We start from the raw sequence: 144,179 nt of genomic DNA, 5'->3' as shown, positions 1-144,179 counted from the left end.
GTGAGCGCCGTTATTGAGACATCATGTTCTAGACCGTTTCAACGTAGCTGTTTACCGGCGATGTTTGACTTACCAGTGAGTAACGATAACTTGCCATAATAATACATTCTGGACATCGGTGAGTTAGATTGATCAAAATCTTTTAAGTTAACCAAATACTTAATTGGCGTCCATGATCATCATTATTGTTTCACTGCCTGTCGTTTAGTTGTTGTTGGTATGTCATGATAAAACAATTCATATTACATTGTATATATTGTAATTTATTGTACATACTTGTTAACTTAGGCTATATAGTGTTAACTATTCTCTGCTGTAAGCAGCTTGCTCAATTTTATTCATTTGTCATTTCCTTTTCTGTCTAATTTAAATGTTTGAATGTGACCTTTTTGATAATGTAAATGTAAGCACAGAATATTTTAACGAAGATAACTTAATTTCTTCACTTGAACATTCTAATTTATCATCAAACTTTTCTATATTTGGACTAAACTGTCGTAGTGTTGTTAATAAGTTTGACTTAATCTCAAACTATTTAGACTCACTCGTACATGCCTTCTCCGTCATTGCCTTCAGTGAAACCTGGTTAACCGAAAAAGATAATATTAATCTATACCAGTTACCAGGCTACAGTTTGATTCACAATGATAGGAAAGATAAGAGAGGTGGTGGGGTAGCGTTCTATGTTACCAACAAACTAACATATATTATTAGAAATGATCTGTCATCTTGTATGACTGAAGCAGAGACTATTTTTATTGAGATTGAGTTAGAATCAGGAAATAATGTTATTTGTGGTATAGTTTATAGACCACCCTCACGTTCCTTGCAAAAGTTTGATGATGAATTAACATGTGTAATGCAAATGATTAATCTAGAAAAAAAGAAAGCTTACCTTGTGGGAGACTATAACATAAACTTACTCCAACAATCTACCGACAACACTATCCAATCACACTTAGACACAATATTTTCTCAGTCATTTCAGCCAATCATAAAAAGTCCTACTAGAATATCCGATAATTGTGCTTCAATAATTGATAACATTTATTGCAACATCGATTCTTTTACTACGTCCCTTAAAAGTGGAATACTTATTACTGATATTTCTGATCACTTCCCAATATTCTGTGTAGATACTTTGGAAAAACATAATAAGCAATATCCTCGATTTGTATATAAACGACAATACTCTCCTCAACAAACGGAGTATTTTTTGCAAGAATTACAAAGTAATCAGTGGAATGATGTGCTATTCTCAAATAATGCGAATGTTGCTTATCAAAATTTTACAAACACTTTAAATAAAACAATTGATAATTGTTTCCCTTTAAAACGAATTAGAAATAAGGCGAACAAGTTAAAATCTCCTTGGATCACTGCTGAAATTGCCAGAGCTATCTCTCAAAAACATAAATTATATAAAAAGTACAAACAAAATAACACCACTACTAATAAAAGTACGTACATACATTTTAGAAACAAGTTAACCACTACTATTAGAAATCGGAAAAAAGAATATTATATGGTCCAGTTTGAACGAAATAAACAAGATATTAAAAAAACGTGGACAATCCTAAATGATATAATGGGTAGGAAAAAGACTACCAATTTGCCTACAAAAATAAAATTGGGTACTGAGACTTTCTCTGATAATGATGAGAAAGCTGATGCATTCAACTCTTTTTTTATTAATATTGGAGAAAAACTAAATAATAAATTTAGGCATGAATCTCAAAATGAAGAAATCACCCACAGAACTTTCTTAAAGGGAAATTTTACCTCTTCAATGTTTTTTAAACCTGTTACTGAACATGAACTTAACCACTATATTAAAAACACAAAGAATACTTCTCCTGGCCATGATGGTATAAGTGCCCAACTCATAAAATCTGCTTCCCCGTTTATTTTAAAACCTTTATTGCATATTATTAATACGTCATTATCATCGGGCTGTGTCCCGGCTGATATAAAAATTGCTAAAGTTATCCCGGTATTTAAGAATGGTGACATCTCCGATATAAATAATTATCGGCCTATTTCCATTTTACCCTTTTTTTCCAAAATATTTGAGAGGATTGTGTATTATCAAACGATTTGTTACCTCTCAAAATATAACGTACTGAGTAAAACACAGTATGGATTTAGACAACACCATTCAACTAGTCATGCTTTAATACAATCGATTGAAAAAATCACAAACGCTATTGAGAATAAAGAGTTCACACTAGGAGTTTTCCTTGATTTATCAAAAGCGTTTGATACAATCGATCATGATATATTATTAGATAAGTTAAGATTTTATGGTATAAGAGGAGTTCCGCTAAACTGGTTCTCAAACTATCTTAAAAAAAGACTACAATACACATTTATTGTTAATACTGCATCTAGTAAAATGACAGTAAACACTGGAGTTCCTCAGGGATCCATATTGGGTCCATTATTATTTCTTATATTCATTAATGATATTAGTCTAGCATGTAACCATGTAGACATGATTATGTATGCAGATGACACAAATGTGTTTTATAGTCACAATGATATTACTCAAGCTTTTGATACAATGAACCAGGAGTTATCTATACTTTCGGACTGGTTTATTGCTAACAAATTAACGCTAAATGTAAACAAATCAAAATATGTTATATTTAAGGCTAGAAATAAGTCAGCTGACACTACCTCACTAGAATTAAAGATGGGAAATGAATGTATAGTAAAAGCTACTGAAGTTAAATTTCTAGGCTTATTTCTGGATGAAACTTTATCGTTTAATTTTCATGTAAATGAGGTAGCAAACAGTATTTCTAGAATAATTGGTGTCTTAAACAAAGTGAAGTCTATGTTATCAAGTAAAATATTGTTAACGGTATACAATGCACTTATATTACCTAGAATAACGTATGCTATCACAGTATGGGGTGCTACTTCTGCTACAAACTTAAACCGTATACATATTCTCCAGAAAAAAGCACTTAGAAATATTTGTCATGTTCATTTTATGCATCCTTCTCATCCACTTTTTATTTCAACCCAAACATTAAATATTTTTGACCTTTATACGAAACACACTGCTATATTTATGTATCAATATAAACATAATCTATTACCTGAATCATTTAATAACTTATTTAGTACATCTGCCTCATTCCATAATTACTCAACTAGAAACAGGTCAAACTACTGTCCACAACTAAAACGCACCAAAGTCGGACAGCAATGTATTTCCTACCAAGGAACACATATTTGGAACAATTTAACAGACTATATAAAACAATCCCCCACTTTAAGTTTGTTTAAACAGAGATTAAAACAATATTATAACAATAGAAATATTTAAGTTAAGTAAATCACATTATGTTATTTTGGTTTGTTCTTTTTGTTTGTACTAATTGTTTGATCTTTTTGTTAGGGTTACATGCTTAAAGCACTTGTGCTTATTTTGTATCCCATTCCATTATCTTATTATTTGTATTGTATTTGTATATGTTTTTATTTTGATTATGGAATAAAAATGTCGATGAATTGAATTGAATTGAATCTAACTTGACTGAGTTCAAATACTAGAAAGGATGGTGTTCGTATATGATTGGTGTCTTCCTGTGTTTAACTCTCACGGAGAAGCATTTAGTAGCATTTTAACACCTTTTTCTCGTTCACTTACAAAGTCTGTTTGCAATTTCCAACGTCTTCAGTACTTGGAATTGTGTTATGAATGCAATAATTGGCAAATAGTTTCACTTTAGAGATGACGTTGGATGATAGGTCTATTTAGCTTTTGCGTTATAGACAGCACATCCATCAGTTGAAGTCAAGATTGATACTCCAAACATTATTATATCTTTTTTTTTTCTCTTTTGTGGTTAACCACCACCTTTATTCATTCTTTCATACAAATTTCGTTCACATTTCATTTTCATACATTAAATTTCTGTTATTATATCTTGTGGATTTGATGAATTCCAGTAACGCTTTGTGTTGGTACTTGCAAGGCTTCAACCTACAGTATTATGACTATTTATTGAAGTATTTCTTTTTAAAAAATCCTACTTCATATAAATCATTAAGGGCTATGCATCTTAACATGTTGCAACATCACCACGTTGGTTACCATGCTATCTAAAGTTGATCATCAAAAACAGTAATGCTTCTTGCCATAGTGAATCATCGAAGCTAATATCGGTTACTTTAGCTACAGTAGATCACAGTGGTTTCTCCACATAACTTCATCGTAAAACAGTGCACTAGATGGATATGTTTTGTTGTTTCTTATTCCAACTCGGAGATATCTTTGCTGAAACGACGACGGACTGTTATTACCATCTCCTCCAAAAATGAAAAAAAGATCCATTCTGTGTTTAAGGTGTACGTTAGCGGTCCACCATCTTTTGTACAAATAGGCTCCGTAACAGTTATTGAGGAACTGAATGTACTGAATACCGTACTGTTTTGTCTAAATTGTTGTACTTTGCACTTATTTTAAGACAATTACCAGTGAAGCCATACACTGAATAAATGATAAACTTAACGGATGAGAATATATATATATATATATATATTTTTGTTGTATATTTACACATGAATGTTTCCTTCATCGATTATACAGTGTAATAATACATACATAATAATTATTACCATCAAGAATAAGGTTTTCCAATTCCGATTTGGTAGAAAAAGGGTAAATCGAAACATTTTAGTTTAATGAAATTCGATTGACATGAATAGGAATAAAATACGTGTTAACAATTGTTGAACTGTGTTTATAAATTTAACGATAACAAAAGGTTCACAATAACGTAATCATAATTTGTTAGCAAAATATTTTCACTTATTGTGTAAATAATAACTTTAAGTAAACTATAAATTATAATAAAAATAAGCCAATTCAATTTAGGACTAAAAGTTTGTCTTCAGCCCACGTATAAGCATGTTGAAGCATCATTTTTTTGTACGCATTCTTGGTTTTCCAAAACTCCAGCAGGTTTTCGTTATCGTATTCCTAAGATTGCGAAACCTCTCTAATATTATCTGCACTTATTGTACGTTTACGTGGAAAGCAACATTTCCATCACAGCGTTTTGCAACAGAAATTAAGCAAGTAGACACAAAAAAAAAACTACCTGTATTGAAAAATTATACATACTGTATTATAATACTCGAATACAAATATCGTGTTTAAAATATGAAATCAAAAGTTATATTTCTGAAGAAAACTAAAACAATAAAATAAGATGTTTTCTAGGGCTTTTGTACATAATACCAAGCCAAAATAGCTCCTGTATGTATTTTTATTGAAACATTCTTTTCCTAATTACATCATGACAGTGTTGTTGGGTTGTATTACTTACCAGTTTGCAAACAATGGAGTGTGTAATTAAGTTCCTCATTGATGTGACTGGTTATAAAGCTTTATGACGGTCAGTATGTGACCAAAGATTAAGGGTTTGTCAACCAATGCTGCTGGTACTTTAGATGGATTTTGTTGAGGTCCATATAATTATAAATACATCGTATTTAAAAAATGATGATCAAGAGCATCTTTCTTGATAAATGTGTCGTTACCCCGTGTTCTCGTTAACATTAAGCCCTGTTGATGTTACAGCAGTTACCACCACTACCTGCACCCAATCCTAAAGCTATATCCTACAGTTTGGCGTCCTGCTCTAAACCATTGCGATTGGCAATACCGAAGCGTGCTTCCAAAGTTATTATAAGCAATATGATTGCGCACTTAAACTTACAGGTGTGTAATATTTTCCCGAATATTTCTCCGATAACACAGGGTACTATGGTGTATTTTAGTTAAACTTTAATATGCAAAATTTTCCGATGCAGTAATAGCTGTACGTGATTCTTCAACAATTAAGCTCATAAAGATAATGCGTAAATCAAATCCAAACTCTGCTCACATTGTTCTCAAGATGGTTTAAAAATCAGAACCAATATTAAAAATTGAAGACAATCAATGATCGCAAAAAATAGATTTCAAACAAATTGAGGTATTTGATTGTTACTGCAGAGTGCATGTATTTATTTTATATTACTTTATTTCCTATTATTATAGAAGTTTCTGCCCTATGAATATTCATTTATTCTGTTACTTTCTTATTTGCATTCTCATTTACATATTATTTTCCAAGTGTGCACAGTGTGCTGTTTCTCCTTTGTTTTCCTTTGTCCTAATTTTCTTTTGTTCTGTTCAGTTGTTGTTTGCCTGTGCAAGGGTACAGGTCTGTGCAAGTGCACAGCAGCCATTATTTTTCTTTTACCAGCTCTAGCTCTACAGTTTATTATTTACACTTTATTAATATTGGATATCTCTGGGATTTTACTTTGTTTTGGAATTACTTTGCAAATGTTGACATTATTGTGGATGGTGCATATTAAAAGAAGTACTTTAAACATTAATTTTACTCTTTTAATTTCTGTATGTTGTGAGAGCTGCGTACATTAAAACAAGGAATCAACAGCAGCTGACCTAATTGGTAGATCCAATTAAAGTAAAAGAAAAATAATTATATAGTAATAATTATGGAGAAAAGAGAGAGAACGTTAACTGAGAAGGGTCTCGAATATAATCGTGATGTGAAGATTAGGGCCTTTACTAGTGAAAGGAGGCGGTTGCACAGACTTATAGACGCTGTGAGTGATGCCGTAGAACCAAATGAGGGTATCATAAGTGACATGGTAGACCAGGAGATAATACTACGTGAAGTATACTCAGAGCTATGTCCACTTTTGAATGTTGTTGAAAGAGAAGAATACACTAATATGTTGCAGTTGTCGCATAATGAAGTGACAAAAGATCTGCATCGACGAGGTCAAGTTGCCGAAGCTGAGAATCTAGGTGTAGATACATCTGGTAATGTACAAGCTAGTGGGAAACCATGTCGTTCAGTGAAAAGTAATTCCTCTAGGCACTCAACACAACATTCTTCACATCACTCTCATTCATCAAGACATTCGTTTCGGAAGTCGAAACCTTCATCTAATGCTTCTTCTACTTCCCGGAGATCTTCGTCAAGTGCAAAAAGGGAACACTTAAGAGTTCTCGAAGAAGCCAAAAGGACAGAATTGAAAGCTGAATTAGAATTTAGTGGAATGGAACACAAACTTAAAGAACATAAACTTAAGGTTGAACGTGAAGCGGCAGAACATAAATTTAAGGTTGAACGTGAAGCGGCAGAACATAAATTTAAGATGGAGGAGAAGATGTTAGAAATTGAGTTTGAGAATTCTTTGATTGAGCAACAGAAGGAGTTAGCAAAGATGGAAGCTAGAATAGATGTCTTGCGTGAGGAGGATGTAGTGAGTGATGACTCACAGGCATCGCAGTGGCGATGACGATGATTACATTCCTCTTGGGTTGCAGAAATTCCTTGATGATCTACCAAAGGCGGTTGGTGAACCAACAGCAGTTGTGGCAAGATCTAAATCTGTTGCAGAATCAGCTCAATTTACTATTCCTTCCTCAAATGTATCTACAACCACGAGTGTGACTGTACGTACCTCTGCCACTTCTACTTCTACTTATATTGCAAAGTCGGCAATAGACACTTCCACCCATATTATTTCCACTAACATTAACCAACCATTATCATTTGCAGAGGTACGCAACACTACTGTTACCAAGGTCCCAAATATTATTGCTTCTAGTACAATGCCTGCAACTAACTTTAATATTAATTCAACAGCTTCTCAGGCGTACACAGTTCCTGCAAGTTCAATTTATGCTAATGTACCATCACTGTACGTTCCAATTTACACCTCTACCTACGTGCCTGTGTGTGCGACGTCAACTTACGTTACTAGTGCGTCGTCAGTTGGTGTACCTGTGAATTACTTACCAGTTTGTACAGCATCAGTGAGTATACATCCCACGTCAAATTACGTTCCAATTCGTGCGTCGTCAGAAGTACCTAGTACTTAGGTGCCATTTAGTGCAGCACCAGTGAATGTACCAATGACTTACCTTCCTGTTCCGGTGTGTGTGTCATCTGGCAGTAGGCCTACACCTTCGACGTATCTATATACTTCATCAATTAACACAACTTCTATATCATCATCTAAGAGTGTACCTGTAGTATCTATTCAGTCGTCTACTGTAGGTGTGCCTGCAGCTGATGTGCGACCAGATCAAGTATCCATTTATGACACTAACATTTTACGTCAACTTACCGATTCATTTAAGCTACCGCCTGTTGTAGTGGAGAAATTTGATGGAAACCCACTGAAGTTTCCTACGTGGGAAGCAGCATTCTCTTCCTTGATAGAATGTAAGGCGGTCTCAGTTAATGAAAAATTGTATCTGCTAAGACAACATCTGGATGGTAAACCAAAAAGCTTGGTGGAGAACTACTTGTTACTTGGAACGGAAAATGCGTACTTGAAGGCTAGGCAAGAGTTGCGCAATAGTTATGGTCACAGCTCCGTTTTAGCACAGGCATTCCTGAAGAAGTTGGATTCCTGGCCCAAGATTAATGGAAGATATCACGTAGGGTTACGCGACTTTTCTGACTACATCAATGAAATTGTAGCTGCTCAGGCCACAATCCCAGATTTAGGCATACTTAACTACTCTGCGGAGAATTGCAAGATTCTTAATAAGTTGCCAGTTTACATTGAGACCAAATGGAGAGGGATAGTGGCTTCGTGTCAAAAGAATCAAATAAGTCCATCCTTTGCGCAATTTGCTGTCTTTTTGACAAATAAGGCAGTAAAAAGAAACAAACTAAAACAACTCTCAATGTAAACGGTAATGAAATAAACAATCCAACTGATATTGCTAATCATTTTAATAAATATTTTTGTTCAATTTCTAATGAACTTGCATCCCATTTTAATGACAACCAAAACGATATTACCGTTGAATCGTTATCACAATTTCAACAACGTTTCAACTTTAAAGATATTAATGAAAATGAAATTGAAGCTTTGTTGGAAAAGTTAGAAATTGGAAAAGCTACTGGAATTGATGGGATTTCCGCTAGGTTACTTAAAATTGCATCTTCACAAATTTCTCAAAGTCTTGCCTTTTTGTTTAACTGGTCATTAAGATCTGGTGTTATTCCAAGTGAATGGAAATGTGCTAAGGTTACTCCGCTTTATAAAGGAGGATGTAAACATAAACTTAACAACTACCGTCCAATATCTGTTATACCTATTGTTATGAAAGTTTTTGAAAGATGCATCCATAATCAAGTTATGAATCATATAAATGAGTTTAATTTATTATGTAAAAATCAATCTGGTTTTAGGTCGTTACATTCAACTTCTACTACACTGATAGATGTATGCAATTATATATATAAAAATATTGATAATGGCTTGGTAACTGGAGCAATTTTTCTTGACCTAAAAAAGGCGTTTGATACGGTAGACCACGATATTTTATTACGTAAATTATGCACCTTTGGAATGATAAACACTGAGCTTGCATGGTTCAGTAATTATTTAAAAAATCGCAAACAATTTGTTAATTTTAATGGAAAAAAATCTGAAATTTTAAATGTCAACTATGGGGTACCACAAGGCTCAATTCTTGGCCCTTTGTTGTTTATTTTATACATAAATGATTTACATGATAGTGTTGATGGGATTTGTAAAACAGTCCTCTATGCAGACGACACTGCGCTTTTTTATGCATGTAAATCAAATGAAGAGCTTACAACAGTTTTAACTGAACAGTTGGAAAATGTAAAACAATGGTTAGATAAACATAAATTAACTCTAAACATTGATAAAACCAAATACATGCTTTTTGGTACTCATGCACGTGTTAATAAAACAACAGATGAAACAGTAATTTTTGATAACATTCCGATTGAGATGAGAAAGTTGAAACGTTTAAATATTTGGGACTTACATTTGATGAACAACTCTCATGGAAAGTACATATTGATTCTATATGTGCAAAACTATCAACAATTCTACATCTATTTTATAGATTGAAAAGTTTTACATCTCTTAAAATTATTAAAAGATTATACAATGCTCTATTTTTATCACATATTGACTATTGTTCAACAGTCTGGGGTACTGGTTCAAACGCCCATATTTTAAAATTGCAAAGGGTACAAAATAGAGCTGCACGATTAACACTAGGTGCTGATATTCGAACTCCTGTTAGACAAATGCATTATGATTTAGGTTGGCTAACAATTAAGACAAGAATTGAATATCATACAATTTGTACAATATTTATATGTTTACAAGAATCTGTACCTTCATACTTATGTGATGTTTTGCAATATATTAGTAGTGTACACAATATTCAAACCAGAAACTATGAAAATAATCTGTTGTATTTGCCCAGATGTAACCTCAAAATATACAAACGTAGTTTTGTTTATTATGGAAGTTCACTCTGGAATGGCCTACCTTATGAATTAAGAAAACAAAACAATTATAACCGTTTTAAATCACTTGTTAAGATTCATTTATTGTTGCCGGTGGTCTAGGATGGTTCCAGTGAAATATATTTAAATATGGTATAAAAGTATAATAATAATGAGAACATGCATTGAAGTTTAGTTTTAGTTTAAGTTTTAGTTTAAGTTTAGTTTAAGTTGTTTTCAAATTTTGTTTAAATGTGCCGTAGGGCCCCTCGGAAGAGCAGTTTTATTTTATTACAGAGAGGGCTACCCTACTAAAAGAAAACGAAATAAATAAATAAATCTTGAATCAGTCAACTCACTAGAAACAAATTCATTCATAAACGCCTTACGACGTTTCTTAAGCATAAGAGGTCCAGTATACCAGATGCGATCGGACCAGGGAACACATTTTGTTGGGGCGATCAACGAGTTCTGTAAAGTGCAAAACTTTCTACGTGACCAGCAATGTAGATGGATACTTAATTTTCCCACAGCAAGTCACATGGGAGGCGTATGGGAGCGTCAAATAAGGACTGTGCGCAGTGCGTTGACACAATTATTGAATAGCTGTGGAGATCATCTGTGTGACGAAACTTTTCGCACATTTTTTTGTGAGGTACAGAGTATTGTAAATTTACGTCCGTTAACTGTAAACAATCTTTCAGATCCTACAGCTCCAGAAGCACTCACACCGAATCACTTGTTGACAATGAAGTCAAATATTCTGTTACCACCACCAGGCGAATTCCAGGCAAGTGATATATATTGCCGAAGGAGATGGCGGCGGGTCCAGTTTATGGCCAATCAGTTTTGGCATCGGTGGCGTAACGAGTATCTCACCACTCTTCAAACCAGACAAACGTGGAACGTCACTAGAAGGAATTTTTGTGTAGGTGACATAGTTATCATCAAGGATGAAAATGCACCACGCAATGATTGGAAGCTTGGTCGAATTGTGGAAGTGATGAAGAGCAAGGATGATCTCGTATGGAAGGTCAAACTTCGTCATCAGAGTGGTCATTACGAACGACCTATTCACAAGTTGATATTGTTAGTGGCTAGTGATTCTTGAAGTGGTCCAATCCCAGTCAGGGAGCCAACCGTTTGATGCGTATTGAGAAAATGGAATCAAGAAATTTGTTTATTTTAATATGAACTTTTTGCTTGGATATGCATTAGAACTTTTGAGTGTACTTATATGTTATGTTTCAACAAGAACTTTTATATTTAATTTACAAGGACTTCAATGTTAATGTAATTAGTTTACGTCCTTGAGGGAGCCATGTTACTGCAGAGTGCATGTATTTATTTTATATTGCTTTATTTCCTATTATTATAGAAGTTTCTGCCCTATGAATATTCATTTATTCTGTTACTTTCTTATTTGCATTCTCATTTACATATTATTTTCCAAGTGTGCACAGTGTGCTGTTTCTCCTTTGTTTTCCTTTGTCCTAATTTTCTTTTGATCTGTTCAGTTGTTGTTTGCCTGTGCAAGGGTACAGGTCTGTGCAAGTGCACCGCAGCCATTATTTTTCTTTTACCAGCTCTAGCTCTACAGTTTATTATTTACACTTTATTACTATTGGATATCTCTGGGATTTTACTTTGTTTTGGAATTACTTTGCAAATGTTGACATTATTGTGGATGGTGCATATTAAAGGAAGTACTTTAAACATTAATTTTACTCTTTTAATTTCTGTATGTTGTGAGAGCTGCGTACATTAAAACAAGGAATCAACAGCAGCTGACCTAATTGGTAGATCCAATTAAATTGATATTGTGAAGTAAAAACAGCTCAATTTAGAGCACACACTGACTAACCTAACCATTTCTATTTCGAACTCTCTACAAAAACCGGTGTCCTATTGTATAAAGGTGACGTCATTAAAAAAAATATTACTTTAGATTATTAACATGGACAATATTCATGATTATAATTTCAAAGATCACGACTACTTCTAATTTAATATACCTGATTTAAATTCATCGTATATCATGACTAATTCGGTTACAGTAATAATAAACTTTTTATCATCAATAAATTAAAATGCCTCTCTATTTTCAACATTTGTGTACAAAAGAATAGATATTACATTGTGTAATTTGACTGATAATAAAGTGCTTATTTTCAACAATCTTGTGTAACACAAATTAAATCGGGGGTTGTAATTGTATTAAACTACTTTGGAGTAGCTTTGCGTCATGGAGTTTTGCCCTACTCTCCACAGTTGTTTAATAAAATTACAACCCTGTTGGTACAGTACCCGCTGCTTACTTTGGGCTTGAATCTAACCACTAGTCATCAGCGAAAGATCAGCGATCTGGAGGTCGTGGGTTCAAGTCCCACCCGAGAACTAATTGGAATGCGAAAGTGTTCTCAATAATGTACTTAATATGAAGAATAAATTACGTCAGAGTAGAGCAAAACATCTGACCAATTACAAATAAAATCCCATCAACTATGAAACATAGGGGAAAATATAGATATTGGAATGTAAGATTAATAGGAATTCTTTCCCCTCATCTGGCCTTTAAGATAATTTTTCTTGATCACATAGAATTGACTTAAATACAATATTAATTAGCTTTTTGTAGAAGACTACAATAACATGATGTTTGTAATTATTTCAAAATGAATGGTCACCTTTAAATACGGCTGCAGAAAAGGGCCACACAGCCGTTTGCACTATATTGCTCAAGGCAGGTGCTAAAGTTGATCTTCCAAACAATGTAATTGTTACAAATATTATTAATAACAGGTGCTATATAATTCAGTTTGATTAAAAAAAATAATAACAATTTTACAATTTAATGGGCGTCTGTAGAAATTCAAATTACTAGGCTGGTTTCGCCTAAATCCTTATTTCCAATAGGATAATAATTGACATTATAATAGTAAAAAAAAACATCGAATATTACAATAATATACAAAAATACATACATTAATGATATAAGTAGTTCTTTGATAGTTACAGCCAAATGAAACATTGGTCTCTTATGATGTAGTGTCATTATTTACCAAAACACCAGACAACAAGTCTCTCAAAATAACTGAAGAACGCTTACACTGTGATAAACAACTATCAGAGAGAACGTGGTTACATATCAACGACATTATGGAATTGCTTCAATTGGTACTCAACACCACATATTTCAGAGGGGATATCTACCAGAAAAATTCAGGTATGGCCATGGGTAGTCCATGTTCTCTGATTGTTGCGAATTTATTTATGGAATGGCTGGAAAATGAGGCAATAACTACAGCTCATACCGACATAAAACCGAGGATATGGAAAAGGTATGTAGATGACATTATAACAATAATTCCCAAGGATGCGACACAACCATTATTACAACACTTCGATGATGCCATTAATTTCACTTGCGAAGAAATGTCCTTAACAGACAACTCTATCCCATTCTTGGATACACTAGTTTTAGTTGATGGGGAAGGCAACATCAACACTAAAGTTTTTAGGAAAGCCACCCACACAAATCAATACTTGGACTTTAACTCACATCATCCTCTACAACACAAGTTATCCGTTATCCGCACACTCTACACAGATGTAACACGATAATCACAAATAATACAGACAAACAGAACGAAACTAAGAATATACATACTTCACTTAAACAATGTAACTACCCTACATGGACGATTAGAAAGGTACAACGTAACTAAGATAAACAAAAAACGGACACACACCCCGAAACAGAAGACATAAGAGGGTCGATATCCATCCCATTTATATTCAAGGCCTGTCAGAGAAAATCAAGAGAACATTTAAAAAATATAACATACGAACATACTTTAAACCATCTAACAAAATAAAAAACTTAATCGTCCGACCGAAAGATAAAGCATGCAAAGAGGATTCCTGTGGTGTTGTCTGCAAAGTGGGTTGCACCAACTGTGAGATGGTGTACATTGGGGAAACGGGTAGGGCACTCAAAACCAAATTAAAGAACACAAGAAAGATGTTGAGGAAAACACACAGAACATACAGACGCGTGCATCACGGAAAGTTTCGTCCTCCATTTTACATAAATCAGCGATCACGGACCATATGACCACACACAACCACATACCTAACTGGGATAAGATAGAGGTACTACACAAAGAACAAGTTTGGCTTAAACGTAAAATTAAAGAAAGCATCAGCATAAGAAAGCAAAATAAAAATACAAAGATGAATAGAGACGAAGGCGCGCACCAACTATCTCACATTTACGATCAGCTTCTGACGACGACTGGTCCCCTGGCTACACAACAAAAACATCTAGTGGATGGAAAGTAGACCAGTCGTAGACATAACGCATCATAGCAACTGAAGAAGTCAAGATGACAGCTAGACGAAACTGTCTTGCCAACGTAAGTTTTATTGGTTTACTATCAAAGAACTACTAGTCTTATATCATTATACGAATCGAAACCAGAAGAAATGTTTTCATAATACATACATTATTTTTAACAAAATTAAAAATGAATGACTGTGAATTGAATATTTGCTTTGCGGCACGTTTGGTGCAGTAGTTTGGTTGATGAGTAGACAGTGATAATTGCTGATTAATGCTTTATTTGTGTCTTTTCCGAAATCATTTTTACAGTGTAACATTGGTTTTAAAATATCTTTTTTTTATTTTACCTTTGCACATAACGCACCTTTTCTTCCAACTCAATCGTTCAAAATATTAATAGTGACAAGAACGTAAAATAGAGTTTGTTTTCACATCTTTTTTGTTGTCATTGGTGTGTACCACTGTTTTTGGAAAGTTTTTTGAAGTGTAATATTTATTATTTTAACAGCAACAAATATGCGAAAATAACAACCTATTTAAGTATACATAAAAAGTGCAATTTGTGGGTATACTTAAAATAATATCATTAGATGATAAATGTTAACTAAAATATTGGCATTTTCTCACTAACATGTTTTATCTAATCAAGTAAAAAGAAGAAGAAGAAAAAGGAACAACATATATATATATATATATATATATATATATATATATATATATATATATATATATATATATATATATATAATAATTGAATAATACTATTAAATAATACTGAATAAGCTTAAAATAATGTGTTTAATAACGGAGATTTCATTGCCCGTTTATGTGAGTTTGAAATAAAAGACAATTTCGAGAATAAGCAACACATCCAAATATTCGGAACTGTTATTTGAAATAGACCTAATTAACCTCTTAATAATATAATTTAAATGCAGAAGCTCACAATAAGTTTACGTCTTCGTACCATTGTTTATGTAAATATTAAAACATTTAATGTAATCAGTTTTGATTATTTTGTCAAATCTGGAATCATTATAATGTATATAACTGATGAGCTCCAATTGATTTAAAATCAATTAAGTACAATATGAGAAAAATAACTGATGACGCAGTTTATAAATAAACAAGTACAGAAAAGCTTCCGAAACATTGAAACATACTCAACCAACTTTATATTTCCTTTACAAGTTGGACATACAACTCAGGACCCGATAATAGTGTTAAGACTCTTTTGTTCTATCATGGAGAAATAAGTTAGCTACCTTATTTCTCCATGGTTCTATTAATTAACGGGCGTGTTGAAGATTACGTAATGATCTAGCTACATGACCTTTTGTTCAACGGTTATTTTCGACCGTCGATGCAGCACAATGTAGTGCGAATTTATACTTTTAATCAGAATTTTTGTGCTAAGCTAAACGTCCAAATATTTTCTGCGAAAAGTACACGCGCAAGGGTAGATGTTTTTGTGGTTGACACTGAAAACCAGAGTACTTACAATTTTTGTGGCTATAAAAGCAATATAATTCCAGCCGACTAAAAAGCAACCAATTTTCATTTCTATGGGACCAACTGTTGCTGATTTCGTTATTCAAGATACTCATTTCAAGTATGGTCACAGTGATAGAAGTACCATGCCAACAAAGCTGAGTGAATCCTACTGGATAAACGGAGCAAACTCTTATTAAATATAAATGGAAAAGAGAAAAATAAGTCAAAACCTGCGGTACCCCACCATTTGCCAATGTTGACGTGGATTTTGAGACAGTAATGATAAGCAGAGACGACAAGATATCGACATCTTCAAAACAAGAATGTTTGAAATGTATCATGATATGGTACAACAGAATAGTAGACATGAGTTTTTAGGGGAGGGGATGAGATGTTACGAGTGAAGCAAATTTGGTCGATGTTGTCTAGCGGAAAATCGTGATATCATGTGAAAATTACACGTACCGATATTAGTATTAGAAGACTACTTGAAGTGATGTATAGTCTAGGCAAAACATTGTGTCAACAAAGCTTAGAGTGATCAGAAGGGATTGATATCTGGCTATGTTGACTGCCTGTAGCATTCCACTTCCCCTATCTTGATTTCTAGGCCTCTTTTCAGATTTTTGTTCTAGACTAGTATGCATGTTAATGACATAATTACTATGGCTTCGCGGAGATTATTTACACTCTGCATTTTATGTAACGGTAAGGCATGTGAAATTTATTAATTATTTTCGAAAAAAAAATTAGTGAGACTAACCTGCTTGGGAGTTTCGCTTTCCTGCTCAGACAGATCCTTCAGAAGAAATGACAGGTTCATTCACGTGTCTGATGGGCGCCTTCGTCTCTGTTGATGGTTTGGGTTCTTCTTCGTCGGATAAAAATGACCTCTAATGCGCTGCGTTTGTTGTTTACATCTGGTGATTAGTAGTTACATGATTATCTTCAATAAAAATAGCGGTAGAACGTTACTAATGTAGGTCATAATAAAATAATGTCTTCACTTAAAGCGGAAGCCCAGAGAGAAAATCGTTTAATTATTCATATTATACCAATATCCACATTCGGATTATAGATATATAATATTAATTATTTTCTAAATATTGCTTTCATATTATTTAGGCTTAGGTCAAATGACATATAAAATAAATAATATAAAATAAAGAAAAGATTACTTTAACTATTAACATTGAGACAATATTCATGATTATAATTTCAAAGATCATGATCAATTCTAACATTTTACACTTTCAATGATAAACAAATAATGACTACATCATACTTATAATGTACAAACAATATTATTGTTAAAATAATTGCATAGTTTATATCTATCCAACGATACAAAACAGGATATGATTTGATAAAAGTGTATGTCACCTTTTGGTCATTTAGTATAGTTTCGATACAAAGTACATTATTACAATCTGACTTGTCAATGTAATAAAATGTTCAGTATTAAAAGCATGGCCATGTTTAGTGTAGAGTGTGGGACATTACGTACCAGTATTTGTATTCTATAAATCTTTAACAATGTTAATTCGGTTACAATAATGATATAATACTACTATACCTTATAACTGATTTAAATTCATCGTATATCATGACTAATTCGGTGACAATAATAATATACTTTTTATCATCAATACATTACAATATTCAACAATCCACATTACATGTGGCATACTACTACACCTCAGTAATAATATCAATACTAAAACTATATGAATTTCAAATCGTCGCATATGACCAAAGTTTATGTAAAGGAGACTAATTAATATAATGTTTCAATATATCGTTAGTGTGAAGCTACACCAATCACTTACTGTGTTCCCATAACAACAAAGTTTCTGGAATAGAAAACATCATTATAGCTTTAGTAAATAAATAGTCAATTTTGTTAATTTGCACGCGCGCACATCTTTGATTATCAGGTATTTAAAAGGTTAATTAATTATGATATTTTAAAACTAGTATTTTAAGGCGAATTAGTTCCACTTCACACGCGTACAGACTGTAGTATTGTCTTATAGAACAACTTTTTTTTAAGAAGCTACTTAACTTTTGCCTGAGTGCTGTCTAAAATTAGGCACGGTTATTACCAATGTTGATTAAAAGGTTTATATTTTATAATAAGCAATATACATTTTAAAGCCGTGGTGTCACCCTTTAATACTATTACTAAGAGAAATTACCTGAATCCTCCGCACGCTTATTGAAAAACAATATACAATCAAAGATATAAAGAACACGGTGCGTTACAATAACTGAAACAAAATAATTATAATAATAGAATATCAGATGTGTCATACTAAACTACGTCCGATAGGTAATCTGTTCCATAGGCATAGTGCGTACACTTAATCTGTTAAATATATTATATTTAAATTATTTCTATTTTTGTAGCAATCTTCAAATATTGCACAAACAAATAAAAGTAATAATAATTTTAGTAGAACCAATGGTATACCAACTCCCTGTGTATACAATTTCATTAAAAAATCACCAAAACAAAGTGCAGTATAACGGTATGTAGATGCTAACTAGTACAGTACAATATGAATATATTACATAGAGATACTAATAATATAATTTTAATTTTACATTAGAAAACAGAAATGGAAACCGTATAGGTCAAATTCAACGTTTTATATAAAGGTGCTACAATCCTATTCATATTAGTACAATGGACGAGTCCACCAATACGGCAAAGCCACGCCGATGGTTTTCAAATAAACCAAGTGTTTTAAAACTACTTATATAAAGAATCCTGTACCTTAATCTTAAATACATTTAACATATTAAAAATAAGGGATAATAACTCTTACATTTCGTAAAAAAATAAAGCGTTTTAGATAAGTAGTTTTTCAGCAACTGTCATTTTAGTTTTAACGTTACGTTCTGACCGCTAAGGAAAGGTTTGGCGACTTCGAACATTTTCGCCTCTCCTTTAACACTAGTCGGTCACTGATCAACCAAAACACTGCTTCAAAAAAGGAGCTGTGTCGACAAAGTATCTTAACTATTTTACTTTAGGTCATTAGAAAGCTTGATTGATTAGCTTCTTTTGCATGATGGAACAGCCAATATCATCGGATAACTAGGTCAAACGTTATGAACGTTTATGTAGAAATCTTAACAAATTGGCAACACAAGCCTATTCTTTAACACAGGGCAATTTTCAAATTGTCTAATTTAAAAATCAATGCCGACGACGTTTAAAGTTTTTTTAAATTAAAAATAACATGACATTGTAGGTACTTAATTAGGCATTACAATGTCGAAACAGCCATAAAAATCGGTCAATTTATAAGAAATTCTCAAAAAATAGCTGTTTTTCGGTGATTTCGTGCAGTTTAGAGGAAACCGCCCGGATTTTTGGGTACATAAAATAAATTGGAACACCATGGAATATCTTGACTCATATGTAAATCAAATGTACATGTCACGTTCACATGTGGGACAGCGGCACGCGTTTTATACAGAGGTTTTATTGTGACTACAGAGAAGTTTTAGTTGCAACCATAGTGGCCAAATCTGGCATAATTATGATGCTATTTGGCATAATTTTGACCCATCTGGCCTCTGGCATTTATGCTAGGCATAATTTTAGAAAATCTAGCATAATCTGGTATAATTTGAAAAACCCAATTTTACAGCATATTTACTACCGTTTAGCATATTATCTGGCATAATTAAAAAATAGCATAATTTGTACTAAATCTAGCATAATTTATCCGAAAACCTGAATAATTTTTTGGCATCTGACGTTTGTGGTACATAAAACATAAATATACACCGCCCTCAGATACGTTGTTTTTGTGCTATTTTGGCCGTATTTGACGTGTCTGGCATATTCTGGCATAATTTTGTGCTGCCACCTAGCATATTTTCATTACAACCGCTGGCCACACTGGTTGCCACCCGGAAATCGCAAAGTGATAACGAACTCGGAAGTAACTTTACCGCCGACTGTTAACAGTCTACCGATGACATCAGACATTAAAAACCCTAATACTATCTTTTCTAAGACATTAGACACATGGAACAGCTAGGGTAAGAACCTACACGGAGTTAGTGTTATGCGTTTTACATTATGTATACCTATTCAACAATTAAGCATAATATAATCATTCGTTCTTTCAGTGTTTGCTCTAAAGTAAAGACGTGTTAGATAACTGTTGGTGTTTTTTTTTGTACGTGTAAGGATAGACCTTATCTTGTTTAATTTGATTATTGCATAACCTTTATAAATTAATAACTATTACTGCAATGTTGTGCATTTCACTAATATGTTTGTGACTTACCAACGCGATGCGCTATATGTGTACATGCATGATACTACGAGCTAAATGTGCTCCATTAGTTCAATGTTTGCGTGTCTAGGCCTATATTGCACCCGATTCTGCTACTGTCCACAGGTACTATCTGTAAAACTATAGCAAGTTATACACGTTGTTGTCTGCTATAAATGCTGTACTTTTAATACACGGTACACTGTCTGTAGCACAGTGCCTGTTGACAATTTACAACGATGTACAACCATGGGCAGGTTTTCGTACTGCCATGCAAGAATGGATAGGTCTTTTCCGCCGCTTTTAGGCCTTCTTGTCAATTATTGTTATTATTATACGAATTACGTAATTAGTTTAGTAGCTCATCTTCCTTTTTAGCAGGGCATAATGAATATTGTAGCTAGGCTAGGCCTACTAGTCTAGCGGGAAATCAACCAATTATTTGGTTGGATACGAGTTTAGGGTAGGAAGTTAAGTACGAGTTGGCATGGGTACGAGTCGTCCAGTGGTGAATCGACCAGGGTACACCCGGCCGCCCTACTAGAGCATAGGCTACAGGCCTGCAGGAATGGGAAATCTGTCCTAGCTATAGGCATAGGCCTACATTGGGACGCCCAAAAAAGCAATCCCATGAGCATAAACAGGTCAGACGTGTTAGCCTATACTACACAGTACTAGTACGTCTACCATTTATTATACTATAGTTCCATGGTACTATACTGCGGATCACTACTATCTAGGCTAGGCCTAGTAATTTCGGTCGCGTTTTCGGCCTACTTATCAGGAGGGCATGTGAGAGGTGAGGTAGGTTAGCCCAGCTAGGCTAAACTAACCTGTAAGTAGTATTCCAGCATGGGAACGAGTTGGCACAGTGGTACGGGTTGACCCTTATCATTTTCTAGGGTGCTGGTCAACCCCCATGCCAACTCGTACCCAATTTGGCTAACCCGTACTCAAATAATTGGTCAAATCGTACCAACTTTGGCTAACCTGTACCCAAACTTTTAATAGCATTAAACATGGATACTGGTCAGCCCATGAAGAGTACGAGCCAGCCCTTGATGATTGCGAGAGTGAGCCAACATTTTGGGTACGAATAAACCAAAATTTGGTTACGAGTTGGAATTGGTACGGGTTGACCTGTATTCTTCTAGCTAATCTTACTAGGCCTCGAGTAGGTCTACGCTAAATTCCGGTCTATTCTGTTTATAGCTTTATTGATACTGGGTTCAAATCTGGGTTGGGACGGCTTTTTCTCATTCAAAAACAGATTTCCTTATAATAATAAAATAATATCGGCCTATGAATTTAACTTAATATTGTATTGTTTACATAATATTAGTAATTCCCATAGCATTTATTATTATTATTATATATTTTACGGTTACCCCTTAATTATAGTAACTATAGTATAACTTCCTTGTTATATTTTACAATATTTTCTTCATAATTCAGCAATTTTTTTTTTCACAGCACAAATTATCATACTGAATCATCACACACCAAGTCTCATGAAATCATTCTACTGTATTTCTGCAAGCTAATGCAGCTACATGGTATTGCTAAATTAAACTGTATACTGGCACTACCATCATTCCTAGCCCACACATAAGTACAGTCGTGTACTACTGATTCCATCCTGTGGTCAAGGCTTTATTTTCTCTTATGCTTATTTCCTCTAACATACAGAGTACGTACATGAGTACATATAGTAGTGTTTCCATCATACTACTTCAACCTGGTAATTGAATACATTTCATTGGGGTAACATTTAAAATAATTATCACCTTTAACATAAAGTATCCTCCTGAAACATGTATTTGTACTGTACTTCATCTAATATCCATTACTTAATACTATTTTATGTGATTTATGTCTAACTTCAGGAATGATCTGAGGCTAGAAGAACGAATTTCTGTACACATATAAAAAATAAACTAATGTTTTCCTAATAATTTAACCCCTAGGTTGATAACTAACAAAGAAATTATAGAAATTATGTTCTCACAATATATAGGTGTACTGTATCTACATATGCATCCTGCTGTACTTGTTTTTAACCGCATAATGACATTGAAAACAAGAATGTTTTATAATTATTATACTGTAGGTTATTTCCAAATATTAAAGGTCTGAAACAGAAACTAAATGTTACTAAACTATGTTTTTGAAAATATCTATGATATAATATAATAATATGAACATAATATTAAATTATATTGATAATCATCATGTCCTTATAATATAAATTCATTTATATTTCTTTTGTGTAATATAGTTCATATATTATGTATTAAATAAATCGGTAAGGCCCTATACTGTTTATATTTAAGGAAAGTTTATATACACTATTATTTTATGCCTACCAATATTAGTATTAATTGTTTATGTAACTATTTTGTCTAATTGCATTGATTTTTTGTATAGGCCAATGGCATTAATGTTTTTCTCAAAGCAAATTAGCCTAATAATGCCATATTTAGACACATAATTCATTGATTTCTGAAGCGAATAGGCTTCCCAATAAAATAGTATGTAATAGTGTATATTAAAGTACATTGAATGAATTCGAGCAGAAAAATAACACACATAAAAAAACATTCATTTCCTTGTCGAAAAGCGCCCTCTCTAGTTTTCTATTAATTTATTAATAATTATTATTAATTAATGAGTAATATAAACATATTTTTAACATTTGATGCTTGAAGCTGATTCGACTCCAAACAAAGTTTCATACCTCCAAATTTCATCAACGTATTCAAAGCACTTCAATAAATATCACATTGAACATTACAAATTAGGGTTTTGGATAGAATTTTGCTTAAAACATATACAAAAAACATCGATAAAAAATAGTTTTCGTATTCAAAAACATTTGATACTTGGTATAAATGTTCAATATAGGTTGCTCCATCCATATTGCAAAAAAAAACTATCGAGCCATATTACTGTTTTTTTAAATTTAAGTTTTTACAAAATGTACACTTATGAAAGACCATACAATTCCAATGCATTTTTTAAACCTAATAACGATTTTGAAAAAAACAACCAACAAAAAACGTTCATGAATGAAATTTTGTTTCTGTGAATAGAGCAACCTATATTGAACATATAAAAGAAGTTTCAAATGTTTTTAAATTCGAAAAGTATTTTTTATCGATGTTTTTTGTATATGTTTTTAAGCAAAATTCTATCCATAACCCTAATTTTTAATGTTCAATGTGATATTTATTGAAGTGCTTTGAATACGTTGACGAAATTTGGAGGTATGACACCTTGTTAGGAGTAGAATCAGCTTCCAGCATTAATGTTAAAAATAAGTTTATATTACTTATTAATTAATAATAATTATTAATAAATTAATAGAAAACTAGAGAGGGCGCTTTTCGACAAGGAAATTAATGATTTTTATGTGTGTTATTTTTCCGCTCGAGTTTATTCAATGTAGTGTAATATACACTGTTACATACTATTTTATTGGGAAGTAATTATTTTTGTGTGAATCTTCTTGGAGTTGTTTGAAATCCTATCCACTTTTCTTCAGAAAACATCTAATTTAGGTCTTAAAGTGACAAAAGTACACCTCACATCACCAACCTCCAACACACCAGATTCTACCAACACACACTTCATCTCCTGAACTAACATAGTACAGTATAAATCAAATTAATTGTTTAAAATGTTTTTAATGAAATCAATCTGCCTCAAAAAATATTATAATAGTAACAATAACAGAAACGTAGATAGGTATTCTAATAATTTTTAAACTTAAAAATGTAAAAAAAAACTGAATAAAAGTTTATACATACATTATAAATGAAATAAAATATCTACTATTTTAGTAATGCATACACAAGTACAGAATATCAGAAATCAATGATCTATGTGTCTAAATATGGCATTATAATAGGCTAATTTGATTTGAGAAAACATTAATTCCATTGGCCTATACAAAAAATCAATGCAATTAGACAAAATAGTTACATAAACAATTAATACTAATATTGGTAGGCATAAAATAATAGTGTATAATAAACTTTCCTTAAATATAAACAGTATAGGGCCTTACCAATTTATTTAATACATAATATATGAACTATATTACACAAAAGAAATATAAATGAATTTATAAGGACATGACGATTATCAAAAATAGTCAATATAATTTAATATTATGTTCATATTATTATATTATATCATAGAGATTTTCAAAAACATAGTTTGGTAACATTTAGTTTCTGTTTCAGACCTTTAATATTTGGAAATAACATAATAATTATAAAACATTCTTTTTTTTAAATGCCATTATGCGGTTAAAAACAAGTACAGCAGTATGCATATGTAGATACAGTACACATATATTGTGAGAACACAATTTTAATAATTTCTTTGTTAGTTATCAACCTAGGGGTTAACTTTTTAGGAAAACATTGGTTTATTTTTTATATAAACTATATGTGCAGAAATTCGTTCTTCTAGCCTCAGATCATTCCTGAAGTTAGACATAAATCACCCAAATTAGTATTAAGTAATTAAATGAATAGTAGATGAAGTACAGTACAAATACATGTTTCAGGAGGATACTTTATGTTAAAGGTGATAATTTTACCCCGATGAAATGTATTCAATTACCAGGTTCAAGTATGGTGGAAACACTACTATAATGGCAAATTAAATGTACTCATATAGAACACAGTCAGTTCTACCAAGGTTAGAGGTGTGCCACAATTTGAGATAAGTGGACACATGACTTTTTCAATAGTAAATTCATTACCAGCATTATAAATAAAATTTTAAAAAGATGAGAATGCAAGTAAATATCAGATTCATAGTCCTCATTATACACAATGATTTTCTACTATCACATATTAAAATATAAAACAATCATATAGCCTTTAATGAATTTACATGGATGTCTATCCAAATAAATTTAAATAAAAGGGTCGTAATATGTCTTCGTCTCCAGTTCGTGGAAATTGAAGTTAGGATTCCATCATTTCAACAACAACAAATATTCAAAATATTCCTGCCAGCTGGCGTTCAAGAGTACAACCTGCTTAGTTTTTAATACGAGTACTGCTTTCTATACACATAACTTTGATTTCTGAAAAAAAAAATCTCTGTAATAATGTACTTTAATTACTGTAATAATCTAGGCGTAGATTATGTTGACCAGACTAGTGAGAGGACGATCGACTGTACAATACTAACATAAGTCATCTAGGTGGATACAACTTATTTCTTGTCTACAAAGTGTACAGTAGTATGCTAATAGTACTATTATTAGATTATGTAGTTGGAGTGGTTTGGAAAGATCTATTTATAAGAGAGTACTTTATTATTATAGATATAATACCAATAGGTACCATGTATTGGGATGCAATTCAACAGTTATGAATAAAAAAACTCTGTATGCTTTTTTCTGGCTGTGAAATATAAAATTGTTAAATGAAAAAGAAAATGTAGGGTGATCATCCCAGTATTTACAGTCTAAATTTGATCTTTATGCAACAATAGGCATAAACGATTTTTTAATTAACAGGTATAAAAGCAAATTAAAAGCCCTACGTACTCTACGGTATGTTGGAGGAAATAAGCATAAGTGCAAATAAATCCTTGACCACAGGATGTAATTCACTATTTGGAATCAGTACTACACGACTGTGTTGGACCATAATGTGGTCCAGGTTGACGGGCCAGGAATGATGGTAGTGCCCAGTATACAGTGTAGTTTAGCCTCAAGGCAATACCATGTAGCTGGATTAGCTTGGAGAAATACACTAGAGATTTCATGAGATTTGGTGTGTGATGATTCAGTTTGATAATTAGCTGTGAAAAAAAATTGTTGAATTATGAAGAAAATATTGTAAAATATAACAAGGAAGTTATACTATAGTATAATTAAGGGGTTACCGTAAAATATATTATAATAATAAATTCAATGGGAATTACTTTTACTACTAATATTATGCATACAATACAATATTACAGTTAAATTCATAGGTCGATATTATTTTATTATTATAAGGAAATCTGTTTTAGAATGAGAAAAAAACGTCCCAAACTAGATTTGAACCCAGCTATCAATAAAGCTATAAAGCTATTGGTACGAGTTGACCAATTATTTGGGTACGAGTTAGCCAAGTTTGGTACGAGTTGACATGGGTACTTTACGGGTTGACCAGCATCATAGAATACGGATAAAGATCAACCCGTACCCCCATGCCGACTCGTTCCCATCCCATGGTAGAATACTACTTACATGTTAGTTTAGCCTAGCTGGGCTAACCTACCTCACCTCTCGCATGCCCTCCTGAAAAAACGCGACCAAAATTACTGGAACCCTACCCTAGCTAGCCTACTACTACTACTAGACCTAGATAGTAGTGATCCGTAGTACCATGGAACTATAATAAATGGTAGACGTACTAGTACTGTGTAGTGTATGTTAACATGTCTGGCTCTACGAGGCCTTTTTATGCTCATATGATGGCTTTTTTGGGCGTCCCAATGTAGGCCTATGCCTATAGCTAAGACAGATTTCCCATTCCTGCAGGCCTGTAGCCTATGCTCTAGTAGGGCAGCCGGGTGTACTCTGGTCGATTCACCCCTGGTCGTCTCGTACCCATGCCAACTCGTACTTAACTTCCTACCCTAAACTCGTATCCAACCAAATAATTGGTTGATTTTCCGCTAGACTAGTAGCCCTAGCCTAGCTACAATATTCATTATGCCCTGCTAAAAAGGTAGATGAGCTACTAGACCAATTACGTAATTCGTATAATAATAACAATAACTGACTAGAAGGCCTAAAAGCGGCGGAAAACACCTATCCATTCTTGCATGGCAGTACGAAAACCTGCCTATGGTTGTACATCATTGTAAATTGTCAACACACACTGTGCTACAGACAGTGTACCGTGTGTTAAAAGTACAGCATTTATAGCAGACAACAACGTGTATAACTTGCTATAGTTTTAAAGATAGCACCTGTGGACAGTAGCAGAATCGGGTGTATATTTGAAGTATAATTACTTCTAGGCACAATGGAAAAAGATTTCCGCCTTGCATACCTACCTTATCTATCTCAGATGAAACGTAGATTTAAATAATGTTTCTCTCTTAGGCAGATATTATAAAAGGTTTTAAAACAACATTTCTGATTTCATCGGCAGATTTTCAACCGTTCGCAGTATAAAAGTGATTTCCGGGTTGATTTAGTTTTTGCTCTCCTCCAATATTTGCCGTTGACGGCGACACATATATTTTTTTTTCACGGGCCACGCCTGTAGTCTAAACAAAATGAAATTATACTGCAAAAAAAAAACAAATGCATTATATTAAAAATCATCTATGTATTTTGCAGGGAAAATTGTAAAATCAATATATAAAATTATATCAGAAATCGATATAGCCGAATGGTACTCGAGTTGTTGAGTTGCTGTTAGGTTTGAACAGATTGCGCGCTATATGCATGCACTGCATCGACATTGAGACCCAGGAGGCTTTGGCCCATGTTGTAAGCCGTTTAAAACGTGTTTCTTATTAACGGCCCACTGATGATTATTTGGTGTTTGATTTGAATTAAATAATGTATTGGCTATACCAATTAAGCCTACCGCATTTATTTGAATAAACGCTACCTCTCCAATAAAACATCTTTGGAATATACAACCTCCACCCTCTAATAAACGCCCCGCCACGTACATTTATACACACAACATTGTATTATAAAACAAACATAATTATACTTGTTGAATAATTCATTTACTGCTATGTCTATTTTTTAACCAAGCATTTTCGTACAATTGTTTACTGTTATCATTTCTTGATAATATCAAATACAGTGTTGTTCATATTTAGGGGAATTTATTTTTTTATAAAATGTTTACAACAAATGCCTCCCTTGAATGAACGCCGCCACACCTAACACCCACCAACGACATCACAACAACATCATTGTTTGTATATTTCTCATTACTATACTTAGATCTAACGATGAGCGTTCCTTAAATGTATCTTGGCATGTTGTGACCATCATAAAAAGCTTTTTGAAAATGTTTCAATTCGCTTTCAATAGTAATAGGATGAGATGCGATAAAATGTTACGTGGAAAGACGCCACGATACAACCATGAGTAAATTCTAGTCATTTTACAGGACGTAGTATTCCAAATGACGATTGCTGAATTTTAATTCAAAATTAATTAATTAAATTACAATTACGCTTTAATTACACTAATTTCCCAAACAAATATAAAAAAAGTACCAATTTGTTCCTGTAAAACTAACCCTAATCAGAAAATGTTAAACAAATTAATACTAAAATTACAGACAATTGTTAATACAATAAACACGCAATTCAAATTCAATTAAACTTTCATTTAAGACAAACTGTTCATATTCATAAAAGAAATTAAACACATTGAGTCGAAAATAGATATCGGAAAATGGCAGTTACTATAGTTCTAATACATATTGTTAATACCTACTATGCAGGGTGACGTAAAGCGGTTAATTACATAAGTATTAGATAAATCAATAACAAAGATTCAATAACCATCTGACAACGGACAAAAGAAATGCTTCTCTGTTACTTGCAAATCTAAAGACGACTCGACTAAATCCTTATTTTCATTATTTAGTAAAACAAAGAAAACAACGATCTATCTATCTATACAATCTATTAAAGAATATTTGATTTTCCAACACATGTGTAAACACCTATGCCTACATCCGATGTAGGTGTTTACGTCTGCGAAAGCCGATGATTACTTCAAATATTAACATAGAGGCATTAGCCGCCATGAATATAATTCTAAGATGGTAAATTCCCGAGTGTTTCTTCTCATGATTTAATATTTTTATTTGTGTAACTAAATTTATACAGCATTTTTTATTATTGTTTTGGCCTGCATCAGTCTTAATAGACTATGCATACGACGTCTGTAGTGGCAGCAGTGTCATTTTATTCTTACATTTATCTGAGTGATGACTAAGCCATGACTGTTTAAAGTTCCTTGATTGGTCCTAACATTGATCAAGGGCTTCTCTCGTGTAGTGCCCGTGTGGAGCCGTTAATTGTGCAAAAAGTCACATTTGTGCAAACAACCACATTTGTGCTAACATTTTACCTTCAAATGTGCAAACAACAACATTTGTGCAAACATTTTACCTTCAAATGTGCAAATCTGTAAACATTCATTACCCGCAAATGTGCAAACATCTCGCCGTTAAATGTAAAAACGATCAGTTTTGAGGTTAAATGTGCAAAAGGTATTCTACAAATGTGCAAATCATTTCTTCAGTCAATCAAAATCTGTGTAGTTTTCTCATATCATCTAAAATCACACAGAAATGTTCCTTACAGAAATATGAACAATTTGCGCACGCGACTGCAACCAATTTTTTGGGTGGCCGCTTAAGGGAGGTAATTTACCATACAAACAATCTAATGTGTTGTAAACAAATTTTCCGTAAAAAATTATAATGGAGATAGTGTTAAATTAAATTCAGATGATTATAAAATAAATAAAATATTTCAGATGAAAACAACACAGATATATTCAAGTTTTATAGAAGGTAGGTTTGTTGCTCCTATTACTATTCCCAAATGGGAAAAAGAAATTGATATTAAAAGTACGAACTGGTTTAATATTTGGTCAAGAAAAGTAAAAAATTAGAAAAACCAAAAATATGCACAACTAAATTACAAATTGCTTCTTAGAGTTTTACCAACAAATGTACAATTATATAAATGGAATATTAAGAACACAAAAAAATGTGAGTTATGTGATGTAACTGAAGATGAAAAGCACATGTTTTTCAAATGTAAAAGCAATGTCTTATAATGGAAAAAAATCAATGAGATATTAAAAAGGTTAGATAATAGTAACTGTACTTTTGAAGAACTTGTTTTTGGGTCTGAATGCAACATAAAAAATAAGTTATACTCAATTGCTCTATATTCTATATACAAAATAAAAATATTGTCAGAATTAAATAAGTCAGTCTGTAAAAACTCATGGATAATGTTTAAACATATACTTACACAAGAGTATACCATACATGAATGTATTTATTAATTTTTATTTTGAAGGTTAAGCCTACTGTAAATAAAGTAATTTGTACAAAAATGTAAATAGTGCAAATAAAACAGAAAAAAGAAGAAAAAAAAGGGAAAAACAATAAAAAGAAGAGTAAAAAAAAAAGAGCATAGAAAATGCTATACTCTACAAGCAACCGGTTATTGAGTTGCTTTTGATTTTCCATATTTATTGATATTGTTTTCAGTTTAAATGTAATGTAAATGTATAACTGATATCTTGCAGAGTTTTTTTTAGATGTAAGAGAAAACTTTATGTCTATGAATGAAAATAGTATATATTAAAAAAAATAATATACAAACATAGGAAAATTGTTTATTTATGTTTTGAAATGAAATAAAGTTGAGTGAACCTCAAAAAAGAGAAAAAAAAAATTTCCGCGGCCGCTCACATGAGATGGCTGCTTACAGGAGGTCCACTAATTGGATGAAGAACAAACGGGCTTTTGAAACTACGGGAGGTGACCACTCACGAATGTTCAACTGTAATACTATAATATTAAAACTCTGAATTTTTAAATCATCGTATATGGCAAATGACCATTATTAAGGTGACTAACATATGATGTTTCATTATATCATTATTGTGAAGTTACACCAACCACTTAGTGTGGTCTAAAAAAACAACAACAATCATTACGTCAAAATTCAATATGTACTACATTATTATGATTCTGTACGTTTTCAGGAGTTCACATGCGTTATCGTGTCAATTAAACGCTCTAAATTACAAATGTTACACACTATTATGTGCACAAATACACTAGGTGGGTTTTGTGTACACTATGTGTTTACTAATAAACAATTATTAACAGTATTGTCTCTATCAAAGCAGGTGAAAACAATTGAAAACAATTAAGACATTTTATAACGTAAACTCACCTACAATATGAAATTAATACGGTACCCACTCTGAAGATTGTAAATAAATCACTAGTGATCTTAAAAATGGCACGACCAATAAATGGTAAGGGAAAAACATGGCACAAAATGACACGTTTGAACTCAAACGAGCAGAGCAGACCTCAAGCAGATCTCAATTTGAATCATTAGATACTTTACTAAAAAAACACATTCGATTTTACAAGACCCAACCTATCGCATGTACTATTTTTGAAATTCAAGGAAGCGGTCCATCACCCCTTGTGCAAATAGATTCCGTAATAGTTTTAACATCTGCATTTAGAAAACTGAATGTTAGAGAATGATTTTTTTCAATGGTGACTTTTCTGTTTCTGTATTGTATTGTGCTGTACAGAGCTACATTATTTATTTTATGAAAATGATACATTAAATGGATATGAATCGATATATCAATTTGATTTAGTAAAACATCTTTAAAAAAAAAAAAAAAAAAAAAAAAAAAAAAACTATTCCAGCCCAGTAAGTAAAACAAAGTCAATAGTAAGTATTTAGTTGAACAGAATTTGAATCCTAGTATAATATTTTTTGTCATAACTGCCAGTTCTAACGCCACCTTATCATAATTTACACTCGTCAGCACTACTTGATAAAGGCAAAGAAACACTTATATGGTTTACATTTGTACAGTACTTATATGAACAATATTATACAAGCAAAACAAATGTATACGTATACAATCTATTATCTTAAAGTAAACACCAGAGGTTAATAATCTTTATTTAATTTAACAAAGTAGCATTATTTGAATCCATAACGTTATTTTTAATTGATAACATCGTATTGATTTCAGTACAATATTAATAATTTGTTTAGAGTGAAAACTACTATAACATCATGTTTGTAATGTTTCAGGATGGAGCGTCACCTTTATATCTGGCTGCACAAAACGGCCACACAGATGTTTGCACTGTTTTGCTCAAGGCTGGTGCTAAATTGAATCTTCGAAGCAATGTAAGTGTTACAAACATTAATAATAAGTGTTACTATATAATTCAATGTGATTTAATTTTAAAATTTAAAGAGCATACCGGCGTACATAGCATACCTAAATGAACCAACTCACATTGCGGGTCATATATCATTTCATATTTTGTATCGAGGATTACTGTATTGTCGAGAACTGCACGGTTGTACCCCTAACATGGTTCGGAACACCGCTACTTCGTCAAGGTTAATCTTGACATTGGGCAGTTAGATCAACCAATGATAGTTTAAAAGTCGCGGTCATTTAAACCCCGAGACCTGGAAACTTCCAAGCAAGATCTCACCAAAGAACTATTATTTGTCAAATTAATGATCCCGAAACTTTACTCAAGAAAGAACAAAATATGGATCGGTTCCTGATAAACTGTCTTGAAAAAAAAAAAAATCTCATATATAATAGTAGAGAACATGATGGTATAGTCAGTCGTGGTTATAACAATGGTTAACAATGGGGATAGTATAAGACAATAGAGTATATCATTTCACTAGAATTGTTATATAGATTTGTTATATATTAATATACATTATAATATAAAATTAATAAATATTAAATAAAAATGATATGGTGATTTAGTTGCTTGTGAACAAATTGTTTACAATGGTTGAAGTCAATAGGTGTTATGTTTCGGATTATAATACAATGGTTAACATAGGGTAAGGAAGTGAGACAATAATAGTTTTTGTAAGATTTGAATTAGTCATGGATTCAATAAAGATGCACCTGGTTAATTAAAACTAGTTAATTGAGGTTTTTGCTTGATGTATGCCGACATAATACAAAGACATAAGTTATTTGATCCGGATATTATAACAATGACTAAAACAAAAAGATAAGAATGAATAGTTAAATAGCGTTTACAGGCAAAATATAGGCAAAATTGTAAGTATTAGTCAGATGTACAAATTACTGAAAAACAAATTACTAGGAAGTATGAAACAATAGGTATTGTGTTTCGGGGTATATAACAATATATGTTAAAGGTGTCTTCCGACATATAATTAATACGGGGTATTTTATAACAAAGATAAAAATAAAAAGAAGACTATAATGAAGTGATATAATAAGTATGTCTTGCTTGATCTTTGGCGACATAATCCAAAGACATAAGGCATTTTCTTCCGGATATTTAGGATTTGAAAATAAAGGTTATTTAAGTATGTACAATTAAGTAAATAAAAGGTAATCTTCTGATGTCCTGCATAAATTAATTTATGTTTAAATATCGGGGTGGGGGGGGGGGAGGGGGTATTATTTGAAATTCTATGTCAGTGTTTTCAATTACATCGAAGTCACTCAAACTCTAGTACTAGTTCCAAAGTATTACCGTTACACGAGGTTAAAAGATGAATTCTAACGTGCATACCGGTAATGAACAAGAATTTGAAAACAGAGCAGTCTTAGCGGTAACGAGGAATTTTTGTTAGAAATTCTTGATGACAACGATGAAATGGTAAGTTGAATCAATTTGTACAAGAAAAAAAAAGAAATGTACGTATATTATTTTCAAAATGTTATTAAGATTTAATTTGTTCTGTCTGTTACATGGGGTCTTGTTACTTAATTTTCAGATTCGATGTATAGAAGAGTTAATTGATGATCAGAACGAATTATGTAATGAAATGGTAAGTTACTATTTCTATAAATTTATTTTTAAAATGGTAATAATATATGATATTTAGTCTAATATAAACAACATTTTGTGTTACAGTACGGTATTTTGATTGAAAGTAGTAATAACGAAAGGGAAGAAACACTTCAATTAGAGAATGACATGGCAGTTGCAGAAATTTGTCGCATTGCAAGAAACAAAAGAGGTAATTTAGACGAAGAAGAAAATGATTTATGAGTATGATTGCACTTCGACCAATGTTCCGACAGGAAATACAACAATGACAATTGGCTGAAACAAATTTAGTAAATGCAGAATGTAATCCTTTGACTGTATATAACTCTCGATTATTTTGTAATCTTTACCTCATTCTACAACGCTACAGAGCTCGACAAGACAGACCAAAAACCCACAACTAGTTACTATGGTTTCCGTGATTGAAATCATTGATCTTACTATGGACTCTGATGTCGAAGAAGATGTTATATATATAAGCAGTGATTCAGAATTTGAAGACGAAGACATACTAGCTATGACTGGTGCCTATTTTACAGCAGAGGAGGAGGAAGAGATGAGGGAAGAGATGGGGGATATGACGTGTTTAATGGCGATTCAACCCCCACCTCCAATGAACGTTGATTTCAATAATGTATCTAATACTGAAGAAGACGAACATTATAGATCGAGAATAATTTCTGAAGAGGAGAGGATTGTATACGACGACACGTCATCGGTAGTTGACTACCACCTATTTCTGGCAAGAAAAGCCGATGTAGAAGATGAGGTAGAAGATGGGGTGTTTGCGGAAGAGTACCTGAACCCTGTGCTGGAGGCGGAAATTAAGAAAGAAACTACCGAACAATGATGAGGTGTTTACGGAAGAGTACCTGAACCCTGTGCTGGAGGCTGAAATTAAGAAAGAAACTACCGAACTTAAGTACAAAGAAATAATGAGAACAATTGAGAAGGTTTTCATAGAAGAATTTATATTCATTCTGAATGACATGGTTGAACGTTATAACTTTCACGGCTCAAGATATGAGCAACTTCTAACATTTTTTTCGACCAATTCTGGCATTGAAACTTGTGGACAATAGCGCTATCCATTTTGAATGGGCGCTAAACTACTTTCATTTACGTTGTATCAATGTTGATGCGTTCGATAAAGCCATAAAGTTGATTACAAATGATTCAGAACTGTTTAATAAGATTCTTAACCAGTTGTAATTTATATAAATTTAAATATTATCATAACACTTTTAATTAATGTTATATATTTTTATAATTCTTATTTCTTTTCGGTAAATTTATTATTATTATGGTTGTAAAATATATTGAAATAGAATGTGTGTTAAAATAAAGGTTGTGTGTTTTTTTAAGGCAACAACGAAAATGAAATTTGATCTTTGCGTGGTATTTAAGTATTTGATTTATTTTTTTAATTTTAATTTGGTTGAATGAGGGTAATGAGTATGGATGAGTACATAAGAAAAGTATATTACGATCTTAAGCATCCTGATAGTTTAGGTGGTGTGGACCGACTTTATCAAAATGTAAAAGACGATTTAAATATTACCAAGAGACAAGTTCAAGACTGACTGTGCAAGTAAGATACATTATACATTACACAAATCCATTCAACGTAAATTCAAACGAAACTGGGTACTTGTAAGTGCTATTGATGAACAATGGGAACTGGATTGGGAAAAATAACGTGTTTGCAAAATCAAAGGTTTGACTTTAAAGGAAGTCAATTTTGAAATAGTTGGTAGCATGGTACGGGTACTAATCCTAACAAAATAACCCGTAAACCAAAATCTCGCTTAATATTTATTTTATATTATAAATTTGTAAAAGTAGTTACCCTATTTTAATTTATGGTAAATTTATTTTTCGAATTAATTTAATTTGTTTTCTTTTCTGTTGAATTTTTATTATTATTATGTTTGTAAAGTGTATTGCAATAGATTTGTTTAATGAAATAAATTAATTATGTTTTGACTTAATTTATGTCAGTGTAAATTTGTAAAAGTAGTTTCCCTATTTTAATTCATGATAAATTTATTTCTTTAAAATGTTTTAAGTTGTAACTTTCATGGTAATTACATCCATTATCATTTGTTTTGTCGAGCGTTATGGTTGATTTAGAGGAAGTAGTTTTAGCATACATTTAATATAAATTGACGGGGTTAATTGTTTTGGATTCACCCATCCTCCAGAGTACTATTCGTGCTTGTAAAGAGTTGGAAAACAATTTTAATGTGTTAGAATTGTGTAAAGATATTTCTTCGGAAGCGCTGTATTATGTATTAGAACAAATGATGAGCGATAAAAAAATAAATTTCGGCAGACTTGTGACAGGACTCGTTGTATGTACATGTGTTGCGAAACAATGTGACACTGAAATGCAGTTAGAAAATGTAAAACGTGTCTCTTGTGGATTTTTCAAGGAAAAGTTTTCGTTATTTGAACTTCGTAATGACGATGAATCGGTTAGTATGTTTCTTTTTTTTTTGTTCGTGGGTATTTTAACAAATATTCTTAAATTATTCATTTTATTTAAAATGCGCGTGTTTCGTTTACTAATTATTTTAATTTTTGTGTGCAGGAAGGGAGATGTTTTTTTCAGAGTAGTAGCATTCTTAGTGACTGGTATGGTGTTAACGCTTGTTTTTTGTTGAATGTCTTCAGATGTTTCCTCTAGTCATCAAAACAAATTATTATGAACACCATATTGTATTGATCTCTCTAATTAATTTTAGATGTGTTATCATTTATCTAAAATGTATATTTCTCAATAATAACCCTTTACTTTATAAATTTGGTAAAAATACATTTATAATATGACTTTTTATTGAAACCGTCGTTACATATCGTGTTTTTTTTTTAGCAGTACGTATTGTGTCTTTCTTAAAAGATTTAAAATTGAAAAACACGTAGAATATGAAATTCATTTTGAAATAAAAAAATTGTATTTAAATGTAATAAATATATGCATTATACATTGTGTATGTTTATTTTTGTAATATTACTTATTATATTATAAAATATAACTTTACATTATAGACCTACTGTTTAAAATAAAAGAAGTAAACAGAATATTTTTAATCACAATCATTTATTATGCGTGTTTGCAATTACATTTAACAAATTCAAAAATGTGTTTTCTTTTTGTAGAAATAAATTAGAAAAACATCATACAGGAATTAAATAACACGCAAAGATCAAATTTCATTTTTATTGTTGCTGTTAAAAACAAAATTTATTTCAATACACATTCTATTGCACTACACCTTAAAAAACATATATATAACAGCAGAAAAGATAACTAATTAAATTAAGTCAAGAAATAAATTTACCATGAATTAAAATAGGAAAACTACTTTTACAAAATTTACACTGACATAAATTAAGTCAAAACATAATTAACTTATTTCATTAAACAAATCTATTGCAATACACTTCACAAACATAATAATAATAATAATAATAATAATAATTCCACAGAAAAGAAGAATTAAATTAAATTAATTGTTGTTATTTTTTCCTTGTCGATTCCTTGTACCATGCTACTAACTATTTCAAAATTGAATTCCTTTGACTTTTTGAAATTTAAAGTCAATTTTTGTTTTTTTTATAAATAAATTAGAAAAACATCATACACGAATTAAACAACACGCAAAGATAAAATTTCATTTTTGTTGTTGATGTTAAAAACAAAATTTATTGAAATACACATTCTATTGTAATACACTTTACAAAACATAATAATAATAATAAAACTTTAACAGAAAAGAAATAAATTTATCATGAATTAAAATAGGGAAACTACTTTTACAAATTTACACTGACATAAATTAAGTCAAAACATAATTAATTTATTTCATTAAACAAATCTATTGCAATACACTTTACAAACATAATAATAATAAAAATTCAACAGAAAAGAAAACAAATTAAATTAATTCGAAAAATAAATTTACCATAAATTAAAATATGGTAACTACTTTTACAAATTTATAATATAAAATAAATATTAAGCTAGATTTTGGTTTACGGGTTATTTTGTTAGGATTAGTACCCGTACCATGCTACCAACTATTTCAAAATTGACTTCCTTTAAAGTCAAACCTTTGATTTTGCAAACACGTTATTTTTCCCAATCCAGTTCCCATTGTTCATCAATAGCACTTACAAGTACCCAGTTTCGTTTGAATTTACGTTGAATGGATTTGTGTAATGTATAATGTATCTTGCTTGCACAGTCAGTCTTGAACTTGTCTCTTGGTAATATTTAAATCGTCTTTTACATTTTGATAAAGTCGGTCCACACCACCTAAACTATCAGGATGCTTAAGATCGTAATATACTTTTCTTATGTACTCATCCATACTCATTACCCTCATTCAACCAAATTAAAATTAAAAAAATAAATCAAATACTTAAATACCACGCAAAGATCAAATTTCATTTTCGTTGTTGCCTTAAAAAAAACACACAACCTTTATTTTAACACACATTCTATTTCAATATATTTTACAACCATAATAATAATAAATTTACCGAAAAGAAATAAGAATTATAAAAATATATAACATTAATTAAAAGTGTTATGATAATATTTAAATTTATATAAATTACAACTGGTTAAGAATCTTATTAAACAGTTCTGAATCATTTGTAATCAACTTTATGGCTTTATCGAACGCATCAACATTGATACAACGTAAATGAAAGTAGTTTAGCGCCCATTCAAAATGGATAGCGCTATTGTCCACAAGTTTCAATGCCAGAATTGGTCGAAAAATTGTTAGAAGTTGCTCATATCTTGAGCCGTGAAAGTTATAACGTTCAACCATGTCATTCAGAATGAATATAAATTCTTCTTTGAAAACCTTCTCAATTGTTCTCATTATTTCTTTGTACTTAAGTTCGGTAGTTTCTTTCTTAATTTCCGCCTCCAGCACAGGGTTCAAGTACTCTTCCGTAAACACCTCATCATTGTTCGGTAGTTTCTTTCTAAATTTCCATCCCCAGCACAGGGTTCAGGTACTCTTCCGCAAACACCCCATCTTCTACCTCATCTTCTATATCGGCTTTTCTTGCCAGAAATAGGTGGTAGTCAACTACCGATGACGTGTCGTCGTATACAATCCTCTCCTCTTCAGAAATTATTCTCGATCTATAATGTTCGTCTTCTTCAGTATTAGATACATTATTGAAATCAACGTTCATTGGAGGTGGGGGTTGAATCACCATTAAACACGTCATATCCCCCATCTCTTCCCTCATCTCTTCCTCCTCCTCTGCTGTAAAATAGGCACCAGTCATAGCTAGTATGTCTTCGTCTTCAAATTCTGAATCACTGCTTATATATATGTAACATCTTCTTCGACATGAGAGTCCATAGTAAGATCAATGATTTCAATCACGGAAACCATAGTAACTAGTTGTTGGTTTTTGGTCTGTCTTGTCGAGCTCTGTAGCGTTGTAGAATGAGGTAAAGATTACAAAATAATCGAGAGTTATATACAGTCAAATGATTACATTCGGCATTTACTAAATTTGTTTCAGCCAATTGTCATTGTTGTATTTCCTGTCGGAACATTGGTCGAAGTGCAATCATACTCATAAATCATTTTCTTCTTCGTCTAAATTACCTCTTTTGTTTCTTGCAATGCGGCAAATTTCTGCAACTGCCATGTCATTCTCTAATTGAAGTGTTTCTTCCCTTTCGTTATTACTACTTTCAATCAAAATACCGTACTGTAATACAAAATGTTGTTTATATTAGACTAAATATCATATATTATTACCATTTTAAAAATAAATTTATAGAAATAGTAACTTACCATTTCATTACATAATTCGTTCTGATCATCAATTAACTCTTCTATACATCGAATCTGAAAATTAAATAACAAGACCCCATGTAACAGACAGAACAAATTAAATCTTAATAACATTTTGAAAATAATATACGTAAATTTCTTTTTTTTTCTTGTACAAATTGATTCAACTTACCATTTCATCGTTGTCATCAAGAATTTCTAACAAAAATTCCTCGTTACCGCTAAGACTGCTGTTTTCAAATTTTTGTTCATTACCGGTATACACGTTAGAATTCATCTTTTAACCTCGTGTAACGGTAATACTTTGGAACTAGTACTAGAGTTTGAGTGACTTCGATGTAATTGAAAACACTGACATAGAATTTCAAATAATACCCCCTCCCCCCCCCCCCGATATTTAAACATAAATTAATTTATGCATGACATCAGAAGATTACCTTTTATTTACTTAATTGTACATACTTAAATAACGTTTATTTTCAAATCTTAAATATCCGGAAGAAAATGCCTTATGTCTTTGGATTATGTCGCCAAAGATCAAGCAAGACATACTTATTATATCACTTCATTATAGTCTTCTTTTTATTTTTATCTTTGTTATAAAATACCCCGTATTAATTATATGTCGGAAGACACCTTTAACATATATTGTTATATACCCCGAAACACAATACCTATTGTTTCATACTTCCTAGTAATATTTTGTTTTTCAGTAATTTGTACATCTGACTAATACTTACAATTTTGCCTATATTTTGCCTGTAAACGCTATTTAACTATTCATTCTTATCTTTTTGTTTTAGTCATTGTTATAATATCCGGATCAAATAACTTATGTCTTTGTATTATGTCGGCATACATCAAGCAAAAACCTCAATTAACTAGTTTTAATTAACCAGGTGCATCTTTATTGAATCCATGACTAATTCAAATCTTACAAAAACTATTATTGTCTCACTTCCTTACCCTATGTTAACCATTGTATTATAATCCGAAACATAACACCTATTGACTTCAACCATTGTAAACCATTTGTTCACAAGCAACTAAATCACCATATCATTTTTATTTAATATTTATTAATTTTATATTATAATGTATATTAATATATAACAAATCTATATAACAATTCTAGTGAAATGATATACTCTATTGTCTTATACTATCCCCATTGTTAACCATTGTTATAACCACGACTGACTATACCATCATGTTCTCTACTTATAATAACTATCTTTAAACCCGCTTTGTATTGTCGCACTTTAATCGTCACATAATACTGTGTAATAACTGTCGTGCGCACATGGTTACACAACTGTCACACTTTGTGATAACCTTTGCACTTTGTAGTAATCGAGCTCACACACTTTGTAATAACTCCTGTCGCACTTTGTAATAACTCCTGTCGCACTTTGTAATATTTTTTTTTATTATTTCAATTCCAAAAAAAGAAACAATGCGCCACCAGCTGTAGCAACAAGACAAACAAAATGCTTCTCAACAACAACATACAAAACAAAACACAATCAAACGAACATTTATACATATCATGGTAGTTAAAAGGTAGATTATATTCCTAATTTGTTCATTTAGGTTGTATGCATATTATCATTTTCAAATCAACATTTGTTTCTATTTCAATATTTCTTTTAACAATGACTTTAAATTTGTTAAAATACAGTGGGTCATCTTTAATGTTACAGTTGAATATAAATTTTTTAGCTATCAAAATAAGTGTATTTAATTCATCGAAAATATGACATATTCCGATACCAAAACATATTAACATTGTTTAAAAATAAATCGTAGTCGATGTGTTTTTTTTTAAAATAACCCTTAAACAACTTCCAGAACAATTGTTTTGTTTGATTATATTTTCATTAAATTTATGAATTAAATATTATTACTGCAATGTTATTACGCGTTTCACTAATATTTTTTTATATTCGGCTTAACACCACGATGCGCTATAAGCGCACGTTCATAATACTACGAGCTAAATGTCTTCCATGAGGTAAATGTTAGCGTATTTATAATAACTAGATTCGTTTGCTTTGCTCTCTCACCTTCTAGTGAGTGTATATGAATGGTTCTCGATAATATGACAACGCCCCTGGAAACCAGAGACCCGGGCGCGAAATTTTCTTTACTCGTCAGATAAGGCAGAAATCATGAATAATTCATTACCTTAATTATTTTCTATTATAAAGAATTGCAAGATAGCTGATCTACTTCCTAAATATACTAAACCTAACCCTCTAAATAATCTCTCTCAACTATTTAAAAAAAACATGTTCTTGAAAGACCTCGAACCGAGGGCTCCATCGTAATAGGTTAAAGCCTTCGCCACTAGTCCAAACTTTTCAGTTGGCAAACGCTGTTTACACAAATTATTTAAAGTGCTAGTGCTACACTTTCGACAAATACGACATTTACTATTATCAGTATCAAGAATAATATATGTAGATACTATGTTAAATTGAGTTTCAATAATAAATTGTTATATATATGAAAAAAAAAGCAATTCATTATGTGTGTCGTTATTTGGTCACGAAATGTTACCTTTCGACATTTGTATGTGACGTCACAGCCAGAACACCGACGATCGCGAGGAGGAACTAACCTGCATCTTGCGCCTTATAACACACCCCGCGGCGATCACAACAAGCTTACTGAATATTTGTTATGGATTCCGAAAGCGATTTAGAAAGTGTTTCATCAGATAGACCTAGTAGTAGTAGTTCATCATCAAGTGATGAGGAAAATGGTACTGGCCTTATGATACCATATAATTTCAAACCACGTTTTGAGGAACATTACAAGACATTGATGAAGAAGCCCAAGGCGAAGATGTTGACTCACATGATGGCTGCACGCCTGGATAATTTAGAATGGTAGGTGGTTTGTGTAGTGAAGCGTCTGCTTGATTGGGCTAGGCCTAATTAATCAATCGAAGCTAGAGCTACCTCAGTGTTTCTAAATTCTAAATATACAATAGGGTTTTTTTTCTAATTTTGTGAGATGCCATACGTTAATATAAAGTCCCCATCGTAATTTGTTTGATGATTATTAGATGGGTCGGATTTGGGACGGTGGTTTAATAATAGGCTACTCCTTGACTTGGGTTATAATAATAGATAGACTAGGCCTAAAGTATTAATATTAATATTCTGGTCATAGTTCAAATGGGCAAGTGCTAATTATATTTTCATTAAGCAAACATTTGAATTTCACTTGCTTGAGTGACTACTGATATGACCAACTAATTATCATAATAATTAGTTTTATAATGACTAAATAAATTTTTTCATCTTGTTCAGGTGTTCCTGTTAACATTTCCAAATCATGGGCTCAGGGGAAGAGTGCATCTGCTGCAAGGAGTGCGAAAACACAAGTGCTAAACTTGAAGACAATGTCAATCTGTTCAACAATGATGCTCCATTCTCCTGCATCACAAATCATCCAGGTTTCAAGTCTGTTGCTCTTGACCCTTGGGTGCTGGAAGTAGCATGGCTTTTGTATAAGCAACACTATGATAAGAAAGTTATCTATAACGGACCAAAAAAACAGAACAGTATGCCCGATGGATACATGGATATGTCGAAAAAAATATCCGTATAGTGCTTCCGTCTTGTGTTGTCTCTTGCATAAGAGCACATTTCCCACCACCTGGAGATGACCCAGTGTTTACAGGATTTAAATTACCAGACCTAAATTAAAACAGCCATAGCAGCATTTTAATTGTCTTATACTATTTTGTATTGGTTTAATAATTTTTTGAAATTAAATAAAGTACAGTATAATTTATACAATTTGCAACTCATTTTGATTTTATTGCTTCTCTCATCATATACATCTCCAATACATTGTTATTGGGGAAAAAATGAAATAGTCTGAAAATACATTACATTGTGAATATTTCAACAATTTTATTATTTCTTTGCTTTTGTGTCTGTGTGCCTCTGGACACCATAAGAGGCTTATCGCATACACTGGCCAGCTCCTGTTCATCCTCTTCCTCATCCTCTGTTCCAGTAATAAACTCCTTGATCACTCTCGCCTTTTCTCTTTTAACAAATGCTGACCTGTTGGATTGAATATTAATACTATTAATAAATAAATATCAGACAAACCTAAACATTTTTTCTTTTATTTATTGAATCTATTACACTAACCTCTGTGCTGACCACCATCGTCGGATGTCTCCCTCACAACATGTATTGTTGGTACCGCTGTTTTGGCATTCAGTAAAAGCCTAAAAGTAGTGAGGAAACCGTTGTCCAGTTAATATTATAGGGCAAAATAACGTAAGCAATATAATTATAATATAGTTGTTATTCCCACTTACACCGACAGGACATTCTCCTACTGAGCATAACAGTGTAGGCATTGACTACCCTCCATCATGATTGTACAGCATTCAGTAGTACTAATTAGGCCTGGCTAGCCTAGCCCTATCCCATTATTATTAATAATAAATAAGCCAAATACATAACAACTAGGCCTAGTTGAGATATTTGTGTGTGCATGCAAAACTAGTTACTATTACTTATTATTTTATGTTTATTTAAAGATAAACCAACATAAAGTAAATACTATACACATATCAGGCGAAGCAACTGTACTGTATGTATGTAGTTTTAATGTTACGCCATATTGTGCCCGCGCGCGATTTTTTTTTTCGTACATAAGTTGGGGACCCCCTCATGAAACGTCACAAAATAAACATGAATAATTCATCAGTTAAATGTTCTTGTTCCGTGTGCACCCAAGCGTATAGCAACAAGAAGTGATTACACACAAGTGCGGTACGATTCTAGGCCTATCTCCGCGCTGTTGTTGCGGCGTGCGATTTCATAGAAGAATAGCGGCGTTTTGTGTGGATTGTCGAAATAATCAGCCTTTAGTTTATGATAGTGTTTTTAATAATATAATGTATTAATAAAGAATTACGTGTTAAAATTATAGTTTCTATTAATACTATTAGGCCTAGGCCTAATTATTAGTCTCTAAACATATGTCTATTCTAGTAGTAGAGCTGTGTGTGTGTGTGTGTTATAGGTATGACACAATCCGAGTAATAAGTCAGCAAAATTAAACAATAAACATTACACAAAAATACATTTTTTATTCTCGTGGGTCTAATCTTCCCATCTCATGTGTTCATATACGCGCATTTTTAAAGTTCCTTTGAGTACGTGCATTGTTTGATAATAAATAGCAGACTTAAAAAAAATACAGTAGGCCTACACAAATTATACACATTCTTTATTCTTGTGGGTCTAAGCTTTCTTTGGGCTATGTCCAATGAATTACTACTTAGTTTAATGTCTTGCCTACCTGTCGATTAGCCTCGACTCGACACATTTTGAAGAAGAGTGCGCGAAGGCAATCGCGTGAATTGACTTAGAATCCTAGGCCTACTGTAGAAAGTATCGTATCGCAGTTGTGTAATCGCTTCTTGTTGCTATACGCTTGGGTGCACACGGAACAACACATTTAACTGATGAATTATTCATGTTTATTTTGTGACGTTTCATGAGGGGGTCCCCAACTTATGTACGAAAAAAAAAATCGCTGCCCGCGCGCCTAGATAGAAGCTAGGCTTGGCCCAGCAGGCCTAAAAATAGCGACGGCGAACGTATTTTATTCAGCTTTTTTTAAAGGTAAAATATTAAAAGGAAATTCATCTAATTAACAAATACTTACTTTGTAGCTAGACCAACTTTGAATTGACCCATGTTTGTAAATGAATCGTCTGAAAAATGCTTAAAACAAAGGACTGATCATCGAGCTGTGGGTTTATATCGCGTTTTGTACGTACAAATCTTGTCCATTGCCTGGTGATGAAACTGTCCTTTGGCCACCGAAACAATAAGTTATTTTCATGACCACAATTCGCAGCAACACAGCGAGAAGGCATATTGATTTATTATTTAAATAGATAAATAAAAAGTAGCTGACAATAATAATAGTTGAACAATAACAATTAGTACCAGTAGAAAGCAGTACTGTATACAATAATATTATTAGTAGTAAAACAGCGTCTCATGCATGCACGTATGTTGTTTTAAAAGGCGGAAGTAGAATGTCTTCTGCCTGTGACGTCACGCTTATAAAGTACGAGGGCATATTAACGTTCCTAATTAAGAGGTGATTACGGCCATACCGTTAAAAGTAGGTCAATGCAAATTTCGGTCAAGATTTATAGACATTAAATCTACTCATAATATCATTAATATCTGAATTTAAAGTCTGTGGGACTAGCACTTTAATATCTCTGCATGCTTATATAGCGCCCTCTCTAATGTGGCATATTATGTCATAATTATTCTAATGAATTATTCATGATTCCTGCCTTATCTGACGAGTAAAGAAAATTTCGCGACCCGGGCAAGACGCATGACTACTGAATTATGCATGTTTTTGGTGACGTTTCATGAGGTGTCCCCAACATAATGTACAAAACCCAACATATAACGATCCGGGTAATATACCTAGGGTTATTATTTGGAGGCAACAAAAAGTTGAGATTGGTAACAGAAATGCTACTTAGGACTGTTGTTTTGAAATCTCAGTTACGTCTTGATGTAGTAAGAATGTTTAATAACACGACGGATTTTTCTTGGGCATAGTATAATCAGCGAAAGCCTATTTTAACCAAATATAAGTTAAATGATCAGGAATTAGATTGTGTTAATTTTCAACGGGATTTGGGAGTTTTGATTGATAGTAAGTTAAATTGTTGTTTTTCGATGGAGCATTAATATCAGTCGTGCGCCCCCGCCCGGAATACTGTTCAGTCATTTTTAATTCAATTTCTTGTACACAATATCGGCGTATTTCTAATGTTCAGAACAAATGTATTACATTCCTTACTCACAGAGTAAAAAAAAAAGAGCATAGAAAATGCTATACTCTACAAGCAACCGGTTATTGAGTTGATTTTGATTTTCCATATTTATTGATATTGTTTTCAGTTTAAATGTAATGTAAATGTATAAATTAAATGATATCTTGCAGAGTTTTTTTTAGATGTAAGAGAAAACTTTATGTCTATGAATGAAAATAGTATATATTAAAAAAAATAATATACAAACATAATACAATTTTTTATTTATGTTTTGAAATGAAATAAAGTTGAGTGAACCTCACAAAAGAGAAAAAAAAAAGTTCCGCGGCCGCTCACATGAGATGGCTGCTTACAGGAGGTCCACTAATTTGATGAAGAACAAACGGGCTTTTGAAACTACGGGAGGTGACCACTCACGAATGTTCAACTGTATATGGCAAATGACCATATTAAGGTGACTAACATATGATGTTTCATTATATTATCATTATTGTGAAGTTACACCAACCACTTAGTGTGGTCTAAAAAAACAACAACAATCATTACGTCAAAATTCAATATGTACTACATTATTATGATTCTGTACGTTTTCAGGAGTTCACATGCTTTGTCGTGTCAAATAAACGCTCTAAATTACAAATGTTACACACTATTATGTGCACAAAATACACTAGGTTGGTTTTGTGTACACTATGTGTTTACTAATAAACAATTATTAACAGTATTGTCTCTATCAAAGCAGGTGAAAACAATTGAAAACAATGAAGACATTTTATAACGTAAACTCACCTACAATATGAAATTAATACGGTACCCACTCTGAAGATTGTAAATAAATCACTAGTGATCTTAAAAAAGGCACGACCAATAAAGGGTAAGGGTATAAACATGGCACGAGCAGAGCAGATCTCAAGCAGATCTCAATTTGAATCATTAGATACTTTACTAAGAAAACACATTCGATTCAACAAGACCCAACCTATCGCATGTACTATTTTTGAAGTTCAAGGAAGCGGTCCATCACCCCTTGTGCAAATAGATTCCGTAATAGTTTTAACATCTGCATTTAGAACACTGAATGTTAGAGACTGATTTTTTTTGAATGGTGACTTTTCTGTTTCTGTATTGTATTGTACTATACAGAGCTACATTATTTATTTATGAAAATGATACATTAAATGGATATGAATTGATATATCAATTTGATTTAGTAAAACATCTTTAAAAAAAAAAAAACTAAAAAAAAAACTATTGCAGCCCAGTAACTAAAACAAAGTCAATAGTAAGTATTTAGTTGAACAGAATTTGGATCCTAGTATTATATTTTTTGTCATAACTGCCAGTTCAAACGCCACCTTATCATAATTTACACTTGTCAGCACTACCTGATAAAGGCAAAGAAACACTTATTTGGTTTACAATTGTACAGTACTTATATGAACAATATTATACAAACAAGACCAATGTATACGTATACAATACATTATCTTAAAGTAAACACCAGAGGTTAATAATCTTTATTTAATTTAACAAAGTAGCATTATTTGAATCCATAACGTTATTTTTAATTGATAACATCGTATTTATTTCAGTACAATATTAATACTTTGTTTAGAGTGAAAACTACTATAACATCATGTTTGTAATGTTTCAGGATGGAGCGTCACCTTTATATTTGGCTGCACAAAACGGCCACACAGATGTTTGCACTATTTTGCTCAAGGCTGGTGCTAAATTCGATCTTCCAAGAAATGTAAGTGTTACAAACATTAATAATAAGTGTTACTATAATATAATTCAGTGTGATTAAATAAATATTTAATTTTAAAATTTAAAGAGCGTACCGGCGTACATAGCATACCTAAAATAAACCAACTCACTAATACCACAAGGGTCATTAATATTAAATATTTATGTTTTGCAACTACATTTACTAAATTAACCCTGACAATACGCGGATGACACGTTCTTTTCAAGATGTGTTCGCTAAGATTGTGATATTTTATCATTACAAGAGTACGTCGTAGTAGTAGTATTGCAAAGTGGTCTACATCCAACCTACTGTCATTGAATCCAGCAAAGTGTCATGTTATGTCGCTATCCCGTCAGCGATTACTCGAAGTTCCATTTTATACGTTGAATAACAAATATAGATAACATCAATTTAAAAAAAAATGTAATGTGCCCAAATATGGTAGTGATATGACATCATCATGTCCATAAAAAGGTACATCACTTTTTTTTCACATAAAGTTTGATAGTGTAGATTGAACTTAAGCAAAATAAAATATATACTGCAAAAAAACACATCAAATCAATTGTGCCCCTACCTGCATGTGTATCGCCGTGAGACCCGGAATGCTTTGGCCCATGTTGTTGCAATCAGTTTGAAAACGTCTTGCTTATGCCGAAATGGCCTACTGATGATTGTCATTATTTGGTGTTTGATTTAAACTAAATAATGTATTGATTATACCAATTAGGTCTAATGCATTTATTTGAATAAACGCCTCTCCCACATGAAAAATATTTGGAATATTCAACCTCCACCTTCTAATAAACGCCCCGCCACATAATACTATCAACGCAATATTGTATTTTAACACAAACACAATTATATTTGTAGAAGAATTCATTGACTGCTATATTTACAATTTACCAAGCATTTTGATAGAATTGTTTGTTTATTTATCACTTCTTGATAATTTTTTAATACGGTTTTGTGTTTTTACTCTTTATTCACGAATAGCAAAAGCAAATTGGAGCAAACCAAATAGCTTTCGATAGTTGAAGGCTTACCCAATACTAACAAATACATTTACTTCAAAGACTAACACTAAAATAGCAAAAGCATACATATCAATGAAAATTAACATACAGTAATAAAGGACATAAACAAAACAACACAAAAACAAGATGGGCCACCATAAATCAGTATCTTGATAATACAAGTTCTGCTATATTTTTAACAAAATTATTTTTAGTCTTAATATTCTTTATATCTAAAGGCAGGTTTGTCCATATCTAGAGGTATGTATTAATTATGAAATGTTACCAACAAACGCCTCCCTTGAATGAACGCCGCCACCCTAACACCCACCACGCCCCGAATAATAAACATGGTACTTTAAATTGTTATATTCCTCATCTTATTTAGTCTAAAAAAGACACTGATAAACAGATTATGTTTATTTTAACGAATAGCAAGCATTGCAATAAATAGGGTAACCAATGTTTTACTCGAGTTATTATTTAACATTCCGAGATCCATCGTCCACACTTACTAGAGGGTGAGCGAGAGGCAGAATTAGACCGTTTATAGGTAATGCGACGTGCGATAATGTCACTAGTCCCTTTATAGACTGGACTAATGTAACACGCTATTTGTTGGTAAAAAAACTGCAAATAATACACAACCGGGCCGATAGGCTTATAATTATTTGAGGTGTCACTAATTCATTACATTGTAGAATTCAGTTTAAGACATTTGAATGTTTTTATGAATGATTTCATTGCCTATTTATGTGAGATTAGAATTCGCGAAAAGAGATCGTGAGCGTGAGTAACACAATTCACTAAACTGTTTTAGGCCAAATTAACCTCATACTATTATAATTTAAATACAAACAAATCACAGTAAGTTTAGGTCTTCCTACCGTTTTTGACAATATTTAAACATCCTGAAAATCGGAATGTAATCAGTTTTGATTTTCCAAACATTCTTTGTCAAATCCGAAATGTATGACTGATGAGCTCCAGTTGATTTAAAGTTAGTACAGTTCAGACGTTAAACCACGTAAGCCATACTCTACTTCAATGCCACTACAAAGTAGGCCTACCTCGTATTGTGGCCGTTTTAACATCTAAAATTCACTAAACAAGTGCAATATTGATCATTGTTTTTATTCCGTTTTCATTTGATTTGGTTCAATTTTGCAATCGGCTGACATGTTTATTATTTTTCTTCTCCTAATCATTTATTGATAAGGTAAACTTATACCGTAATCGTTATTAATAATGGTAATGATTAATACAAATTGTCTTTTTATATTATGCCTATAATTAAATTAACACTACATGTTTCCCAACGTTAAACTGTGATTAGTTACGTTAATCACCAGAATAAATGATGTTTGTGCTACTACCAATACACTAATATCCTGGATATAATTTCTCCATTATGAAAATTGTACGTACTAGATGGTACGCTCGCTTCGCTCGCGTACCATCTAGGTCGTGCCCACAGATGGTTCTCGAATAGGCCCTATATAGTAATTTCAGCGTAAAAAAATTGGCGATTTCAAATGTATGTACCGCAGTACTACAATATCGTCGTTTACAGAAACGAATAAATAGACACAATGATTTATGTAGTCAACCAAAATTAGCACCCTGGGAATTACTTCTGGAAAAGAAACTTGTCACAAAATGAGCCCAAATTTTTTATTTTGACTCATTTAAACAAACCCAATTTGTGTTTTGTATCTAACATTAGGGTTGGGGATGAGGATAGGTACAAAGAGGAGCAATTTTTTAATATATTCTTTATCCATTCAGTAACATTTTTTCATGTTTTATAGGCCTATAAATAATATACCACTAAATAGCGTAAAACATTTCCGATTTAATACTTTGTTAAAACTGTCACTGTCATAGTCGATTGAAATAGTAAAGTACACCACTACGACGTTTATCTTTTTTATAATTACTAATTAATACAATAAACAGTAACCACATTCACAGCAAGAAAATTTCATTTCAAATGGCGACCAAAATGGTTGTTACGTACAGTATTTAAAATATTGTCAAAGTATTGCGATAATTAATCTCAGTTTTAAGTTTATTCTCAAAGGGCCCATAAATTTACCTACTTGTGTTAAACCATGGAGGGCGCATAAATTTACCTACAAACTGGGAGTCTGAGAGATTGGAATGTTCCATTCATCGCAAATCAATGCATTTGTATAAACGTATATTAAATCTATTAAAATAGTATTTTTTTTAGAAAATCGGCCTGTCTTCAACATTATGATACTGTACGCGAACTGTTCAACCGGTTTTCAGCTATTAAAAACAATTATCGTAGGAGGAGATAGGAAAATGCGAAGCATCCTCGTATTATTGTGTGCAGGTATTTTTTGAGAGGACATCTATTAGACAGTGTATACTACGGTCGGAAAACACCTCTATTTGGGGCAAATCGTTCAACCTAAATTCGTTTTAATCGTCAATAACTAATTGTCTAACTCAATTTAATTAGTAAACAGAGTTACATCAGGTGGTTAAAATCAGTATTGAGATTCTAACCAACTTTATATACCATCGAGTAAACATTCTAGAAATAACGCGCGATTTACCGAATTTTGCCCTTACGTAAATTTATATATAGATTTAGTTTTGCTGATGTTACTTATTATTATCGCGGGATTATCACACGAATTTAAGGAATTTCTTATAATAAATGAAATTAATTAGAAGGAAAAGAAAAGAGCTCATGCTTGGACCACATTGTTACTATATGTACACAATTGATAGACACCACTCAGCACACTATAAACATTTTTTTTCAGATCATAGAGTATTATGTGTATTTCATGTTATGACGCAAATTTCCCGAATTCATCACGGTGATGATTGAGTTAAATATTTAGGAAAACTATTAAGCATTGTTCGTTTTATGTGTGCTTTCATACTTTTATTAATAATCGTGTTTCATTCGTTTCTGGAACAACTGGTACATACACATTATGCCTAATGAATAAAGACAAGTCTAATTAAACATTTATTTTTTTTATAAATTAGATAGAGGAAGTACCTTACATATTTCACACACACACTGTCCAATGGTTTAATATTACAAATTTATAATTAAAATAATATTTTTTGTTTACAAATTAGATACAAGAAGTACATACCAGTATCATTTAACAATCTATTTATGGCAATTTATTTTATACTATACTATGCTATAGAGATTTATAAAGCTCTTTTCTCAAAAGTTGTACATTAATTAGAGCAGTACATATCTAAATTATTTCTTAGGGAAAAGAAAACTCTTTAACAATGTTGTAAAACATTGTAAACTTGGAGCAATACGCACATTAATAGGTAAAGTGTTCCATAACTTAGGTCCAATGACAGAAAATGATTTATCACTAAATAGTCTATTAGTTTTAGGAACAGCAAAACGAGTAATATCTTGTGTAGATCCGAGTCCCTGGCGACCAGGGTTATACTTCTGAATTAGTTCCTGTAAATAGACGGGTGCTGAATTTTAAGTTTCACCAAGTAACTTTCATATACTTATATTGTGTTTGTGTTGCCATAATTAAGTAAACAATGTAATCATCAAAGGTGCTTAGTAGCACTGATTACACATACTTTAAATTATTATATAAATTCAATTATTTAATTGAATTTGTATATACACATGATCACATCTAATTGATTTTATTGCAATATTAGATAGTTTGATGTGAAGTGAAAAATACTATAACATAATGTTTGTAATATTTCAGGACGGATGGACACCTTTGCATTCTGCTGCAATTAATGGCCACACAGATATTTGCACTATTTTGCTCAAGGCAGGTGCTAATTTGGATCTTACAACCAATGTAAGTTTTACAAACATTGTTAATAAGGGGTGCTATATAATTCAGTGTGATTAAAACAAATGATTTAATTTTCAAATTTAAAGGGCGAACCGGTAATAACATACCTAAAATATGCCTAGCACTTAAGACGTCGTTGTAAATCCCATGAAAAACTTAGCCTTTGTTGTTAGAAACACACCGATCGTTGATTTTTACACTATTAGCTGACTCCATTGAACGGTCTGGTTACTATACATTAACATTTGTAGTATAACCAAAGGTGTAGAATCGATAATGCCTTGATTTCATAAAGACCGTAAAACGGTACTGTGTGAGGAATCGTTACTCAATTGGTGATCTGTTTAACATCTAAGTGCAATATGTATCACTTAAATGACTCCATCCATACTTTTTATTATAGATATGTACAGTGTGTTTTGGTATATTTTATCTCGTTTTCATTTGATTGTGTTCGTTGCGTTTGGCAGGAATTTGCAATCGGCTGACTAACACGGCAAGCACGGTAAACTACCGAACTCTTTGGTGTCCCGAATGTTGACCATATTGATATACTTCACATGAATATACTGCACCAGCCCCAAATTGGTAATAAAGTAATGTTGAATCAATACATACGCGTGCTTGCACAATCATTTGTGGTATAGAATATTATTATGAGCAATATTATGGCGCACATGAACAGGTGTGTAATCTTAATAGTGTAAGTGATAGAACGCAACTGTTCAATGTTATGGACAAGTAAGTAGGCTACATCAACCCAATTGAATGTGGTGTAATCAATTTTCAGACAAGATGGACAAAATAATAATAATAGAAAAATTTAAAGAACTATAAATTGAGGGGAACTAATTGAAATTGAACACATCATTTTTTATTATATTATATATATGTAAATACGTGAACGTGATTGGTTGAAACTGCATCACATGACTATACTTTTGCGAGGATCGTAAATCGTATATATTTACTCGAGTACGATGATATTGACTGAGTAATTTTTGCGTCATTATCGAGTCCCTATCATTAAACATATAAAATCCAGTAAATTCTAGAGTACGATGATATTGACTGTGTAATTTTCGTGTGACAACACTCGGGTTTGGCGATAAAATGAAAAAAAGTCAAAATGTTTCCTTTCAAGTTCTCTGTACAAATGGGAAATGGTTTAAATAAAAGAAATACTGACAGTATATGAGCGTTTACGTCAATTTAAGTTAATATTTCAGCCAACTAAAAAAAAAAAAAAAAAATCATATTCATTTGAATTGCGTTTATAGTAATAGAAGTAATGCCTACAAAGCTAAGTTAAACTTACTGGATAAACTTAGTAAACGCTTATATAAGAATAGAACAGAGGATGGAAGTAGAGTCAAAACAGGTGATGCCCTATTTGCCGATGTTGGCGTAGGTTGTTGAGACACCGACATCTTAAATGTTTTAAAGGTATCACGGTGTCAAAATACAACAAGAATGTAGAAAGGATTTTGAAGCGGAGAGGGATGTGATTTTGTGGTGAAGAGAACAATTGGCCGAAAGCCAGTAGTTGGTCAATGAGATCTACCGTACTAACTGGAGATCATGTCACGAAAAAGGACACCAATCAAGTCAGACGATAAAAGGCTCGGAATTGGTCAATAAGTGCCACAATTATGCTTAGCTGGACTCTTAAAAGTACAATTCACCAACAAATTGAATATTATACTATGAAGAAAAATTTAACATACAAGCACTATTTTTTACGAAGAAAACATAACAAAATTACTTTATTGGTTATTCGCATTAAATATGACACACAAAAAATACACAATTCAGAACAAAAACAAAACATGTTTTCAGGTCAACATGTTTGGTACACTGTGTTCATTAACGCGAATAACCATAATTGTCACGGTGACAGTAAGCCTCTAGCCTATGGGGTTCGTATAGTTCATCTTTTTAGACCAGCAGTGAAAGGTATAAATAAGGCTTAACTTTTGAAATCTAGGCTATAGGCTTAAATATGTATTTTCTTCAGTTGCGAAAAAATGAAAACAAATTCTGGTTCGGGCTTGATGAGTTCAAAGTAGAATTTATTGGAAAACTATAATTAGTATTCATTGTTCGTTATAATGTTTGCGTTCATAATAAAATAGGAATTAATGTTAACATCTAACTTATGTAGCACTCTGTATATCAATGACACAGAAAGTTGTTAAATTCTCTCAATGGCACTTTATTTACACTATATGTACAGAGAGTGTGATTAAGTTGTATCTATCAGTTCAAGTTATTTCCAAAGTGTGTTAATCAAAAAGTGATAATTACAGAATATACATGACTCTTTAAGGAGTAGTCCAGTGAGGTGACATTTCAGTTCAGCGACCCTACTTGTCCCCTCCTAAGAGCTGGTATATCCATTAATGTCACACCCAAGTAATTAGTAGGTACCAATTCCATAAAATAAGGCAATTAGTTATTAGGAGTTGAAACCTTAGTGGTTACAGCCCAGGTCTATAAGTCTACATTAGTTAAGTTCGGCCGACCACGTGAATTACAGGATATAACATCGCCCTCGCTGCTATAATAAAAAACATAAATCCTAAGCTAAACCGTATAATATATCAAAATAACTTACAAACTACAAAATTAAGATAAAAATCAAATTAAATCTACAAGCAAACTAAAGTAAGAACAATAACATAACTTTCCACTGCCGTATGTTCAAGCATATAAATATTAACGGAATAGTAATTTACCACCAATAAAAAAGATAAACAAACTTGAAAAATTCATGTTTGTAGAGCCGTACTCATGTCGCAGGACAACCCACTAACAGCGGCATATTGGCAAAATCAAAAGGAAGAAAAAAAAAATGGGCATACAAACGAACGAATATCTCATTCCAGAAACAAGTTTCACACTAAACCACGGACAATAGAGCGTGTTCAAGGCACGTACGTATTACCCGTACATAAATATCAAAACAATCATGTTTCAAACAAATATAAAGTAAAATACTCAAATCAATCTTAAATTATTAAAAGAAATCAAAGCAAAATAAATCTAACTTAAATAATGAATATACTAGTTAAATACTGAAATTAAAGAGTTACTACAAACACGTTGGAGGTTCTATATTGTCAGAAACCTCAAGTGGTAAAAGAAAAATGAAAAATAATCATACACAAATAACAACAATTATCGTCAACATTAAAATGCTATGAATCATACGATGGGCTAGTTTACTTTTCCAAGATTAAAACATTTGACGACCCTTCTTTATTTTCCAACTACGTTACGTAATAATGTGTTGATTTACATTAACATCGATAGGGTCTTCAATAGGCAGAAACATACATTCTGTGAAGGATACGCTATGAGTATCATTCTCAACTGTATACACAGGTAGAGTGGGGTGTTTATAACAAAAACATGGCTTCTCTTCCCATTGGTCAGCGAGTTTATGTTTACCAACAATAGCTTTCTTTTGAACAAGTCACCTATTTTAAGTACTGAATTGGTAGCTCGTTTATCATAATTATGTTTTGCCTAACCTTGGCTTCACTAGCTGAATTTTGGGATGTGACATAAGTTGACATTCAGTTGTTTAAGTAACTTAATTACATAATCGTCATTATTGTTCCTCATATCATCTGTTGAACCATTATTATTTACTATACTAAATAGTACATCAACAAGTAATCTAGCGTTTCGTCCAAACATAAGATAAAAAGGGCCATAACCAGTGGTTTCATGTTTTTTTTTATTATGGCCTTGGTCGAAATTAAGGCGTTTGGGAAACCCATAATGTAAAAAAAAAATATTAGTTAAAACTTTTGCTACAGTAGTAGCTGTTTGATCCTTGGTAGGGTATGCCTAAGCATATTTAGTAAAATGGTCTGTAACAACTAGAACATTTTCAAAACCACCTCCTGAACGTTCAAGTTTAAGGAAATCAATACATACCAACTCCATTGGTTTGGATGTAAAAATTGGTAGGCCTACTAAAGGCTGTTTTCCGGTCGACGTAAGAAGTCGAATTTTGCAACGATTATTGCGTTTCATACGTTTCTTACGTCTCTTACGAAAATTGACAAGAAATTGACGTCGTTGACCTTAGTCAAGATCGTGTCGGGCCGCAGAGAAACATCTGTATTTATGCTGCTCCCGAAATTTGAAATTTTGTCTGTTAAACACACGTCGAATGCTTACGTCGACTTTATGAGCTTTAGCTTTAGTTTGAGCCGTTTACAAGTTATACAATGTTGTTAAATATCATCAGCCAGTGTCCTTTCAAAACCAGTTCATCATGTAATTTTGACAAAATAGTTGATTTCTGATCAGCCAGAAGTACAAGTTCAAAATGCGGAAAATTGTCAACAACAGTTTTACGATAAAGTACATTGTCCTTCTATTCTAAACGATCCCATTGGCGAAGTAAAGTAAGCACAGTTTGTGTTTCAATATGAGTTGAACGAGATCCGCGATTAAGATATTCAATGACGGTGCAAAATAGTTGGATTAGTACGTTGCATATGAAAAATTTATGTGGGGGTGTGGGAGGAAACTGCATCTCACCCTGCATATTAATGACGTCATCGCTTCTTCTTGTCAATACGTCACACTGTACATACTTTTTCGGAGGATGAGCAAATAAACAAGAACTATGGTATCCGGACAAAACAGGTGAAACATCATTTTGGCATAAAACAATTTGGTTGTCAGTTGAGAAGAGAATAATGTTTAAAATTCTTCTCATTACATTCAAATCACTTCATAACATGGCTCCAACTTGTCTATCTGATATCATTTCTCCATACAAGCCAAAACGAACTCTGAGGTCATCATCTGAGGTTATACTCAGGCCTTCAACAAAATGTTATGGACAACGTGCCTTTTCGTGGTCAGCTGATGTTCTCTTGAAAGCCCTTCCAAATTATATCAGGAATTCTGAATCACTCACGACATTCAAACAACTCCTGAAATCCCACCTTTTTAATTTGCATTTTCTATAGTTTTTGCTCTTCTTTTTTCTGTTGATTGTTCAGCGCTTAGAGGCGTCATGCATTTTGCGCTATAGTAAATTGAACATTATAATTATTATTACAATAATAATATTATAATTTTCAATAATTTTACTTTTTCTCTTAATGCACATTGCATGTGGCATAGTTCTAAGCCGCATTGACATACAGTTGAATCTTCCGTAAGCCGCTTCCCTCGCGACCTGAACAAGTGGCAGATGTCGTGTATAGTTTTCATCGCATCTAAAAAACACAGGAATATTTTTGAAATCGCTTCGAAATAAAGCTAATACTAATATATAAAGCACAATAATAAGTACCCAAATTGTATGTTTGTTGTCAAAAGTCAATATAAATTGATTGGGTAGCCACTTAAGGGGATTAATTTAATATACAAACAATCTAATTTTTAGTAAATAAAAAGTGGCCGCAGCCGCATACGAGTGGTGGCCGCTTTCTACAGGTGGCCGCTGACGAAGTTCAACTGTAGGCTAATACTGTAATATTAAAACTCTGAATTTTAAATCATCGTATATGGCAAAGGTCTATGTTAAGGTGACGTACTTATTAACTTTATAATGTTTCAATATCGTTAATGTGAAGTTACACCAACCACTTACTGTGGTCCGAAAAAAAAAATTCTCTAAAACATAATTTGAGCTTTTTGTAAATACATATTCATTTAGATGTTTTATTTGCACGCACGTACACCTAATTCCAATGTATATTTAAATTTTTGAAGGCTTGCATGGCGAAATTAAATATTGATATTATAAATATTGTAACGTTTGCGGTGCATACTACGTATATTAATTCTGAAAAGAACTTGTGAGTTTCTTAACGTTTCAATCAATATGCTTTAATCGAAACGTCGAGAAACCCAACAGTTGTTTTCAGAACTAAATATACGTGATGTACTGCAAACTTTATATCAATATATTTTAATTATGTTCTTTTTCATAAATAATAGTGTTTTTTTGCAAATGTCTATGTTTTATAATAAACAATATATTTTTAAACCACGGTGTTACACTGTATTACTAAGCGAAATTTGCGTATTAAAACTATGTAATATCGACCTATACTATTGCTCAATAAATGTATTGGTAACCAAATAGTCTTGAGATTTATTTACAAATAGATTCCGTAATAGTGTTTACCATCTGCCTTTAGAGAACAGAATGTTAGGGTGTGTCGGTTTTTGTTATTGTTTTGTGTCGTACAGAGCAACACTATGTATTTTATGTAAATTATATATACAATAAAGGGATATGAACCGAGATATCCATTTGATTTAACGGGAAAATGAAACCAATAGTAAGAATTTAGCAGTCAAAATGTGTTACCTGAACACATTTTGGAGCCATGGATACGTATTCAGCCGTAATTCTTATTTTAAGTGAAACATTTCTCAAAATAAGTATTTTTAAGAATATTGCGAAACCTAATTTAAGAAACTTTGTCTTACCTAGAAAAATATTTATTGTTTTAAGTAATTTTTAAAATTCATCAATCTTGATTTAAGAAAAATTATTCTTGATAGGGATAAATATAATATTGATTTCTTATTTTAAGTAAAATACTTTTCAAATTAAGTATTTTCAAATCTTGTTTTAAGCAAAACTATTATTAATAAGAAGAGAATGATATTGACTTCTTATTTTAAGTAAAATATTTCTTGTAATAAGCATTTTCAAGAATATTGCGAATCTTGATTCAAGTAAAAATAATCTTTATAAGGGTAGTGTGAAATTGAATTCTTATTTTAAGTAAAATATTTCTCAAAACAAGTATTTTCAAGACTATTGTGAAACCTAATTTAAGAAACTTTGTCTTACCTAGACAAATATTTATTGTTTTAAGTATTTTTTAGAATTCATCAATCTTGATTTAAGAAAAATTATTCTTGATAGGGATAAATATAATATAGATTTCTTATTTTAAGTAAAATACTTTTCAAATTAAGTATTTTCAAATCTTGCAAAACTATTCTTAATAAGAAGAGAATGATATTGACTTCTTTATTTAAGTAAAATATTTCCTGTAATAAGCATTTTCAAGAATATTGCAAAACTTAATTTTAAAAAATGTGTCTTTTCTAGAAAATTATTTCTTGTTTTAAGTAATTTTAAATCTTGACAAGAAAAAAAATGCTTATTTTAAGAAATTTTTCTTAAAACAAGATTTTTTTTTCTTGCTTAGAATTTCAAATTTTGCTGTGTACCGGATGAAGTGATGAATAAAAAAAAATTAAAAAATATTATAGAAGCAAAATAAATGTATACGTAACAATACATCATCTTAAAAATCGTTATTTAATTGTAGCAATGTAGCATTATTTAAATCCATAAAGTTATTTTTAATTGATCACATCGAATTGATTTCAGTACGATATAAATATGTTGTAGAGTGAAAAATATTATGACATTAATGTTTTTAATCTTTCAGCATCGATCGACACCTTTAAATTTGGCTGCACAAAACGGCCACACAGATGTTTGCACTATTTTGCTCAAGGCAGGTGATAAATTGGATCTTCCAGACAATGTAAGTTTAACAAAAATTAATTATAAGGGGTGCAGTGTGATTACAAAAAAAAAGTATTTAATTTTATAATTTAATGGGCATGCCGGTAATAACAAATCTAAATGAACCAACTCACATTGCGGGTCATATTATAGATCACAAAAGCCTACTTTGTAGCGAGGATGACTTTATTGTAGAGAACTGCACGGTTGTATCCCTCAAATGGTTTGGAACACCATTGCCTCATCAAGGTTAATCTTGACATCGGGAAGTCAGATCAAGCAAAGATAGTTTATAAGTCGCGATCATTTAAAGCCCTGGACCTGAATACCTTTATGCAAGATCTCACTAAAGAACTTAATAATATTTGTAAAATTAATGATCCCGATACTTAAGCAAGGACATAAAATAAGTAGGCCTACACATCGCATATAATTATTATCTGTAAACACCGTTTGTACTGCCGCATTTTTTAATAATCGTCACCCTTTGTAGTAATTTGTAATACCTGTCGCATAAAGTTTTAAACAGTCTGAGCATAGAAGGATATTCATCGACGGTGACATCAAACGATTTTCCAACGCGCTTGCCTATACTACTGCCCTGCTGCCAATCAAACAAACACGCTCATTGTCTCTAACCGAGGCCCTCTATAGAACGCTGCAACTGTTACATTTTCAGTCATGCGCAACGCGACTCTACATCTCACTCAGTTGGTCGGTTGGTCAGGCGGTAAACACTAACTTGAGCACGCGACTGTAGCAATCTATATGGTCTTGTTTGAGAGCCAAACGTAGCCATGTAGAAATCGTATGTGCAGTCTGGGTGTTCTACTGACATGTTTTCGTCGATGATTAATTGACAACAACAATATATTGTTGAACAATTCTGTTTTAATTTCATCACAATCGGACTACGAAAAGTTCACTTTCTTACGACCGGTAATTTTAAGTAGTTGGTAAACTATATATAAATTTACATAAGCGAAAAATTAGGTAAATTGCGTGTTACTTCTAGAATGTTTACTCGATGGTATATAAAGTTGGTTCGTACTTTTGGTAATGATTTAAACCACCTGATGTAACCCTGTTTACTAATTAAATTGAGTTAGATAATTAGTTATTGACAATTAAAACGAATTTAGGTTCAATGATTTGCCCCAAATAGGGGTGTTTTCCGATCGTGGTATTCACTGTCTAATGTATGTCTATCTTCAAAAATACCCGTACACAATAATACGAGGATGTTTCGCATTTTCCTATCTCCTCCTACGATAAATGTTTTTATTAACTGAAAACCGGTTGAACAGCTCTAGTACAGTATCATACAGTTGAAGACAGGCCAATTTTCTTAACAAAACACTATTTTGATAGATTTAATATATGTTTATACAAATGTATTTATTTCCGATGAATGAAACATTCCAATCTGTATTTTGAAGCTTCAAATTCCTCGGTAACTAGAGGGCGCATTATTTCGGCAAATGCTTAGACTAGAAATAGTGCCGCTTTTATAGCGCCCTCTATAATGTTCCCTATTATGTCATAATTATTCATGAATTATTCATGATTTCTGCCCACGTTCGTCCTGGAAAAAAAAATTACGCTGCCGGGTGTTGTATACAGAACATTAAACTCTAATCAACACTAAGAGTGGCTTTCGGATAATTTTAGATCCAGGAGTGTAATTAGGCTTGTAAGAACTAAACTAGGTCAACCAGTGAATTAGTCCTACTGATGGGTACATAAACAAGAATACACAATTAACTTTGTTAGGCCTACTCATACAATATCATAATAATAAAAAGTTATGAAATCAAATGATTATCGAAGAGTATATAATATGCATCATGCAGTTAAACTAAACCTCATTTGAAGCGTAGGGGGTGCAGTTGGAAGAGTAATAACCATATATGGCACAAAGTCAAGATTGAACCCCGGACCTTGGGATTAGAGGGCAAACACCCACCTCCATGATATAGCTCCACTCCAATGGCTGTCAATGGTGAAAACATAACGGCACACAACATTATATTACATAAACATGCTTCGTAGTTTCTTTTCTCCAACTACAATTTGGTTTTTAATTACTCTTGTAAACAGCTTGATTACATCATTGTACAGACAAAGGAAACTTTATAGTATGCGTTTTCATAACTAAGTGAATGAACATATACATATTTGTGTTTTTATTGACGAGGTTGTAATATTAACTTCAGTAACTATTACAATACGTATTTGTTATACAACACAAGACATGTATATCTGATAGGTACGTACATTCTAGATAGATCCTTAGGCGTTACTAAATCAGAGCTAGCGTTCCCGATCGCCGAATGTCTTACTGTATTTATTTAGTGTGGTTCTTATACTGTATAAATACAGTCAACTGTTTTACTGCGGTTCCATCACCACCACCCCGTGCCGCCCAAATTACGCTTTCGGTGAGTCATCACCTTGCAACTTCCTAGTTTCTAAGTTGGCCGTTGGTGGCGATAGCAATGTTAGTTTTTTGTTTATTTTCGGACCGCGCGTGTGAAGGTATAGTAGTTATCAAAGTAACAATTATATTGCAAATTAATAAAGATCAAATTAAATATATTCACAAAGCATCGGAGTATATTGTGGGGAATAGGATATAACATTACATAGGGAGAACTGATGATAAGACCTTTTGTTAGTAATTGAGTTTTACGAATATCAAGCATTTCAATAATGATAACCGTCCAAACCATAACGTCCTTCTAAAATCTTTTTACCCGAGTCATTATCATTCCGAGAAACATCATCTACACTTCCTGGAGGGGAGCACGTGAAGAGATCTCACCCTCTAGTGTGTATAAATAATCATTCGTTCTTTCGGTTTTGCGCTAAAGTAAGGTATACGTGTTGTTAGATAACTGTTGATGTTTTTCTCGTAGATGCAAGGTCAAAGTTCATTTAAGAATTATTCGAAATTTACATTTTAAACACGGTAATTGAATTTACTGTGTATGTTCATTAAGGGTCGGCATTTTGCCTGTAAGATTAAAAATGTATTGTCCCTTGAAACACAAACAATGAAGGTCAAAACATTATAAATTTAAATTGGCCATATCAAATTAATAATAAAGTTATTCACTTTAAGCCGAAAATTTGAGCCAAAAACAACACGTTTACATAATTAACAGGTAAATTAGTTTGATTAAATTTCGTCTGGAAAATCGTCACGAGCGAAAGTAAACACAAATTTCAAACCGCGAGTATGCATTATGCATATGCTAATTAGGATTGTTTACAACTTGTCCTGGTTGAGAAGGTGTTTTCACACAGATCGCGAGGAAGTTTTATGATTATGCATACAGAGTAGCCAAACAAGCGCGTTGCATTATGGGATATGTTTTGATTGAAAACTTTGACTGGAAGTCAAAGTTATTTTTTGAAAAAAAAAACGTCTGTATTTAAGTTAAATGATTTTTTTTTCGATTAATTGTTTGTGAAAGTTATTAACTAATATAATACTTCAAAAAACATCACCTTTTTTCGAAATATTTTATTTTTTATTTTTTTGGAATTTGTCAAAGGGACAATACATCTTTAAGTCTGATTTTACGCACGTGCGCGATCGTCAAGTTCATTCTAAGAAATACTTGAAATTACCTGTAAAGAATATTGGAGTAGTCATTTACACACCTTAACTTGTTTAATTTAATTATATCTTAACTTTTATGAATGAATGATTATTACTCCAATGTTACGTGTTTCACTAATATTTTGGACTCGGCTTATCAACGCGAGGCGCTATATGTGCACGTGCATGATACTACGAGCTAAATGTGCTCCATGATATCAATGTTAGCGTGCCTATATATAAAAAAGTGTTCCTAATTCTGACATAGACGAGCACAATGGACACACTTTTGTAAAGATCTCCGCCGTCGATACCTACCTTATTTATCTCAGATGTAATAATAACATTATTGTTCACTATTACGATATTGTTCCATATTTCTTAGGAATATATTATAAAGGGTTTTAAAACACAATTTCTGATTCATCGGTAGATTTTCAACCGTCCGCGGTATAAAAGTGATTTCCGTAATGTAGGCATAATCCCTTTTATTTGTGACTTTCGAGTTTTTGCTCCCATCCAATGTTTGCCGTTTGCGGCGACATACATGCTTTAATTTTTTTATGGCTACGTGTTAAGTTTAAAGCTCTGTCTACACTATCAAATTAGTTTAACAAAACGAGTGTGATGTGCCCAAATATAGTAGTGATATGACATCATCATGTCCATATATGGGCACGTCACATTTTTTGTCACATAAAAGTATACTGCAAAACAACGATCAAATCAATTATATTAAACATCATCGTAGTATACGCGGAGGAAATGGTAAAATGAATATAGGCCTAACATTTTAAATATCAGAAATTAGGTAAACATTACATTAGGCTTATATCAGGAGAACTGATTATAGCCATGATAGATACATTTGAAATCAGGTAAAACTCCGATATAGCCGCATGGTAGCCGAATTGTTGAGTTGCTGTTAGGTTTGAATAGGTTGCGCGCTATCTGCATGTACTGTATCACCATTGAGACCCGGGATGCATTGGCCCATGTTGCAGGCCGTTTAAAACGTATTCCTTTTTTTTGGAAACGGCTACTGGTGATTTGCATTGTTTTGTATTTGTCACTTCTTGATTATATTATGATAGAAATAACAATAAAATCTTTATTTTTGCAACGAAAACAAAACTTGGAACGGAAAAGGTATTGTAATAAAAATTACGGTGTTGTATTTGTTCATAATTTTAATAGTTTAAGTGATAGAAGGTTTGTCAACCTGAAGCAATAACTATTCCTGATAACTTACTTATTATATTATTTAGCTTATATTTATAACTAAATGTATGCATCATTATAAGTTAGCTAAATAGATTTCCATTCAAACATTTTGATCTAATGAATCTTAAGCAATTTTACATTTTAAATACTTAGTTTAATTGTATATCTCCGCTATTCCCGGTACACGTTAGCAAAACCAGAAAACATATAACATAAAAGATTCAAACTGTGCTTATTATGGTAATTATCTGTGAATCGTGTGTACATGTATTTTATAAATGTACAGTACTCCCAGTATCGCTTCTCATACCAGCAACCATTTTCTATGAAATATTATTAACTTTTTTTTCAGGACGGGGAAACACCTCTTATGTGTGCTGCTGCTTTTGGTCACGTGCGTACATGTATGTATCTCATCAAAGTTGGAGCAGACGTAAATCATTTGAACCACGTAAGTCATTTACACAATACGGCAATATTTAGTGTGTCATACGTGTCATTAAAAACCAATTCGATTTAATTGTGCTTAATTGGTGGTCACTGTACCAAACTTTAAACATGGTATAGCATATACATATGCTTGATTAGAGTTCACAGAGGGATCATATTTAATGGTCTCATTTCTGTTTTAAGGCAATGCTTATTGCTACAACATAATTGTTAAAATTTTGCTATTTTGGCGGCCATTTTGAATTATCACCTCAACCATGTGCGTTTTCCTGTAACCTTTCTGTTCATACACATGTAAGAACCCAAGAAAACATTGTGTCATATATGTCATTTCCGGGTGACACCTAGCTCAATCTGAAGTCGGTCTAATAACCTATAACATAAACGAAGTGAGAATACATAGGCCTATTGCGCCAGTTTATTGCAACGAATATAACAGAAGCTTGAAAAGATTCATGTTTCATTAAGGTAAACAAAAAAAAGTTGTATAACTCAGTGTGTAAATACAAGCCTAATCCCTGCGTGCTTCAGAACATATGAAATGCATTAATAATGATAGTGTATCGCCACCGTGTCATAACATCAGCAAACTTCATCGTAATGTATGAAAAACGGCTGAAGACATCGACTAATGCGATATTATTTCTAAGAAACATTTACCGTAAGAACGCCTGTATCGATGTTGGACTATATTGTTATATTACTTGTTGTGACATAAAATGAATAGCAAAGTGTAATGCTGTTGCTATAGCTATTTCATATTTACACAATCAATGCATTCTCTCTGATATCATTTGTAGAGGAGGAAAAGCTGTGAGTAATTTGTAAGTTCAACATACCCCTATAACGTAGTATTGCTAAGATTTAACGAGGTCGTTGTATTCGCGAAATATCGAAAACATTATATAGCCTAATATTGAGAAGATTGTGTTGTGGTCTATGTTTTCGAGATTTTTGTTTTCGTAATCATTCGTCACCATCTGTATTAACTTGTTATTTCGTGATGGACTCCATTAGACATTCTTCTACTTTACTGTTTGCACACAACTTTTTTTCGATCACGATGAATCGCACGTGTTATCATCACTTCAACTGTGTGTTATGTATTGTGCAAACTTTAACCATCTAAGTCCTGTATCACCTACTAACGTAACAATAAACAACTAATGTAACAATCAACCACTAACGTAACATTAACCACTAACGTAACAATCAACCACTAACGTAACAAAAATTAACCTGCACTAACGTAACATTAACCTGCACTAACGTAACAACAATTTACCACTAGGGGTTGATTGTTACATTAGAGAGGGTGATGCAGGGCCTTCCGTACATCAGAAAACAGCGTGATATATTCATAACACAATAGGTACATAAATCAGACACTCACCCCAATCGCTATGTCAGTACAAGAACATCACGCGTCTTCTCAATAGGTACTCTACATAATGAGCCATGTATGGATTGTAATCTGATAGTGAATTAAAAAAAAACAGAAGGCCTAAAGTTGTACAGAAGGTAGTACATTGTGTAGACAGGTAATGGTGTCCATCACCATTAATCATTTAAAAATTCACAAACGGAGGAAATCCAATCGACACATATCTGACGTCATTGTGTGTTATTCCTGTGACGAAGATACAAGTTACTAATTTTAATAATTAACATAAATCAAAATAATATTTTATACACAATAAAATATATTATTTACTAGGATAAACGAACACTTCTGCATGAATGTGTCACACAAGATCTCACGTACAACGATCACAGAGCCATCATTGTGTATACTAGATGGTACGCTCGCTTCGCTCGCGTACCATCTAGGTCGTGCCCACAGATGGTTCTCGAATACATAATGTCAGCGTTAAAAAACTGGCGATTTCAAATGTACGTACCGCAAGACAATAATACATGTCGTTTACAGGAACGAATAAATAGACACTGTGATTTATGTACTCAACTAAAATTAGCACCCTGGGAATTACTTCCGTAAGAGAAACTTGTCACAAAATGTGTCAAATTTAAATAAACGTAATTTGTGTTTTGTATGTTACATTAGGGTTGAGGAATGGTGAAGAGGATGGGTGCAAAGAGGAACAATTTTTAAATATATTCTTTATCCATTTAGTTTACAAATAATATACCACTAAACACAGTAAAACATTGCGATGTAATACTTTGTTGAAACTATCACCGTCCTAGTCGTTTGAAATTGTACAGTACATGAAACGATACATCACTACGACGTGTATATGTTTATATAATGTAAAACAATTTGTGAAAACCACCTCTATTCGGGGCAAATCATAAATTCGATTTAATCGTCAATAAATATTAAATTATCTAACTCAGCTTAATTAGTAAGCCTAATGGGTTTCAATTGCTTCTTAGAGCCAATTCATACTTAAGTTGGTTCCTTCCCTACCCACCAAAGTTGTTCTGCGTTTAGGGCATGTGATGCACCGCAGGCCTATCCTCTAATGGCTTTACAACGCTATTCATGCCAGTGAAGAAAGGGTGATGATGTGGGTGGTTTAACTGCAATAATAAAGATTTGTACATTAATATACGGCGACTGAAAACGCTAGCTCATTATCCGTTTTAAAAAAATCTATATCCAACCTCTGCAGCACAGATTGAAAAATAAATGGATCTAATTTCTGTTATGAGTATACAGTACTTGCCTTTACGACGCCTGATGGAATAGACACTTGTGGAACAGAGATTGGAATGTTTCATTCATCGCAAATCAATACATATTTTGTATAATCGTATATTAAATCTATCAAAATAGTATTTTTTAAAGAAAATCTGCCTGTCTTCAACATTATGATACTTTACTCGAGCTGTTCAACCGGTTTTCAGCTATTAAAAATAATTATCGTAGGAGGAGATAGGAAAATGGGAAGTATCCTCGTATTATTGTGTGCAGGTATTTTTTATGAGGACATCCATTAGACAGTGTATACCACGATCGGAAAACATCCCTATTTGGGGCTAATCGTTGAACCTAAATTCGTTTTAATTGTCAATAACTAATTATCTAACTAAATTTAATTAGTAAACGGGGTTACATCAGGTGGTTAAAATCAGTACCGAAATTCTAACCAACTGTATATACCATAAAATAAATATTCTAGAAATAACGCGCGATTTACCGAATTTAGCCCTTACGTAAATTTATATATAGATAATGAAGGAATGTTCCGGTAAATCTTACGTTTCAAAAGAAGATAAGGTTGGTTTAATGTTAAATCAAATTAGGTTACGTAATTAGTATTTAAATTAAAAATGATAATTTGTTTTTGTTAATTTGTGTATACAGTTTTTGTTATATTTAATGTAATAATTAATACAAATAAATAACGAAGATAATACAATAATATTAGGCCCTAATTTACAATAATAGTTTGTATAATGGATTGAAAATTATATTTATATACCAAATTAGAAGATTTAACAAAACGTGTAGACATTATTACAGGACGTGGTCTTCTGTTTTTTAGAATAAATTTGAATCAGTATCTCAGTATATTGACTCGATTCCTTTTTTGATTAATAATGTTAAAAAAATATAATAAAAAAAAAATAAAATAAAATGTATTCTTTTACCTACCATATTCATTTTTAATTTACACAGTATGGCAAATCTGTAATAGATTTGTACAATGAAAACGAGTGTAAGAAATATGACAACGAATTAAGGGCAGGTCAAAAAGCCGAGATAATTGACATATTGAAAGGTGAGTTTATAACAAAGTAGGCTAAGAGGTAGGCTGTAAACATGTGTAAATCAGCTGACAACTAATCTTGAAACAATGACGGTATGTCCAGCTTAAAGATAACACAAACTTTAATGGAAAACCACTTAATATCTAAAATAGGTTTAGTTTGTAATGTTTCACATTGTCTTGTTTTTACTTGTTTAATTTTTTAAGTAAAATAAATATAACAATATAAGTAAATTCTCAGCCAATGATTGTTGTTCTTTAAAATCACATTATATTCTTTTACATTGTATTAATATAATTGGAATTATTTAAGAAATAAAGTTTTAGATATTTAAAAAAACAATAACAATGTAAGTAAATTCTCAACCAATGCTTATTATTAAGATTCAAGATTCAAGATTCAAGAAATTTTATTTGTCCATAAAAATGGAAATTCACTTTGCTTGGTAGATTAAAACAACAATATTGCAACAATTTAAAAACGTGCAGTATTATAACAGATTAAAAATACAAGATAAAAAGTTAAAAATACTGTTAAAAATGTAAAACTATTTAAAAATTGCATTAACGTCTTACATTAGAATTAAAAATATGAATGCTATTTACAACGAAGGATTTTCTAGTTCTAGTTCTATTAATACAAGTTTCTTGACTCGATACTCACATTATATTCTTTAACATTATTAATAGAATCAAATTAAATCAATAAAGTTTGAGATATTTTTAATTATTGTTTTAATAATAACAATAACAAAACAGGCCTATACACATATAATATGACAGATAGATAATCAAAACTATGACAATAATACAAATAACTTGCACATTCTACAAAAACATTTTTTTATAGCGTAATAAAAAAAACAAACAAAAACCTGTGCAATATGAAAAAAATATAATATCAAAATCAAACAATAAAAACACCTTTCAACCATGAACAGGACCGTGATCTTTAATCTATGTTTGTATTTCTTATATCTAACTACCTACTGTGTATTTTATACTGTGGGCTTTGAGTTTAAGAAAATAATTATAAATAATATTTTTTATCACATTTAGGCCTATAGCCCGCTTTACAGGAAACAAATCAATATGAAAAAAATATAAAAATCAGCCATTTTAAACAAAACCATTTTTAGTGGACATTTTGTTGGAGATGGGCGATGCCTCTATGATGTCACACGGAATAACTGGTTCCAACGCTGCACTTAAAGCCCATGTTACACCAGTATGTTGTGAGTGAGGTCTGAGGTTTTTACACTATCTCTTACATTTTCGCATTTTGCTTCATGTACTTTTATTTACACATATATTCTAACTTTGTTTTAGGTGGACCATTGCCCGACATAGATATTGAAACGCCAGGTATGAATAATTGTTCCATACAATAGAATTTTAAGGAAGAATATTGTTATTTGAATTAGTGTTTTTCATTTCTTTTTTTCACTATTTCATACGCTTATGTGCGTATAATGTATTTGGTCTTTAAATAAAAACTACTGTATTGCTTTTATAAATTCTAATGATTAATCGTATTTCATCAAATCACATTATTACGTTAATTGTTTTACCATGTAATGCAATCATTAGGCTACAAACACATTACAACTTCGAAGACGATTGATTTGAGTGTAAATCATCTATGCTACTTCTTATAAATCCGAATCAATATACATTATAATAATGAGACATCTTTGAATGAGTTTAATGTAATGTATTTACTCAAAAACATTAATACTCATTTTAACTGTTCATTGTATTAAATTACATAATAATTAACAGATCTAGATATTCCATATGTGATTACTGCGCGTGGTAAGCTTGTAGAGAAGACTTACATTGAAGCATTAACAGAGGGTAAAATTGAAGTGAATCTTGGAATTCTTAAAGTAATTGGACAGGAAGGTGTGGGTAAAACCTGTTTAGTAAATGCTTGTCTTGGAAAGGAGTAAGTAGATAGCTAAGCATAATAGCACAAACATAATAGTAATAGTTTTCATAAGCTTACATATAATATAAAAAAAATAAATATTCTGTTTATAAGCACAGTGTTTATTATTTATGTTATATTTTAAAAATACAATAATATTTACCAACAATTAGTATTATTGTATTTATAATAAATTTCCATATTTTAATTTGGAGTACTTGTCAATACTAAATAGTATGCCCGCTTTGTTGTTACGTCTAGTAAGTATAGTAAGTAGACGATTTCAGAAAAGTATATTTACATTAAATTAAAACCAAAATCAATGCACACAACATGCACTCCAGAATATAATGTATGGCAACAATTCATAAAGTAAAATGTGTACTGAATTAATATTATGTTTTTTTCATATGTGACAAAATCAAATAATTACTGTGCACAATAAACTTCATAATATGAGTATATGTAGGCATATATATAAATGTAATTCTTGGCGTTCAATGTCACTTATATAATATGTTGTTGATGTCTCACTATAGACTGGGAGAGACAAACGAATCTAAAGATATCAATAAATTAATTTCTCGTTTCTTATATCATTAGGGAACACAAACATAGCTCTAAAAGAAAGCATGTGTTTTTTTTTATTCTGTGCGTTTAATTCATATTATTTTGGTTCAATATTGTTTTTGTGTATATATAGTTTTTTTAAATTATTAAATTTCAGATTTAACGTCAATCATGAAATAACAGACGGAGTGGCTGTTATTAAAACTATAGAAACAAACGCAGAATTAAACAAATGGGACAAGAATGACGAAAGTGGTAAAAATAAATAACAACGTTTTCACCATCGTTTCATTCATCATAATAGACCATTCATCACAAAATGAACAAGTATTGTATTGAAATAGATTGGATTGGAAATCAATTCATTTTTTCTGAATTATATATTTACTGTTCACAGTATTCAATTTACTTGAATAAATAATACCATTCTGTCCTATATTAAAGCAATTTCGTTTACCATAAGTCCCCTTAACACGTTTTTATACGAATAACCAAGTTAATAAATGCACGTACTTGTCGCAGAAATTGCGATGGTGTTTATCATATGTCGATAAAACAATATCGTTTTGAATCAGGAATTGTATACTATTTATCGACCACACTTCTAAGAATGTGTCTGTTTGTATCCGTTCTTCTTATTGACAAACCGTCAGAATAATCATCAGATAATAATCAGATAATAATTTTACAAAATTATGTTACCAATCACATTACTCAATGGGTTGCAGAGCCATAATTTCAATACATAGCTCTGATGTGTAAATAATCTGGTGCCCACTTTGACGTGCATCGAAGTTCTGCTTAGATTTATTAAATCAATTATGCTCTTCTTGAAATCATTTTCCTTTATAGTTAGCTTGTAAACTGAGCATATTGAGCTATACTATAACATTTGCCCTTAATGCTAAAAAATCGTTCAATTCAGCTCAGGCCTAATACAGAAACCGAAGGCTTCTTCACTCTATTATAGACAATACATTTACTGATTTATAGATAACCCAAACTCATTGTATCGAAAACTTGCTGAAGAAAATATCAACAAAAGAATAGAAGGTAAAGAAGATGTTGAAGTAGAAGAGCTGGCGTCTCCCGCCTCGTGTGAAAACGTACGTACAATATATAATAGAAATAATGATATTTTTACTTATTAATTACAAGCCATCAAACAAGCATCACATTATACTTTGGCCTACATCAATGTACTGTAAACCCACCTCACATGACCCTTTCTTTAAAGTTGTATTGTCCCTTTGAACACAAAAAATGAAGGTCAAAATATTCTAAATTTAAATTGGCCATATCAAAGTAATATTAAAGTTATTCACTTTAAGTTAAAAATTCGAGCCAAAAACAACAAGTTTACGTAATTAACAGGTAAATTAGTTTGATTAAATTTCGTCTGGAAAATCATTCCGAGCGAAAGTAAACAAAGATTTCAAACCACGAGTATGAATTATGCATGATATGCTAATTAAGATTGTTTACAACTTGTCACGGTGGTTGAGGAGATGTTTTTACACATATCGCGCGATCGAGAGAGGAAGTTTTATGATTATGCATATACAGTATAGCCAAACTGTACGTAACGCGCGCCGCCGGCGCGGCATAGTTGCCATTTCTGGCATTATTATGCTTTTTGGAATTATTTGGAGGCCCACGGCATCTGGCATAATGCCGCGGCATTATTTAGCCGTTTTTAGCATAATCTGGCATAATTTTGTGTTTTTTGAACAACCAAAAAAATAATATACCACAGAACAAAAATAAAATATTTTGTTAATACATATCACCTTACGCAATATCATATCGTACAAAACAGATCTGTTCGGGTTTTCCGTACAATAGTAGTTCTTCCATCCTTTCGTTTCGGACTTAATCGGCTCTTCGGATAGGAAGGCTGCTCGAAAACTACCGTGTGTGCGATATAGGCAGCACAACAAATCCGAAGAGGCTACCTATTGGCCAATTATGTTGCTCTATTTCAGAGACCATGCAGGTTATTGGATCCCCAGATATAGAGACAATTGAACGAAAACACATTATGAAAGGGGTTTTGTTTTTTCAGTTCATAATTATAAGCGGCCACACCCCTACCCCAACCCTTAAAATGGCAATTTCCGGTAACTAGAAGCTCTAATTTTAAAAAGAATTTCTTCTAGAGATTTTGTTTTCCATATTTCAAATTATGTTCCATTGCATCGTCGTAGCAACCCTATATTTCCAAATGTTCTTCACCTCTCAGTGACCATGATGGGGCGAGGTCTTAGGGACTCTTGTACATTTTTATTTAAAATTAAGTGCAATTTCCGGCCATCTAGCAGCTCTATTATTCCAATTTGTTTTACCTCAGCCCCAACCATGGTGGGGCTGAGGTCCTGGAAACACTTAATATATATTTTTATTTCCTATTTTAAATTATAATTGGCACTTTCAAAACTATCATGGGCTAAGATCCTGGAGGTACTAATAAATTTATTTTATATTTGAAATTAAGTGCCATTTCCGGCCATTGAGCAGCTCTATTTTTTCAAATTTTCTTACCTCAGCCCCAACCATGAGGTCCTGGAGACACAATTAATATATATTTTGATTTCCTATTTTAAATTATAATTGCCATTTTCGAACTATGGTGGGCTAAGATCATGGAGACACGTCTATATATTTTAATTTCATATTTTAAATTAAGTGCCATTTCCGGCCATCGAGTAGCTGTATTTTTCCAAATTTTCTTATCAACCATGGTGGTGGGGCTGAGGTCCTGGAGACACTCAAAATAATTTTTTTTATTTCCTATTTTAAATTATAATTTCCATTTTCTAATTATGGTGGCTATAAGATCCTTTTATTTTTTAAATTAAGTGCAAAGATCCCGGCCATCGAGCAGCTCTCATATTTCAGCTCAAAAATTATAAATTTCCATGGCTGTTTTTTTTTTTTTTTTAGGGTGGGGGCGGGGTGGGGGTTGGTGTCATTTGCATTTGCAATTAACATTTTCGCACCCCAGATATTTAGAATTATTAGTTATTACTCACAAAACTAAAAATATAAATTTTGTACGACATGGGGATACAATTTTAGGCCCTATTTTGTGTCAGTTGGGGTTTTACAAACGTTTATTAGACATACAACCGTTGGTGGCGCTGTTTAGGGCCACATTTTGGGGATCTGGCATTATTTTTCCCAATCTGGCATTATTTGAGACAGGATACGGCATAATTTAAATTTTATCGCTGGCAACGCTGCGGCGCGGCCGGCAGTGTATGCCTAGGCCTAGTTGCGGAACGAATTTTGTTTTAATGTATTCAAGAAACCCATGGATTTATCGGTAAATATATTACTATTTTTTACTTAGTTTCTCTCAAATAAAATGTATACTTGTGGCCTAGTTTAGATACTCTAGGCTACTACTACTAAGCCTAGCTCTAAGCTGTAACTTGCACAGTACCTACCTAGGATAGGCCTAGCCTTCTACTCTAGCCTAGGCCTAGGCTACTCTAGGTAGGTAGGTCTACCTTTCAGGTTCACGTTGTCTTTTTATTAATATTAGGCCTATGCTTTAGACTCATTTTTAAGTATTCGTTGGCTACCCGTATTAATTTTTGCCAGGTCCGATCGGTTCATCATTACTAATTATCGAGTATAGGCTAGTAAAATGTGCCCAAGTTAGCCCACTGTACTGGCAACTGATTCGTCATTTTGACGATAGATGCCAGTTCTATTTTTAAAGACTAGCCTATTACTAGTAGTAGTAGCCTAACTATTGAATTGTACTGTGTATAAAAAGAAATACACTAATCATATCCATGGGATTTTTTAATTAGAAATATGTTACTAATAATTAATACTATAATTTCCATATACAATATATATAAAAATCTATAGGATCTGTGGTTATTTACTATTTTTGTGACAATACTTTTAAAAATATTCGCAACTAATTAGCTTCACTGTTAATGTTACTTGTCAATGGACCAGTAATACATAAAGGTAAAAAGATATTGTGAAACCTGGTTCAACATTTGAAATTCTGGTGGCAAATGGCAAAGATTCCTCACGATAAATATTTCATATTTCCATATTTAGCAGTAAACAATTTATAACAATTTTATTTTAGGTTAAAATTAATGCCTTGACAGAGGTAGAGGCTAAAGACCTACTAACTAAAGGAAGCAGCAGAGAAAAAGTACCAGAGGGAGGTCATCATCCTGTACCACCAGCAACTACACCAAGTTGGTGTGTTTGCAACAACTGCTGGCAAATTCAAACTGAAAATGAAAGAGTGTTCTGTGGCTATACACACGAAAACACAACAAATTTCAGGTAATTGCACGTGTGAAACATTACAGTATATTAATTTAACATACTTATTGATAAAATGCATTACAATGATAAAGTGTCGATATAGTGTATCTAAAAAAACACAAAAAGAATTGTCTTTTTGTCAAACTAATTTTAAAAGTTCTGCTTTATTTTTAATAAGTACTGTTGTTAAAATACAGACCTGTTACCAGCTTATATTATTTTGAAAAATAGTGCATAACATAAACTAAACAAAAAATACTAAATAAACATTTTTTTTTTTCATTTTAGGACTTTTAGTTGCTCATTCTTAATGAAGCAATGTTGCAATTGGCACGAGCCTATCATCAAGATATATTAGCAGCGCCTATGGACAACAAATGGAGTAGGGGTCATAAACATACAGCCTACCGGCAGTATGTTTTGTGACCACATGGTCGTCTCGGTATTGGCATCAGAATATAATACCCAGTTGTGTATGGGCAGTACGGGACAAATACCCCGATGCATTTGGCCAGTATGTTGGTTTTCAACCAGGACGAATTTAAAGATGTATTGTCCCTTTGTACAATTCCCACAAATAGATTTCCAAATTTAATTGCTCATTTTAGTACCATAACAGAAAAAAATAAATCATTTTTAACTGAATACATTAAAAACTTAACAGGAATTGCCCAGTACTGTTTGCACGAATAGAAAGGTAACTGATACATCATAGTTTTTTTTTAAATCTTGACAATTTCTCTTCAACTAGTTGATGAGTTGGTGGTGCTGGTACTGAAGCAATGTTTCTGCTGAGCCTTCTTGGGTCATCTTCTCCTAAGCCTGTTACTGTTTTCAGGCTAGTTTCATCAAGTAGTCTTCTGTATACAACCATTTCCACCAATTTCTGGATGTAGCTGTAATCCTTTTCTTCTTTAACAGGCACCACTGTCCACCTCTTACTTTTTTTGTTAAATAAGCGTTGATATCTACACAACAGAAAATAATTGTTTATAATTTTTGACAGCAATTTGGAATATTTTGCTTAGATTGCAATTCGGGAAAACCGATTTTAAAATTAATTGTCAAATTTCTTTTGCCCATATACCTGTAGCTAGTTCCATGGTAACTCCGTTGTACATGGCATAAAGATACAATTGATTTAAGAATAGACTTGTCGGTTTCATATGTAGTACGGTATTTAGTAATTAATATAGCCAATTAATATTCAACTGTAAAAAACTATGGAATGTACCTTGTGGTCCCATCTTTATTTTTCTTGATCTCTCGTTGATGGTTTGCTGTGTAATCCAATGCTGCCAGAAGATTCCTTACTTTGTACATTGGTGGACTGTAATGGAATCTTTTGGCCGCATACATCAAAATACATTGGTGGAAATTTTCCAGTTCAGCAGTTCCACTAAAAATACACAATATGTATATATAAATAGCTAAGTCAATACTGTTGTCAAATGCAATAAAATATGCAAATTTTAAAGTAATACTAATAAATGTGTTTATTATGTGTATATTGTTCTGTTGAAATGTATATTTATTGTTTAGAGCACCTGTTTTTTTTTTTTTTAGCTTTAATCAATACTACAGAATATGCACAGAAATGCTTGTACAGTATAAACCATTCCTCTATTTTTAATCAATTTGCTCACCGAAAATTAAGCCAATATGGGATTTTCTTTAGAAATCTGTTGTTTAGGACGATCTTTCGTAGTGCATTGTGCGCTGGATGACCCTTTGTCATCCATCCCTTTTGTCTCTCGCTCTCAAGAGGTCCATGACTACAGGAGGCTGTACCAACATCACTATATGATAAAGCCCACTGGTGTTCATCCACCACATGGTGAAGAATTCCACACCATATTCCCTATCATTGAACAAGAAAATCAGTAAAATACATATCTCAAATACAGATTTCTTTTTTTAAATATGGAAAAAATGGATACAATATCAGATACACACAGAGATAATATGACAATGTCAGTATCTGAAGATAGCTGTGAGCCTTTAAAATTGATGAACATAGTAGAACCAGAATAAAGAAATTAATTCCACAATAAAGAAGATCTTGTGCTAAAGTTTATGTTCAAGAACAATATAACTTGTCTTTGAGAGTGTATATACAGTATGTGCATCATTAAATTAAAACATGTACATACAAGAAATTCATCATATGTCTTTGAAGTCTCGCAGGTATGCCAGAAATGGTTTACAATATCTTTGCTCCAACTTAATAAGACTTTGCAGTCTTTCTTCTGACCAGCCTGTTAAATTGTATAAAAAATACCAATGAAACAAAAGATTAGTATTAATTTGTATAATAAATATCCTATTTTACATATTATGAAATTAGGGTATAACTATAATAAAATAATTTACATTGTCTGCAAATTACCAAAAAACTTACTGCAACCAATGCTTTTGCTAGATTCTTGGCAGCATGCCAAATATTGTGTGAGTGTTTGATGTCTGGATATTCGTTTTCTAGAGTGATGAAGAAAAACAAATATAAAAATAAACCATATTTTACAGAATAAAAACATGTTAATCAAAAATTTATTTTAGATTTTGGTGATCATCTAGAATTACGATGTAAAAATAAAACATACTCATCAATGCGCCAATCTGTAAGTGTGCATCGGTTACACATTCAACGACATTCACATTTTGTTGTTTGAGAAATGAAACACTCTTCTGAAATCCTACTTTTTCCATTAAAGTACTTTTGCCCTCTGTCTCCCGCTTATCAATTGTCATAATTGACAAAATACTTTTGTCAGCATTGTCCATCATAGTATACGTGCAAAATTGGGCAGAGTGTCCTGGACTGTCCATCCTTCCATCTCCTATGAAAAAAAAATATTTACAGTAATAACGTTCTTGTACTGTATATAAGTAGATTTGTACCTGACCACCACTAAAAACAGTTTTTAATAGAATATAACTCGTCAAAAACAATATTAGCGTTTTTCAGTAATTTAGTTCCATCCTGCATTTTCATTTGCACAATGAAGCCTTGACCTATGAACTTTAGTTTAGTCACATTTATTTTTTTTCCATACACCTCCATTTTATATTATAATACCTACCAAGCAGTACAACATCTTTTCCTTCATGTGCTGTCAAGATTTCTTTCTGGGTATCTTCCCATAATTCAGTAACTGCAGGCACAAGATATTTTCTCTGAATTCTATAGTATGTGTTGACATTCAGAATATGAAGTTTTAAAAACTTGGCCAGAAGAGCAATCTTTGCATAGTTGTTTCCAGAAGCTAAAAGTGCCGTAGACATTAACAAATCCCCTCCATGCAATTTGTTCTTTAGAATTGGTAGAGAACACCATTTGTTGTTCAGGTGGCCATTTGTACAAATCTAAGTAGATCACAATAATATATTTATTAAATAAACCATTAAACCAATTTCATAAAATAAGTCATTTGACAAGCTGAAACACATTACATAGCAACCATCATTGTTTGATGGTACCATAGACTTGTTCATAAATTGGTTTCAGGAATTAATTAGAATTATGAATTATTAAATTAAGATAAAATGTTTACAAAAATTGAAAGTAAGACTTTTTACCCATTTGAAATACACAGCAGAACCAACAAACTTTGAATGCAGATCAACAGGACTACTACAGGATTTTCTAGTACAAGATTTGTTGATTTTGATTTCTGCCAAGGTTTTCAAACAGTTTAAGTACACTATGCAGGTTTCATCTTTTATAAGAAAGTCAGACTCTTCCATAATATCAATGTGTTTAACATAAGGGCTTTCAACTTCCACACCTTCAATGTCCTCCTCAATCTGACTGGATGGATCATCATTTTCTGCCTCAATTTCAAATTCCTCTTCAACGAATGAGGTTTCTCTGAGGTTAAGTGCATTGTTGGGACTGAAAAATGTATGTATGACTTAATTTCAAACATTAATTTTTTTTTAAATGATGCTTTACTGCATCACAATAAAGTTTGGGTTAAAGGAATAGATGATGACTTACCAAAGGCTTATGTCAAATGATGGTTCATATAAATCATAATCTTCATCTTCATCACAAGTGCTCTCTGACTCAGATTCACTTGACAAGTTAATGTCAATGGTCATACTGAAAGAATAATAGTAATACTTGTGCAATGATGTCAACCTCTTAATTGTGTGATTAGAAACACTAGCAATCGAGGGGGAAAGGATTTTAAACTATGTAATTAAAATTAATACATTGTAACATATAAAATGAAAAGTATACAGAATTCATTTACTTTAATATTTCAGCAGAGCCTGAGTCTGTCCTCTTCTTTAATGTTGCTTATACTAAAAAAATAACAGTTTTAATGCCATTTTATTTCTCAATAACAGTAATCAGATTGGCATAGTGTATAAAGAGTGCAGGGTATTATCAAGCCACAGACAAGGATTTTGCTGTGTTCATTCCATTGGAATTAAGTGAAACAGAAAAGTTAAAGCGCTGCAATTTTAGTTTAAACTTACCTTCCATCTTCAGAAGCACTTGGAAAATCTATCAATTCCAGATATTGAAGAAATTCTAAAGAACAATTTATGATCGATGACAATTTCTATATTCTTTAGTTATATTTGTAGAGTTCCTATTGAGAAGTCAGTTAGTAGTGAGTGTTGAAGCCATGTAATCGTGAGTGTAGAAAGCAACCGTTCACTATGTGAATCCCATGTGATCTAATTTAAGTACGGTATTAATATTATTAGTAATATATTTCATAACAAAATTTGTATTATATCTAAATTTTCATACCTTGTATCTGAACCACCAGATAGTGTAGTTCTTAAATAAGCACCTTCTATAGGCGTCGATGTTGTAGGAAGGTGAGTAGAAACTGTTGTCCTGGTCGGCCCAGAAGCTGTGCTATGTCTTTCTGCATGACTAAACGTAAAACAATAAAGCACAGTGTGAAGAGGTATAGAATAAGGGAAAACAATTTTACAATTTAAATTAAAAAAAAAATTAATATACCAAATCATCAAATTAATACTGTACTAAAATTGACACTGGCTAGCCCTAGTAATGTAACAACAGAGGAGGTACCAAAGTTAATTCCCACTCTAGCTAGGAAAATAATTATTTTACCAGCCCTGTTTGTGAAGGCCCTCACTACCAAACAGATGGTATTGTAATCAATTATCTACTTAAAATTCCAAGTCAAATGGTTAGGAGGTAAACCTTTTCGTCATGGGTGGCCAATTTTTTTATTTAAAAAAAATGGTAGGACCTGTGCTGTGTGTATGTTCAGCCAGGGAGTTGTTATAACAACTCCCTGGTTCAGCTAGGTAACCGGATCTATGATTTTAATTAGGCATAGGCCTAGCGGCTAGCTATTCTATGCTAGATTATATATAACACTAACACTAAAAGTATACTTTCTGTCTCAAAATACCTGCTGTACTACGAAAGGTGTGTTGTATTACTCTATCTACCTAGGCCTATCAATCCGCCTGTTTTCGAACGATTCATCTAATTGCAAAGGTAGGCAGGCCTAGTAGTAGTAGTAGTAGTAGTAGTATAGGCTATTATAGTAGTTAGTATAGATAGGCTAGCTAGGCCTAGCCTGGAGGTCTAACCTAACCTATTTATTATTATTAGTATTATACTAAATTCAAAATTATTAGGCTATCTATAACTCTGTGGAACTATAGTACCAATAATAATAATTATCATTACTTACTAGTATTGCCTATTTTACTAAATAAAAGGCCCTAACTAATCCCTAGAGCCGATGGACACTGTACTATTTCTAAAGAGAGAAGTTACCTACTGTCAAGCAAAAAATTTGCAACATCAGAATTACTTGCTAAATTATTTGCTTCTTTTACTACGGACCATCTCTGAAATGTATCGAAGTTTAGCAAAATTCTGCGAGCATTTGACGCTACATTACGTGTAAGTTTGCGCCTTTTCTTTTCCGATGATCTCAATCCAGAATAAGGGCCTCGTTTACCCATCCTTTACCACGGGTTCGTCTCTCTCGCGATGAACGATGATAATCAACTCACACGTGTGTTCTCTTGCGGTACGTACAGAAATAAACAAGCCAAAAAAGGAGTTGTATGCATAATTCATTAGCAAGCGCGTTGCATTATGGGATATGTTTTGATCGAAAACTTTGACTGGAAGTCACAGTTTTTTTTTTAACAAAAAACCGTTTGTAATTCAGTTGAATGATTTTTTTTTCGACTAATTTTTATTGAAAGTTAAATTACTATTATGATACTTCAAATTGACCCATTTTTTTTCGAAATCTGTTATTTTTTATTTTTTTGGAATTAGTCAAAGGGACAATACATCTTTAAATTGATAATACGGTCTTAAAAAATTGAATTTACTTTCTATTGAAGCACTGAGCAATGTAATGCAATCATATCAAACACATACCGGATAAAGACAATATTATAAAACTAGTACATGTGTTAAGCATGTTATACATTGGACTATAGGTTATGTTATGGCATTAAGTTTAAGTCAAGTCAAGTATCATTTATTGTCATTTGTTTTAAGAAAAAAACATAGAAAATCTGTTTGCTCTGTTGGCGGAGCACAATATCCAACGGACACAACACGAACTCAAAACAAAAACATTACAAAAAGTGTCTACATGATGTTTAATGCTCTAATAGCTCCTGGAAAGGAACTATTTTTAAATGGTGCCTTATTGGCCTTAATAGAACGAAATCGCCGACCGCTCCGCATCAACTGGAACATACTAGAGGCCGGATGAAATTGATCATCTTTGATAGCCACTGATTTTTCAATTCATTAGTTACGCATAGTAATAAAAGAATAATACAAACTTAATAAAATACAATATTCTTTTTCAACTGCACCACATAGATCAAAACAACAATGAACGAGCCACATCAAGAGGAGGTGGTGCATCCGAAGTCTAAAGAAACATTTTGGTTCGCGAGAAAAGTACGTGGTATGATACGAAAAGTTTCCTCTCAAAAGGTAAATATATTTTAAACCGTTTTGCTTCAATTTAACATTGTCTGAATATGTTTTCCCTTTTTTAGCTCTATATTTATATAATATTCACAACCTTACAAAATAATGTATAATGATTATTGAATCATAACAGTGTAAGAAGATGATCACATTAATATTGTACAATGTTTAGTTAAATACACACTCTTTACATATTATATAAAACGACGTTATATTGTATGCGCATACATAATAAAGTTAGACCTGATTCTATTTAAGATTAAAGTAATCTAGTTTTATGACGTAGTCACATGATTTTAGAAACAATGCACAATATATATAAATTAGGTAAAATAATAATACTATTCACATTAACCTGCTTATTAATAATTGTAATTTATTTCTTTTAGACCGTTACTAAAACAACGACTTCCAACAGTGGTAAATTATTTTATTATATTTTGTACACAAGGTTTAATCTTTGCTTTTACTTAATAACCTAGTAGACTATTTATTTCATCACATAGATATATTAGGTCATCAAAGGTGAGTGAATAAATTCCTTTGGACTCTTATTAATAATAATTATTTAACAATGGTAAGCCTAAACGTTGTTTAGGCTTAGGCTTAGGTTTACGTGTCAAGTTTTACATTTTAAATGGAGATGCCGGAAGAAAAGATGTTTTTTTTTGTGCTAACCATTGTATGTTCATCTATTTGGGCTAATACACCCAAACTAAGAAGCCTGATTTCCATCGTCTTTGTTGTTTTTTTTCCTTTAAAAAAAATAAGATAAGAGACAAAGTGACGTCACAAATTTTTAATTTTTATCTAACAAAGTGTTATTTCTCAGCGGATTCTCGCACGCTACTCTGTCTAGCTAGACACATAACATAACGTATGTTTATAGTGTAGAGGAAGTATAGAGGGAGAAGGGATAGTAGTCATGGATACGAGTGTATTTCTTTCACTCTCTGTAAATCGGAAAAATGATTTTATTATGATTTAAGAATAATTGTTTTCATGCACACAAGACCTAAATATTGATAATTTATAATGTTATAATAAATGGATATAGGTAATCATAGACATGTTTATTTGTAGTTTTCTGTCAAAACAATGTTATTTTTTAAGAAGGTAAGACAAAGGAATTGAAATAAATGCTTCTTACGACAGTTTAAATAAAATAGACATCATGTAGGCTACGTTTTATTTGTGCTCTTGTGTATGCTTTACTAGCTTTTAGCGTATTACACTACTTATTACTTATTATTACAATATTTATTATAACAATTGTATATGAAATTAGTCAAAATCATAAGTTGTTTTATATTGTATAGTGTGTCATATTGCAATTACAATATGGCCCACTTAATGTAAAATTCCGAAAACAAAACAGATATCTGAAAAGGAAAAAATACACATTTTCTGACATTATTGTTACCTACAGGTACCAAGCAAATGTGGGCATTCAAATTAATTACTTCCTTACTGAAATAAACATGCTTTTTTTTTCAAAAGGTGCTAAAGGTGGAACATCAACAGAAACTAAAGATGTAAGTATTATAATTTATAATCGATTGCCAAAATAATATTAAATAAAACCAAATTTGCAATCGACAAATTAAATGTGATTCTCAAGATAAATCTTTAATTACTAGAATTTATGAATGAATTTTAAGATATGAATATTTATTTTTATTGTCATCAACATGTATACTTATGTAGTATCTTAATGTTCATGTTGTGTATGTATTAAAGGATTTGTAACAATGGTGTGTTAGCATCTGTACAACATTTTAATTGCTCATAAATGCCAATGTCTCCTAAATAACAGCCAAATACAATGATCAATAGTTCCCAATGGTAATTAGTATAGTTATCAATGTAAATTGGTAATGTACCATTCAGTTATCAAATCATTATACATTGGTATTTCCTTTCTGCTTTTAAATTGAAATAGGTAATATTGTTTATAGATGTTATTACTCACATTTGTTAATTCTGATCTACTAAAATTCCGGGATATCTTTTAAAGTTAGGGCCTAAATAGAATGTTATTAACTATTCAACTTAAAAGGTATTTTCTATCCAACTAAATGTGGGATAAATGATCAAATCGCTCGAAATAAACCCGAAATGTTTTGGAAATGTAGATATAGTTTTGAAGTGTTGATGTACGCGTACATGCATATATCATTACAGCACACACCATGAACGTTTAATTCAAAAAAGAGAAAAATGAGCCTGAAAAAAAAATTTATTATAAACCCGTAATACATTTTATAAGTGACAGTAACTGATTTGAATGGAATAAATAATGATATTTGCCAATCTTTTTGTTTTATGTTAGCCAAAAATCAACTAAAGAAGGTTTGTTGTGTTTGATATGCAGTTTATTTTTATTTTTTTATTTCAAAAATATGGGTGGTCCATCCAGCCGAAGCTGATCATTAGGGACCCTCACAAAAATACAAAAGACAGTGCGTAAACTATTATAAAACATCTTATTGAGTGAATAAGAAAATCAATACATTATCAACGACTTTAATGTTAACGATGATGATAATGAATCGAAATGCTGATTGCATGATGGTAAATGTCAAGGAAGATTACAGATAAGTGTGTTATTGTAATCGTTGATATATGATGATTGATGATAATCACGATGATGACGACGAATTTGATGATAATGACTGTTTTTTTTATTTACATTTAAAAAAAATTAAATTAAACTAGTGTTGAATGTGACCAAAGACGTTACTGAAGATGCATCATTTGAAGTACGTGGCCAGTTTGATGACGATATCATTCAGGGTATTTTTGAAAAACAAGCAGAAACGACTCCATTGCAACACTCCTTCAAAATATGGGATCATGGAGGACAGATCATCTACCATAGAATACAGAGTGTAAGCGCACATGTTTATGTTCAATAGAGAAATCATCGGTGTAATACATACGATAATAATTGTGAGATAAATAATTGAGAGACCTCATCTAATTTTTATTATCTATGAATGTTATAATTGCGTTATGCCTAAAACTGTAATATCTGCTTTCCTTGGTCTATTCGTAATCCATCAATATCTAGAACACTCAATCATTAACGATGATCAAATTAGAGAAGAAATCAACTAGGCCTAGAGAAATATGCCTAATTACCGTAATAAAATAAACGCACTGCTTTGAATAAGCAGACGAACCTACCCCTCCTCCCCAAAAAACAACATTTGGAATAAACTCCCCTCAAATAAATTGCCACTATACTTATATACGTTCAACGTTATGTTAAAACATAGTTCTAGATGTAGTAGAATTCATTGATAATTTATCAAGGATTTTGATATTTTTTATTGTATTTCATAATATAAATTCATCAAGACACTAAGAAACATTATTTTAACAAATAACCAATAAATATCCAGTAAACATTTAAAATGTATATTTTAAAATATCTCATTAAAGAATTCCAATAACAAAGATTAGGCTATGGTAGCCGCCCCCCGAAAATAGACCGAAACAAGCTGTCGAAACGTCCGTGGACCAGACTGCTTTTTACCCGAGTCATTATTAAACATTTCGAGAACCATCGTCTACACTTACTAGATGACCCTCTAGTCATAGTAAATAGCTGTATAAATAATTGTTTTTTTTATTTAGATCTTTATGACACTAGGAGCAGTGTATCTAGTTGTATTTGACATGAGTAAAAACCTCTATGATCCTGCAATTGTCCTAGATTCAAATGGAGTAAGTATGTTTTTTTAAGTCATTTGTACAATTGTTGAGTAGATTGAACAAGTCACGAGGAATCCTAACTGTTGATGAAGATCATTTATAAAAAAAAAAAAAAAAATCACTATGCTTATATTGTACCGTAGCGCGGAAAGAATTATTATTATTATTATCATTTTTGTTTTAAATTATTATTTTTATAATGACCTTCAAAAGTTTAATTGTGAAAACAATTGTTGAAGTGTATGTTTGGCTTTGTATAAACTGAAATGAAAATTTCACACACAACTAATTTATATATAATATATTTTGTTTTATGTTTTAGCACAAACGTGTACACCATTTGACCAATCTCCAATTCATATTATCGTCGATCCTCTCAGTTTATTCTCATAGCCGTAACGTTATTGAGAATATAAAGGAGAAAGTTCATTTACCTGTTATTCTTATTGTGGGTACGCACAAAGGAAAGCTTGGAGACACGGAAGAGGAACGAAATGACATGGTACAAGTCATATTTTACGCAATTCTAGAAACGTTACTTTAGTTTTGAATGATTGAGTGCGCTGCTTGCACAGCATTTATTGTCAAATATATAAAACATTTAAAATGTATTATTTGTACACAGACAAACCTCGTAAAATTATTTTAAAAAAACCTCAAAAAACACGATAATGAAAAAACACATTAAAAGATTAAAAAAAGCATACAGGCAAAAGAGAAATTCCAATAACAACAAATTGTCATGATGCCTACAATGAGACACAGTTTATAGTTAGACTAATCTTATCTAGATGTTTTGCTATTATATGGAGTTGACTTTCTATATCTACCAGTTCGAGTGTAAAGAGATCTAATACGGACTAATGATGGGAGAAATTCGTATTCTAAAAATAAGGGATGGGACGGTTTGTGGGAGTATACGCTATACCTTTAAGGATCGCAACTACATATTTAGACTTGAAGTCGCATAGGTTTAGGCCTAATTTTGCTATTTTATTATATTTTTTACCAAATTATTGTTTAATGGTCATCAAATTTAAATCGTTTGATGACCTAATAGTGAAATCATATATAAACAATGTTTACTCACTTCAGTCACGTTTATTATTACATTTTATATATTGTAATTATCATCCTAATACATTCAATTGACCGCGTTAATTTTCATTTTTTTAAAATAAAATATTCTGACATAATCGGTACGGTATGTTATCCTAACCTACATCAATCAATTGTACATTTGAAAATTTAGACAGTTGTAAAATTTAAATTTTTTCGCCAATGTTAACGTTTTATACAAGGAAGACAAAATGAAAATGGTAAACATTTTGCATAACATGTTTAATAATGTGCTTATATCCTGTGTCTTATATTGATAGTAGGCTAATTGCATCTTCACAATTTAGTTTAGTTGTTGTTTTTTTTAATTCAGTCAAAGAAGTTGTTAAAGAAGATTGACGAGACTCTCATAGGGAAACCGTACCAAAAGCATGTACATGGAATGTTTGCTGTTGAAAACAGTGAAGCAACTACTGATAAGAGCTTTGATGATCTTAAAAAAGAAATTAATAAGCTTATGAACCATTTAAAAAAGGTTATTCCGTTGAAGTGGATGCGCTTTCGATGTGAAATATATAATCTACGGGTGGCAAAATTGATATGTACTTTAGAAGAGGTAAATTAAAAAGAAATATCCATTATTGTACCATTTTTATTTTAAAATGGTACATTTTTTGTAATACAACGGTTTTGATTTGTTAAAATTCTTTTAAAATGTACATTATAAATATTTATTTATAGTAAAAAGAAAAAGCAACAGTAAAACTGTTCGTATTACACATTGCTGATACGATGTAAGAAAAGAAAATTAGATTTTTGTATTTCGATGTAAACTTTTCAGGTTAAAGTTCTGGCAAGAAAAAGCGGAATTCTTGATGAAAATCAACAGTCGGCCCTTCTTAACTTCCTGTATGATCTTGGTGACATCATCTACCTGCCTGATAATGAATCATTAAAAGACGAAGTGGTGGTAGATCCTATGGGATTGGTTAAAGTTATCACCGCGTTTGTCACTGTGATTCCACCTGACTTTCCAGTAAGTTACCTCATAGTACGGGCTGACATTTTCCTTTAAAAAGGATAATGTGAACAACTTAGTTTTATTATCATTTGTCTCAATGTTTACTTTCTCGCTTTCTGTAAACTCTTAAGATGTATGTTTCGTTTTTTGGCTTAATAAACTTTCATTTAGATTATCAAATTCTGTTTTATATTATTTCTACATCTCTTTTAAATATCATATGAAATTTGAGCATCATAGCTCGTAGTTGGTTGTTACTTCTTTCTCTACAACGTCTCAAACCTGCGACGGTTTCATTTATTTATCAACTTACCATTTACAAGATAATTTACACTGATGTGCCTCCTTTCCAAAGAATATATTATTGATATGTTTTGCTGATGATCCAATTATCCATCAAAAAGAAAACGTATGAGGCCTAATACTTTTCACCATAGAATGTATTGTGCCTTATACAGAAACACAAACATCATAATATTTATTTTGTATTCTATTTTAGACAGGTATGTATCGTGAAGCCTTTTGGAACCTTAACAAAGGCATACTGGATGAAACGTTGTTACACAAATTATGGGAGGAGCAAGGTATTGACATGGAGAAGTTCCAGTACCTCGTAGAGTTAATGATCCGATTTGGCTTCATTTGTAGGAAGATAACCTCTACTAGTCAAGTCACGGCAACGGTATGGGTTTTTTGTACTTGACTCGAGCATACTTGGTTAGGTGGGTTGACAATGACAGAAATAGGTCCCTGTCTTCTATATATGAATTTACATAAGGGCAAAATGTGGTCAATCGCGCGTTACTTCTAGAATGTTTACCCGATGGTATATAAAGTTGGTTTGTACTCTCGGTACTGATTTTAACCACCTGATGTAACCCTGTTTGGTAATTATGTTGAGTTAAATAATTAGTTATTTACAATTAAACCGAATTTAGCTTCAACTATTTGCTCCGACCTTGGTACACACAGTCTAATGGATGTCCATCTTGAAAAATACCAGTTTTTTACGCTGACATTCGAGAACCATCTGCGGGCACGACCTAGATGGTACGCGAGCGAAGCGATCATACCAAACATTTGTATATTGATATTAGGCCTATAATATAACCCCGTTGATAATGCTTCCTGGTTTATGTGTGTGTTGCGAGCTGATTCGATCAAAATAAGAAAATTACTGGTTTAGTGCACTACATATACTCATAGTACATTTATTATTGTGTGTACAATTTCAATTAAATGGCGTCTTGTATTTTATTTAAAGATGTATTGTCCATTGAAACACAAAAAAATGGAAAAAAAATATTCTAAATTTAAATTGGCCATATTAAAGTAATATTAAAGTTATTCACTTTAAGTCGAAAATTTGAGCAAAAAACAACAATGTTATGTAATTAACAGGTAAATTAATTTGATTACATTTCGTCTGGAAAATTGTCACGAGCGAAAGTAAACAAAGATTCCAAACCATGAGTATACATTATGCATGATGCTAATTAGGATTGTTTACAACTCATTGCGGTTGAGAAGGTGTTTTCACACAGATCGCGAAGAAGTTTTTTTATTATGCATACAGAGTAGCCAAACAAGCGCGTTGCATTATGAGATATGTTTTGATCGAAAACTTTGACTGGAAGTCAAAGTTATTTTTTAAACAAAAAAAAAGTCTGTATTTCGGTTAAATTATGTTTTTCCGACTAGTTTTTGGTGAAAGTTAATAACTATTATGATACTTCAAAATGACCCACTTTTTTCGAAATATTAAAAACATTTTTTTTTAATTAGTCAAAGGGACAATAGATCTTTAAAATTTTCAATTAATATTTCAGGAACCAGAAGGTGTCAAGCAATCGTTTTTTGTGCCACTGCGACTTGCTTTTGATACTCCATTCAGTGAATCGAGATCTCTACCTGATGACAACCACTCTATCAGTATCTATTACGACCTTTGTGGATATCTGCCTGACGTAGTGTTTCCATATTTAGTTATTGAGTTCATTAACAAATATCAGAAGGAAACCGGAGATGATCCAGCATTAACGCATGATTTGGCCGAACTCTACTTAGACCAATTTCATCACGTGATCTTGTCTCTTGACAAATTCGTAACTAAGAAGAATGAGCGAAAGTTCCTGTTAAAGGTAGCATGATATATTATCTATATATAAATTTACGTAAGGGCAAAATTCGGTAAATCGCGCGTTATTTCTAGAATTTTCACTCGATGGTATGTAAAGTTGGTTCGTACTTTCGGTACTGATTTTAACCACCTGATGTAACCCTGTTTACTAATTAAATTGAGTTCGATAATTAGTTATTGACGATTAAAACGAATTTAGGTTCAACGATTTGCCCCAAATAGGGGTGTTTTTAGAGCGTGGTATACACTGTCTAATGGATGTCCATCTTGAAAAATACCCGCAGACGATAATACGAGGATGCTTCGCATTTTCCTATCTCCTCTTACGATAATTGTTTTTAATGGCTGAAAACCGGTTGAACAGCTCGAGTACAGCATCATAATGTTGAAGACAGGCCGATTTTCTTTAAAAAATACTATTTTGATAGATTTAATATACGTTTATACAAATGTATTGATTTGCGATGAATGGAACATTCCAATCTGTGTTCCACAAGTGTCTATTCCCTCAGGTGTCGTAAAGGCAAGTCCTGTATACTCATAACAGAAATTCGATCCATTTTTTTTTTCAATCTGTGCTGCAGAGGTTGGATATAATTTTTTTTTAAACGGATAATGAGCTAGCGTTTTCACTCGCCATATATTGTATGTACAAATCGTTATTATTGCAGTTAAACCACCCACATCATCACCCTTCCCTCAGTGGCATGAGTAGCGTTGTAAAACCAGTAGAGGATAGGCCTAAGGTACATCACATGGCCTAAACGCAGAACAACGTTGGTGGGTAGGGTAGGAACCCCAGTAGGAACCAACTTAAGTATGAATTGGCTCTAAGAAAGAATTGAAAACCATTAGGCCTACTAATTAAGTTGAGTTGGATAATTTAATATTTATTGACGATTAAATCGAATTTATGATTTTCCCCGAATAGAGGTGGTTTTCACAAATTGTTTTACATTACATAAACATATACACGTCGTAGTGATGTATCGTTACATGTACTGTACTATTTCAATCCACTAGGACGGTGATAGTTTCAACAAAGTATTACATCGCAATGTTTTACTACTGTGTTTAGTGGTATATTATTTGTAAAACATGAAAACAATAATAATAATAATAACTGGTACTTGATATAGCGCATTATGCTGAAAGCCTCAATGCGCTTTACAAAGACAGAAACATTTAGAAAATTACAAATTAAAAAGGTGGGTTTTGAGGAGAGATTTGAAGACACTAGTGGAAGTAGCCTGACGGATTTCAATAGGCAACGCATTCCATAGAGAAACGAATGCCGAAGAAAATGAACGATTTCCATAAAACTTAGTGGAAGGATGAAATATATGGGCAAGAAGAGACTCAGATCTAGATCTCAGAGACCGCTTAGGAACATAAGGTTGAATAAGTTCCATTAATATTTTGTTACTAAATGGATAAAGAATATATTTAAAAATTGTTCCTCTTTGCACCCATCTTCTTCCCCATCCCTCAACCCGAATGTTACATACAAAACACAAATTAAGTTTGTTTAAATTTGACTTAAACAATTGGTCTCATTTTGTGACAAGTTTCTTTTTCGGAAGTAATTCCCAGGGTGCTAATTTTAGTTGAGTACATAAATCACAGTGTCTATTTATTCGTTCCTGTAAACGACATGTATTATTGTCCTGCGGTACGTACATTTGAAATCGCCAGTTTTTTAACGCTGAAATTATTATGTATTCGAGAACCATCTGTGGGCACGACCTAGATGGTACGCGAGCGAAGCGAGCGTACCATCTAGTTTTCAGTAATTCAAGTAATATCCATTTTTTTAATCCTATTGTATAGCAACTTTTTAGCACCACCATTAGTGGGTGGAACAACACTTTTTTTCAAATTTACAGCCATCAAATGTTATTACTGTAATTATATTGTACTATCAAAGGTGAACAAAAACAATGTAAAACGCAGACAACTACAAAATAACTCTATGTTGCAGCAATTGCCGGTACCGATTATTGATTAAAAACGCTATAGCATGCCTTATATAAAAAAGAAACATAAACATCATTCCTTTAATAATTTTTGCCACAATCACATTTAGCTTACACAAGTTTGGACAAGATAAAGTATAGGCATATAGTATGCCAGAACATTCATTCATAACGTTTGCTATGCACATACCAATATACTGCATGCTTCTTTTAAAATATTAGGTAACTATTACGCGTAGAAAGGCAATTATGGAACCAATAAACACAGTATGTGAACTCACTCCCGAAGCATGTAAAGAGGTATGTATTTATATATATATATTATTTTATTATAATTTACCTATTGTAGGCTTTTTTTTGTAAGTACTCGACAAATAAACACATTTTGCCAACGTTAATAATTTATTCAGGTCAATTAAGGTGGCTCTATATTTGATTCCGTTTAATATTGTATTTTTGAGGTTTATTTTAAAAAGAAATAACAATTAATGTTGTACAACTTTTGCTATTGATAGACATCCTAATTTAAAAAAAACATTAAACTGCAATTCTTGTTTTTGAAAGGTGTTGTCAACGATTGAGATGTCATTTGGACATTCCAGAGACGGTGGTAGGAGGGGGATTACCTTCCACAGATGCATTCCCTGTGTTTGTAGCGAGACATCCGAAAAGAAGCATATGCAAATTTTTGGAGATTTCCAGGATGACATGTTGCCATGCAACATAAAAGGCATGGATGTGACACGTTACAAGCGACTCTTTGGCGGTAAGTTTAAGGATAGGCTATACTACAGTAAAATATAGAGAACAAATAAACTAGAACTGGTTCATAGATTATAGTGTTATATATAGGAAAATATGTTTTATTACTATAGACTGAAATACTGTGGATACTACCCAAAAGTTAATATTTCAATAGATTATGCTTATATATAAGTTATAATTTAACAATTAAATAACTTAAAATAATATATTTTTTCAATCAAAGACTAATTACGAGTGTTTTTATATCCATGCCTAAATTGTTTTACTAGTGTGCAATCTGAGATTCTTTTTTAAATCAAAATGAAACGATGCAATCTTTTTTTAATTTAAAAAAAAATGTTTTGAATATTGTGTTTATTTTGATTATTTTTTTATAAAATAATAGTCAAAAGTTCAGTAAACTTGCGAAATATGATTTTAAACGTACACTTTATAGTTAGGTATGGTATCATATCAGATACTTCTCACTTATGTTAATTGGTCACTATCCTTTATTTTATTAGCTGCTCGTTTCAATGTAGAAACAAGCACAATTCGACCTACAGTAGGTAGTTTGTTGTCACTGTACTTAAAAACTGATCTAGCAACAATGTTATGTAAACGTTTTATAAAGTAAGCTAATAATAATTCAATTGTAAGGCTTAACATTTTTTTATATGAGCAATTAGTTTTTGAGATGTTTACTAATACGTAGTCATACGTTTTGTACATAGATACACCGAGTGATGGTCCTCAGGCTACAGGTTAGTTGGTTCCTATTTTTGCATCAAGTGCGAATTGTTCTTACAGATAGGTGCACACAATGCAAACATTTCGTTAAAATCCCTGTACAATATACGTGCTCTCTTATAACAGTATTTGAGGCTGATTGATGGAAATATAATGAGGATTATGCATTATAATTCTGTCGCTCTGTTTAGACGCCACATAAGATAAAAAATGAAAAGCTAATTACTGGTCCCGCGTCATATATCATCACAATGGTAATGTATCTAGATTTCTCAAGTATCATAGGAATGTTTGGTTTTACAATATCACATGTGTGACACATGTATCTCATAGTATCATACAGTATACCATAACATAACACTTAACCTAACCTTATGCGACACGTCAGGCTCCACATAAGGTGACATGAGATACAAATGAGATACTGTATTACAAACATATTCCTATGATACTTTGCAAATATTGAAGTATGTGTAGATACAACACTGATAATCGTAAAATATTACTTTAGGTAATATAGATGTGCCTACAGTATGTCCGATATGATGTATACAGTTAAACAAACGTGCATTATAAAATCTCATCTGTATACGTCAACTATAAGTAATTAATTAATTTAAATCTAAGTTAGATTTACCCCTTGTTACAAGTTTAATTTTTTTATAAACCAATATAAAATATCTAAAATTTTCAAATAATCTCTCAATAACGTAGCAGTAGCCAAAAATGCATTCAAGCAGGAATGCCTCCGTCAGGTGAAGTAAAAAGAAATACAAAACAAAACTTAATATAATTATAAATGTGTATACAGGCCAAATACAACAATTACTACTAAATGTCTAGCAAGCTACCTTATCTGATTTATAATCTATCAGAGACGATGTTTTTTTTAGTGGATGATTTATTTAATTTATATATATTTAATTTATATATATTTGTTTAGATGCAGGCTTGACGAGCAGAGAATTAACGGGTGGAGAATTAGCGGATCTAACCAACAACCTGTGCGGTGAATGGGAAGAACTAGGATTACGTCTTGGCTTCACGAAAGCCAATCTTTATACATTTAAACAAGACAATCCTAATAACATACAAGGAGCAATGCAAAGCATGTTGGAGGTTTGGCAGAGTCACGAGAAGTCCAAGCGTTCACAGCTTATAGAAGCTCTAAGACATACAGGCAGAACAGACCTAGCTGATCAATTTGAAACTGAACCCTAACTTCCTTGTGGGAATCACCACTGGTCGGTATACAGGAGCGTGGCTGGAACGTGCGTGGGTTCACCAGGCAGCAACATAGTCAGGTAGATCGTCGCATCGTCAAATACGCCACCAGCATCATAAAGAACATCACCACTGGTCAATAATTCTCAGGTACAATACCAAAGTTATTGTATATATCATACTCGCCCTATACCCATCGACAATGTACTTGCACGATTCATTCAGAATCGGCTGGGATTCTCATCATCACATCAATATAATAATACAACCTTTTTCACAATTGTACATGTAACAAAGTCTGTATTCGGTTATAAACCTTTAGACTCTCTTTTATTTGTGTATATTGCAAATATAGTTATGTAAACTACAGATTATTGAATTTATAATTACTTATGACTATCCTGAGAAGACAAGCTTACAGGCTTATGTTACAATAATATTATTATATAGACGCATAGTTATAACTTGGAACTTTTAACACTGCACTACAGGCTGTTTAATGAGGAGTAACTCAATCGCCAGGTGATTGGTCAAGTCAATCCGTTTACATTAATAGATATATTTTATTATACGTATATTTTGTCAACAATAGAACGAAATCAATAGAATTAAATTAAATTCTTAACATTTTGTAGTTAAGATTTGTTTATGTTTTTCAACAGGACCATAATATTGTTAACCAGAAGTAAGAAAGATTAAAGATTAAAAATTAAATAAACAATAATAAATAACTTGTATAGAATAAATATATATAATAAATAAGGAGCCTACACGTGGTGTTATATGATGTATTCAAATAAGTTTTAAAAGCTTTTCATGTTGAGTTAATAGCGTGCATTATAAAATCTGAAGTCTTAAGTATTTTGAAAGAAAAGAAATTGTTGGCTGTACTTTTTTTAGTTTCTTTTTTGTGGGATTCACTCTAACCTTTTTTTTCAGTACATCATAATCTTTATTAGTATCTATATATAAATTTACGTAAGGGCAAAATTCGGTAAATCGCGCGTTACTTCTAGAATGTTTACTCGATGGTATATAAAGTTGGTTCGTACTTTCGGTACTTTAACCACCTGATGTAACCCTGTTTGCTATTTAAATTGAGTTAGATAATTAGTTATTGACGATTAAAACGAATTTAGGTTCAACGATTTGCCCCAAATAGGGGTGTTTTCCAATCGTGGTATACACTGTCTAATGGATGTCCGTCTTGAAAAATACCCGCCACAAAAATGCGAGGAGGCTTTGCATTTTCCTATCTCCTCCTACGATAATTGTTTTCAATAGCTGAAAACTGGTTGAACAGCTAGAGTACAGCATCATAATTTTGAAAATTTTCTTTAAAAATACTATTTTGATAGATTTAATATACGATTATACAAATGTATTGATTTGCGATGAATGGAACATCCCAATTTCTCAGTCTGCCAGAGTTTGGTTTAACACAAGTAGGTAGATTTATGAGCCCTTGGTTTAATACATACGGTAGGTAAATATATGGGCCCTTTGAGAATAAACTTTAGCAATACTGTAAATACCTATTAACTATTTTTGATCCTCATTTGAATCGAACATTTCTTACTGTGAATGTTCGTACTGTTAGGTGTAATATAAAAATATATACAAATAAACGTTATTACTGAGATTGTGGATAGGCTCTACTGTTAGATATATAAACACATTATTATATACACATAAACTTTATACTGACAGTTCCTTCTCAACGTTTGTATTAATTAATAATTACCAACAATATAAACGTCGTAGTGGTGTATCTAGACTGGGCTCCAGACGGAGTTTTTTCTTAATACTGTATTAGTAAAAATATAAATATTTTTGCACATATGGCGTTTCATACGTGTATTACTTGAGTTTGGATACTCCGTCTGGGGAAACACGCAAAAGTCACGTGGTTTGACACCAAGAATTCTTGGTGCATAGATTATCCGGTTGACTAGTTTCAGCTGCATGCGATTGGCTACTCACTCGTACACTGTTTTAATATTCATATTTCAGAATTTCAAAGACTCAACAACTAAGATGGTACGCATGCGCTATGTTACGTTTAGACAATGTGTACTTGTGAGTACATTGATGAAAGTTTCTGAAGGCTAGAAAGGATTTTATATGGATCATTTAATCAGGGAGATGTAATTTACATCTCCCTGATTTAATATTACGCGGAGATAATTTGATTTAATTCCCACCCAGACCCTGTCCTGTTCTGTGTAGTGGTGTATAGCCCTGTCTGTTGTGTGTGAATCCTGTTGTGTGCCGGTGGTGGTATTATGTAGGCCTACCTTATTGGCGTTTTATTTGGCAGGTCATACGTGCGAGTTGAGTAGGACCTACGAAGGAGGCCTAGGCTAAGGACTAAACAATTAATAAACAAAACAACTTGGCAACACGATTTCATATTTTAACAGTCTCGATCCCCGTCTCGATCGTACATTCAGCACTGTACGCAGGCCTACTCGATCTTTTTCATTTTGAAACAAAATGATCATTGGTTGATTCGAAATCCATATTTACATACCGCCCGCCCCATATAGCCAAATACGGTATGATAACCTACGTCATTCTTATCGGATGTTTGCGGTCTGCAAATCGATTTCTATACGTGTTTCACAAGTCTGTATTTTCAGACAAAAATCGCGGTCGAAATAAAAACAAATGAATAAAAAAAAAAACATTACAGACTTGGGGCAAGTCTATGGTGTATCGTGACATGTACTTTAATATTTCAATCGATTATGACAGTGACAGTTTTAACAAAGTATTAAATCGCAAATGTTTTACTGTAGTTAGAGGTATATTATTTATAGGCGTATAAAACATGAAAAAAATATTTCGTTACTGAGTGGATAAAGAATATATTAAAAAATTGTTCCTATTTGTACACTATCAGCTTTCCCATCCCTCAACCCTAATGTTACATACAAAACACAAATTGGGTTTCTTTAAATGAGTCCAAATCAATAATGTGGACTCATTTTGTGATAAGTTTCTCCTTCGGAAGTAATTCCCAGGGTGCTAATTTTAGTTGACTACATAAATCATCGTGTCTATTTATTCGTTTCTGTAAACGACAATTATAGTATTATAGTCCTGCGGAACGTACATTTGAAATCGCCAGTTTTGTTACGCTGAAATTATTGTGTATTCTAGAACCAGGTATGCGAGCGAAGCGAGCGTACCATCTAGTTAGTATAATTATCACTGTTGCAAATTATAAGAAAAAAACAAATTTATGTTTTGTTTTGTTTCTTTTGATATTTTGATGTTATGGCTTTTTTTTGTTAATAAAAATGGTCCCATTTATTTTTAAGATTATTTTACAATTCAACAGATCATCCATACATTAAAATAAAAATATACGATATGTACATCAATAACCATTATGCAGTGTATTATTAAATCGTTAACAAGGCAATAATTTATGGAACGCCTCCTCTGCCTTCAGTTCACAATGGTCATGTAGTACACATCAATCGTCATGCAGTACACACCAATGGTCATGCAGTACACACCAATGGTCATGCAGTACACACCAATCGTCGTTCACATTTATCATGCAGTACACACCAATGGTCATGCAGTACACACCAATCATCATGTAGTACACACCAATCGTCATGCAGTACACACCAATCGTCATGCAGTACACACCAAACATCATGCAGTACACACCAATCGTCATGCAGTACACACCAAACATCATGCAGTACACACCAATGGTCATGCAGTACACACCAATTGTCATGCAGTACACACCAATCGTCATGCAGTACACACCAATCGTCATGCAGTGAAATATTGCGTAATTTATACCGCCACCTATCGACAAAATCGAATATCACGTGACGTTTATTAGACGGCTGTAAAACTAGGCCATCGACTCTAAGATTTCTTTTATGTTTGACATACTGTACTTATTTTAACCGCTACACATCTCTGTGAATGCTCTGTTTTTTATATATACAATAATTTATTATGCGAGACACAGGCGCGTCTAGGAGGCCATTGCAATTATTGAATTCCATAAAAGAAGTTTAAATAGTCTTAGTTTTACAGCCGTCTAATAAACCTCATAGTAGAGAGGCCAAATACACAAAAGTCCTCTATAAAAAGTTTGGGGGGCATTTTTTGTTAATAGCAGGCAACCATGTTGAATGTATCCTTTGTGGGGTGACAAAAACGATAGGGGTGGATGCCATCTTCAGTTTTGGGTTTTAAGGTCAGTTTATGTGGTCAAGAGGTCAAACAAGGTCAAAATATAGGATTTTTTTTTATTCACGGAAAATCATTTACATCATCAGATCTATCCAAAAAGGTATATCTGAAGATCAATAATAATTATGAGATAAACATTTAATTTTACACATAAAAACATAGGAAATTAAATATAAAGTGTCATTTTCTCAAAATGTTGTTTTCACATATTTCTGTAAAGTACACACAGTTTTTTAATAGGCTTTTCCCAATCTGTTGTAAATTTGTCTTTTTCATGTTGTCCACCAGTCATCATTTTGATTTTTGTCGGAAAAAATAGGTCAAGCGTTATATGTATGAAACGTCATATGTGTCAAAAGATTGGTCTTTTACTATAATATTATTAATATTACCTATAATAATGTAATACAGTAATATTTAGAAATTTGTTTTTATAAAAATTATTAATATTACCTATAATAATGTAATAATATTTAGAAATTTGTTTTTAGAAAAATTTTAAAACAGAGACCTAATATGACCTAATGTCGAGATGTTTTTGTTTGGGTCAGAGACCCCCTATAATGTAATTATTTAAACATTTTTTTCATTATTTCAATGATACAAGTTTTTATTGAAATCTCGAAAGAGAAACCTGGGTATCGAGTCTTTGTTTTCAAAAACCCTAACTATTGGACTTTATCAAGGTTGGAAGGAGTGGTAATTGGAGACTTCTTCTTCTTCTTCTTCTACTGTGTCCATGAGGTATGAAATCCATTTCTCCAAAAAGACATAAACGCACTTGAAGAGGTCAACGTCATGCGACAAATCAAATTCCAGCTATCCATTCTTATTCATATGAAGATCGTTTAAAGTTTCTTGGCCTAACAACCCTGTATGACAGACGAATTCATGGTGACTTGATTGAAAATTTTCCAAAAGATTTCGAGGATGTAGCCAAGGAAAACTTCCTTCAAATGAGATGCAATCTAAGCAGAAATACACGAGGACATCAGCTTAGACTTTTTAAACCTAAATTTCACAAAGGACTGATAGGAGATCCACTTTTTCACAATTAGTAATTATATATTTTAATAGTTTGCCAACCAAAGTCGTCATTTCTGAAACCACCAACACATTTAAAAACCGATTGAATTCGTTGTAGAAATGAGGTTAAAATGGTACTAAACAAATTTACCTATCTAAACTATCAGAACCAATATTCTAAACACTGAGTGGATGATTGATCAATTCAAAATAGAATCATTGGTATAACAAGAAACGCTGTAATTCATTGATAGGTTCTGCATGACATGGTCAGACTGATCACGAATCACACAATACACAATATTCTTTCGAACTGACAGATAAGGAAGATCTTATATTTAAAGTAACAACTTATTGAAAGAAAAAAAAACAGTAGAACTTCATGAGCCACTGAGAAAGCATTGCTCTAAACCTTTGCGGATTTCTATAAGGCAACTGTTTTGATAAAGTATATAAAAACTGACAGAAAATCTGCTGATCAACCATTGGAGTATGATCATAGCCCAATTTTAATATCTTTAACAAAATATGACTTCACATATCTTGATGGATGGCGTTGAAATACCCACAGATGTTCCAGAAGAAAACTTACAGTAAAAACTTAAATGCACTATAGGATGCAGTAAACATGGCTGTAAACATTTGGTGACTATGCAAGTATTTATGCAAGTTACCTAGATATTTCGTCATTTTGTTGTATTTGATCATTACATTGGAAAGGGGCCACACTCATCGGTTTGGAGGAGAACAATTATCACGAAGTTTTTAGACATTCTTTATGTCAATAACAAAGAGCTTGCAATTATACATGAAAGTTGATGTTAATTAATGATATGCACTTTGTAACAGTAGCCTTCAAAAGTATGGACGATGAAGTATAGTGAACAATAAAGTGGTTGAAAACCTATTAAGAATAATCTAATCAGCTTCCATGCCATTACAGGTTGCAGAACGTCATTATTTGCTGGTTATGGAAAGAGGTCATACTGGAAATCATTTGTAACGCATCCACTCCTTGTAAATGGAATTGATTAAGATTAAGACTTTCCACGTACAGTGTACACTAAAGTTTGCCAAACATATGGTACTCTTGAGCAGATAACTGTATAATAACAGACTACTCTTTGGTGCTACCTCCATCTAGACTCAGTGACTATATACCATTAACACCATATTTCCCTTAAATATTAAGTATTTCACTTCACTCAATAAATATTTAAGTACCTGTATTTCTACTTCGGGAAACACTTAAAATTAAAAAAACTCGCCTATGGTGAATACAGACATCATAGAACTTAAACATACGAGCCAACTATCAGGCAGAGATCAGTATGTGACCTAAATGAATCTGCTCGTTTGGAAGCCCCTAACCCAGTTGTCAGTTTGGAACTTGTTACATGTGTATGTAAACTAAAAAGCCAGATGAAGTTGTTACAGAAAGCATGCATATGTGGTTGTGATTCAATCATTTGCCGTTACCCAGATGGCCAGTAGGCATTATATATCAGTGCTTGAAGAAATACCCACCTCAAAGCGTTACCTCCTTCCATCGCAGAAAAATGCTACAGGGTTGGGTAGGTTTGGCCAGTATGCGTACCTTTTTATGGCCAGCGGGCGTCCCGGATATTGCGCAATATGGCCATCGGGCGTCCAATTATTGCGCAATATGTTTTCAATGGCAGCGTCCGCGCGCTCCATGCGTGTGAAAAATACGTACAATGCGACAGAGAGGGCGTTATATTTACATTTTCCGCGCGAGATGCCGGCCGGCCACGTACTATTATTATTTATCAGAAAAAAAATATTAAATAATGTGAAATTTCATTTAAAATATTTTTTGATTGACATTATAATAGTTAAAACTATTAATAATTGTTATTAATTAGGCCCTAAAATACAGTAGTATAATTTACTAAATCAGTTTAACTTAGGCTACTAGCCTGCTCTGAACAGATAGATTGGATTTTAGAGGCCTCAGTTCAGCCTTGCCCTACTTGCAAATTCTGTATATATAAAATTAATTATGTATATAGCGCCATCTGTGTCGCATTGTACGTATTTCACACGCACGGAGCGGACGCTGCCATTGAACAAATATTGCGCAATAATTGGACGCCCGCTGGCCATATTGCGCAATTTCCGGGACGCCCGCTAGCCATAAAAAGGTACGCATACTGGCCAAACCTACCCAACCCGTATCGAAAAATGTCGAATATTGGCATGTGCCCATGCCGCCCATTACTCCCAACCCACAAACCCTCTGTGACAGTTTTTAAATGAAATTTAAGACATTCCAGTAGGCCTCCAATTTCGGTTATTTTGATACTCTAGGACTCATCCTCTCCATTCCTTGAACACCTTCCAGGAGTGACTCAAAAAGTTTAAAATCTTCCCAGTACAATTCTGGTCTTTTTGACATCACACTATAACCATCAGCCCCAGGCTATCGATAATTAACAGGTCTGTGCTCTATTTGACCTTATGACCTTGAAAATGACCTTTAAACTTGTAAGTTGAAAAATTGATGAACTTCACCATCTACAGCAATATGTCAATAATGGTTACATTTCTTTTAATTAGCTTATATGTTGTTGAAAACAGCTTAAACCTCTATTTTACCATATTTGACCTTATAACCTTGAAAATGACATTTGACCTGAAATTTGAGAGCGGCATCCACCCCTATCTTTTTTGTCATTCCATAAGGGATATATTCCACATGGTTGCCTGCTATTAACAGAAAATTCCCCCATGATGAAAAAGCTCACATTGGCCGCCCTACTATCACGTGATATTCGATTTTGTCGATAGGTGGCGGTATTTGACTGCATGACGATTGATGTGTACTGCATGACAATTGGTGTGTACTGCATGATGTTTGGTGTGTACTGCATGACGATTGGTGTGTACTGCATGACGATTGGTGTGTACTGCATGATAAATGTGAACGACGATTGGTGTGTACTGCATGACAATTGGTGTGTACTGCATGACCATTGGTGTGTACTGCATGACGATTGGTGTGTACTGCATGACGATTGGTGTGTACTGCATGACGATTGGTGTGTACAGCATGATGTTTGGTGTGTACTGCATGACGATTGGTGTGTACTGCATGACGATTGGTGTGTACTGTATAACCATTGGTGTGTACTGCATGACGATTGGTGTGTACTGCATGATGATTGGTGTGTACAGCATGATAAATGTGAACTGAAGGCAGAGGAGGCGTTCCATAATAATTGGCTAATTTGATTATATTTTCAAATACTCTAAGTAGGCCTACATTTTTATAAATTTGAAATTTAATGCTAAACACAAGTCTAAATTTAAATAGTGTGAAATACAACTAGTAGTTGATGAAATGCGTTTAGTTACCTATTATAAGGACTTCCACTAATTTGTTGATATACTAGTATTCTATAGATAATCTAGGGCCTGTTTCTGCTGCATAGAAAATAACCGGTTAAAATCGGTGTGAATAAATTAAAATCAGTGTGAATAAATTAACTCCATTTTCTTGGCAGCAGAAACAGGACACATTTGTGGTAACCGGTTAAAAGGCAGCGCAAAATAACCGGTTAAAAACACCAATTTAAATCGGTGTTAGAACGCCGTTTAACCGGTTATCGCTGAGCAATTCTTAGCTGCAACACGAAATAACGGTTATTTGATTGACAGTTGTGACCCCGGGTCAGATACCGTCGCATACGATGTGTGTTTTCCTCGTGGTTTTGACAGTCGAACGAAGAAGTGAACATGTATGTGGATGAATGAAATCACAAGATATGTTATTCAGTCGTGGGGGAGAGAAAGTACGGGGAAGGATGGCAGGGAATAGAAAAGAATCACAGATAATAAATAAGAGCATTTTTGCGAAAGTAAAAGAGGAGTTTGGGGTGGAGTTCCGGGGACTACCCAAGCTAAGCAATTTGAGGCGTTAGTAGGCTACACGCTCGCGAAGGGTATGGATGGTCCCCTATATAAACACCAAAACGGAAACAAAAGGAACTCAGAATGTTGCAAATACCTACCAAACGATAGTAGATAATGGTTAATTAATTATGAAAACCCAAATTTTATAGCAAAAATCATCCGAATTTATGTTATAAACGATGAATTTAGCAACAAAAACTTAATCCAAACGAGCGTATTTATGGCATGCCCTTAGTGCCTTTAATAGGAGAACAATGAACATTCTTACTTTGATCGTTTTACATAATATAATTTTTTAGAAAAACATCACATCGACCGAAAACAAAGGTAATCAGAGCCTTTGATAATATATTAAATATGATTTTATTAAGCATAGAAATGTGTTATTATTTATGTTAGTACATAAATATACGAAATAATGTTCAATACTCATTATTTTATTAAAGGCACTATATGCGTGCGATATTCTATGACTTGGATACTCTCGTTTGATTTAAGTTTTTGTGGCTAAACTCATCGTTTTTAACATAAATTCGGACGATTTTTGCTATAAAAGTTGGGTTTTCAAAATTAATTAACAATTATCTACTCTCGTTTGGTAAGTATTGCAACATTCTGAGTCTCGTTTTTGTTTCCGTTTGGTGTTTTGTAGGACCGCGCTCGCGAAAGACAACAGTCGTTCACGTGGGAAGGGCCGTATGTCATCGCCTTTGTTGAGGATAAAAATTATCCTAGTTTAGGCGATCGGGCGCTGCACGACCCTCCCCATCATGTTATTGAAGGCGCCATGAGAATTAATTTTATTAGCGATGTAAGTAGGCTTTACAAAAAACAAAACTTGTAGACCTGGAGACAACATTTTATTTTTTTAACATGTTTGAGTGAGATGTTCGGCGATATAATACACACGTGTGTACTCACGACGTCGATGTAAACAAACAGCCAACTTCTACTTCCGTCTGAGTGTATTGAATTTTGGGTAATGATGACGTTTTGCTCGACGACCACCCATAGATTTAACCGGTTATTTCGGAGCACAAATTGAGCAGAAACGCGGTCTTGTTATTGTTATCTATTTTTAATCTATTTTAAAATAACCGGTTAAATTGCGTTATGCAGCAGAAACAGACCCTTAGAAGTACTGATACAAATCAAGATCATAATGTTGATTAAAACACAGTGTAATAGCGTTGAGTATTTAATAACCCTTATCACCCCAATTGCTTTTATGAGCAAGCCACAGGATTATTTATTTTTTGGGAACTTCTGTTTTTCACGTTTTTACCGAAGTCTATCATGTTACGTCGGTGTAACCTTTCTCATGATATCAATGTTGTTTGTGTCATAGCTTCTTTTTCTCCTAATTCTGCTGACGATAATTTTGTCACAGATCTGAAAATAAATTATAAAACGTTAATATTATCATTAATGGACATTGAATAGTGTAGAAAATAAAGTGAAAGAACTTATACAAATACACCCAAGGTACGGCTGGTTAGTTTAACATAAAATAGCTATTTTACGTTTTAACATGTTTGTTTAGACCATGAAATTCAAAAGTGATCGTATTCCTGTAACATAGGCATACGTCTACACGTCTTCCCTGGTCGAAACGATGCTGTAAACTTAGAAAGAAGATAAACCACACACACACAGACCCAACAAAAGCAACATGCTCTTACTAGCGCTGACAACAAATGATGCAAATATTAACTTTATAATTACAAAAAACAACAAATTACACATAATCATAATTCGTGCCCTGATAGATTAGAAATCTTACTGAACCCATTATGTTCAATGACTGCGGTTTATTAGTACATTCTGAATGCAAATTTTGAAACATTTGCAAACAAACCCTTACATTTTAAGTTCTGTGACTTCATCCATTGTATCTGGTAACTTTCTATTGGCAGTTTCGGGTAAAAGTAAAACAAGTACTCCAGATGAAATAGCTAATACACTGAATGTTAACATTGCAAGTGGTGCCCAATACCTTGACAGGTGGAGGATATATGGTGATAGGATGGCTCCAATCCGACCAGATGTTGAACAAATACCAACAGCAACTGACCTATTGCCAAATGAATAAAGCAGTCGGTTAGTTTGACAACTAGATACATTTATTCAATAACGCCATCATCATAATGAAGATGGAATGGATAAAGAACACATCAACATTACAATAAAAAGAACTAATGAGATTATAATGTCAAAATAAAATAATCATCAGCGAGAATCATTGTTTTATTCTGTATGAGTTTGATGATAGTGAATAGGGGAGTAAAAAGATGATGTGCTTTAAGTCCTCACCACCTCAGGACGTCGAATATACAATTATAATTATTATAATATTACAGTTGCTCGTTTAACACAGTATTTAACTTTTATCAATTTAACTAGACTAGCTATAACCACTAAATAGGAGAATATTATATTTCTAACCGTATGTTAGTTGGATACAGCTCTGCAGTATAGAAAAATATAATACCGAATGCAGCGGTTACTCCAAACTTTCCTACCATCGCTACTGTCAGTCGTCCTATTCCCATTGCTTTTCAACAAAATAAAAAATATATTACAAAGTCAATTATTGGTATAAACAAAACACAGTGATGTCTGATGTCACCAATAGGTGATTCTAGTACGAATCACCAATAATTAAAAGGAACTTTTAATTCATAGATCTTCTTCATTAGCTGCCAGTTCATCGCAGGATTAAGTATGAATTACTCATAACCACATTTAAAGCACGTCAGAATATTACTCCAAATTATTATTTGAGTAGAATATTGTATCGTATCAACCAGCTTTCTCACTTAGATCATCAGATGATACAATACTGTTTAGAGTTCCATCAGACTTGGACAGCTGGAGAATGTTATGGAGAAGTTTACTATACCACGTACAAGATCGTCAATGTGGGCACCATTTGAGAAGTTAATTAATAGAATAGAAAGTATACAAAGGAAAGCAACAAGAATAATGATGTTTAGAAAGGTTCCTGTGACACATCTTATTTGTATAGATTGAAAGTGCTAGAATTATTATCTATTGATGACTTGTTTAAATTACATAGACTTCTATTAGGACTTAATGTGCTGAAATGTTACTGTCCTCATTCTTATAATAATGTAGTATATTAAAACTACTGAAAGGTGTCCATGTAAGTTTTTACGTTGGAATTCGAAAGGTAATACTTTCGAAAGCTAATTCTGTATTTGACTATGGAAGCAAATACCAAATCCTTTAAACAAACAGTTTAATTACCTTAGTATCACTAGTTGTCGTAGACCTTTATGGAATTTTAACTTGTTTTAATCATTTTTTAACATGTATGTACTGCAGCTATGAGCATTTGATTTGAAATATGAAGGATTATAAATTCTTTTATTATTATCATTATTATCATTATTGGTGTTGTTGTTTACTTACGAATAAAAATAGTTAGTAAACAAGCAACGCCACCGAGTAACAATGTTGCTGATAAAGATCGTCTGCGTCCAAAATAGTCCAGAGCTACAATACTCAATGCATAGGCAGGTATCTCGGTAGCACCAGATACAAGAAAAGATATGTAATGATTAACGCCAAAATCAGAAGTACTCAGAGAGAGGCCAAAGTAGGAGATATTAACAGCAATCCTTAAAAAAAACAATATTTAAATATTTAAACAATTATTATTATTAAAAATAGTCACAGTATTGATAAAATTTAAATATACTAGATGGCACGCTCGCTTCGCTCGCGTACCATCTAGGGGTGCTCACAGATGGTTCTCGAATACAGTAGAATCCACGGACGGGGACTTTTTTGGGACACTAAACAAAAACGGAAGTGTCCCCCTAATTGGGGTATTCAGAAATAGAGACAACAAAACCAATACTGGATTCCATAAAGGACAATTAATTTATGTGGATTAAAGAAATTAGGGAGAAATGGAAATGTATGTACGGGAATTGGGCGGCGGCACGTGGTTGTGGTGATGGAACCGCAGTAATAAAGTTGATTGTATTTATATATTATAAGAACCAAACTAAATAAATAGACCTAGACATTCTGCGAAATGGAAATCGGAAATTCAAGCTCCTATTCAGTGAAAAATTAAACTGTAGTCTACCTAAATATTTAGGGCAAATCATCGGTTGTGGTGTTGAACTTCCTGTAAACATTTGTGTGAACCAAACTGGGTCGAATTTCTGTCATGAGTACTGATTTGTTGGCCTGTGATTTATGACGCCTAAGGGATCTATCTAGACTTATTTTTTAGAATAATGTACGTACCTGTCAGATACAATTGTCTTGTGTCGTATAATAAATAAGTACTGTAATAGTTACTGAAGTTACTATTACAATCTCGTCATTGAAAACACGAAAATGTATATGCACTTACTTATGAAAACGTATACAGTATTATACTCAGTTATTGAAACAGTAGGTTTAAAAAAGTTTCGTTTGTCTGTAAAATGATGTAATCAAGCTGTTTACATGAGTCTTAATTTATAAGCACATCAATAATAAAATAGTTTATCTATCCTGTAATTGGCGAGATTATGGTCGCTGTTGAATGAAATAAAGCCAATCGGTATCATATTTGTACAGAAACGTTTTCGCGGCCGAAGGGTGTAACCTAAATTCGTTGTATTATCGTCAAGAACTAACTGTAACTAAACTTACATAGAAAGTAGGGTATCATAAATTTGGCCTTAGCACTCGGGGGAGTGGCTGAGATGAAGTCCGTGGGACTACTAAATATAAATTGTAATGAACCTCGAGGGACATAAATAGGAATATTTCATGTTTCATTATCAATGTATAATAAATGGAAACTGTTTACCGAATAATAGAAATTGGTTTTTTAACATTTTCCGAACCTATTGCAAGTTTATTCTCAAAGGGCCCATATATTTACCTACCGTATGTGTTAAACCAAGGGCTCATAAATTTACCTACAGTACTTGTGTTAAACCAAACTGGATGTTCCATTCATCGCAAATCAATACATTTGTATAATCGTATATTAAATCTATCAAAATAGTATTTTTTAAAGAAAATCGGCCTGTCTTCAACATTATGATGGTGTACTCTAGCAATCTATCAAAATAGTATTTTTAAAAGAAAATCGGCCTGTCTTCAACATTATGATGGTGTACTCTAGCTGTTCAACCGGTTTTCAGCTATTAAAAACAATTATCGTAGGAGGAGATAGGAAAATGCGAAGCCTCCTCGCTATGTAACATTAGGGTTGAGGGATGGGAAAGCGGATAGGTACAAAGAGGAACAATTTTTAAATATATTCTTTATCCACTGAGTAACGAAATATTTTGTTCATGTTTTATAGGCCTATAAATAATATACCTCTAAATACAGTAGGCCTAAAACATTTGCGATTTAATACTTTGTTAAAACTGTCACTGTCATAATCGATTGAAATATTAAAGTACATGTCACGATACACCACTACGACATTTATATTTTTGGTAATTATTAATTAATACAAACGTTGAGAAGGAACTGTCAGTATAAAGTTTATTTGTATATCTAACAGTAGAGCCTATCCACAGTCTCAGTAATAAAGTTTATTTGTATATATTTTTATATTACATCTAACAGTACGAACATTCACAGTAAGAAATGTTCGATTCAAATGAAAAATAGTTAATAGGTATTTACAGTATTGTCAAAGTATTGCAAGTTTATTCTCAAAGGGCCCATATATTTACCTACCGTATGTGTTAAACCAAGGGCTCATAAATTTACCTACAGTACTTGTGTTAAAACTCTGGCAGACTGAGAGATTGGGATGTTCCATTCATCGCAAATCAATACATTTGTATAATCGTATATTAAATCTATCAAAATAGTATTTTTTAAAGAAAATCGGCCTGTCTTCAACATTATGATGGTGTACTCTAGCTGTTCAACCGGTTTTCAGCTATTAAAAACAATTATCGTAGGAGGAGATAGAAAAATGCGAAGCCTCCTCGCATTTTTTTGGCGGGTATTTTTCAAGATGGACATCCATTAGACAGTGTATACCACGATCGGAAAACACCCCTATTTGGGGCAAATCTTTGAACCTAATTTCGTTTTAATCGTCAATAACTAATTATCTAACTCAATTTAATTAGTAAACAGGGTTACATCAGGCGGTTAAAATCAGTACCGAAAGTACGAACCAACTTTACATACCATCGAGTGAAAATTCTAGAAGTAAGGCGCGATTTACCGAATTTTGCCCTTACGTAAATTTATATATAGATGTGAACAACAATGGAGATAACACGCATGCATCCCTGTGGGGCACCGGTGTTTGAAACAATGATATCAGACAAAACATTATCAATTCTAACACGCTGGGTTCTGTTTTTCAAGAAATCTCTGATCCATAGACAAACAAAAGGATTAACATTCATACTAACTAATTTATCAAGAAGTATGTTTGGTTTCATTGAATTGAAAGCCGAAGAAAAATCTAAAAATAACGTCCTTACATATTGCCTAGGTTTATCCAAAGTTTCATAGATTGGATGCAAGAGAGTAGTTATTGCATCGTCGACACCTCTATTACTACAGTATGCAAACTGATTATTATCAACAAAAGGCAACGTTTCTTTAATCAATACATCTTTAAATAGCCTCTCAAAGCACTTTGTAATAATTTGGGTTAGAGCAACAGGACGATAATCATTTAATATTTTCGGCTTAGGTACTTTATTTATTGGGGCTATTATTGAATACTTCCACATGCATGGGACACAAGAAGAGCTTAACGACCAGTTAAATAATCTACAAAAGATAGGCGCAAGTTGTTTATAGCATGACTTTAAAATATTGCCAGTTAGTTTATCTGACCCAGCTGCTTTATTTGGCTTAACACCCTTAAATACTTTCTCAACTGAAAGCAGATCAAATTCAGGTACATCAGATTTGGTTGTATTTAACTCTAGGTTCAGTTTAACATCATTATCATTAGTATTATTAATTTGGTCATCATTATCAAATCTGTTAAAAAATATATTTAGTTTATTTGCAAAGTCCAATGGTCGGGATCCGGATGGAACTATTATTGTGTTCTGCCTTTTCGCGTTTCCAATAACTTTCTTTAATCCATTCCATGCTTGCTTGGGGTTACCGCTATCAAAATCATTCTTTATTTTCTCTCCAAATTTGCGTTTGGCATCATTAATTCGCTTTTTCCTTAACTTCTGAATACGCTTCTTTTCCATAACATCATTATTGCGGACAGCTTGTTGTTTTTGCTGTAAAAGTTCTCAGATATCCTTAGTGACCCATGGTTTACAATTTGGATAAATGTTTATTTCTTTCTTTTTAATGATGCTAGACTCACAAAAAATAATGTATTCAACAATTGTTTCCATAGTGGCGTCAATAGAATCTGTATTCATAAACACATCCAAATTCGTAGCTTCAAGACATCCTTTAAATTCCTCCATACTATCATTTGTCCACACTTTGATTTCCTTGACCATTGGTTTACTTTGTTTTAACTTTTGTTTATAAGCTGGTATTAAAGATTTACCTGACTTGTACGCGTTCTTTATGTTGCCGTAACAACAATCAAGTATTTTGTCACCGCGTGTGGGAAAGTCTACGTACTGATAATAATTCGAAACCTTCTTGAGGTCGCACGAGTTAAAGTCACCAGTGACTAACTTAACAGCATCAGGGGATTCTGTGTCCAGTTCACTTAATATGGTTTGAATGTCAGATGCAGCTACTTTCATATCAGCTCTTGGGTGGATGTAGACTACTGTGACAAAAATTTTATTGAACTCGCGAGGAAGATAAAATGGACGAAGCGAAACAGTAATGAGTTCATAGTTAGTAGTACACCGCCGATATTTCACCGTAACATTGTTGCACCATAGACTGTTGACAAAAACGCAAACACCGCCTCCAATGGATTTTCCAGAGTCTAGTGTTCGGTCAGACCTTTCACATGAGAATCCATCGATGTTTGTATCAAACTCAGAATCAGTATCTGTAAAAAATGTCTCAGACATACATATCAAATTTGCATCACGATAATCCTTGAGATAAAGGGTGCATGCTTTCAACTCATCCAGTTTATTGCGGAGTGACTGAGCATTCCCTGTTAGTATAGAGGGTAGCGGAGCAGAAAACTTACGGCGTTTAAGTCTAGCTTTAAGACCACCTCTTCTCCTTCGTTTCCTGTTTTTGATCTGCGCTCCTAACGTGTCAGTGTCAGTGGCACTAGGCCTAGATCTACGTTGCACGCCGGGTAACGCAGGTCGGAGTTGAATGAGCTCCTCGCGGCTATACGTGATGTAGCAGGGTGGGTAACTCGGCCTAGGTGGTACCGTCGACAAACAACTACCAATTCCATCGAAAACCAACAGAAACCAGAGCTCGAAACACGATATAACTATACTTAGATACATAATGAAAGTATAAATAAGGCAACTGGATACAAAAATATCACCGAAACAACAAATTTAAGACGATATAACAAGACAATTTACTCACAGTACATACTGTAATAGTTGACCTACTGATATTCCACAATAAGAAAACTATAAAATCATATAATTATTTCACCTACTTGTCGCCTGTTACACACACATTTCGCACATATGCATGACCCTTGACCTGAACAAACCAAAGATGAGTTACTTCTATTGAAATAAATGAAAATAGGATTTGACTATTATTTTTTAAACATACAAGTACATATAGGCATATACATCATTTCATTGATTGGATATTGAAAATAAGAAATCAAAATTATGATTTCTGCCCTCTATAGTTTACAGTATGTGTTCAGAAAATAATGGTTAAACAATTGTAAACTACACTCAACAGGAATATTTTTTTTATGCTTGATGTATGATAAATAATCAATAGTAAACTAGGTTAGCGGTATATTATGCTTTTGCAAAAAGGAAATAAAGTAAAGAAGTTGAAAAAACCTTAGAAAAATTAACTTACGTTTGACATGGTAAACTATCTGCAAGTGTTTCAGTTTCATCTGAGCCAGTGTCATCACATTCACAGACCTCTCCATACCGGCCTTCATTACACTCACAAATACCACAGACCAGTGAACCATTACCATTGCTACACAGCTTACTGTTTGGTGTCACAGATTTGGTACATTCACATTCACAATTTGTTATTATGACAACTTCTAGGTTCTCTTCAAATCCGAGAGGTTTAAATGAAAAACTAAATATTTTGATAAAAATTCAAGCACATCATGTATCCTGTAACTTATTAATATTAAAAGAAAGCTCTTATTTTTTCAACCACTGCATAGTCGAAATTATTCAACTTTGTATCAATCATACCATTTATCCAGTAAATGGACATTTTTAAAATAATAATAACGAGTGCATACTTCCGCCTACTGTAAAATTCTCCTACATAAGATTACTCCGGGAAAAATATATATACTGTATATATATTTGTGTGTGTCTTAATGCTGTTTGTGATTTAGGCTAATTTCACTACAAGCATGTGTATGCAAGGTTATGTGTAACAAGCCTTTAAATTAAAAATAGCTTCAGTTGACTAACAATAGAACAGCAACACGAACATCAAACGAGTGAATTTGAATAGAAATAGGTTTTTTAAACTACTCGCATAAAAAAAGGTGCACATTAAATCGAATTATGTTTTAAAATTACAAATCACAAATTATAACTCTTGCCTCTTGTACAAAAATGAAGTTTTTTGGACAAGTAGTTCTAGAGAAAATGCAATTTCAATTTACTTGTTACTTCAATCCTTAGTGTTGATTTAAAAATAATTAATTTTTGGGAAAATAATATTGCCTTTTAATTTTATTTGTGCTTTTTCATTAAATGCTCCTACAATTAAACAAATAAAAAAAGAAGCTGACCAAAATATATTGGGTCAGTCAGGCTTGGGCAGCAGAAACATTTGTTTTAAGCGTTCCAACGCATGAACCAAGGTTAATGCTCCACTTGTGATTGGTAATAAACAATGTAAACATGTCTTAGGAGAAAGGATTTGTTGTACACTCATCAACGCTAACACAGTTTAAATGTAATGACATTTTCTAAGCGAATGTTACTACAGTTCTGCGAATTTGTTGTCAATGTCTCGCCATCGCAATAGGCTGAGTAGGTTACATGAATAGGAGCTGTCACCGTGTCTACAAGTTGAATCTCAGATGTAATTTTCTATAAAAATAATTTTTTTAATTAATTATGATACTAATAACTAATAAAACATGTGCAATTAACAAAATGTGTGCATTAATCCTTTCGCTGCATGGTGTATAACTCCACATCTGTGTGAAAGATGTTTTTTACAGAATTAAAGTAATTTTGAACAAGAAAAATGTTACTTTAATTGAGGTCAAGTCTTTTTATGTAGTTAAATGTTTAATTTAAATTAAATTTACATCAAACTTTATTTCATTTCATTTATTTTTGTCTCCATAAAAATACAATATAGAAAAACATGGACAAAGAAAAGAAAACATCACACAAAACTAGGCAGAGACAGGATTCCTAAAAAGCGACCTTAATCACTATCTAGTCTCCTATTGCACTGATTGTATAAAAAACATTTACATATAACATACATATAACATATAATTTGTATAAACATTAAAAATGCATATAAATACTATATAAAAACAAAACAAAAATATATTGCAATATCATTTAAAATCGTCAGTACTTTATTCATCGAAGTCTGTAGAAAAAGCAATTTTTCAAGAAGTTTTAATGGCATGTAGGCCTAATTTTATTTACACTCGATAAAGGCCTATAAATCCAAAAATTGTTTCACAAACAGCATAAATGTTTGCTTAGCTGGTTTTGTGTTAATGACATAATAATTGGTGAAAAAAAAACTACTGGGAAAAAATCTCAAATAAAAATAAAGGTGCTATGAAAAACTCCAAACTTACATCATAACTACTACGAACAAGTTCAATAATGTTTTTTGAATCACTAGCTAGTGTTCCCACAGATCCACCTGGGAAAAACTCATTTACAACTTAATTCCTGTTGAAATAAAGAAATACAAATTAAAATATACCTCATACTCTGGATGGGACATAAAGCCGCTGGCCCCTTGTACAGTGCATGTTAAAGAACTTGGTACATTATTAAAAAAAAGAGCAGGGTTCATCTCCCAGCATGCTGATCTGGGTAGATGCTGCAGTGGCAGGTAGGTAAATCATTTTTTCCGACCAAATTTTTTGAATGGAATAACTATTACATGACATTAAAATGGCATATCCAACCATTATTTTTCAGATAACAATATATATATATAAGTTGATCAAGTAGCAGATACTAAAACCATGCACTAATAGGACTAGCATGTGGAGTATTCTAAAGAATTAACACAAGATACTAGAATGTATTCTATCATGATTCAACATATTCAATACCTGATAAAGAGCTGGATCGTCACGCTGTTTTGATTTTGCTAACTGCAAAAATCGGAATTACAGTACATTTCTTAATAATAATTTTTCATGAAGCTGTCCTAAAGATGGAAAATCCTGAAAATAAACAAAGTAAATGTAAAATATGTATATCAATCATACTTTGTATTGATCCATTTTTTTAGCATAATAGGAGAGAGGGAGTGGAGCTTGGCTTGGTGGTTATGATGCTTGGCTACCAATCTAAGGGTCCTGGGTTTTTTTTTTTTTTCTCATGACAATTTACAACTCCACTCCCAAAGACTTAATAATAAGTCTTTGTCTATGTAGAGCATCTTGTGTATATGTTCTAGTGCAGTATATGGAGAGCCATCTCGATAGTGCTTTGCACTCATGGCAATCCTCAGGGTGCTGCACCGCTGTGTTGTCATGTATTGTTGTGCCTGAAAATTGAATAAAATAAAATAAAATAAAATGCATAACAAGAAATTGACATGCGTCTTTATTCGTTCCCAAGGAGAAAATTACATTGCTCGTCTTCAAATACATCACAATTACAATATATAAAATAACATAACAATACCAATATTAAAAACTCACAACAAGAACATATTATTACATATTATTTCATGGTGCTCTTCTGGATGTATGTCGCTGATGTCTCCTGATACCTGTGGGCAGAAAGGAGAAAAGATATCGGTTTGTGTCAGCAGCCGCGGATCGCAATCTTCCACTGCGAGCACTCCTGAGACTGCCTGAATCGGAATTCACAGGATGACTTTCATCCCTCAACACCATCCCAAAAAGCCTGTCCAGGTTCTCGCAATAAACTGAATCCACCGACTGCTGACACAAACCAGACATCCTCTCAACCCTTCTTACCACACGATCAATTCTACCCTTATCTCCCTCTGTAACATTTCCACCCCACCCTGCAATACAATATTTCCAAACCCCAACAATAATAGCCTGATAGAATGTAATCAAAATATTATAATTTACACTGAACTTGTTTAGTTGTCTTAAACAGTACATTCTAGTATTTACTTTCTTCATAACAAGATCCAAGTGGTTACTCCACGTCAATTTATTGTTAAATACAACCCACAGATATTTATATGTTTCCACCCTCTGAACTTGTCTACCCATTATGTCAACTAGATCACATTTATTCGTTTTCTTTCTAAAATCTATAATAATTTCCTTTGTTTTTTCAACATTCAATTCTAAAAAGTTATCATAACTATATTTTACAAAATTATTAATCTGATTTAAATATGAAGTGCAATCGTCCTTCTGAATCAAGCCAATCATTGCCGTATCGTCGGCAAATCGTACAACTGGGCAAGAATCATATTTAGATCTATAATCACTTGTATACAAGGTAAACAAAAAAGGGGCTAATACAGTGCCTTGTGGCGCACCTGTATTGGAAACACTAACATCAGAACATACTGTTGGGCTAAGCTTCACATACTGCTTTCTGTTTGTTAGAAAATTCAGAATAAAAAGAATCAAATTAAAGGGAATGGCCATCTTACACAGCTTATCTACTAGTAAATTGGGTTGAATAGTGTTAAACGCAGAGGAGAAGTCGTAATACATAACACGGGCTGAATTTCCAACCTTTGTTTTATCTAAATGATGATACAGCCTTTCAAGTTTAACGACAATCGCATCTTCGGTGCTCCGAGCACTTCTGTATGCAAATTGCATGGGATCAGTATGCGTAGTGACTATTGCTTTTAAGCATTTTAAAACAATTTTCTCACATATTTTACCTACAACTGATGTTAAGGCAACTGGCCTGAGATCATTCATATACTTTAATAACACGGCTTTTTGGAATAGGAATAGATGATTGTTTCCATGTTTCTGGAAGTAAACTAGTTGTGAAACACAAATTAAAAATAATTGAGAAAATATACGATAACTGCATTGCACATGATTTTAAAATATTTGGTTTCAGTTTATCGGGCCCGGGAGCTTTCTTAGCATTCAAATTTATAAAATACTTATATACTTCACCCTCATTTGTATCAATTTTTATGTCATTTATATTTGATTCAAGCTGACACTTCCGTTCCTTAATTTCTTTTGAAAAATCATATTTGTTAAAACGATTGAAAAATATATTTAATTAATTTGCATATTCTTTGTCAATTTTTGGTAGCGATACAGATTTTTGTTTATTATTTATATGTCCACTCATTAACCTCATTCCTTGCCACACCTCTTTCATGTTATTTTCCGTGAACTTCTTTTCAACCTTATTTTTAAACTTGTATTTTTCTTTACGTATTGCACATTTTAATTCTTTTTGGACCTCTTTTAATTTCGCTTTATTACCTTCAGCAAATGCTTTCTGTTTCCGGTTAATAATAATTTTCACATCTTTGGTTATCCACAGTTTATTATTCGCAAACACTTTAACCTTTTTAGTTGGGATAAGCATATCACTAAAAAAGTTTATATATTCAGACACTGTGTCCGTAAGTTCATTCAGATCATTAGCGTTATTAATAAACATCTCCCAGTCCGTATCATCAAATGCATCTTGTAGCGTTCCGTTGCTTCCGCTGTCCATTTCTTTACTTTAATAGTCCTTGGCTTCTCTCGTTTAACTAATGGAATGTATTTCGAGTTTAGTACGATTAAAAAATGATCTCCCAAGCACGGCCACTGGGTTGAAAGATATGCGTTTTTCACGGTTGTGTAGCAAAGGTCTAATATACTTGACCAGATTTGTTCTGGGAATATATACAGTAACAATGACAACGTGTGAAAATTCCCTGGGTATATAATAGGGGCGTACGCTTACAACAAGAATTTCACAATTTGGTGAGCATCTGTGCTTCTTCACGACTGCGTTATTTTGGTGACAATATCTTTCGTTGACGTAAATACAGATACCACCACCCCTTTTCTTTCCTGATTCACATGTTCTGTCTCCCTAAGTATTTTAAAACCATTAATTTCGATATGAGAATCATCATGCCTATCCTGCAACCATGTTTCAGTGAATGACATTATACTGGCATCACGGAATTCACGAAAGTATTTCGCGTTCGCTCTAAGTTCGTCCATTTTATTTGACATCGACTGAACGCGTGGGTTCAGATAGTGCATGCGCCATTTTGTCTTGTTTCCCCTCTGATAGAATTATGTGGATTTTTAATAGATAATACAGTCAACTCTCCCAATATCAGAAATCTTTGGGCTGGGCTAAAATGTCTGGCAATTCTGGTATTCAGAATTTGTTTTTAATGGTAAAAATTAATTTTTAATTCAAGAAACGTCTGGTTTTGGGAAAGTTTCCAGTTTTCAGAGAGTTCAGTTGGTAGAGTTGGTAGAGTTGACCGTATTATTATTATTGTAATTTAATTAATTGAGTTTTTTATATGATTTCAATTCAATTTCGTATTTGGACTATTGTCCGTATTTACATAAGTAACACAACAATGATAAATTAAATCAGAAAAGTAAATCAGAAAATTAGTTACATTTTTTACAGAATGAGTATAATATCCTTGATCATCATCTAAATGACATTCACCATCGTTTGGTAAGGTCAGCCCGCCAACCTAAAAGAAAAATTAAAAACATTTGGTTGTAATTTTTTTTTTCTTCCACTTATGAACTCACTCAAAATGTGGTATATAAGAAAACAAAAATGTTTCCCTCATTTCTTTTAAATCAATGTGGTATAATAAGTTTGAAAATTAATTCATAAATGGTACAAAATACAAAAGTAGGAAAAATTGCTACACACAGCAGATACATCTCCACTCTCCCACATGGAAATTATCCACATCTTTGGTCTTAATTTAGAATTTTTTTTATCTGTAAATAGTTTATATAATAATATTAATTATTTACAATAATTAAATTATGACTAAATATTTTAGCCAGCTACCCTTCAAATGCGTCAGCTACCCCTCAAATAATCCAGCAAACATCAAATGAGACAGCTACCCCTAAAATGATACAGTTACACCTCAAATGAGCCAGCTACCCCTCAAATGATACAGTTACCCCTCAAAAGCCGGCTACCCCTCAAATGAGCCAGTTACCCCTCAAATGAGCCAGTTACACCTCAAATGATCCGGCTACCCCCCAAATGAGCCAGCTACCCCTCAAATGAGCTGGCTACCCCCTCAAATGATGGGTTTTTTCTACAAACCTTGCCATCAAGTGCGAAGTGAAATCCTGCATCACTCATATAAATAATAAAATGTCTTGAATAATTACGCCAACCAATATGCTCCTGAAAAATCAATTACATCAAATGTTTTTTAACTTATAAAACTTAGTCAAAAGAAACAGTTAAATTAAACACAAATCAAACAAAAACATTGTAAACAGTACGATCACAGTAGGCCCACTATTGTATAGAGAAATAAATTATACATTGTTAATACATTAAAATTAAATTAATAGTATTGACACATCCTTTGCTTGATAGATAAATCAATATAAACATAAAATAATAAACTACTTTTGATCCATCAATATTATTTAGGTTAATTTAGCATACAAACTACCAATAAGTAAATAGGTAAAATTAGATACCCTGTAGACAGTAGCTTGCATCAGGGCATCAAGTCCACCCTCGGGTCTATCAAGACTCATTGAAAAGGTTTGATCTTTAAGTGTTCTCTAAAAAAAAAAGTATGTGCAATTATAAAAAAACATAAAATGGTCAAGACAATTTGGTATTTAAAGTCCATGCAAAAAGCAAGGCTCACATTTTAGCCAAGCCTATATTGGTTGGTTTTCACATTTTTGGGCTTATTACATGACAACAAAGCTCACCATTTTCACTTGCCCGTTGAATGGGACCATTGAATGTCACTGTTAATTTATCACTGAATGCAACAAAATTACTAATGTCACATGATATAAAATAGTAAATTTGGTAAGTAAAAGTCTTCAATTCGATGAATGGGGTTGTTTTGTGTGAGCAAGTGATGTGTTTAATGTGTGCTTAGCTTAGAGCATTAAATCCTGAGCCATGTCAGTAGCATTTAATATAGCCATCATGCCAATAGAAACAAAGTCTAGGAACTCAACAGAGTATATTTTACCTCAAATAAATTAATATCATCAACCAGTGGAATGACATTTCTAAAACCATAAGGTTGTTCACAAAAATCTCCCTCTAGAAAACATGGATTGTCACGTCTAAAAAAGAAACAGACAATGGTTGAAAAATGTAAGTAACTACAAATTCAAGCAAATAAAAAATGAGTACGCCAGTGTATTTCAACAGTTTAAATTAATATGATTGATGAGTAATTATAGTATATACCGTCCTCTATAAAGATCCCATAATTTGTTTCTCAACAAGCATGAATTCAATCTTGTTTGAAACTCAAGATTGTTATGTTGTTTTATTATAAATAAGTGTACATTTATAAGAATGTACACATTTGATTAAAATAACAAAAACTGATAACATGCATACAAATCAACTGGTTGTACACTTTCTTAATTGTGAATGATCCTCATTCATTGACAATACAGTACAATAATAATGATGTAGGCCCTAGGCTGCAATACAAACACACAGAGACAACTTGGTTACTGTTAATTTAAAATGCGTTGACCTGATATGATCTTCAATGATTAACTGCAATAGTAATCAAACATACATAAGATAAAGGGGCTAGGCCTAGGCTAGACCAGAACTAGGCTAGGCCTAGCTAGGGCCAGGCCTAGGCCTAGGTAGGGAGTGTTGACAAAGTGCGAGGCAGCGAGGCACGCGAGGCAAGCGCGGCATGCCAAATATTTGTGCGAGGCATCATTTTATCATTTCCAAAAGTGCGAGGCATGCGAGGCATATAGTTTACAATTTCAAAAAGGTGCGAGGCATATCTTAACGTGCTATTATGCTATATTATAGGCCTAATAATCAATCGATACAAGCGTATCTAAATAGATTCGTGTATACACTCATCATGTTGTTTATTTTATTTTACTCACATGTCTCTCGAACATAGCAGAGTGAAAATAATATTTTGTCACACCCCTGCGCCTAGATCCGGTAGACCCGAGAGATGGAAAATCCCTCTTTACTATTTAGCAGGTAGCGGAATGATTCAGCCCTCAGCTCAGAGGATTGTGGTGCATTCCCCTCCTATAGCACGTGGTTTCAGCAGCAACGCACAGACTTCTCTCTGAGCGGCGTGCCAAAGACATTTTTTGACATTCCATTCTCTAGGAACAACACGTGTACCTCTTTCGCAAATAAAGTGAACAGCGATTGCCAGGACAAGTTCAATAACTGGCGGTGAATAAAAGGTAACTGATATGCCGATCCAATAACATGCCGCAAAGAAAAAAATTGCAACAGAATTCTGGAGCGCGTGTGAAAAAAGACTTGTAATACTAGGCCTAAAATTAAACTTTAGCTAATATGCTTAGCCCTAACCTAGATAAGAGGCCTATGTAGAAAATAATCTAATCAATTTTGATAAAATAATAATTGGTGTAATATTTAATAATGATACACTATTCCTGTTTTAGTAAGCTAGGTATATTACGAACGATTTTTATTTATTGTTGTCCATGTACGTACTAATAAACCTGGCGCTAGTTTCCTTCGCTTGTATTTTTACTCCAAATTTGATAAATAACTAACTTTATCGTGTATATACCACACCTTAGAAGTATACCTCATGAGTACTTTAATGAAAGAATCACATAAAAAGTAACAAATAAATCCTTAAATTAATGATTTTACAGTCGTGTTTCTCGCACACTGTTCGCGAATTTCACTTATTCAATGTTCAATATTTTTGTTTTTATGGAGCGCCAAAAGAGCAACGATAATAGAGGACTAAAACTCAGTGGAATGCGTCAATTTCTCATGCATTTATTGGTGAAAAACACGTTTTATTTCAATATATTTGTTAATTTGTCAATAAAAATGTTGTAATATGTTACTGCTGATACTGTTCTGTTTTCAAAGAATAATAATCGATCCTAAATCAACATCACTACCTAGTCTAGACCTAGGACATCCTACTAAGGATATTATGATGAATTTTTCTATTTTATTCTTTAAAAGGTAACGAAACCGTGTACATTATCAACAGTAACATTTTTCCTTACTGACAGTGACAAAATCTATTGAAATTGTACTTGATTTTCACCAAATAATGCGTTAAATATAAATGGATTCCACAGAGTTTTTAGCCCTCTAATTAATTTTGCTCTTTTGGCGTTCCATAGAAACCAAAATATTGAACATTGAGTGTGCGAAATGCGAGAAAAACAACGTCTGTAAAATCACCAATTTAATGGATTTATTGTTACTTTTATGTGATTTTTCTTCATTAAAGTAGGCCTACTAATTCTAATAGGCTGTGGTATTCAGGATAAAGTTGGTTAAAATACAAGGCAGGTGCAAAAGGAAACTAGCCTAGCGGGCCGCGATTTTTTTTTTCGTACATAAGTTGGGGACCCCCTCATGAAACGTCACAAAATAAACATGAATAATTCATCAGTTAAATGTGTTGTTCCGTGTGCACCCAAGCGTATAGCAACAAGAAGCGATTACACAACTGCGATACGATACTTTCTACAGTAGGCCTAGGATTCTAAGTCAATTCACGCGATTGCCTTCGCGCACTCTTCTTCACACAAAATGTGTCGAGTCGAGGCTAATCGACAGCTAGGCAAGACATTAAACTAAGTAGTAATTCATTGGACATAGCCCAAAGAAAGCTTAGACCCACAAGAATAAAGAATGTGTATAATTTGTGTACTGTATTTTTTTAAATTCTGCTATTTTATTATCAAACAATGCATGTGTACTCAAAGGAACTTTAAAAATGCGCGTATATGAACACATGAGATGGGAAGATTGGACGAGAATAAAAACTGTATTTTTGTGTAATGTTTATTGTTTAATTTTGCTGACTTATTACTCGGATTGTGTCATACCTATACACACACACGTCACACACACAGCTCTACTAGAATAGACATATGTTTAGAGACTAATAATTAGGCCTAGGCCTAATAGTATTAATAGAAACTATAATTTTAACACGTAATTCTTTAGTAATAAATTATATTAAAAACACTATCATAAACTAAAGGCTGATTATTTCGACAATCCACACAAAACGCCGCTATTCTTCTATGAAATCGCACGCCGCAACAACAGCGCGGAGATAGGCCTAGAATCGTACCGCACTTGTGTAATCGCTTCTTGTTGCTATACGCTTGGGTGCACACGGAACAAGAACATTAATTAACTGATGAATTATGCATGTTTATTTTGTGACGTTTCATGAGGGGGTCCCCAACTTATGTACGAAAAAAAAAATCGCTAGCGGGCCTAGGCCTAGGCTACTTCAATTTCGGTGATTTCCTGCCTTGCAATTTTGAGAAATGATAAAATGATGCCTCGCATTTTTTGATGATGGTAAAACGATGCCTCGCATAAATTTCTGACTTGCCTCGCATGCCTTCCCTGCCTCGCGTGCCTCGCTGCCTCGCACTTTGTTACTACCCCTAGGTAGGCATATAGCTAGCTAGAGGGCATGATAATTTATAAACACAAACATAGCAAATAAAACGGTAACATGTAAACTCAATCGGATCAGGTGCCGTTTTCGGCCACCTCGACTTGTATGGACTATACCATTATAAAAAGATGGGAAAATAGGGGTGTCCCATTTATTAATTGAGTGTGTTAATGTGTTAAAATACTGCTCCTTTTGTTCTTTTGTTTTTCTTGTTGTTTCAGCAACAAAGGGAAAACAACTACGCCCTGCATGCTGTAGAATTAATGTCAGTTTTCAAGTTAATGCAGTATATTATGGCTCTTTATTTCTATATAATTTTTACAGATTTATAAATACAGAAAGTATATAAAGAAAGTTTTTATTCCAGTTACAAATAAAAAATATAATTTACCCAACGATAACACAGTAGTACATTTAATAAAGATGACAGTAGTACATTTATCACATACTGATTATTAGGTAATAAGTAAAACAAATAAACATTATAATTTTGTCAATGAATCTGTACCATTTTGTTCCGAGAAAACACAGCGTTTGACATTGCATGTTTTTAGGTTTGGTCTTTCTAAAATGTTTTAAACACGTTTTTAAACGTTTCTGTGTAGAAATACATGTTTTAATTGAACAACGTTTGCATCAAAACGTTATAATAGCGAATGTAAAACGGAGCTGATAATGTCGCCATGCGGATGATTGGTGTCTTCCAATATAGCATGGAATACATCGGCAAGCTGTTCGCTGTAGAAGGAGTCAAGCATTTGCATACTAGACAAACCAATTACTTTCCACGCTCTACCCAGCACCTTCTCAATTCGGTCTTTATCCCCCTTACATTCCCTTACTGATATTCCTAGCCCAATATACAATATGCCCAAATAGAACATCACTGATTAGTAAAACATAAACATTCTATAGTACAAATATCCTGCTTTACCCCAAAGAACCGAGTTTCCTAGCTCAAGCAGTACAGCCTTGTATTTAACTTCTTAACTACGATCAACATGTCCACCCATTTAGCTTTAGTCAAACACTACTGCCAGATACTTATCAATAATTGTTAACAATCTCTACTTCCTTTACTTTAATTAATGTATACTGTCAGACCAATTATGTTTTCGAAAATCAATCCTTATTTCTTTCGTTTTATTTATGTTTAGTTCAAGAAAATAAAAAATATGATTTATCTACCGATAGGATTGGGCCGATTAGAATGCATTTGCCAACATTCTTTTACATATTTCACAACATTATAGAGTTTAGGTAATTTAACCGATTGTAATGTAGTATTTAGGATGTTTTAATTCCGATTGTATTGTAGTATTTAAAATTTTCTAATTTCGAATTCGATTGTACTAAAATTTAAAGTGTTTAAATCCAGATAGGAATAACAGAGGCCTAGTATTTAATATGCTTTAATTTTGATTATACTGTAGTGTTTAGTTTAGTTTTTATATATAATAAGTAAGTATACCTACTTATATAGTTTTTATTTATTTATTTATTCATAGGAATCACCTTTTCATTCATTCATTTCATTTATCTTTTTATTTCGGAATATCATGGTGACATAATATAATATCCATAGCAAAATAGAGAAAAAAAAATCTTAATCTTTATATCGGCGTCACACATTTATCAGTTTATGGTGCATCCAATTTACAGACAAAATTACAAATAACATAAGCCACAAAGTTCTAAATACTAATACATAACATCAAAACAAAATGTAAACTAATTAATTAGATCTGTATGAAAATACATAATACGTATATTGTACAATATATATAACTACAAAAATAAAAACAGAACAACAAAAATACAGGATAGGCCTAAGAAATAAATAAAACTTACAGATACATCCTCATAGAGATGTCTGTAGCTTGTTTACTATATTAATCAATTAGTTGAGAGAGGTAATGTTGATAAAATTTTAGATCTAGTAACCCATGCTTTCATTAAATATGTTTTACAATAAAAATCAAAGATTTTTCCTAATGTTTCATTTTCAGTGAATAAATTGTCTAGCATAAAGTGGTGTTTTAACTGAGGTCCACTGATTAAAATTATCCCGGTACATACTTAATTATTGTCTAACAGAGTTTAATGAAGGACATTTAAATAAAAAATGGTTTACTGTTTCTTTTTCGTTTGTACTGTACACATCTTACATAATCCTGTGTTATGATTTGACCAGGATTTTCTACGACCCTCAAGATCTAGAGAGTTTGATCTTGCTTTAAATTTTAAATTGATACTCTTAAAATTAGTTTTATCTAACAAATATTGTTCAAGGTTTGGTTCCTTTATACATAGTATATTCCGTTAACGTTGTTTTGCATGGAATTTTGTTTTGCTTTGGGCCTTTGAAAACCACTCGTTATGATCAACTTGTTTTTTATTTTTCCTAAATGGCTTTATCCAGTTAGTAGATGGTTCTTCATTAAATTTGTCTATACAATTTGTTTTATATAAAATATATTTAGTTAATATAGTAATATTCTAACAAAATCTTGGCATTCCCTAACACAGTAGGCCTACCTAATAATAACATGCCTTTTTAAAATGCTAGTTTTTGATGTTCTGTATTGTTCCTTGTAGTTTGTACTGTAGGTTACATAACAGAACAATTGTATTGTCTTCCCATTCAATAGACACCCTTCTCTACATAAAACATAATACACCACACCCCTATCATAATAATGGTATAGTCCAGATAAGTCGAGGTGGCCGAAAAAGGCACCTGATCCACTCAATCAAAGGGGTACAGATATTTACCGTACAGTTGAATGTCTCTGATATGGACAACTACATTGCATATTCCTTAATGTTTAATAGCTTCTATGTGATTGTTTTATACTGCAAATAACTAGTTTAGCCAACATCTCAACATGCTTGCATGGGCGCAGCCATATTAATTTTCTATTGACAACCTTTTCCAAGTAGAGGGCGACAAACACACAAAAAAAGAGAGTTGGTGGCATTAACAAAAAGTCTTGAAACTACAGATCATTACGTTTTTATTCTAAATAAGTGTACATTTTTTAAAAGCATGTACACATTTAATAAAAAAAACAACAAATTTTAACACTAGAGGGTGAGCTCGCTTCCCTCCCCCTCTAGGAAGGAGGGGGGGGGGAGGTTGGCCTTTTGGGGAAGAGGTGGGGCGGATTTCATTGAGGTAGGTGCTTATTCGAGGGATACGTTTAATGTTTTAGTTTTAATATGGTAATAGTTATAATCAAATAAAATCCTCTAATAGATATGAAAAGTGGTAAAAAAAAATGCTTGGTAAATTGTAGTCAATGAATTCTACTACAATGTAATTGTGTTATAAATACAATACACTGTGCAATGTGGATTGGCGATTATTATTCTAAGTGATGTTTATTGGGGAGCTGTTGGGCGTTTATTTCAATAAATACCATCCTATTTGGTATAATTAATACACTATTTAGTTTAAACAACGTTTGGAAGCGCGAAACAGTTAGTCCGGGAGCCCATGAACATTTGTTTAGCATTGCGAGTACAAAAGGTCTGAAGCAAGCATTTGTCAAGTACCCAGGTAGCAAGCCCATATGGGGCACATGACTTAAATATCTGGGCCATCTCATATGGGAAATCCCATATTTAAAAAATAAAGACCCCATATGGGATATCCCATATGGGTTTGCCCCATGATAAACCAATGTGGCACCCATTTGCCAAAAATATGGGCTGATATATATGGGCAAGCCCATATATATTCTATATGCGACCCATAATAATAATAATAATAAACAGTATTTATATAGCGCCTAATGGATCACTGACCCCTCTAGGTGCTTTACATAGGACCTTAACTAACCCATCTGCCAAACATCTAGGGTAATACATATGGGCAAGCCCATATATAATCTATATGGGAACCATCAGCCAAACGTCTGGGTTAATACATATGGGCCAGCCCATATCTAATATATATGGGACCCATCTACCAAAAATATGGGGTAATGCATATGGGCAAGCCCATATAATAATCGATATGGGACCCATCTGCCAAACTTCTGGGCTAATACATAATATGGGCCAGCCCATATCTAATATATATGGGACCCATCGAGCAGAAGTGTTTCGCAACAAGAAATTGCTTAAAAATTCTTCTTACTCTATAACCGAGAACTTAACACCTTCTCGCATGACCCTCCTGCGCGAAGCGGGCGCACATGCCGCTGTGGAAGCGAAGATTGTCATTAGGTCTACATCCGACCTCCGTAATCTCTAGATGTAATTTAAACATCAACTATCAATTAATATTGCTTGTATGTTCCGCTTTGCGGATTCAGCTACAGTAAACCTTGATTGTTCCTGTCTGATCCCAAAATTATTTATATTACATATTACTCCTGCTGTTGTCGTTTATCGTCATCATCATCTTTTATTATAATATTATTATTATTAATGTTAGTGTTATATTTGTTATTATATTATTATTTATTATTTTTATTTAAATATATATATTATAATATTATTCATTTATTTTTGGTAACGAATATTTCCTTGCAATATAGGCCTGGCCTACTAATACCGTACCACCCATAGGCTAGGCCTAGCCTAGGTAATAATTATTAATAATATATTCTACCTAGGCTAGCTAGGTCCAGTAATATTATTATTTAGGCCTATTATTTAAATTAGGCTTATAGGCCTATGCCTATAGAGGCCTGGGAGATTTGCCCTATACCAAGGCTTTGTAGGCCTATTGTATGTATTGTAGGCATGTATGGGCTAGGCCTGCCTATGCCTACCTTTGTAAACCAATCTCTGATGGTTTTATACAAAGTTTCTGGATTGTCAACAACACTAATTTCTTTCACCCTTTTCCATGCCTCAAGTTGTGTATCCCGTTTTTTTAAACCAATCGAAGATTTGTCATACAGACATGGAAACTGTCTTACCTAGTCTTTTTTACATCGTGTTTCATAACTTATATTTTTTGTGCAATCATGTGTGTGTACATACTATATTATAGTGTATATTTATTTATTATTGTACTAATAATTGTCAATCTTCAAGAAGAATTTCTGTTGTTATTTTATGATGATGATGGACAAATAAAGCATTTCAGTATTCAGTATTCAGTATTACAACATCCATGAACACCGCCTCGCATTTTGAAACCATTTTGCTAACACACACACTACACACCCCACCCAGTGATAATGTGTAAAATTCCCCTGGACTACCACCCGTCGAGACTACTCCCTCTGCTAACTAGCTGCGGAGACACCGCGATGACCGCGAAACAGCAGGCGAAAAACTTTTTGATTTCATGGTCTGAGCATGCGCTATACTATGTTTCTCTTGCGTTTGCCTTACGTTATTGCGTAAAATCAAACTGATTTGATTTCCCGTAGCGACTGTTTGCAGCGCTGTTTTGTTGTCAACTGCACAACGTTACGTCGTTCGATTCCCACTTGTGATTACGCACTACAGCACGTTGCGTCGATACGTCATTGCGTTGCGTTACGTTCCGTCCTAGTGGAACCACACCTTAGGAAAACCAGGTACTTGTTTATGCATATACTTTGTGTGCAAAAATTATAATATAATCCGCTCGAAAAGGAGAAAAACCAGAGAAAAATCTCCAAATACACTGGTCGGCGTGGGAAAAAGTAATAAGGAAATGTCTACATTCGTAACAACATTAACGTAAGCGCGCGTCGTGAATTTTAAATCTTGTTTTCCACTAGCGACGCAACGTAACGCAACCTACGCAACGTAAGCAATTGACCTTCCAATAATTGTGTTTGTCCCGCCTTCGTGAAATCACTGACCTGTTTGTTGCGCGTCAACGTTAACATGCCGTAGACTTTGACCTGGTTCACCACGCGTAGTTTTAAGTACTCGCTGTACTATGTTTTCCAGTGTTCTTTTGCCTTGCGTTGTTGCGTGAAATCAAACTGATTTGATTTCCCATGTTGATGTCTGCAGCACTGTTGCGTCGTCGGTTCCCACTTGTGATTACGCAATACGGCACTTTTCGTCGATTCGTCGCTGCGTTACGTTGCGTCGAGTTCAAGTGGGAACCTATTCGGGGCTACAGCAGTTTTCGTGCAGCACGATGCGATCTTGACAAACATCGTTGACGTTATTTATTTTTCAACTTTGCCTAAAAGACGTAAGAATCTTGGATGCAAATGTGATGGCGCCCTCTGTTTACAGGTTTTATACATTTCGTCAGTAAATGCGGAATAAAATGTGACTGACTTATGACTGACTGTTTTATGATGATTTATAATGTTAAAATGTTGTTCTTTAGTATTATTATTCTTGTTTCTTGAAATAGCGTCAATTAATGACATATATTATAAATGCGTTCTCTTTTCTTTCCAACAGTTTCTTTTCAATCTAAACATAACCATAAGATATCCTACTGTCTTAATACTTGAATTCAACAAAGATTTACACAATCGTGATGTTTTTTTACCTATTTTCCTATATCCTCTGAGTTTTAATTTCATATTATACATAATAAAATACATTTACCTATTGAGTACGTTAGGTTTCTCGAAGTTATCACTCTAAGAGGATACTATAATTATTGTGTACAAGTTATGTAATCTGATACCTGACTACTTCTGGGGTTATATAGAATTGAATGACTGTAAATATGAATTGAAATTCTACACAATGATGTGAGCATCTCTAAATAAGTTCATTAGACCGTGGAAAGGTTGTTGTGCTATTACTATTATTGTGATAAATTTAAGCATACATATTGTTATTATAAATACTAATATGAAAACAGACAAAGGAGTGCAGGTACTGTAAACAGCTACGAATTGGTTGAGTTGAGAGTGGATCGGGAAAGTTTGTTCAGTTTTCATGTCCAGTGGCAATAGTTGGTAAGTTGGCAATGTATAATAATATTATATGTATAACACAACCCTAGTGGAGTACAACAGACACAGGACAACGAGTGTTAACACTCAGGACTATAGAAACTAGTTTATGCTATAAGACCGCTAAATGGATCGATCCATTTTTAATCAGAGGGTTGGAAAAAAATGGTATACCTTTGTATAAATATTTCATTACATTATTAGTTAGGGTTTATTACAATAAAAATATCGTTCCACCATTAGCATCAGTATGCATTTACCACAAAAAGTGACCCTAATCCACTACTGATATCAAATGTTTCAAAGTTTAGTTAAAGATAAGCAGTGCATTTTGAAAACCTTGCTTTTACCGTACTGTGAATTATTTATACAAACTGATTAACCATACAATATATACGGCGCTTACTACCTGTTCTAGAAGCAAGTGTTGCTATTTTGAAGTGAAATAGAATAATTATTTTCGTAATTCAGAATTGTAACAGTCGGAGACTTACATAGTATTATAAGAATGCAATTGACAAAAATATGAAAATAAATTATTAAATTTTGAAAGAAGCTGGTTACTACTGACACTAAACATTTACATAATTACTGTTTGAAGTCATTCTTATGAAAAATGTTTAAAGTCCCATTCCCTACGTTTTTTAAATCTAATTTATTAAGGTCACAACCTACATTTAATGTTAAAATAAATACTATAGGCCTATGGTTCTATTGTGATAACCTTTTTCGTCTGTGAACGGTTAAAAATGTGAAAAATAAGTCGATTCTAATCATTATTAGCGGCCCGCTAAACATCCCAACATGCATTACGCGCGGATTGATTCTTTAGTTTTTCTTTTGTGATTCACCTACTTTCGATCGATCGTGAAGTCCAAAATAAATACAGTAGAAGAATTTATTTCAGCGAAAATACCGGGTTTCCCCAAGTTTGTATTACAGATTCTGGAAAACAGAAATACAATTAATGCAGCAACTATACAACGTCAGGCTAGGCATAGCTAGCGTCCGATGTTCGTATATTACTGTTGTTTTACCAGCTATGCATACAAAACTAATTAATTACGTGAATTTATGCTAAAAAACTCGACTAGTGGCCGGCCAGGAATAGTGCTGTAGAAGGTGCACGTTCCTCTGGCCTATTCGTCCCTCACGTTGCTTTATTGAAAACACAAACAATATATTACAATGGAATAACACTTAATGTATAACACACCCTATTACTACTAATAAAAAAGATTCGATAGTACAGTAAATGATATATAAATATTCGGCAATACCGTACGTAAATTATTAATGTAATACTGTATAAAGATTCGATACTATAGTATGTAAATGAGATAAAGATTCAACAGTACCGTACGTAAATTACTATTGCAATAGTGTTTAAAGATTCGATAGTAATTAAACGAAATATAAATATTCGGCAATAACGTACGTAAATTATTAATGCAATAGTGTAAACGATTCGATAGTATGTAAACGAGATATAAAAATTCGGCAATACCGTACGCAAATTATTATTGGTTTGACTGTAACTCAACTATGCAAATGAGATATAAAGATTCGACAGTAGGCCTACCGTACGTAAATTATTAATGCAATACTGTGTCAATATTCGAAAGTATGTAAACGAGATATAAAAATTCGACAGTACCGTACGTAAATTATTAATGCAATACTGTAAACGATTCGATAGTATGTAAACGAGATATAAAAATTCGGCAATACCGTACGCAAATTATTATTGGTTTGACTGTAACTCAACTTTGACTGTAACTCAACTCGCCATAGACAACGACAATCAAAGATTAGAGCGCACATGGCATTCCATACAAATGACGATATTAAACTGGCGGCCGCTTCGACCATACTCCGCTAGGCTAAACCTAAAGCCATCCACGAGAGGACATTGTGTCAGACGGTAAATCTGGTCTGTAGCACGTTGTTGTAACTGATATAACATCATACTTCTGTGTCAGTAGAATAAAATTCATCGAATGTATTATTAATGATCTAGCGTTGCACAGAAAAAACGTTGGCAATCTAACATTATGAGTGTTATTCTTCATAAAGTGAACCATAATAAGTTCTGTTGGCGACAACAGATTGTTTGTTGTCGTCCAATTGCTGTATCAGAAACTGTTGTCGAATACTGAATGCATAATCTAGGCATACTATTTTTTTTAAATAAGTGAATTTAAGTTATTGTTGTATCAAGGCCGGGACAATTTAACTAACATAAATATCCGTACTTAAAGGGACGCTAAAACGAATAGTTAAATAAAGAAAATAAGGAAAACTAGGTTCTTATTTATGCATATACTTTGTGTGCTAAAATTATAATATAATTTGCTTAAAAATGTATCACATTAAGAGTATACTATATTAGGTAAAGGTTATAATCTGATACATGAGTACTTGTGGTTATATAGAATTGAATGACTGAAACTATGAATTGAAATTCTACACAATGACTTGAGCATCTATATAAAAAGGATCATTAGACCGTGGAAAGGTTTTTGTGCCATTATTGTGCTAAATATAAGCATACATATTGTTATTATAAATACTAATATGAAAACAGACAAAGGAGTGAAGGTACTTAAACAGTTACGAATCGGTTGAATTGAGAGTTTATCGGGAAAGTTTGTTCAGTGTTCAAGTCCAGTGGCAATAGCTGGTAAGTTGGCAATATATAATAATTATAAGTATAACACAACCCTAGTGGAGTACAACAGACACAGGACAACGAGTGTTAACACTCAGGACTATAGAAACTAGTTTATGCTATAAGACCGCTAAATGGATCGATCCATTATTAATCAGAGGGTTGAAAAAAAAAATGTATACCTTTTTATATATATTTCATTGCATTATTATTACTGATATAAGTTATGGTTTATTACAATAATAATATCGTTTCACCATTAGCATCACTATGCATTTTCCACAAAAAGTGACCATAACAAACTGTTATCAAATTCTTCAAAGTTTGAATTTTGAATGTTGACATATTTGGACTATTAAAACATTGCTTTTACCGTACTGTGAATTATTTATACAAAATGATTAGTCATATGCATACAATAATTATATACGGCGCTTACTTCCTGTTTTAGAAGCACATGTTGCTATTTCGTGAAATAGAATATTTTCGTAAATCAGTCGTAGCCTTACATAGTATTATAAGAATGCAATTGACAAAAATATTAAAATAAATTATTACATTTTAAAGAAAGCTGGTTACTACTGACACTAAACATTTACATAACTGTTTGAAGTCATTCTTATGAAAAATGTTTAAAGTCCCATTCCCTACGTTTTTTAAATCTAATTTATTAAGGTCACAACCTACATTTAATGTTAAAATAAATACTATATGGTCCTATTGCGATAACTTTTTTGGTCTGTGAACGGTTAAAAAGGTGAAAAATAAGTCGATTCTATTCATTATTAGCGGCCCGCTATCCCAACATGCATTACGCGGGGATTGACTCTTTAGTTTTTCTTCTGTGATTCACCTACTTTCGATCGATCGTGAAGGCTAAAGTAAATAAAGTAGAAGAATTTATTTCAGCGAAAATACCGGGTTTCTCCAAATTTGTATTACAGATTCTGGAAAACAGAAATACAATTAATGCAGCAACTATACAAAGTCAGGCTAGGTATAGCTAGCGTCCGATGTTCGTATATTACTGTTGTTTACCAGCTATGCATACAAAACTAATTAATTACGTGAATTTATGCTAATAAACTCGACTAGTGGCCGGCCAGGAATAGTTTTGTAGAAGGTGCACGTTCCTCTGGCGCATTCGTCCCTCACGTTGCTTTATTGAAAACACAAACCATGTATTACAATGGAATAACACTTAATGTAGAACACACCCTATTACTAATAATAAAAACCAAGATTCGATAGTACAGTAAATGATATATAAATATTCGGCAATACCGTACGTAAATTATTAATGCAATAGTGTTTAAAGATTCGATAGTATGTAAATGAGATATAAAGATTAGGCAGTACCGTACGTAAATTATTAATGCAATACTGTATAAATATTCGATTGTATGTACATGAGAAAGATTCGGCAATACCGTACGTAAATTATTAATACAATACTGTATAAAGATTCGATAGTATGTAAATGAGCTATAAAGATTCGACAGTACCGTACGTACATTGTTAATGCAATACTGTGTCAATATTCGAAAGTATGTAAATGAGATATAAAGATTCGGCAATACCGTACGTAAATTATTAATGCAATACTGTAAACGATTCGATAGTATGTAAACAAAGATTCGACTACCGTACGTAAATTATTAATGCAATACTGTATAAAGATTCGATAGTATGTAAACGAGATATAAAGATTCGGCAATACCCGTAAATTGTTATTGGTTTGAGCATACTCCTTTAGCTGTAACTCAACTCGGCAAAGACAACGACAATCAAATATAAAAGTGCATATGGCGTTCCATACAAATAACGATACTAAACTGGCGGCCGCTTCGACCATACTCCGCTAGGTTAGGCCTAAAGTCTATTCACGAAAAGACATTGTGTCAGACGGTAAACCTGGTCTGTACCACGTTGTTGTAACTGATATAACCTCATACTTCTGTGTCAGTAGAATAAAATTCATCGAATGTATTATTAATGATCTAGCGTTGCACAGAAAGAACGTTGGGTGTTATTCTTTATAAAGTAAACCATGATGATCGTTTGGCTACCGCATATTGTTTGTTGTCGTCCAATTACTGTATCAAAAACTGTTGTCAAATACTGAATGTATAATCTAGGCATACTATTTTTTTTTAATAAGTGAATTTAAGTTATTGTTGTGTCAAGGCAGGACAATTTAACTAACATAAATATCCGTACTTAAATGGACGCTAAAAAGAATAGTTCAATAAAGAAAATAAGGAAAACTAGGTACTTCTTTATGCATATACTTTGTGTGCTAAAATTATTTGCTCGAAAAGGGGAAAAGCCGGAAATGTCTACTTCCGTAACAACACTAACGTAAGAGCGCATCGTTAATGTTAACTTTCTATTCGGGGCTACAGCAGTTTTCGTGTAGCACGATGCGATCTTGACAAACATCGTTGACGTTATTTATTTTTCAACTTTGCATAATAGACGAAAGAATCGTGACTCAAATGAGATGGCGCCCTCTGTTCACATGTTTTATACATTTAGTCAGTAAATGCGGAAAAATGTGTGACTGTTAGATTATTTATAACGTTAAAATGTTGTTCTATATTATTATTATTCTTATTTCTTGAAATAACGTCAATTAATGACATATATTATATTATACATGCGTTCTCTTTTTTTTCCAACAGTTTCTTTCCAATCTAAACTTAACCATAATATATCCAACTGTCTTAAAACCTATTTTCCTATCATCTGAGTTTTAATTTCATATTATACATATAAAATTCATTTACATATTGAGTACGTTAGGTTTTATCAAAGTGATCACACTAAAGCCCCTTTCTCAGCTCACAGAGCTGTGTGCCAGGAATATTGCGGGAATATACCATTACCATTCCGGTATGGTTTTGTGTGAGAACTTGGTATCATGCCGGCATCGACATGACCTGCTTTAGACCTAGTAATAATTATTCTATGGATATTCCCCACAATGCCAGACGGGCATTCTGTGAGAACGTAACGCCGTTATATTCTGGATATTTAATTCCCCGCCGAGGCTTTGACACATTGCGCGGTCAAGTGTATCACTTTGGCGCCGATTCAATTCAATTAACAATAATAATGTCGAACTGGAGGGATAATGAGATAAGAGAGCTGCTTAAAATAAGGGGACAAGAAGAAATGTGTAGCATAATCTATAGGCCTAGGCCATAGCTCTTTGTTGGTGCCTGACCCTTCGTCGCCTTGTAAATTGTACAGCCTTCTATTGGTGTTTTACAGATTGCCGATGACGGCTAATTAATTGCTGTACCTGTATAATATATGCACAATATACTGTACATAGCATGTATTGCATAATATGCTATAAAGTAAGATAATAATCTGTAACTTAAAATTCGCCGCCATATATCGCTAGACAAAAATAATAACAATAAATGACGCCCTCAATAATTATTTTGTCAGAGACTTTTTATTGGCCGAATATGCCCGACTCCTTTCTCATAGAAAGCCGGTATATATCGGTTATATTTTCGGCACGATAGTCCGATGAGAATGGGTATATTCCGGTAACGATACCGGCACGACGCTAGCACTGTACCGGTATATTGCAGGCACATCCGTGAGAAAGGGGCTTTAGAGTATTGGGTACAGGTTATATATTCTGATACATGACTACTTCTGGGGTTATATAGAATTGAATGCCTGTAAATTTGAATTGAAATTCTACACAATGATTTGTGCATCTATATAAAAAGGTCCATTATACCGTGGAAAGGTTTTTGTGCCATTATTGTGCTAAATTTAAGCATACATATTGTTATTATAAATACTAATATGAAAACAGACAAAGGAGTGCAGGTACTGTAAACAGCTACGAATTTGTTGAATTGGGAGTGGTTCGGGAAATTCTGTTCAGTTCTTAGAGATTTTCAAGTCCAGTAGCAATAGTTTGGTAAGTTGGCAATAATAATTATAAGTATACACCAACCACATAGACAGACAATTAAAATGGTCTAGCTGTAAATGAAAACAGATAAGTACTATCTATTTATTTTACTGAAAGATTTTATTGCCAAATGAAACGAGTGGACTATAGAAACTAGTTTCTGCTATAAGATCGCTAAATGGATCGATCCATTATTAATCAGAGGGTTGAAAAAAATGTATACCTTTTTATAAATATTTCATTGCATTATTATTACTGATATAAGTTAGGGTTTATTACAGTAATAATAACGTTCCACTATAAGCATCAGTATCCATTGACCCTAACCAACAGATATAAAATGCTTCAAAGTTTGGTTAAAGATAGGAAGTGTATTTTGAATTGACATATTTGGACTATTAAAACCTTGCCTTTACTGTACTGTAAATTATTTATACAAAATGATTAACCATACAATAGACCTATATACGGCGCTTACTTCCTGTTTTAAAGCAAATGTTTCTATTTCGAAGTGAAATAGAATATTTTCGGATTTGTTTTCAGATTTGTAACAGTCGGAGACGTATATAGTATTATAAGAATACAAGTAACAACAATCTGAAAATGAAATATAACCTTTTGAAGGAAGCTGGTTTCTACTGAAACTAAACATTTACATAACTGTTTGAAGTTTATTCCTATTATAATACATTTTCCCATTCCCTACGTTTTTAAAATTTAATTTAAGGTCATAAATTACATTTAATGTAAAAATAAATACTATAATATGGTCCTATCGCGATAACTTTTTTCGTCTTTGAACAGTTAAAAATGGGAAAAATAAGTCTATTCTAAAAGTATTAGCGGCCCGCTATAAATCCCAACATGCATTGCAGGTGGATTGATTCTTTAGTTTTTCTTCTATGATTCACCTACTTTCAATCAAAGACCAAAATAAATAGAAGAATTCATTTCTGCGAAAATACCGGGATTCCCCCAATTTGTATTACGGATTTTGCAAAAACAGAAAAACAATATATAGTATATGTCATGTATCAACTGTTGTACAACTTAAAATATCAGTATATTTCTGTCAAGTAGGTCTCAAAAAGTAAGCCCCATCCCATGACGTCGAATATACAATGACAATTATTGAACAGTTGGTTGCTTCTTTAGAGTTTAGGCATTTATTTTATTTTGAACACATTATTTAACTTCTTAGGCCTATTAAGTGAAAACCTAAATAGAGCGTCCTTTTCACCTAGAAGCTAGGCCTAGACTAGCTAGAATCAATAATTAAATATGATAAAAATATACAATAATACCAAAATGAGTTGGTGTGGAACTTCAATATTTTCAGCACGTTTCATATTCTTGGTTTAAAAATTAAAGAATAGTTTGGAATTGAGTGGAACACAAAAATGTAGGATAGGCTAATTTCTAATTGGCAACCAATGGGAATTCAGTGTGTTTTTAGTTGTTTACTAAGATGCATACTAGCACACTGTATTCTTAAATTAACCGTCCAATAGTTGTACAAATTTTTCAATCTTCCCACCCAGCCATCCCCTTCATCATCCAACACCTAACTTCAACACAGGCGCTACTCATATGTTACTCATGTTTTTCGTTCATTTGGCTGGAATAATTCTGGGGAATAATTTTGCCCCCAAATTTCACAATTTACCTAATTACTTTATTTGTCAACGTTGCATAATAGACGTAATAATCTTGGCTGCAAATTAAATGGCGCCCTCTGTTTACAGGTTTTATACATTAGTCAGTAAATGCTGAATAAAAATGTGTGACTGTTAGATTATTTGTAACGTTAACATGTTGTTCTACAGTATTATTATTCTTGTTTCTTGAAATAGTGTCAATTAATGACATTATATATTGTACATGCGTTCTCCTTTCTTTCCAACAGTTGAGTTATTTCATTTATAATTATACTTAAATATAAACGTAACCATAATATATCCTACTGTCTTAATACATGAATTCAACAAAGATTTACACAATCGTAATATTTTCTTACCTATTTTCCTATATCATCTGAGTTTTAATTTCATAAGATACATATGAAATCCATTTACCTATTGAGTACGTGGGGTTTGATCAAATGTATCACACTAATAGTATACTATACTGGGTACAGGTTATATAATATGATACCTGACTACTTATACAGTTATATAGAATTGAATGACTGAAACTATGAATTGAAATTCTACACAATGACTTGAGGATCTATATAAAAAGGATCATTAGACCGTGGAAGGTTTTTGTGCCATTATTGTGCTAACTTTAGGTATACATATTGTTATTATAAATAATAATATGAAAATATATAAAAGGAGTGTAGGTACTGTAAACAGCTACGAATTGGTTGAATCGAGAGTGGATCGGGAAAGTTTGTTCAGTTTTCAAATCCAGTAGCAATAGTTGGTAAGTTGGCAAAGTATAATAATTATAAGTATAACACAACCCTAGTTGGGTACAACAGACACATAGACAGAAAATTAAAACGGTCTAGCTGTAAATGAGAACAGATAAGTACTATTTATTTATTTTACTGAAAGTTGCCAAATGAAACGAATGTTAACACTCAGGAAAATTATAGGAACTAATTTCTACTATAAGACCGCTAAATGGGATCGATCCATTATTAATCAGAGGGTTGGGGATCCGGTGGATGGGAGTTGTCTTCTCCATACAACTTATAGTTTAGGAATTTTTTTTTTATTTTGAACACATTATTTAACTTCTTAGTCCTATATAAAAGTGAAAACAAAAATAGGGTTTCCTTTTCACCTAGAAGCTAGGCCTAGATTAGCTAGAATCACCTTAAATAATTAAATATGGTATAAATAAAGTATGGTTATGCTAACCGTAAATTAGTTGGATACAGCTCTGCAGTAAAGAAATATAATACCAAATGACTTCTAGTTGGTGTGGAACTTCAATATTTTCAACACGTTTATATTCGAAGTTTCATCCATTGGCATTAATCGCGACGATGGCTCCTATACGATCAGGTCTTGGTTTGGAAATTAAAGAATAGTTTGGAATTGAGTGGAACCCCAAAAATGTAGGATAGGCTAATTTCTATTTGGCAACCAATGGGTATTCAGAGTGTTTTTAGTTGTTACTAATATGCATTTTAGCACACTACATTGTTAAATTAGCCGTCCAATAATTGTACAAACTTTTCAATCTTCCCACCAAGCCGTCCCCGTCATCATCCAACACCTAACTTCAACACAGGCGCTACTCATATGTTACTAAAGTTATTCGCTCATTTGGCTGGAATAATTCTGGGGAATTATTTTGACTCAAAATTCCACAATTTACCTTACGGATGTCATCCTTACCGATATACTTAAAACATAAAACCTTAAAACTTAAAAATCGTTTAATTTACTGGCTCCTGTGAAAACACACTGGATCTTTAATACATTGATGTCATATGAGTGGTAGCCCACAAGAGGCCAACATGTAGTTCATAATTAAGCTTTAGTAGTATTTAGCTGTGCTTGTACAGTATCAGTAGAAATACATATTATGTATTGGTAAATAATTATGTATACTCTGAGTAAACTGAGAAAGCTTAATATATGTGTTGTGTGTAAAATAATGAAAATAAGGAATACTAGGTACCTGTTTGTGTATAATATACTTTATGTGTCTAAAATTATAATATAACCCGCTCGAAAAGGGGAAAAACCTATCAGACAATTCTCCAAATAATGTTCGACATAGGATAAAGTATTACGGAAATGTCTACTTCCGTAACAACACCAACGTAAGCGCGCGTCATGAATTTGTTTACTTTCTATTCGGGGCCACAACAGTTTTCGTGCAGCCCGATGCGATCTTGACAAACATCGCTGACGTTATTTATTTTTAAACTTTGCATAAAGCCTGGTTTCCATAAAATCGCTACACCGTGTCGCCGACTGCTGTCGCCGACAGATTCTATGGAAACGCTAGAATTTATCGGCGATCTAGTACGCGAGCGCTAAACTTTGGTACACGCGTATACGACTCATCGCCGACAAAATCGGCAAAGTTGAACATGGTTGAACTTTGCCGATTTGTCTGCGATGAATCGGGGAGACCTCCCCGATGCGCGTCGGCGACATATGCGGGTGTAGCGATTTCAATGGAAACGGTGTAGCGATTTTATGGAAACCAGGCTTTTTAGACATAAGAATCTTGGCTGCAAATGAGATGGCGCCCACTGTTTACATGATTTATACATTTAGTCAGTAAATGCTGAATAAAAATGTGTGACTGTTAGATTATTTATAACGTTAAAATTTTGTCCTATAGTATTATTATTCTTATTTCTTTAAATAGTATCAATTAATGACATATATTATATATTATACATGCGTTCTCTTTTCTTTCCAACAGTTGAGTTATTTCATTTATAATTATGCTTAAATATAAACGTAACAATAATATATCCTACTGTCTTAATACATGAATTCAACAAAGATTTACACAATCGTAATATTTTGCTACCTATTTTCCTATATCCTCTGAGTTTTAATTTCATATTATACATATAAAATTAATTTACCTATTGAGTACGTTAGGTTTTATCAAATTTATCACACTAAGAGCTAGTATACTATATTGGGTACAGGTTATATAATATGATACCTGACTACTTATAGAGTTATATAGAATTGAATGACTGAAACTATGAATTGAAATTCTACACAATGACTTGAGCATCTATATAAAAAGGATCATTAGACCGTGGAAAGGTTTTTGTGCCATTATTGTGCTAACTTTAGGTATACATAGACAAAAGAGTGCAGGTACTGTAAACAGATACGAATCGGTTGAATCGAGAGTGGATCGGGAAAGTTTGTACAATTTTCAAGTCCAGTAGCAATAGTTGGTAAGTTGGCAAAGAATAATAATTATAAGTATAACACAACTCTAGTTGGGTACAACAGACACATAGACAGAAAATTAAAACGGTCTAGCTCTAAATGAAAACAGATAAGTACTATCTATTTATTTGACTGAAAGTTGCCAAATGAAACGAGTGTTAACACTCACGACTATAGAAACTAGTTATCTAGTATAAGACCGCTAAATGGATCGATCCATTATTAATCAGAGGGTTGAATTATTACAAATATATAAAACTGAACCATGATTGGCTTA

General features: G+C 32.7%; 5 protein-coding genes and 2 long non-coding RNA genes across 8 annotated transcripts; 4 read left to right on the top strand and 3 right to left on the bottom strand.

Annotated features, from left to right (window-relative positions):
* The first annotated feature begins 13,493 nt into the window (after window positions 1–13,493).
* Window positions 13,494–13,958, top strand: LOC140049712 (uncharacterized). The gene has a single exon (XM_072094661.1). The coding sequence runs from the start codon at window positions 13,494–13,496 to the stop codon at window positions 13,956–13,958; it is 465 nt and encodes a 154-aa protein (XP_071950762.1).
* A 34,438-nt stretch (window positions 13,959–48,396) lies between these two features.
* On the top strand, window positions 48,397–73,668 carry LOC140049121 (uncharacterized). Its single transcript, XM_072093949.1, has 9 exons — window positions 48,397–48,551; window positions 53,317–53,415; window positions 60,867–60,965; window positions 66,130–66,228; window positions 69,874–69,976; window positions 71,294–71,329; window positions 71,747–71,912; window positions 72,622–72,719; window positions 73,458–73,668. Exons 1-9 carry the CDS (start codon window positions 48,435–48,437, stop codon window positions 73,613–73,615), a joined length of 975 nt encoding a protein of 324 aa, XP_071950050.1. The 5' UTR covers window positions 48,397–48,434; the 3' UTR covers window positions 73,616–73,668.
* Window positions 73,669–77,475: 3,807 nt separating this feature from the next.
* Window positions 77,476–80,885, bottom strand: LOC140049113 (uncharacterized). The gene is made up of 9 exons (XM_072093941.1): window positions 80,767–80,885; window positions 80,346–80,661; window positions 79,850–80,132; window positions 79,370–79,606; window positions 79,168–79,244; window positions 78,920–79,024; window positions 78,413–78,627; window positions 78,001–78,165; window positions 77,476–77,734 (listed from the first exon to the last, which is right to left on the bottom strand). The coding sequence occupies exons 1-9, from the start codon at window positions 80,868–80,870 to the stop codon at window positions 77,476–77,478; spliced, it is 1,761 nt and encodes a 586-aa protein (XP_071950042.1). The 5' UTR covers window positions 80,871–80,885.
* A 160-nt stretch (window positions 80,886–81,045) lies between these two features.
* LOC140049136 (uncharacterized) lies at window positions 81,046–82,798 on the bottom strand. 2 transcript variants are annotated; one of them, XR_011845194.1, is made up of 4 exons: window positions 82,553–82,798; window positions 81,535–81,663; window positions 81,255–81,309; window positions 81,046–81,077 (listed from the first exon to the last, which is right to left on the bottom strand). It is a non-coding gene; the product is annotated as an uncharacterized lncRNA (long non-coding RNA). The 2 variants fall into 2 exon arrangements; XR_011845195.1 differs by lacking the exon at window positions 82,553–82,798 and adding an exon at window positions 82,175–82,205.
* Window positions 82,799–83,631: 833 nt separating this feature from the next.
* On the top strand, window positions 83,632–85,279 carry LOC140049139 (uncharacterized). Its single transcript, XR_011845197.1, has 3 exons — window positions 83,632–83,742; window positions 84,129–84,159; window positions 85,240–85,279. It is a non-coding gene; the product is annotated as an uncharacterized lncRNA (long non-coding RNA).
* A 791-nt stretch (window positions 85,280–86,070) lies between these two features.
* Window positions 86,071–98,279, top strand: LOC140049112 (uncharacterized). The gene is made up of 12 exons (XM_072093939.1): window positions 86,071–86,091; window positions 86,458–86,630; window positions 87,382–87,471; window positions 87,782–87,961; window positions 88,892–89,134; window positions 89,360–89,554; window positions 90,039–90,221; window positions 91,369–91,680; window positions 93,878–93,955; window positions 94,220–94,421; window positions 95,134–95,163; window positions 96,093–98,279. The coding sequence occupies exons 3-12, from the start codon at window positions 87,388–87,390 to the stop codon at window positions 96,368–96,370; spliced, it is 1,785 nt and encodes a 594-aa protein (XP_071950040.1). The 5' UTR covers window positions 86,071–86,091; window positions 86,458–86,630; window positions 87,382–87,387; the 3' UTR covers window positions 96,371–98,279.
* Window positions 98,280–106,813: 8,534 nt separating this feature from the next.
* LOC140049126 (organic cation/carnitine transporter 2-like) lies at window positions 106,814–109,212 on the bottom strand. Its single transcript, XM_072093954.1, has 4 exons — window positions 109,001–109,212; window positions 108,011–108,119; window positions 107,430–107,639; window positions 106,814–106,957 (listed from the first exon to the last, which is right to left on the bottom strand). Exons 2-4 carry the CDS (start codon window positions 108,115–108,117, stop codon window positions 106,885–106,887), a joined length of 390 nt encoding a protein of 129 aa, XP_071950055.1. The 5' UTR covers window positions 108,118–108,119; window positions 109,001–109,212; the 3' UTR covers window positions 106,814–106,884.
* Window positions 109,213–144,179: the final 34,967 nt, after the last annotated feature.

Source organism: Antedon mediterranea, chromosome 5 (assembly GCF_964355755.1).
Source record: "Antedon mediterranea chromosome 5, ecAntMedi1.1, whole genome shotgun sequence".
Taxonomy (NCBI): domain Eukaryota; kingdom Metazoa; phylum Echinodermata; class Crinoidea; order Comatulida; family Antedonidae; genus Antedon; species Antedon mediterranea.
Note: the sequence above shows the minus strand (reverse complement) of the source record. Positions and strands in the feature narration are given on the sequence as shown.

Coding starts and splice junctions, on each gene's coding strand:
- LOC140049121 (XM_072093949.1), top strand. CDS start 48,435: ATGTTTGTAATGTTTCAGGATGGAGCGTCACCTTTATATTTGGCTGCA. Junction 48,552..53,316: donor AATTCGATCTTCCAAGAAAT/GTAAGTGTTACA, acceptor GTAATATTTCAG/GACGGATGGACACCTTTGCA. Junction 71,913..72,621: donor AATGCTTGTCTTGGAAAGGA/GTAAGTAGATAG, acceptor ATTAAATTTCAG/ATTTAACGTCAATCATGAAA.
- LOC140049126 (XM_072093954.1), bottom strand. CDS start 108,117: ATGGGAATAGGACGACTGACAGTAGCGATGGTAGGAAAGTTTGGAGTA. Junction 107,640..108,010: donor CTGTATCCAACTAACATACG/GTTAGAAATATA, acceptor ATTTGGCAATAG/GTCAGTTGCTGTTGGTATTT. Junction 106,958..107,429: donor GAAGTCACAGAACTTAAAAT/GTAAGGGTTTGT, acceptor ATTTATTTTCAG/ATCTGTGACAAAATTATCGT.
- LOC140049112 (XM_072093939.1), top strand. CDS start 87,388: ATGACACTAGGAGCAGTGTATCTAGTTGTATTTGACATGAGTAAAAAC. Junction 87,472..87,781: donor TTGTCCTAGATTCAAATGGA/GTAAGTATGTTT, acceptor TTTATGTTTTAG/CACAAACGTGTACACCATTT. Junction 94,422..95,133: donor TTACAAGCGACTCTTTGGCG/GTAAGTTTAAGG, acceptor TTTTGTACATAG/ATACACCGAGTGATGGTCCT.
- LOC140049113 (XM_072093941.1), bottom strand. CDS start 80,870: ATGACCATTGACATTAACTTGTCAAGTGAATCTGAGTCAGAGAGCACT. Junction 80,662..80,766: donor TCATTTGACATAAGCCTTTG/GTAAGTCATCAT, acceptor TACATTTTTCAG/TCCCAACAATGCACTTAACC. Junction 78,166..78,412: donor CCATATTGGCTTAATTTTCG/GTGAGCAAATTG, acceptor GTGTATTTTTAG/TGGAACTGCTGAACTGGAAA.
- LOC140049712 (XM_072094661.1), top strand. CDS start 13,494: ATGGAATTGCTTCAATTGGTACTCAACACCACATATTTCAGAGGGGAT.